This window comes from Neofelis nebulosa, chromosome 14 (assembly GCF_028018385.1).
Source record: "Neofelis nebulosa isolate mNeoNeb1 chromosome 14, mNeoNeb1.pri, whole genome shotgun sequence".
Lineage (NCBI taxonomy): Eukaryota > Metazoa > Chordata > Mammalia > Carnivora > Felidae > Neofelis > Neofelis nebulosa.
The window spans coordinates 40,536,736-40,680,914 of record NC_080795.1 but is presented as its reverse complement, the minus strand read 5'-3'; the positions used below and the strand labels follow the sequence as shown (position 1 = coordinate 40,680,914).

General features: G+C 38.0%; 3 protein-coding genes across 18 annotated transcripts; 1 reads left to right on the top strand and 2 right to left on the bottom strand.

The window, feature by feature from the left end:
- Nucleotides 1–31,059: 31,059 nt before the first annotated feature.
- Nucleotides 31,060–102,734, bottom strand: TMEM67 (transmembrane protein 67). Of its 4 annotated transcripts, none has more exons than XR_009253318.1 (29): nt 89,468–89,730; nt 87,745–87,833; nt 85,025–85,118; nt 78,356–78,455; nt 76,596–76,665; nt 76,428–76,502; nt 70,268–70,330; nt 68,706–68,857; nt 68,477–68,585; nt 67,656–67,742; nt 67,351–67,416; nt 65,055–65,211; nt 64,353–64,476; nt 62,710–62,815; nt 60,022–60,078; nt 58,157–58,255; nt 56,290–56,388; nt 55,950–56,036; nt 53,918–54,017; nt 53,688–53,827; nt 51,270–51,410; nt 47,960–48,040; nt 47,350–47,466; nt 43,236–43,352; nt 43,027–43,131; nt 42,378–42,480; nt 36,750–36,892; nt 35,134–35,271; nt 31,060–31,551 (listed from the first exon to the last, which is right to left on the bottom strand). XR_009253318.1 is itself a non-coding variant. In XM_058698563.1 (29 exons), exons 3-29 carry the CDS (start codon nt 87,799–87,801, stop codon nt 35,191–35,193), a joined length of 2,730 nt encoding a protein of 909 aa, XP_058554546.1. In that variant the 5' UTR covers nt 87,802–87,833; nt 89,468–89,555; nt 102,603–102,734; the 3' UTR covers nt 33,995–35,190. The 4 variants fall into 4 exon arrangements, 3 of the variants coding, with proteins under 3 accessions (XP_058554546.1, XP_058554544.1, XP_058554545.1); XM_058698563.1 differs by lacking the exon at nt 31,060–31,551 and adding an exon at nt 102,603–102,734 and having other exon boundaries at nt 33,995–35,271; nt 89,468–89,555; XM_058698561.1 differs by lacking the exon at nt 31,060–31,551 and having other exon boundaries at nt 33,995–35,271.
- On the top strand, nt 89,825–129,774 carry RBM12B (RNA binding motif protein 12B). 13 transcript variants are annotated; one of them, XR_009253312.1, is made up of 4 exons: nt 103,025–103,263; nt 106,072–106,192; nt 106,281–106,328; nt 119,508–129,774. XR_009253312.1 is itself a non-coding variant. In XM_058698557.1 (3 exons), the coding sequence occupies exon 3, from the start codon at nt 106,942–106,944 to the stop codon at nt 109,942–109,944; it is 3,003 nt and encodes a 1,000-aa protein (XP_058554540.1). In that variant the 5' UTR covers nt 102,883–103,018; nt 106,281–106,328; nt 106,914–106,941; the 3' UTR covers nt 109,945–110,559. The 13 variants fall into 13 exon arrangements, 4 of the variants coding, with proteins under 4 accessions (XP_058554540.1, XP_058554541.1, XP_058554542.1 ...); XR_009253313.1 differs by lacking the exon at nt 106,072–106,192 and having other exon boundaries at nt 103,025–104,081; nt 119,508–119,616; nt 127,650–129,774; XR_009253317.1 differs by lacking the exons at nt 103,025–103,263; nt 106,072–106,192; nt 106,281–106,328 and adding an exon at nt 102,762–103,018 and having other exon boundaries at nt 119,508–119,616; nt 127,650–129,774.
- On the bottom strand, nt 114,061–141,948 carry CIBAR1 (CBY1 interacting BAR domain containing 1). Its single transcript, XM_058698564.1, has 9 exons — nt 141,801–141,948; nt 141,013–141,247; nt 137,343–137,411; nt 136,290–136,391; nt 134,114–134,119; nt 131,870–131,974; nt 122,696–122,809; nt 117,017–117,136; nt 114,061–115,155 (listed from the first exon to the last, which is right to left on the bottom strand). The coding sequence occupies exons 1-9, from the start codon at nt 141,824–141,826 to the stop codon at nt 115,069–115,071; spliced, it is 864 nt and encodes a 287-aa protein (XP_058554547.1). The 5' UTR covers nt 141,827–141,948; the 3' UTR covers nt 114,061–115,068.
- Nucleotides 141,949–144,179: the final 2,231 nt, after the last annotated feature.

Genomic DNA, 144,179 nt, shown 5'->3' with positions numbered 1-144,179 from the left:
CTTTCTTATTCAGGAGGTAAAACGTGAAACATATCTTCCACTAAAATGAAAGTATTGGAGTTATATTACCAGCGATTTTCTTGTTGTTGTTAGACCAGCTGGCATTTGCCCAGCATTTCAGGTTAAAACAGGGGGACAGCACAGAATTGACTCAAAAGCCAGTGACCTCAGGTTGGGTGGGAGTTATAAATCCCCTCCCCAACATCTGTTTTTCTCCTATAAATGGGAAGAATAATACCTTTCTTCCAAAGATTTTATGAGCATTAAATGTGGAAAAAAATGTGAAAGGGCTTTCAATTTTTGACGAACATCACTGTTATAAGACTTTTAGGCAGTGAGCAGATATCAAACCATTTGATGTCAAAGATAAAATTAAACACAGTAGCAGTTGTGTTAGAGCTAACAGAAAGGGAGCCTTAAAAATACAAGAGCCATAGGGCACCTGGGTGGCTCAGTCAGTTAAGTGTCCAACTCTTGATCTTGGCTCAGGTCATGATCTCACCGTTCGTGAGTTCCAGCCCTGAGTTGGACTCTGTGCTGACAGTGTGGGGCCTGCTTGGGATTCTGCCTCTCCCTTTCTCTGCCCCTCCCCTGCTTTCTCTCTCTGTGTGTCTCAAAATAAGTAAATAAACTTAAAAAAACAAAACTTTCCAAAAAAATAAACAGAAAGTCCTCTCACATAATTGCTTGAATCTCAGGGTTGGACAACCTTCACAGAGCAGACATGTTTCCTATATGCCAGGCCACAAGGCAGGGTTTCTAGGAGTTCTATGCCACTCCAGCTCCCCTGAGAGATTATCTGTGTGCGCCTCCCACCCTGGAGGGAAGAGAAGAGAAAGGAGAGCCAATAGGGGGTAGGCTGGCCAGCCTCTCGCTGAGTGGCCTGGAGCTGGGTTTGGACTGTGGAAGCTGAGACTGGGACTGGAAAGTTCCTGACCCTGGCTAATAGGTCCTGCCACAGAATTCTGGAGAAAGCCTCAGGCCCCAAATCAGGACCTATGCCAAGCTTAGAGGGGCCAACAGTGGAGACAACTGAAGGGGTTACCCACCCACAGATGGGAATTGAAGAGGAACAAAATGAAAGCAAAAGGACATGGAGAATAATAACCCGGGAAGATACGTGGAGGAGGCTAGTTCTGAGGAACCTCCTGGAACAGCCAGAGGGCCACAGAGGAATAACGTGGCTTAAAACCCATCTGGCCAATGCAAGAAAACCTCAAAATAAAAGCTGACCTACTCTGGCAGCCCTCCCTTTCCCATAATTCTATTACTGAAACAGGACTTGCTGTTATGTGAAGCAACCTCTTTTTTCTAGATTCCAGTCTGTGTGCCTAGATGCAATTTGTATGGTTCACGTACTGCACAAATGCATCCTGGAGGTGGAAGGGGGAGCTGAACTCTAGCCACGCCTGGCTCACCAGGCCATGCCCATCTGCCCTGAGGAAAGAAAAGGCCCATTCTCTGCTCAAAGGCAATTCTATGGACTGAATTGTGTACCCCCTTCCCCAGCCCCACAAATTTGTATGTCGAAGCCCCAACCCCCACTGTGATGGTATATGGTGATGGGGCCTTTGGGAGGTAATTAGGTTTAGATGAGGTCGTGAAGGTGGGCCCTCATGGGGGTGGGGTGGGGGGGTGGTTGGTGCCTTGATGAGAAGAGACACCACAGAACTTGCTTCCCTCACCCCTGTCTCTACCCGAACGGTCCTGGGAAAAGTCATGTGAAGGCACAAGAAGGCAGGGATGCAAGGAAGCCGCTCTCACCAGGCACAGGCCCCCATGTCATCCTGATCTCAGACTTCCGGCCTCCGGAATGGTGAGAAATCAATTTCTGCTTAGGCCCCCCAGGCTGTGGTACCTTGTTATGGCAGGTGAGTCAACTGTGACAGGCTCCTGCGGGGATTCTTCCATCACAGAGCCACATTATGCCATGGTGGCAGTCCTCACCCTGCCTTTGGAGGCTGCAGGCTCCGAAAAGTGATGATTCAGTTTCATTTATAAAACATTGGAATTGGGGGTGCCTGGGTAGCTCAATTGGTTAAGCATTCAACTCTTGATTTAGGCTCAGGTCATGACATCACAGTTCATGTGTTCGAGCCCTACGATGAGCTCTGTGTTGATAGCACGGAGCCTGCTTGGGATTTTCTCTCTCCCTTTCTCTCTGCCTCTCCCTCGCTCTCACTCATGTGATCTCTCTCACAAAATAAATAAATAAACTTAAAAAAAAACATTAAGGGGCGCCTGGGTGGCTCAGTTGGTTAAGTGTCTGACTTCGGCTCAGGTCATGATCTCACGGTTCTCGGGTTGGAGACCCGCCTCGGGCTCTGTGCTGACAACTTGGAGCTTGGAGCCTGCTTCGGATTCTGTCTCTGTCTCTCTGCCCCTCCCTGTTCATGCTCTGTTTCTCTCTCTCTAATATACAACAAAACATAAAAACAATTTTTTTTTAAAACATAGAAATTAAATTAAAAAGTACATTCCCCAAATGCACTCAAGAGTGTTATATATTATTTTCATGGGGTTTTTATTTATTTGAAGACCATCGAACCAGGTTATTTTGTTTGGGGACAAAAATTTTAGAATATAGTTTCTTGCACTTATCTGAATTCCTTGTCAAGGTGTCATATTGACAGTGATATCACTGCACTGGAATTGTAATAAATCTAAATTGTAACAAATGTCCCCCTTTTTAAGGATGCCAGTCACATCGGATTAGGGCCCATGCTAATGTCCTCATCTTAGCTTGATCACCTCTGGGAAGATCCTATCTTCAAGTAAGTTCACATTTTGAGGTAGTGGGGGCTAACCTCTAACATATCTTCTTGGGTGAACGCAATTCAAACCATAATACTCACCAAAGAGTTTTCTAGAGATCAGTTGGTCCCTGCAGATTCTCATATATTGAGAGAATATGGGGAGTGGGTGGCTGGAGCACTTCTCATTGTCAGGGAATGACTTGTGTTGGGGACATAAATCAAAACCTTCCCCAGCCCATAAAACCTCTCCCCAAAAAGTAGAGGAGTAAGGGGACATTTTTATTATTGGATAGGCATTAGACCCGAATGTGACCCACATCCCAGGCAATCTGCTAAGAGGTGGCAAAGATGGAAAGGAATCTTGCCCTTTCATGTGGTCGAGCAGATACAGCTCATTACATACATGTTCTCAAGGTAGACAATAGTCCTCAAGTAGGAAAACCAAGCAGCACCGTTAGTCACACATGTAGTTCATCCTAAATGCACCTGGGAATTGAGGTGGTCATCTGTGTTACCTAATTGGTTTTATCCAAAGGAAAAATAGAATTTCCTTATGACAAGAGGGAGCTTTGCAAGTTGGAGCCAGCTGGCTCACTGAAGTTAGGCTCCTACCCTCCCACAGAAACCGGGAGCCCAGGGCTGCTTTCTCCTCCTTGAGGATTACATTTCAGAGATGATTCCCACATCCTTGAGAAAAGTATTCTTGGGTCTTAAAGCTGGCAAGAGGCTGGTTTAGCTTTGAAAATGTTTCACATACACCTAGAGGGACAGAGAAGGAATTTACAGTGACAGGTTTTCTAAAGTAAATGCTGGAAGGAAAGGGGGAGGGGGTGTGAATCTCCCTTTTTGTATCAGGGAAATGGCTTTTAAAATTTTGTATTTACCCTTTATACTTGGCACTCAGATTTATATACTAATCCTGTTTTAGTTTTGTTAACGCCGGTCAGAATACCCAAGCCTAAGCCACCATGACAGCACAGGACAAACTGAGCCTCTGGACGTAAAAACCTGAGGGGAAGACACTGAAGGGTAATGATTTATCTGTGAGAGCCTGTCTGAGAGGCCAGTTGGCTTTCCTTGATGACCGTCCATCCAATCGCTCTCCGACTCCAGTGGTTGTTAGACATTCTAGACATTTGTTTTTTTCACATAACAAATCCAAAACCAAGCTCAAACTTGATTTTGTTCATGGGACTTGGCTCAAACGTCACTCTCTCCAAGATGCCTACATGGACCCATGTGTCATCCATTCATGTGCGATTGATTGTCTTACAACTTACTTGAAATCCCGAAGAATAAGCCCTTCCTGGTACTTCATCCCTCTGCTTCCCACAACAACTAGATCCTCAAGGCTTTTCAACTTTGTTGAAAAAATCATCCTTTATTCCCCTTCTGAGTCCATTTCTAATTCTATGGTTTCTTTTTAGCTTTTCCTGATCTGCACTGTCTTTGCTGGGCTTCCAGGATGTCAGCATCTTTTATTCTCCGTCCAAACTTCCTAACAACTAGACTGTGGAGGGTGAGGGAAGGATGGAATGGTTTGCCTTGGGAAGTTTTGAGCTTCCCAGGTGGAAAATATTCCAGAGAAGCTGAACGCCTCTTGGAAAAGAGTGGGGCAGGAATCCTCATCATGAGTGGGGTTTGGATTATATGACCTGCAATATTCTTTTCAAAACCAAGATATTGTTTCTCGTAGGCCTTATACATGCACCCACAGACTCCAAGCTGCAAAACTGTTCTGCAGAAGAGAGGAGAGTCTAGGTTAGAAAAACTCCATATCATCTTGTCACGTCAGCTTATTGGTGTTGACCCGGCCACTTCTAATTTCTAATTTTATTCAGTCAGATAGGTGTGTTTTCGATGCACCTGAAGAGCCTAATGCCTAAAAAAGAAAACAAAAAGAATGGAATGAAATGTGCATGTGAGTGTATACACATAGAAAAGTCTGGAAGGGCAAACATTAAAACGTTTCAGTGTTTATCACTGAGATGTGAAATGATGGGTGATTTCAGTATTTAATTTTTGTTATTCTCCATGTTTCAGATATTTTTTTACAAGGTAAAAGGATTTATGTTTACTATCAAATGTCTCCCTGTTTTTCTATCTATATAGATTTTTCCCCCTGACAGGCTGGAATACAGGTGGAATCAGGAATTATTGGTAGGAGGTAGGGCTAGGGATCCTGAGGCGCAATACATATTTAGCAGAAAGAGATGCCGAAAGACAGAGAGGGCCGCAAGCATTAGGCTGACACCCAGGGCTGGGCCCACGAGGAGCTGTTTGGGGAAGTAGGTTAAGGCAGCAAGAATCCATGACCCTGGACTTCATGTGGGAGAGCAAGCAGACTGGCTCTGTAGCATACAATTTGGTTCTAACTCAATGGAGGGAAGAACTTGGTCACCTTCAGAGCTTGCCAAAAACCAAATAGGGATCACTGTAAACATGTCCAAATGGAGTGAGAGGCACATGATGACCCGTCGGAGAACAGAATGCAAATAGATCTTGCGTGCCTGCCACGCTTGAAGTATCCCGAGGAAAGAGCAGGGGTTACATGAAATGGGTGGTTGACCAAGGCAGGCCTCACTCCTTGACCGGCTTTTGGTTATCGTGATGTGTAGCATGTTAGACGTACCCAGTGAGAATATTATCTTGATGTAACTAAGGTAATCCCAGCAAGATAGATAAGTGGCTTAACATGATTCCTGCAAACAAGAGGACATCGAAGAAATGGCACAGCTGGCATTTCTCCAACACTGAGAACAGGACTTTTGTCAGCCACATTAAGAAGTAAAAGCATAATCAAATCTGGCTAGAAGTCGGTCAGACACAGCTGAAATCATCAAAAAACTATCTGAAGTATGAGTTTACAACCATTATTATACCTAATAAATCAAGCAATAGGGAATAGTATGCCTTGTGACATTAGCCCGTGATAGTAGGGAGCCATCATGATTATCAGGATATAACCATTTAAAAACTAAGCGTTCAGAATATTATTAATACTAGTATGGTTAAAACGAGAGTAAAGGGGGTAGATAAAATTAATGAGATAATATGCGAGATCACTTCAGAAGTATTCTATATTTCCTCTTTATCTCATCATTTTTATTTCTGCTTCGTACCTGTTTTACCTGTGTTAATAGTACATGGATAGCTGTGTACACACATATGGAATTATACCTGAGTGGAAACATATGACATTAGAGACAGGTGTGCCCAATGCTATGCCGGAGAGGACAGTGGATTGCACCCCAGGAATCTCCCCAGGGATCAGACATGGGATCTCACATGTATGCATTGACAGGAGGGCAAAAAACCAACCAAACAAACCAGTTAACTAGGTTTAAAACTGGGAGTCTGGGAGATAATAAGTTCCTATTCCTGGAGCTCTTCAAACATAGGTTAGAGGGCTGGGTATTTGACTATATTGTAAAGGGGATTCCAGCAGCCTTTGCAGAAATAGACCATATGGTTTTAAAGACCTTTCAACCCTGAATTCTATATTCCCGTCATTCTTCTGTTTCCAATGTATTTTTGTTCAACTTTTCCCACAGATTTGATCTGATTCTGCCTTTTCTTATGTTGATTTATGTACGTTTTATCTCTTCTAGAAGATTAAATTCTCTGAGGGCAGAGGTCACTTTGTGTTCCTCTTTGATCCATGTTTTTGTACATTGGAGGCATTCAAGAAATGCTTGTTAGTTGAAATGGTAAGATGTTATTATGTTAATGAAGTAAAAAGTATTGTCTGACTGGGGAATAAAATAAATCAAATACCAAAGAAAGCAGTGGAAGTTATTCAGAGGCCTCAGATCTTTTTTGATTTTGAATGAGATGATTTTCAGGATTGAACGCACCGCCTCTTCTTAAAAGGATGTCCTTGTGTAACGAGGCTAGAACTGCCTCATCACAAACAGGACGTGGAACGGCCTGGGGCTTTTCTGTCACAGCGATTACCAATCTGTATTTATTGAGTCAGGAGCTGTGTTGTACAATATGAAGACTATGAATAAATACTAATACGGTTTCTGTGGTCAAAGAGCCCAGAATTCAATTCGGGAGACAAAGGAGAAGGCACACTCAGGAAGCAGACAATGTTGAAATAGCACATATTACAACATTATCAACTGGTCCCAACTGAAGGCTCTGGGGCTCCAGGGACCAGAAGGTCCCCATAGGCTGCAGTGACCGGCCAAGGCTTCTTGGAGGAGCCTGGCTTGAGCTGCTTTGAGTTCAAGGCATCAGCTGCTTTGTACCTGATAAAGGTGTCCTACGTCAGGGATCAGCCCTCTCTTTGTGATCCATCCGACCTTTGCTGCTAGGATTCTGGATAAGACTGGGACCACAAATCAGAGAACTTCTTTGTCATCAGAATCAATAACAATAGCCTTTGTCTGCTGCCATGAGAAAGCCCCCAAGTTGCTGTTTTTACCTATAAATGAGGTGAAATGTGGTTAACCTGATGTCAAAAAATTCTTGCAGTTATTTAAAAAAAAATCTGTAATTTTATGAGAAAAGGTCATTTCCTGAAAGAAAACAGATCCAGGGAACTTGGCCTTTCCAGATGGTCTATCTAAGTAGAGCCTGAAGAAAGAGACAAAGCCTGTAGATGAGAACAAAGCGGAGGGAAGACTGAAGCTCTACCCTCACCATCTGAACCGCCACCGTCTGAATGCCGGGAACCTGAAAGGCCCTGCAGCCCTGGTGGCACCGTGGGTGTGTCCAGCATGGGTGGTCCTGCCAGAGCTGCTTAGCAGTTTGTCCTTGGTAATGTCGAGCCTGGTTGTCACCAGGCTGCTCAGCAGCTATAGCGCTGTGGTCACAAAGAGAACTGATGTGGTTTCCTATTTCAGTCAAATCCATCTCAGCTGCTAAGCACCAGAGCTAGGCTCTTCTGGCAGAGACTCTCAGATGACAGTTTCTGGAGCGAAGCGTTGTCATTAATGGTCAAGGGAGCAGATGACTGTGAGCACAAGAGACATAGGACAAGTAGAAGTCAGGCGAGTGTCACTGTGCTTTTTATCGTTATCAGGGATGAGGATCTCTACGTAGGAAACCACCTATCAGAGAGGTTTCTGTTTTGGTTTTTGACCTTTCATTTAACAAGTACTAACTGATCTGAATTGGCTTTTTATCTGGAATGCTGGGACACGAGGCATTTTTCCTGCTCGGGACCACGTGGTATACGGATGCGAGAGCTGGAAGTGAGGTAAGACGTTTTAGCTCTTGTGGGGAAAATCAGTCCGAAGAGAAACTGGATGATGGCCGAGGTTAGAGGAATGAGACTGGCAGAAATCCAGAGCCACAGCCCTGATGACAGAGATGACATATGAGCCCGTATCCACTCTGAAGTGGTCTCGCCTACATTCTTGAAGCATTACCTGCTAATGGGTTAGGAGTGCAATTTCTCAGTTATCACCCTGGACCTGCTGAATCAGAAACTACGAGGTGGGGTCCAGCAGTCGGTGTTTTAACAAGCCCTGCAAGTGATTCTGATGCTTATTAAAGTTTGAGAAACAATGACCTAGAGCAGTTACCTAAGCAGTAAATCCGCTTCCTACTTTAAGTCAGTTCAAGTTGGATTTGCTGTTACTTGTGTCACCTGCGCTTTGAACCAGTAGGACTCTGGTGGTGTAAAGACAAATGGACTTCATTTATGGCCTTCACTGCCTTGGATACCTGCTCAGGTGTGGGCAGTCTACTCACAACCTGGGGAAAATTTGAACAGGTCCCATAACTTTTCCATCCCTTTTTCCCCCCTATATTTTGTGTATTGTGGTAAAATAGGCATAACCTAAAGTGTGCCATTTCAATGATTTAAAAATTTTTTAATGTTTATTTTTGAGAGAGAGAGAGAGAGAGAAAGAAAGAGTGAGTGAGCAGGGAAGGAGCACAGAGGGAGACAGGATCTGAAGCAGGTTCTGTGCTGACAGCAGAGAGCCCAATGTGGGGTTCAAACTCACAAACTTTGAGATCACGGTCTGAGCCGAAATCAAATGCTTAACTGACTGAGCCACCCAGGTGCCCCAACATTTTAACAATTTTTGTGTGTACAGCTCTGGGGCATTAAGTACATTCACATGGTTATGCAACAATCACCACCATGTATCTTTAGAACTTTAAAATATTCCCATACTGAAACCACATACTCCTTAAACACTAACTGCCCATTCTTCCTACCCTCCACCCCTGGAAACCACCATTTTACTTCTGTCTCTGACTTTGACCACTCTCAGAACCTCATGTAAATGGAAACATACAACATTTGCTCTCTTATGATCGGCTTATTTCCCTTAGCATAACGTCTTAAAGTTTCACCCATGTTGTAGTATGTGTTAGAATTTTAACTTCCTTTATAAGGTTGAATGATATTCCGTTGTATGTATAGAACACATTTTGTTTGGCGGTTCTTCAGTCAGCCGACAGTTGGGTTCCTTCCACGTCTTGACTGTTGTGAATAATGCCACTAAGAACACAGGGGTACAAATATCTGTCGGGGTCTCTGCTTTCTCTTTAGAGAAATTTGTATCACAAATCCACCTCACACATCCTCTCTTACTCTCTACTCTCTTCCTTTGGAATGAGGGGGTTTTAGTGTCCTGAAATTGGTTTTAGATAGTTGGATCTTGTATCTCAAAGTCTCAGTTAAAATGTACAACTCAACCTTTCATTACATAATAGCTGAAGACACATGGGTTGTTGCTGATTGCTTGCAAAGTTCTTTAAATATGAGTCATAGCCCACCTCCCAAAGAGAAGAGAAAACTCACAAGTGTTTAGAGACCACAGAGTGGTGGGCCTCAGATAGGGCTTGACATTTTTTTGGTGTTGTTTAATTTGTGTAACAACCCTGCCAAATGACGGTTCTTATCTTCTTTTCACATGAGGAAGCTCAGCTTCAGAGAAGACGGTTAGCATGTCTGTGTCCCACAGCCAAAAAACGGAATCCAAACACAGATCTGTTGGTCTGCTAGGCACTTCCATAACCTTTGTATTCTCTGCTTTCACACTTAATGGAGACACAAAACTGTGAATGAGTGAATTATAGAGCACAGATCCTATGTTAAATCTCAGGAAAGGGAAATAACAGTTTGGGCTATCTTGATTTCAGAGTAGTCCATGTTGAAGATTGAACACGACCAGGACCTTGAAGAATGATTAACATGTAGACAAACAGAAGTTAGGAGGGAGGGCGTTCCTGGGGTGAGGACTATATTAGGCAAAGGTGGGAAGGGGGCATCAGTATGGAATATGTAAAGGACAGAGATGAGACCTTCCTAATTGAGTAGAGGGGGGGCTGTCACAGAGCAGTAGGAGATAAAGTTAGATCTAAAGGGTCTGTGCACATTAGAACAGAACTGGAAATCCACGTGAGTTTTTTAAAAGCGACATGGAATAACACACAGAGCATGGAGTTAAACTTGGACTTGAATCTCTGCTTTGTCCTAATGTATAACATCTTGGGCCATTTTGTAACTCATTAAAACCCATGGATCCTCAGTCTTCCTACTTGTACGATGGGATTGATAACATGTACTCGGTTCAGCTCTTGTAAGAATTAGTGATACTGTACGTACAGGGTTTGCCCCAGGCCCAAAACAGAATAAGTGCTCAGTACGTGTAGAGGTCATGGCTGCCACCATCACCACGGTTATCCTCAGCAGTGCATTGGACGGTGGACAGGTACTGGGAATTCCTAAACACAGGAGTGGCCATGGTGCTATTTTAGACGCTAATTTAGGAAGACCTGTCCAGCAACAGCATGCAGTCTGGATGGCTGAGGGTAACAACGCTGGAGGCCAAGGGACTCTAAGAGGTCCCTCTGGTTCCTGGCATGTGAAACCAGGAGGTAGAGCAGGGTGCGAGGGACTGGAACGGAGAGGGAAGAGAAACCACGAGGCCCTTCGACGGAAGAGATGACAGAGCTTGCAGACGCTTAGGAGTGAAGCAGCAGCACTGAGCTGCCTAGGAAGCAAGGAGGAGGAGGATGGGAACACTGGTGCTGTGGACTAAAAATAAGAAAGGGGAGCTGATGGGGAATGGAAATGCCATAGGGAAGCTGCTTACGTCAATGGTGGTATGTGGAGTTTGAGGTGATGCTAGACACTAAAGTAAGAACAAACTATTAGGTTTCCATACATGGACTGAGTGGGAACCGATACCAGAGAAAGTGGGAAAAACCCAGAGTGGCTGAGAGAGAGAGCTAAGCAAGATAGATTTGGGTTGAATGAACTGGCAACAGTACGCATCATACAAAAAACTCGCGTTGCCTGGAGTCGGTAACAGAAAACAGTGTTCTTGTTTTACTATGGAGGCCGCCGCAAAAACCTAGGAACCACAAAGCCCCGTGTGGCGGTTCTTTGCTTTCCCAGCTTATGGCTACCACAGTGCTAGGCAAGTGCCAAGTGGTTGGCGTTTATGGTGGAAGGAGGCAAGACGGTGTCATGGAAAGTGGCACACGGCCACCGTGGCAGAACGCTGATCCATGGTCCACATGCACCTCATGTGTCAGCTAATGCAACATAAATGTAATGTAACAGCACTGATCCTGATGCTGGCATGGTGACGTTCGACATACAGTCTATTGGAAATTCCCTTTACGCTTCTGGGTTGCTTATGATTTAGAATCCCTCTAGGATATATTTCTTTCTCTCTTTCTCTTTTTTTTAAAGTTTATTTACTTATTTTTGAGAGAGACAGAGGCAGCGTGAGCAGGGGAGAGGCAGAGAGAGGGAGAGAGAGAATCCCAGGCAGGTTCCATGCTGTCAGCACAGAGCCCAATGCAGGGCTCAAACTCACGAAACCGTGAGATCACGACCTGAGCAGAAACCAAGAGTCAGATGCTTAACTGACTGAGCCACCAGGCATCTCTACTATATATTTCTTAAAAGTGTTAACGGGGTCCTCCAATACTTTAACTGTGGCCCATTATTTTTAGGAACTAAAATGGAATTAATGTGATTTAGCAATGGTTACAAGGTTTTATTCTTCTTAGCTTTTTTTTTTAAATCTTATTTTGGCAAAGATTACCTAAAATAAGAGTTATTCTTAGAGTGAAGGGTATCTTTTTATTTCAAATTATGTCTGATTTTTTCTGTGTAAATCAATGTTGATCATGTCTCCAAGGAACATGAGTGTCAGAATGTAGGCACATTTATTATTTGAATGAAATGGTGTGTATCATTATTTGAATCCTTGATATGAGTTCCACCTTATTGCTACTCTGAGTTCAAGCAGATTACAAAAGAAAATCTTTAAATCTTACACAAGCAATCCAAAGCGCCTTCCAGGTGGGAAGGAGAGTGGAAGGAGATTTTTTTTCTTGCTTTTGTTGCTGGGCAATTCAGATGTGCAATGCCAACCTGAGAGTTTCCATGTGCAAAACAGACAGCAAATGCCAAACCTGAAATTTTCCCACCACTAGCTTTTCTGTTTGGCACACGTTGCCTCAGCATGAGCCAGTAGCCCAGGTAAAACAGAACACCAGCCATACAGAGGAATGTTTTAATTTTTACTTATAGAATTTAAATAATAAAATTTAAGATTTACTGACTATGCCCTTCTTAATGTGCTCCCAGTTTTCTCCAGCATCCTCTAACATAGAAACACTGTGCTATGTTCATTGAGCTCCTCTTCCATTAAATTGTCAGTTCCATGAGGAAGAGACCACATCTGCCTCATTCGTCATCGTATCCCCAGTATAGTTCCTGTCTCAAATTGTAATATGCATGCCGGGCATATTTGAATATCTAAATCCACGGATGACGGTGATAACCTGGTTCATTCAGCTATTTATATGAAATGCTGATATCTTTCTAGATTGTCTTAATACAATGTTTCACATGGCCTATCGTTGTATCTTAGAATCAGAAACTTAGTGTTACAAAGGCCTTATAAGTCATTTAGTGAGGGAGTTTTCAACTTAAATGCACAGGAGAATCATCTGGGAGCTTTGCAAAATACTCAGGCTTAGGTCCCACTCCATAGAGTCTGACATAATTGGTCTGGGGTTGTGACCCAAGCACTGGGAGTCTTAAAATCTCCTCAGGTGATTCTATTGTGCAGACAAAATTGAGAAGCACTGATATATTGCAGTCTTTTACAGATAAGAAAATTGAGGCCTATAGAAGTTAACTGACTTGCCATAAGTCATAGCTAGTTAGTGGCAAAAGATAGAAACTCAGGTGTTCTGGATCTCAGACCAGTGTTCTTCTCTAACTGTGTTTTTCATTCTTGATTCACATACCACTGACTCTGTCATCCAATATTTTCTGTTAAGGTGACTCCCTTTTTAGCATTTAAATAATATTTATTTATTTACTTACTTACTTACTTAACTTACTTTTGAGAGAGAGAGAGCACATGAGCACAGGAAGGGACACAAAGAGATAGGGAGAGAGAGAGTCCCAAGCAGGCTCTGTGCTGTCAGCACAGAGCCCAATGCGGGGGCTCAAACTCACCAATGGGGGAGATCATGACCTGAGCCGAAATCAAGAATCAGATGCTTAACCCACTGAGCTACCCAGGCACCCTTCAACTTATTTATTTTGAAAGAAAATTTTCTATTAGTTGATAACTGGAAAATGTTTCACTTGATATCCATAAATGAAAACTAAGACTAAAAATACTGAGAAAAAAATATTACTAAGTTTTAGCTAGATAAAATTGCCTGCTGAAGATTCTCAGCCTTAATTTTTTTTTTCTCCTTAACAAGAACAGAAAGTGATAAAGAGGAATGAACATGTAATTATCATTAAGTTGAGACTTTCTCCTTAAGAGGATTGAAAAATAATTGAAATGGAGAGACTGTTTCACTTCTGAGTCAAATAATACATTCTGGAGAAATTAATAATTTTTTTATTAATTCATAAATTCTCTGTTCACATAGCACCCCTAATTGCCTTGAGTGCCAGAGTGGTCCACACCACATATTCTAAAGTGCCGTGCTCCATGCATAATTGGATTCACTACTTTCTTTGCAATGGCATCTAATCAGAACGGTTAAAGATCAAAATACATTAAGGGTAGAATTCTGGCATAAAAAGAACTGTATATAATGGGAAAGAGAAGAAAAACACAGAACTTTCTGTTGATATACATAAAGGAAAAACCAAGAACTTCCTTTATGGAGTTTAAAGCTCTTTACAAACTATTGAGTTACAAAGTTCTGATGCTGACGATAACCTGATGCACTTTTACTGAGTGCTCTCTCCAGGCAGAAAAAAGCTCAAACACTGGGTGGGATGAAAATAGAAGATAAGGAGGGGATGGAAGTCCCTGCTGGAACTTTTGGCTAAGTCAAATTTGATCAGACCACCTTTCATGGTACAAATTTTTATTTTGTGAGGCAAAAGTTGTCAGTCATACCTCAGTGGCCTGGACTAACGGTACAGGACAAATGAGGAGGGACACAAGCCTGTTCCAGCACTGCTCCAGAACAAGAAAGCATTTGCCGGAACAATCCTTATACTTTCCATAACATGCAGACTCATTGGCACGCACTCATTGTCTTTTTCGGAGGCTGACAACGTCTTTGTCTACTCTGTGCTTTTTCAAAGTTGTCTCATCAATGTTGGCCTAATGCTCGTGTCCTTCCTGCAGAAAAGCCAGCTGGGGTCTTTGGTTCTGTCAGGGGGCAAGTTATAATATAGCCACTTTCCTTTCATCACATTGACTAGGAAATCTCCCCTGCCAGGAACTAAAAGGCTTTAATTTTATGAATCATCAAAGCTTCTTTCTATACATGATGTAGAATAACCTTTTCTTTTCAGAAAGTCTAATCCAAGAGCCTCCCAGACCTCAGGATGTCACCAAATGGGCATGTGCGTGGTGAGCAAGAAGAAAAGTATTCAAAGCTGAGCTGTGTATTGCATAACACCCTGTATTAGAAAATCTCGACCCATAAAATGCTTACCTACTTTGGAGTTTAAATAAAGCAGGATGGTGTTCCTTTTTAAAGAACTGCTTTACAGTTATATTCTTGTCAGAATTCCAATTATTCTATGACTCAGTGGTATATGTCTAGCTTTTTCAAAATTCTTTTTTCGGGTAAGAATGTGAAGAAGTTTTTGTGAGAAGTTTGTGAAGGAAAGGTTTATGTAATTATGCTGAACTGCATCAAATACAAATACATTTTATTTCATTATTTGATAAACAGTGTTTTGAAAATAATGTTTTCAGAATCAAGCCTTACCTGTAAAAGCGATACATACTTTCTTTGGTGCCTTTGAAGATGTGGCAATTAACTTCTGCTTAGGAATTAATTGATATTTCTGGCAAGGTTGAGGCTATTCAATATGCAGCCCTGTCAGTCTTTTGGATTAAGACTTCCATAACAGAAGAAGAAACAGACTGAAGTTTTTAATGCAAAGGATTAATTTTCCCTAATTTTCACAAAACCTGAGCATTGGCACTTTCTATTTCTTTTTTTTTTTTTTTTAATGTTTATTTATTTTTGAGAGGGTGCGAGCAGGAGAGGGGCAGAGAGAGGGAGACGCAGAATCTGAAGCAGGCTGCTAGCACAGGGCCCGATGCGGGGCTCGAACTCAGAACTCAGAATGAACTCAGAACTCATGACACTTAACCGACTGAGCCACCCAAGAGCCCCATTCCTATTTCATCGCTAGCAGAGACCGGCTCGCTGCTTCTGCCTCCCCCAGAGCACAGCTAGACAACAGGTCACGTAGACACTAGTTCTGGCCAATGAAATGCGTCTAGAAGTGCCTGGCCCAGAGAAAGTCTCAGGTCCCTGGTCCTATCACTGAATGGCAAGGGATCCAGGCGAGGCTGTTGAGGCCAAGTCACAAGATGAACGGCCACTCGCCGCTCATAAACACCCACCACATTGACTTTTGAATAAGTGAGAAATAAATTCTCATCGTATTAAATCACTGAGATTTTAGAATGCTTTCATTTCCTGTTGTTGCTGTTTTTAACAGTAACCACTAAATAATACATCACCCGCTGTCCTTTCTTCTCTCTTTCTGTCTCCTGCTCTCCTCATTTCCTTCCTTTTACTGTCTTTGTTTACCGTGTGATTAGGTCTTTCTGATTTAATCACCAAAACAAACTGCTTTTATTGGATTTGGGACTAAGGCCTTAAAAGTGCTGAAATAATAAGCAGGCCCAATAAATTTAATTAGGAGGAAAAGTTCAATCAATTCAACTTTTTAAAAAGCTAGGATAATTTTTATTAAACAACTATTTGAAGAAAGGATCACACTTATCTAGTTTAGAGATCACATAAGAGTCTCACGATAACTGTGACAAATGTGATTATCTCAGTGCTAGAGACCCCGCGGATGTACACAACAACCATCGTCTGATGAGGGAAACCAATGTTCATGGGCCTGAAAATAGCTACTAGCCTAAGCTCCCAGCCAACGATCTACTCAAATGGGACCGTGGCCTCCAGCATGCAAGGATGTTCATTGCACAATAAGAGCAGGCTAGAAAAAATATTAGTACTGGGTATACGACTGGGTGAGGCTTCCAAAAGAATTAAGAGTTTCAAAGCGGCTTTTTTAGAAACACAAAACGAAAATCTGATTTTTGTAAGCTGCTTTCTTTCAGACGCAACATGGCAATTAACCCTCTTCCTTCTTGCTCCAAGTTGGTGGTTCTCAAGCTGGGCTCAGTAAAGCCCATTCAGAGGCCGTCTTAGGAAGTGGGCTCCAGGCAACTCACCCCAGATTTGTCAAGAAAAAGCTTTATTTTGATACATTTTGCCATTTGGGCTTCTGCGTCAGCATTTTTTTTTTTTTTTTTTTTTTGAGAAGTTTCCCTTGCTTTATGGGGTTACAAGCCATAGCTTTATAATGTTCTGCCTGGACATCACACCTACTCTCATAGTTTTAGGAACACAAATACCCAGTGAGGTCTAAATCTGAATCTATAGCACATCTCTTTTCTGGGCATCCCCCCCCCACTCATGGTCCCACTCATACTTCACCACCTCCACTTGCTGGATGTCTCATAGCCACCTCTTCACAATATTTCTGAAATAGAATGCATTATTCTGCCTACCCTTCTTCCTTCGTGGATGACATCACCATCCACCTGATGATTCAGAGAAAACTCTGAATCATCCTGACCCCCTTTCTCTTCCATCCCCATCTCCAGTCATTCAGTCTAGTTTGTAAACTGTCCTAATTATCCATTAAATATGCCCTTCCTCTCCATCCTCATTGCCACTGCTTTAGCCTATGCCCTTGTCACCCTTCTTCACCTGGACCATTACAATAGTCCCCAGTGGTTCTCCTACCACTCCATCCCTGGCTGCCTTGCTTTTGCTGAAATACAGTAGAAATACCAAAGGTTAATGTTTACTTTTACCTTGTCAGTTAACAAATTGCTTTCATGTACATTTTCATATTTAAGTATCATAGCATTCCTGCAAGAAGACACTGTTATTCTTAATTTAGAATAGGAATTGGAGGCCCGAGAAAGTATCTTGATCAAGGATCCTCAAAAAGCCAAAGAGCTGTTGTTCAAACCCGAGGACTGTAAAGTTTATGCTGATGATGTTAAACCATACTACCAAGCACATGTCAGTCCTTGGTTCTAACACCTTCAGTTCCTCACCACTGTCTTCAAGAAAGTCTAGACCTTTTAGCACATCTAAAAGGCTCATTGTAATTGTGCCCCAGGGAGCTTTAGTAGTTATTGGTAATAGTTACACAGTCCAGCTCTGGAATTAAGACCCGCATTCTAGTTAAACCCTTGCTTAAGTTACATAACCCCTATAAACTTCAGTTTCCTAATGGGCACTCTAAGGCTAATAATAGAGTTTACCCCACAAGGTTGTTGTGGGGCTTGAATAAGATGGCGCACACGACGTGTTCAGTGAATGTCGGCTATGAGTACTGATTTACCAGCCTCATCCTACGGCACTGGTTTTCCATCCTCCACCCTTTGAGCAGCTCACGCTTCTGTGACCTCGGCTGTGAAATCTTAAAGATCCCAGCTGGCGATTTCCCCACCACTTTGTACACACCTCTATAATTAGATTCTTGGTTGGGTAGTACCACCCTTAAGACCAGCAGTGGAATGTTCCCTGGGAGTGGTCAGTAGGTCTTGGAGAAAGTCCCCACTACAGAATGCTCTTCCCCAATCTCTCCTAGGTCTATTACCTTAGATCTCTTGTTCCTTTGCCCTGCCTCTTCCTCAACTCCTGCCATTTCTGATGTCACATTCGTCCTCCAGGCTTGCCCTTGCTCTAACTGGCCCAGCCTTGCTGATGGCATCTGACTTCGGCTCCATGCCAGCGCTGTGTTCCACTTATGTGTGAGGCTTTGGCAACTTGTCTGTTCTCTCTCTGGCATCTGACCTCAGTCTGTTTCCTGTTTCTAGCTTTTCTGAAGCTGACAAGTCCCAGGGACTGACCAACAATGGGTTCGATAGGATGATCACAGATCTTACCACCCTATTTTGTGTTGTCTTTCTTATCCATCAAGCTGAACTCTTTTAAAACAGAGACAACTTGTCTTTGATCTCAGTAGATCTTCTGTAGCATCTGGTTTAGAATAAACCCTTAATAATTGCTTGTTGATTGAATAGACGATTGTTCCCCCAAACAAGTGGCTGTGAGTCTTGGGGTCTCCTGCTGTATAAGTTTGCAGATCACAGAGGCATCTGAGTGCACTCAATCTTCTGAAACTCCACTCATACAATCAGCTTCCAATAAATGAAAAGTACACATAACTACGATCATATGTAGTATTTTTTCCCATAAAAACATAAAACCATTTCACCTATAAAGTATTTTTTCTTATTTTCTTCCATTACATGCTGACAGAATTCTATAAGTTTGACTATGTCATCAACAACCTATTTAGCTTCATTCTATGCATTTTCAAGGTTAACTGCTTTTACCCTGCACTTTGTTGATGTTAATCCCTTATGATTGTATGTAAATTTCTTTTTTTATTGTACATAAATTTCTTGAAAGAAATCTTTATGTATTTTTTGATGGTACTTTATTGAACAGCCTTATGTGAAGTGCATACTACAAAATATTGCTTACATTGAAATATATTGCAGTCTCCTAAGTTTTGCTACTGAAAAATAATCTCATTTTGTGTTAACTCAACTATATGGCTTTCATTGGATACATTTTTCTTTAACCACAGAAATTTAATTTTGTTTTATCTGTAAAACAACAAGATTGCCCGGATGATCACTGTTTCTTTTCATCTCCAACCATATGTATAGTTCTGAAATACAATTTAAAAACCCCGGTGTCTCCTTGTCTCAAATGATCCTAGAATTAATAGAAAAAATCCTAAAAATCTATTGATTTACTAAAATGAAAAATACCCTTTGAAATTATTAAAATTTTCAAACATATACTTTAGGGAAATGCAAATTAATGCAACAATGAGATACCACAAATTGATTATCCTAATGCTGGGGGCATAATTGGACACCAGTGGTAGAAACATACATTTGGTATAACCTTTATACCAAAAGGGCAATTAGACAATATGTTTCACCATAAATATGCATGCTTAAAACCATTTGGACCAGAAATTATTCTTCTAGAAGGTTCTCCTAAAGAAATAATCAAGGATAGATGCAAAGCTTTAGCTAAATGATGGTTCTCATCATTTAGATTGGAAAAGACAAGAAACTCATTAAATGTTTGTGGACGGAAGGAAGTGTCAGTTGGTAAACAAGTTGCACAGTGCCTTAAGGCTACTACTCTGTAAAAATTGGGGACGGGGCACACAATAGGGAAGAAACGTCTAATCACTTCTTTCTGGGGCTCAAGTCCTGCGGCTATATCAAGGCCTGGGATTAGGCCAGGCAGGGCTACCTTCCTTTATTCTCTCTCTGGCTTCATTACAGGACAAAGCAGGGGGAATTGAGCATCTCAAAATCTGAACCCGAGGTGTGAGGAAGAAAGCTGGATGGGGCAAAAGAGCAAACAAGAGGTAGGTCAAAATCAAGAATGGAGGAGATGAGAGGAGGCCGGACAGACCTCTGCAGTGAGGGCAGAATGGGCTCTGGAACACAAGGTGACCACGAAGGATGAATGAGGAAAGTGCTCTCTTGCGTCACCTTCTGGTATCCAGGTGTATGTGGACCAGATAGACCTGCTCATAAACTCTGCTTGTTGCTCTTCTAAAGGGTTTACAATAGATAATAACCAAAAGGTCTAACAATAGAAGATGGGTTGAAAAAATGTTTACAAAAGATTATTGTAGGGGAGGAAAAATAACTTTCCCTCTCCCTTCTGAGTTCTTAGCTAATACACCTGAGATAAAAGACAGATCAACAAGAGAAAAACAGAATTTGATTAACATGTATACCTCATGTATACATGGTAGATACCCAGGAAAAAAGTAAATAACTCCCAAAGGTGGCTTAGGATTCAGCCTTAAAAATCAATTTTTGAAGAACATTTAATCACATAGGAATATGTTTATTCTGTGTAGCTTTTTTTTTTTTTTTAAAGCAGGCTACAAAACAGTGCAATACACCTCCCGATATGGAGAAAAAGTGCAAGTATGATATATATCATCTAGGATGCAAAGAAAAATGTCTGGGGGAATAAGCGAAGGCTAAACTAATCTGTGGTTATCACTAGTGCTAGGATTACAAGCAGCATTTACTTTCTTTTCTTCATGCTATTCTGTACTGTCCAAAATTTCTACAAGGAATCTATATGATTTTTATGATCAGAAAAAAGGTTTAAATATGTAAGAAGTGTGCGTTAGAGACAGAGAACAGTGTCCTAAGGGTCAGAGGTCACCATGAATTCCAGGGATGTGAAGGAGGTATGAGCAGCTATTTGGTGGGCAAAAACCCAGATTCAGCACTGAGGCCTGGATGAGACTCAAGGGTCCATGAGATTTTACTGTTATTTTTCTATAGCAATTTAAACTGTAATCTGCATAGCAGTAAAGGCAGCTCTGTTTATCTTTTGATAATGCAACATGAATTTCCCTATTGGCAGATAAGTTTCTCCTGTATAGCTAATATATATGCACATATTTTTGCATGTCTAACCATGTCATTTGCATATACTTTAAACCCATAAGTGATGTTTATAAGAATTCTGAGCCATACTCTTCCCACTCAGCAAGCTAAGTGAACAAATTAAATCCTGTCTCTATTAAACTATTATCAGAGCAGCAGTGGCTGTCCTGAGGAGGTTGTAATCCCAGCTGACCATTGAGGGATTTACCAGTAACCTTGGGCCTACCACAGAACTGCTTAGGGCCTCAGTTTTGTGATCCACGAATGAGGGTGGTAAACTACTATTTCTAAGGACCAGTGAAGTCTATGATTTGGGGATTTCTTTTTCCCCATGGTAAGACTTGACAACATCTAAAAACATAATGAAGACTGAACACTCTTTGAATACTAATCATTTTTATTCCATATGTTCCAGTGAAAAGGAACGATTGCTATTTTAAAAAGAAATGTCTGAAGCTGCTTATGCATTCTGGAAGACGGAAGAGACTAGGCTGATCTTTTGTTTGCGAAATACCTGGAGGGGGCTTTTGGTTATAAAAGGTGATTTCTGCAAGGCATTTTCCAGCAATATGTATTTTGACAGAGACCTGAATTGTTCTGTAGGTAGAGAGACTGTGGATTTGCCGTGGTAAAAGGAAGGGGTGATTATATCAGTGGAAGTGTCTTTTCCTTCCTTCTACCCTCCATTAGACCCCCAACCCACTTCAAGTAACACACAATCTAAGTAGAAACAGCGTGCTTCTAAACAAAATAATGAAATAATACCTTTAACCCTAACTTCCAATCAGATTGTTCTCCCCAAACCCCTTTGTCTGTATAACAAGTTTGAGAGCCACTCCTGGCAGAAGGAGACCGTTTGGAAATACTGAGGACTTGACGAAGAGGGTAAAGGAGAGAAGGGTCCAAGCAGAGAGGAGAGCAGGAAAGACTTGGCTGAAGGGCTCCGAGAACAGCAAGGGCTGGTATTCCGCTTGGAGTTGTTTTCTATCTGTGTGATGCTGTAGCCCATCCCTGTTATTCCAGACCTTCAGCAAAAGCTTACAACATACACTTGTCCAGTGTTAATAGTTCTGTGGGGGGAATTAAGGGGTCCTTATAGGGGCAAAATGGTAGGAGCAAGAACTATGGCTGCAGGAGGGAAGAGGAGAAACAGGAATTTGGCAGAAGCATTCCGAGTGAGAGGCGACTTGAAGATCATAAGCCAACCTACCTCCCACACACTCTGGTCCTCAGCTGTGACACATAACCCATGCACGTGAGCACATGCACATACATGCTCATGTGCAAACATACACAAGCACATGCACACACTTGTGCACCCCCTACTGGGAAGCTTAAAAAATACTGGAAAGAGGCAGGACTTATCATAATATACGGGTTGGGCTGGAAGCTAATCATTCCATCTGTGTATTATAGGACAGGGTATTCTGAGAAGGTTGGAACACTGGTGAATGGCTTTCATTTGAATGTGTAATTCTTGACAGAGAACACATTCTTGTTACATTAGTAAAATTTAGCCTCAGTTGGCTCAATTTTTTTCTTTCTTTCTTCTTCTTATTTTTATCTGAGGGAGAGAGAGAGTGCGCATGAGCAGAGGAGAGGGGCAGAGGGAGAGAGAATCTTAAGCAGGCTCCATGCTCAGCACAGAGCCCAAACACAGGGCTTAATCCCATGACCCTGGGATCATGACCTGAGACGAAATCAAAAGTCGGACAGTCAGTCAGTCAACTGAACCACCCCAGCACCCAATTTTTTTCTTTAAAAGAGAGTAGTGGGGCACCTGGGTGGCTCAGGGGTTGAGCGACCAACCTTGGCTCAGGTCATGATCTTGCGGTTCATGAGCTTGAGCCCCACATCAGTACAGAGCTTGCTTCGGATCCTCTGTCCCCCCCTCTCTTTGCCCCTCCCCTGCTCATACTCTCTCTCTCAAAAATAAATAAAACATTAAAAATAAATAAATAAATAAATAAATAAATAAATAAATAAATAAATAAATAAAGTAGCAACCTTCATTGTAGTAGAAATCACTCCAATTGTTGGCAAAATTTTCAAAGTTTGATTTCTATTTTAACCCCTTGCTTAGTCAGCTGAGCTCATTCACATCTTGAACTCACAGAGATTCCTTAATCTGGCCATTCCTTCAGCCCCAAGGACCTTTGTCTCTCCTGGGTCCTTCTCAATACCCTTTCACTTGAAGGGGGCCCAAACAAATGCCTGATCCACCTGTATGGGCCATCTCCTCTTGTCATTGGGTTTTTTTTCATTTAAATGATTGAATTTCAGTATCAGATGGTGTGGATGCTCCCCCATTTGGAGTGTGTAAAACTAGGAACACTTAACATGTGACTGTGACAGAAGCAAATATACCAGATGTGGCTTGGGTTTCAAGGATCTGTTTTTATCCTGATTTTTCTGTTAGCTTCCATGACCACCACAAGTTGAAGAAAGGTCCAAACCTTTGTGCTCTTACTACATTATCACATGTAAAAACAAAGTTTAAAGTACAAGGTCATGAAATGATTCTTTGGACCAGCACTTTCTCTGGTTATTCATGAAGATATGCAAGCAAATGCTTTTTGGGTGTGGTGATTATAAGTGTGTTAACAAGATGGGGGGGGGAATATTCTGTTAGCAACTGGTACAAGAATTCCCCCCCCCCCCCCCCCCACGGGAGAGCTTGCTTCATTAAGAAACACCGTTCCTGCCTGAGATAAAAGGTGGGTCTACAGAGGCTGGAGTTTGGCTTCTCACACCACAAGGAGCTCCTGGGTGAATCTGGGAAGAAGGAGGAGAGAAGAAAGAGAGAAGGAAACAGATAGAATGAGAGAGGAGATGTTGGGGGCTGTGTCTTCAGAAAGTTAAAAAGAATCAGAGAATGTTTGGGGTGATTGCATTTCTTATGGACACTTGAAGAAGTTCAGAGGAGCCGACCAGCTAGCTTCTGTATAGTCATAGGGAGAGGGTGGCCCGGGCTGCACTGGAGGGACGTGACCGGCCTGCTCAAAGGGAGACTGAGGAATAGCCTAGTGAGCAGAGGCTGTGCTGTTAGTGCAAGCCTGAGCACTTAGAAGTGAACTGAGATAGTCAGTGAACGATATAGATGGAGAGTGAACAGATAAATGGGATCTTAGCGGTTTTGACGGCAGACTTGAGTGACAGAGTTCCAAGAAGAGAGCTTGTTTTCTCCAGCAGGGACATAAGAGACAAATCCTGGTAGGAAAAAGAAAAAACATGTCTATTGTCTATTCTTCAGTGGAGTGCAGGCATTCCTGGAAACCACATCATTAAGTGGACTGCTACAGAATAGAACCTATTGTTACCCTAGGAAAAGGATTATAACAAAATAGCATCCTGACCAAGAACTCAGCATTGCAGAAACCATAAATACAACCAACCACATGTCATAAAAGCAAAGATAGGTATACATTCATATAACCACTTAAAACTGTAAAATTATTCTTGAGTTCTACAAAACAAGCATAAATGTAATATACTCAGTTTCATAAAAGACTCCAATATGCTATAAAGCGAATAGTTGTAAAAACTAGTATAATAAATTTAACATGGAATATGTTAGTTGTAACAATTAATTAAACACTTAAGATTTTCTTTGCCTTCTTAGTACTTAAATGAAGTTTTATGGCATAAGTATAATGTTTAATGGGGTTATCCAAGAAAGTTCGAGTTAATGCTTTCTTTTCTCTTGCAAAATGTGTCTGAATTAAGCAATGCTGCTGGAAGTCAGTCAATTAATCAAAAGTTCCTTAAGGAACATGGCTGATGCTCCCCACCTATTATTGTTGCTACTGTTGAGGGTATTGATGATAATTCTGGCACTAAATAGCATATTTATAAGAAAGATACAAGAGTAGGTGTCTCTACTGTGTCATTGGATATTGAATTGTAGATGGTTACATATACCTCTTAGGACATTCTGGAGGGTACCAAGTGGAATTCACCCTTTGGTGTAATTAATTTGGGCTGACTGGGAAGTATTTGTTTAGGAGTATTTTATCAGTCAGGATTGCATTAGGCTGCATGTAATAGATACCTGTCTACAAATAGGGGTTTCTCGTTCCCAGTAGCAAGAAGTAGAAGCAGCCCTGGGCTGATACACCTGCTCAAGATAGTCATCAAGGACCCAGTCTTCCATAGTTTCCTGCTCTGCATCCTTAGGCCTGAGCTCAAGATGACTTTTCCACCTCCAGGTGTCATGACCACATTTCCAGCAGGAAGAGGGGAAGGACAAAAAGTACGTGCCAGCTAAGTTTTTATGACGAACTCAGCAGTCTTTTCAGAAGCCCCATCTAGTGCACTTCTGCTTGTCTCTCGCTGACTACCATGAAACATGGCCACCTACACAGTGGAAGTTGAACACATTCCATTCCAAATGAAGCCAGCGTTCTGAAGAAAAGAGGTGGAGAATGGATATTCTATAGGCAGCTAGTGATATTCTTTTGCAAGCTAATTTATTTTAGGATAGCAATTCATAGTCTTATGATGGCATACTCTATATCACAGGTCGTGTTCAAATGTCAAGGTCAGTAACATTTTTCTCACATAGATTTAGTTTAAACTGCTGTACTTTAAAATTTTTTTTTTTTCAACATTTTTTTTTATTTTTTTTTTATTTTTGGGACAGAGAGAGACAGAGCATGAACGGGGGAGGGGCAGAGAGAGAGGGAGACACAGAATCGGAAACAGGCTCCAGGCTCCGAGCCATCGGCCCAGAGCCTGACGCGGGGCTCGAACTCACGGACCGCGAGATCGTGACCTGGCTGAAGTCGGACGCTTAACCGACTGCGCCACCCAGGCGCCCCTAAAATTTTTTTTAAAATGTTTATTTTTTGAAAGAGAGAGACAGAGTGTGAGGGGGAGCAGAGAGAGACACACACACAGAATCTGAAGCAGGCTTCAGGCTCTGAGCTGTCAGCACAGAGCCTGATGCAGGGCTCAAACTCACGAGCCATGAGATCGTGATCTGAGCAGAAGTCGGACACTTAACTGACTGAGGTACTCAGGCACCCCAAACTGCTGTACTTCTTATAAATCTTGCTCACCTGCCCTTTCAAGATTATCTATCATTTAAAAATATGAAAAACCATATTTTAGGTGAAATGACTTGTCTGAGGACAAGTGGACTCAATATGAACATTGTCTTCATCTAGCATTTCCCATGTAGAGAGTTATCAACTGTGGATCCTGGAATTAGAGAGAGAAGATGGCTTAGAGATCTTTGGGACTGCACATGATGGGACGAAGTCCAGAAAGCATAACTGGTTTAGTCAAAGTCTCCGTACTGACAGAGATAGGACTAAAGTATACTAGACTGGAAGGCAAACTGTCTAGTATACTTTCTGCCTATTTCTAATAAACATATGCCTATTAAATATGTATCTCAACTTTGAAGTCATTTCTTTCATGAGGAAGAAGAAACAAGTCACAAAGATTTCACTTGTTCTCCATCCGCTTCAGATTCTTTCCTAAACCACTTCTTATTTACAGGACCCCTCAGGACAAACCTAATAACAAGGTTTGTCACTTTATGGACATAAACACATACGTCATGGAATAAATGATATTTGCCCAAATGGTAGAACTATATAACTAAAAGCCGGGTATGGTCCAGTTAGTCTGGGATACTTGAGTTTGTGCTGTGTGCAAGGCAATTTGCTTTAGGTGTTTTCAGTATTTCAGTTCTTGAGGCTTACCATCTGGAGGCAAACAGACACCCTTCTTTGGTGTTATGATTTTTGCCTGGGAAGGTTTTATGTGCACGCCCAACTGGCCGACTGGGAAAGGACCATGGAGTCCATGTGGTGTATCCCTTCCCCCAAGGCAGGTAACTCCACTCCATACCCCAGACTTATTGCCATGAGTCATCTATAGAAAGATCTGAATGACAAGTAGCCACTATTATTTAGGCAGCTCTAAATTATCATAATGTTCTTCCCTGTCTTAAGCTGAAATCTATTGTTTTTTAGCTTCCATTTAGTGATCCTAATTTGTACTTAGAAGTCATATGGATGTTAACTCCATCTTCCATGAGACAAATAGTTGAAGAGAGCTATCGTGGTCCTGGTTAAACTTCTCCCCAGTTCCTTCTATTTTTCTTCCTGGGACAGCTCTAGATCCTTCAGCATCATCACCCTCCAAACAGCCCAATTCATCGGGCCCCTGAGAACCAGGTACATCGAGAACTAGACACAATACCGTGCGTTAGATGTGGGCAGCACATTAGAGGACCGTTTCTTCCTTTATTTTGGGATTGTGGGTACTCAACTAATGTGGCCATAAATTGTATTAACAACCCCATCCCAATGTTGTTCCGTATTGTGCTTGTTGGCCTGTTGAAACCATTACTCTTTTTTTCTGGAACACTGTTGTCGGGTCAGTTCTCCTCCTCTGGATTTGCGTATCTACACTTGCCTTGGGTGTACTACAGAAGCATTCAAATAAGCAAAACATGCCACATTAATTCGTTTTGTGGTTGTCACAATAATAATTCAATCACAATGGTGTGCTACACTCATTGTGCGCTTAACCTCTCCCAGGTAACTAACCAGGATTATCTCCTTCAATCCTTACAATGGCTCTCTTGAGAGAGGTGTTATCCAGTTTTACAGATGAAGAAGAGGCTCATAGAGGTTGAAGCTTGGGCTTACAGTCACACACAAAGAAAATGGAGGATTCAGATATAGATGCCTCAGAATTCAAAGCTTTTGCTCGGAGCTACAATTCTGCTCTGCCTCTTTATTCTCAGCATACAAAAAACCCAAAAATGTGGCTAAATGAGGGCTCTTCCCACAGATGTATAGTACTTAAGGAGAGCAGACAGAATTGGAGAAATTGGTTTGGGATTCTGTTTGGGTTAGGGTCTAAGATAGATACTCTGCAGCATAAAATCTCATAACCCTTTACCGCCTGAGGGTCAGAGGGAAAATGACCTAGTAACGTACAAAGTAACATTGAAAATGTCCATTTCATGAGTCTCCCTGGCAGCTGGGCTCCTACGACAGAGGCAGCTGAAGAGGATACATGGAATGACACCCAAATATTTATTAAAACATTGGGAATCAAAGTGCCATGCAAACACTAGGCTACAATTATTTCTGTCAGAGCAGACTTGAGAAGAAAGTTCAAAAATGACATAAGGGGGAAAAGAGCTCTATGATTTGTTTTTAAACTATTTTTTTAATGCTCTGGTAGACTAAACAGCTGTTTTTTTTCCTGCTGCATCAGTTCTGTCCCTCAGCAACTCACAGCAAGAGTGGCTGCAAAAGAAAATGGCCAATGTGAAAGCATGATCAGAATAATGGCCAACTCCCAGCAAGGAACAGACCTTTCCCAAATGGGATGAGGGCTTTGGCTTTGGGTTCTGAGCTTGGTGTCTCCTCCCCCTACTATATAACAGTCCTTTGAAACAGTATGACACGATGGCTTTGAGAGAGACTCCAGAAAATGAGAAATGTTCATTGCATGGAACCACATTTAGCTAGCTAAAACTAAAACAAAATGAAATCTTACTCTGGTTGCTGCAATGAGGAAGGCCAAAGCCAGGAATTAGATGGAAGCAAGCTTTTTTCTTGCTTTGTATTTTTTACTCTAAACAATCCTTTCTTTACTGTTGGTCAGTTCTGTCAAATGGCTGATCCAGGACCTCTGTAAATGAGGTTGCTCCTGCCACAGGGCCTTTGCACATATCTTTCCTTCTATCTGGACATCTTCACCATCATTCCTACCTCATCATCCTGGCTGACTTATGCTAATCTTTCATGTCTTGGCTGAAATGTCCTTTCCACGTTTTGTGTTCTTGTACCTTGTAGATTTTCTTTTTAGTGCTTGTGACAGGCAGAATAATGGCCCCCAAAGATGTCTACATCCTCATTCCCAGAACTTGTAAATATATTACCTTACATGGTAAGAGGGACTTTGCAGATATGATTAAGGATTTTGAGTTGGGCATTATTGGGTGGGCCCAGTGTAATCACAGGAGTCTCTCTATATTTAAATATAAATATTTAAATATATGCAAATGCATGTATTTAAATATATGTAAAGTATATATGTCTGTATATGTAAATATATATTTAAATATATTGTCTGTCTCTCTCTCTCTCTCTCTCTCTATATATATATATTATAAGTAGTTTCCACACCCAACATGAGGCTTGAACTCACAACCCCAGGATCAAGAGTCACATGCTCCACATCAAGAGTTCTTGTGCTTCACCAACTGAGCCAGCCAGTGACCCCTCACAGGAGCCAGGCGCCTCTTATAAATAAGAGAAAGGCAGGAAAATGTCCCAACGAGTCTCCATTTGGGGAGATTTGTAAAGGAGGAATTACATACTCTGGATAATGGTTTGATTTTTTTAACGGATTTAAATGAAAATGTGTATTTCATTAAAATGAGGGGAGAGAGATTCCATAATCATTAGGTAATTCGTTTTTTGTTTCCCCCTTAGGCATGACCTGTTTTATGACCCTCTATCTAGGAGATCGATGAAAGTGTGTTTCTATTTTTAGCATTCAGTTCCCAAACCTGAGCTGAAAACCTCAGCACTACATATAGAGTAGTACACGTTATCATCTGAGCACGCGCAGTCCCCGGATGGGACAGTGGAAACGAGGAGGGGTGCAGAGGTAGCGAAGAGAGGGGAGAAGCACGACATTCTCTGGGCTCGGCAGCCCCCAGCCTGCACGCTCTTTGAAAACCGGGGAAGGGTTTAGTGTGCGCTCTACTGCCATCTGCTGCCAGCCGTGGCTTCAAACACTGAGTAAAGACTCATGGTTTAAAATACAAAGAAATCCAGTGGAAAGTTACAGATTAAGACTGATCCCCTCTACTTTCTATCAGACACATAGCATGAAAGTTCATTTGCTCCATATCGTTAGGAACACTTGGTGTTTTAATTTTTGTAATTTTAGACATTTTTGTGATTCTGCCATGATATCTCACTGATTTCATTTTGCATTCTCAGCATGACTAAGGTTGAGCCCTTTGAAAAAATATTAATTTTTATTAAATACAAGAACTAATGCCCCTCTTAGCCTGTTCGGGGATCAAAGCCGCAACGTCAGTGCTGTTAGTGCCACACTCTACCCAACTGAGATAACCATCCACCTAACTGAACATTTTTCATCTGTGCTTATGATCCTTCAGAAATCCTCTCTTGAGAGATGCATACTGCAGTCTTTTGCCCATTTTCCTTTTGGGTTTGTTAGTCTTTTCCTTACTGAGTTGATGAGTTCTTTATTCTGGATGGAAGTGCCTTGTCAGATAATATGTTTCGAAATTTTTTTCACATGGAGGCTTGCCTTTTCATTCTTACAATTGTACCTTTTGATGAACAGAGTTCCTAATTTCAATGTAAATTGCAAATTTACATTTACATTTAATGGAAATATATGTAAGTGCAAATTTAATGTAAGTTGTAAAGTCCAACTTACCAATGTTTTCCTTTAAGGTTAATCTTTTCTGGGTCTAAAGAAATCTTGGCCTACAGCAAAGTTATGAATATATTGTCCTGTATTACTTACCATCTAGAGGCTTTAGCATTTAACCTTTCACATTTAGATCTACGATCTACCTGAAATTGATTTTTGTGTAGGTGTGACATAGGGGTAAGGATTCTAGTTTGTTTTTTTTTTTTCTGTTGTGATATTCAATAGACCATTGAAAAAACACCCTGTCCTCACTGCAATGCATGCCATAGATCAAGTGACTGTGGGTCTGTGGGTCTGTTTCTGTATTTCATTCCAGTGGTCATTTGTTTATCCTGGGAAGATCCACAGCCATGTCTTTTTTTTTTTTTTTTTTTTTTTTTTGGTAACAATAATGATAATAAATGCGAAGTTATTTTTAAAGCCCACAGACTGCTCTGTGTTGGGCAGTTTGTCCACCACTACTTCTAGCACTCTCCACAATGTCACAGTGTCCTAAGGCCGGCCCCAGAGAGACTAACCCAGGTCTTTCTTTCAGAATTAAATATGAATAGGACTTACTACTGCCACCTCTACTACTACATGGTAACACTGGCATAGTATTAGCTACGTGCCAGGCAGTCTCCTAAGCACTGTATACTCAGTAACTCATTCAATCTTCCCCGAAACTCTATGAGGTAGGTACTATTATTCCCTCTTACGGAGCAGGAAATTTAGTCACAGGGAGGTAAGTAACTTGCTCCGAATCATTCAGCTAGTAAGAGCCAGAAGTTGAGTACGGTGAGTTTGGCTCCAGATTCTGTTGTCAACCACTACCCTTTGCTGCTGGTCTTATAAGCAATGCTTTTTTTTTTTTTTTTTTTTTTTAATGAAACATGATATGCCAGGCAACAGACAGCAGAAGCACCAGTCTCCTAGCCCATGGACCACCAAGTACTCCAGGGCAATTATTGACTGTGGAAGACGATCCTTTCATGCAGCCTCTGTCCATTCACTCACTCTTTGGGGTAAAGTATTCGGCCGGTAAGCTTAGCTTGGTTGAACTTTTTATACACTGTGGCGTGATGTAAAAATCTTTCATGATACAGCTCCTATTTTCCCTTCCAACCTCATCTCCTTCTAAAACCCCCAAATGTACTGTTCTGTGTTCTTTTACGTGATGGTCAGGTGGGGCCACAAGAAGAGACACAGGAGAGGCTCAGGAAAACAGAAGTTCTTAGACTCACGGTCTTACAAACAAGAGCGTGCCATACCGTGCAGGCACCCACGTCACACGGAGCCACATGGGGAAGCACCAGTGCTGGTCAGGAGGCAGAACTAGAGCAAGGGGAGAGCCCAGGCCCCAGCCTTTATCCGTCTCTGTATTTCTGCAGGAAAGGCAAGGCAGGCCAGGGTAAACAGGATTGGCTAGCTGAAATAATTACTGTGGGCTCTAAGCTGTGGGGTGCTCTTTAGTTGCCTGGTACTTGGTCCTGAGATGATTAAGGCAGGATATTGCTTCCTGGGCATGTATGAGCCACACAGGGGTATGGATCTGGATTGGTTAGTCTATATGTCAAAGCAGGCAACTTGCTATGCCCTTTGCTGAAATTCAAATCCCAGAAAAAATAGCCAGAAAAAAAATTTAAGATGTCAAAACATCATAACATACAGAAAAATTTAAAAATATAAAGAATACACATATTCTGTATTCCAACTACCTGTAGTGCCCAAATGCTATGTTTCTTCATCTCAGAGTACACACTGTTTCTTGCTTTGATTGCCCTTGTCTTGTTAATCTTTAAGTTTTAGATTAAATACCACTTTTCTCAGGTAAAATTCTAATGACAGCAGATGCACAGTTAAGAGCTTTCCCATCACACCCTGGTGGCTGTAGCACTTTTCAGTTCCCTGCAATTATTGGTTAACACACCTATTTCCTCTACCAGTTCTAAGACCCTCCTGAGAGGCTGTGGAGTGGGAAGAGTAGAAATACTATTTGAATGAATAAATGAATAAATTAAATTCCTGCTTCCAAATATTCCACTCTCTTCCCTTTTTCCTTTCTTTCTTTTCTTTCTCTTTCTTTTCTTTTCTTTTCTTTTCTTTTCTTTTCTTTTTTCTTTCCTTCCTTCCTTCCTTCCTTCCTTCCTTCCTTCCTTCCTTCCTTCCTTCCTTCCTTCCTTCCTTCCTTATTTATTTATTTTGAGAGAGAGAGTGAGAGAAAAGAGAAAGAGAGAATGTGCAGGGAAGAGGCAGAGAGAATCCCATGCAGGCTCCATGCTCAGTGCAGAGCTTGATGCGAGGCTCGATCCCATGACCGTGAGATCATGACCTGAGCTGAAACCAAGAGTTGGATGCTCACCCGACTGAGCCATCCAGGTGCCCCTCTTCCCTCTTTTCTAATCTATACCATGAACCGTGTCTAAACATGGTGTGATGACACTTCCTTCTTGCCTTTCACTGATGGCTCTACTAGGGAGGGCCTCTTCCTGGTGAGGCTGGGGTCAGTTCCTGAGATCAGTAATCTGGGTTTTAATATTATGGAAATAATTTATTAGCAAGATAGAAAATATATTTGGAGGCAGGTGTTTTAAACTAAAAATTATAAAAATTCTAGTGTACATAGTTTCCTGTTATATTTATCATTAAGATAAGGAATGAATCCTCACAACAAGCGGAAAACAAAGGGTATTATTTCCATTGTAGAGAGGCAGACTAAAGCTCAATGATGTCAAATGACCTGGTTTAAGGTCCCAAAGCCAGTAAGTGACAGAGGCACTCAAATTCTCATTTGAATCCGGGGCTTCTGTTACTAAATCTGGAGCATTCTCCATTAAGTCATATTGTTCCTTGACTTATATTTATTTCCCCTCAGCTTTTATTTGTCAATATTTATAGGCAACAAAAAAGGATACATATTTCGTACCTGCAAGCACTGAGTTAGTGGTCATTCTGAATGCCTCTCAATCTAGTAACCAGTAAAGCCTTCTCAAAAGGGTTTGTTAGGACAGCAGTGCCAGAGAAATGAGCAAATATAAACATCTCATAACAGAGACTGGTCTGCAGAACTGTCAGGGACCCATGCATTTTCTAAGTAGGATACTAAGCACACAGCGGCTTGTAAAGAACCTCCAGGTGAACCTAGAGTTTGCTTCAGTATGAAATGATGAGGAGACTTATCAAATGTTTCTAGGTAATCAGTAAAAGTGGGGATGTAACATGACAAGTACCGTAAATTGGTGCCACAGAAACCGACATAAGATTATAGAGCTAATGGAAAATTAGGCACCTGATCATAAAATTTAAATTGTGGCAATGTAGACAAAGGAATCAACAGCATATGAAGATCTGAACACATTTTTATGTATCTAACCAAAGTAAAAAGCAACACTGTATAAAACTAGTATAGAAAAATGATGTTTTAAAATGTTTTTTCTCTGTTTTAATTTATTAGGTGAGCCGACTCACCTATTGTCTGAAATTCCCATTTTCAAACATTCACATAAATATTAACTTCTCATGTGTGCAATGAGAGTTAAATTTCTTTCATATGCTTCTGAGCAAGTGGTTTTAAAAATCCAGGCTATTACATTTGTTTCTCTTTACAGGTTTTATAAAGGCATTCCTGTACTTTGACCCTTCAAAAACTAGTTTCAAATACTTGAAATACTTCAAATACTTCTTAGCCCTACTTCTTTCTCCTCAGTCATTCTTAAAACTCAAAGAAATGTAAAAGATTCAACTTTGGCAAAGGCTGGGGATCCCTGTCGCAATAGTACTGTATATTCCTATATGTTATTTCATGAAATACACATTAATCAAACAGGAAACAGAGACAACAAATGTTTTATTCCATATTTTCAATTAAAAAATAGAAACAATATTTACATAACATTGTATTTACGTATTTACACAGCATCAACATAGAAGGCAGTAAGAAATGATGGTTTGTGGGTTAATGATCATTATACTTGAAACATAAGATGACTTTCAAGTATACAATATACAATGAAAAGGATTATTGAAGAGTATTTTAAAGAAAAAAACTCATGTCATGGGAAATTATTACTACATGGTTCAGAATCTACATTAAGTATATTTTGGATCCTAATTTTTTTTCCTTATTTAAAAAAAAATACAAGTGTACTGATTTATGAAGCCTAAGTTTGCTTTCAATAAATCATCTTGTCAATATAGCATGATAAATTTACAGTTCATTATTTATAATCTTTAAATATAATGGAAGAGCAAAACTTGGGAGTGCTCTTAAAATGTAATTTTTAAAATATATGAAAAACTATATTGGGGAAAATGTCACACATTATAGCTTTGTTTTAAATGTAAATGATAGTTAAGATATATACACGCTTTACGGGAAAGATCTCCTGACCTAACAATACAGGTATACAAAGGAATGAATATATACCATCTCATGAGATGCCTATTAATCCAAGAGTGAATTAGTCCATTGCCAAACAGGGTGAGAAATTAAAATGAGACCAATTGAGTCAGCAATATACAATTTCAAATTTCTAAGTACTTGAAAATAGTTTTCAACATTTATTTACCATAACGTTAAGTAAAAACCAGAAACTGCTAAACTGAAAACTAGCCTTGAACTTGGAACTAAGTAATTTTGTCAATGTGAGAAAATGTAGGCAAATCCCAGTTTATAAAATTATCTACAGAGACAAATGATGGGGACTGCTTTCATTACCATTGCAAAGTGTTATGCTGACAGCAACACGTAGATTTCCTTTGCCCTGCTGTCAGTTTATCTACTTTATGAACTGGTGAATTAAATACCACCACAAATGGGAAAACAACATTCTTCATTATATCACACTACATATTCACAAAGAAGTTATGTATCCACAAATTATAAAAATAAATCTTTCTTTAGATTAGAAAACAAATAAAAATAGAATAATTTGTATTAAAAGTTTTAAAAACTTTGGCAAACTAACCTGATGATCATGACTGTTTTTGCCACAGCTATGTTGTCTTTGAAGTTATTCACAAAATTAAATCAGAAATCTTTGATCCACTAATGTTTTGGATGCCAAATTCTTCTGTCCTACTGTATTACGTATAAATCTAAAAATCTGGAAAAATATTAAAACAATTTTTATTAATGAAATTTTATATACAGAAAGAATGAAAACTATATACAGAAAGAAAATGAAATATGTATAACCAATTAAAATATCTAAATTAAACTAGCTAATTTTCTCAACTATTTATTTTCATGTATTGGGCATCTGAGCCATGGTGATATACAAAATTATTTCAAGACTCTTTATCATCTTTCATAATACCAAAGAAGTGTATATTTCTTTTTTTTTTTAAATTTTTTAACGTTTATTTGTTTTTGAGACAGAGAGACAGAGCATGAACAGGGGAGGGGCAGAGAGAGAGGGAGACACAGAATCCGAAACAGGCTCCAGGCTCTGAGCTGTCAGCACAGAGCCCGACGCGGGGCTCGAACCCACGGACCGTGAGATCATGACCTGAGCCGAAGTCGGATGCTTAACTGACCAAGCCACCCAGGCGCCCCAAGAAGTGTATATTTCTATTTAGACTATGTTTTAATGAATTAATAATACAAATTTTCTCATGTTCATAGAAATTCACTGTCAAATATGTTGCAAGACATCTTACCTCTAGCTCTAAAAGCTACAGAAACATCAACAGAACTGTTAGGGACAGAATTTGTAATTTTAGATCTCTGTCAAAGACTAATAAATTATGTATTACTAACTCATATACTTCCTTGGATATATGGGGGAATATTTGAGTGACATTAATAACATTTCCAGAACAAATTTGTCATTTCTTAAAATCTCCATTTCAGGCTCCAAAGCCATCTAGCAGTTGTTTTTTTATTCACACAGGTGGAAAATGCATGAGAGTTACCATAAGGGGGCTGTTCTGGGGCTGAGTCCTGAGCTAGATCACCCTAGCTTGCCTTTTTGTTATGTTAACATCTGGTGCTGAGGATGAATGGAACTCTAATTACCTCTACTTTTTTTTTTTTTTTTTAATTTCAAGTTTTTATTTAAATTCCAGTTGGTTAACATATATGGTAAATTTTGTTTCAGATTCTAATTACTGCCGCTTCTGGCATCTAGAAGATCAGCAATTTGAATATCTTCCTACTGGATTCCTTTTACATTTGCTCAAACAACTTATGCCCTCCACAAGACCCCAGTATTTCATTGATCCTGAAGGAGAGGGCTGAAATCTTTTTTTTTTTTTTTTTTTGGTAGGAATAATCACATTCTAAACCTTTATAAATTCCTTGTGAAAGTAGATACTGTTAGTCTCTGCTATAAAATATCTACTTCCAACGTATTTTTTAAAAAATTATTTAAAAAAAATATTTGTTTTTTTATTGGGCGGGGGGGGGGGGGGGAGCGGGGGGAGTGGTGGTGCAGAGCCCGATGTAGGGCTTGAACTCACAAACTGTGAGATCATGACCTGAGCCAAGATCAAGAGTCAGACGCTTAATGGACTGAGCCACCAGGGGCCCCATCCAATATAGTTCTTTTAAAAGAAATCCAGTAAAAAATTTTACAGTTACCTCTTGTTGTAGGTATGTAAGGAAGGCTGCTAGAACAAAATTTTGGCAAGCCAAATCCACAACACAGAAGAACAGCACATCAAAAATAAGAAGAGTGGCTTCATTTCCATAATACAGGACACTGCTGAAAGAATATCCTTCATCTATTAAAAAAAAAAAAGCAATTTATAAGATATAAATTAGAAACTGCAAAATGGAATAAATTTTGGTGATAAAGTTTGGATATTTAAAAACAGCACAATAGAAACTAGCTGCTACTTGTAATACTTCATTGCTTTAAAAAAATAAACAAACGGTATTAAAATTAAAAATTGCTAATCTCAAAGATTAGTCAAGGAATTCTGCTTATAAAAAGCAATTTTAACATTTGTACCAAAGGTTGGTCATTGCTTGTAATGTAAGTGTATCGTCAATACCTCTCAAAGACCAGGTAATTAATATCCCTTATTTGTTTATATAACTAAAGCCCAAAGAATCTTAGATTCTTCAAGATAGAGGAAGTTAAAAAAAAAAAAACAAACCAAACCAGCAAGGACTGAATAGTGCATAGTGTGCTATAATTTGCGTCTTAAATAGGTTGCGTCTTAAATAGAGCAGAACTCTAAGGTTCTGCTCTAAGACCTCTCTCTCTTTTTTTTTTTCTTCCCCTCACTCCACAAGGAGGGGTTTGTTCTTTTTGGGATGTAAACACCCTTTTAAGATTCTGATGAAAGCTACAGACCCTTTCACCAGAGTGGGAAGAAAGTACATATATACAAATCTGGCACATAATTTCAGGGAGGTCCGGGGAACCAGCAAAGCTGTTCATGGATATCCAGTTAGGAACTCTGTTTGATACAAGGGGATGCCTGGCTTGCTGGTAATGTTCTTTTTTGATCAGGGTGCTAGTTACAGGGATATATTCAGTTTGTGAAAACTCACTCCCCTTTATTCTATATTCTTACAAAATATGGACTTCTGTATATATATTATACTTGCATATATATTTAAACAAATAAACAAGCCTGCTCTGTATGCTCTTCCCGGGTGTTCTTTCACTGACATCACTCCAGCAATGCCCTCCTTTGATGAGACTCCCGGCTATTGTGTGTCTTTCCTTTCTCCTGAGATCCAGTTTATTACATTTAATACCTCACTGGACATTTCCTCTTAGTTGTCCAGAAAGTACCGCAAGATACAACATATTCAAAACTAAATTTAGGGGCACCTGGGTGGTTCAATCAAGTAAGCATCTGACTTCGGCTCAGGTCATGACCTCACAGTTCGTGAGTTCAAGCCTTGCGTCGGGCTCTGTGCTGACAGCTCGGAGCCTGGAGCCTGCTTCGGATTCTATGTCTCCCTCTCTCTCTGCCCTCCCCTACTTGCACTCTCTTTCTCAAAAATAAACATTAAAAAAAACTTAAAAGAAAACCTAAATTCATCTTCTTTCCCTCCATCTGCATTCTTTTAGTGAAAAGCATCACCACCAACCACTTAGTCATACAAGCTGGAAATCTGGATAATTTTTTACTACTCTCTCTCCCTTACCTGTTTTTTTTCCTCTTATTATCTCTGACAATCCTTTCTTCTTCTTCATCCCCATCATTACTGCTGTAGCTCATATTCTCATCATCTCCCAGTGAAGATGAAGATGAAGATGAAGATGACTGTATTGTTATTACAAATAGTAACATGACTACGCTGGGAGCCATCCCATACCAGGCACTGATGCCTACCAGGCTTTTCACACACGGTAACACAGGTATAAATACAACCTTAACACACTTTACTATTGCCAGAGTACTAGAAATCTACCATCAGATTTGCTTAACACTTTTTGATGGCGTCCATGTTCATTAGCAGTGGTTTCCAAATTGTTTTGATCATGGATCCCTATCAGAATGAAGTGTTAAGCATGCATTCCACAATAGGTATATTTCATTAAATACTACTATATATGATAAATTCTTTAAAATACAAATTAAAAATGACCGAATTGCAAACATACAAATAGACATTTTAATGTTTTTTCCTCATACCTCCACGGATCAACCACATCTCTTGTGAGGCAAAAATTGAAAAGATGTATATACATATTTTGGAAACAACTGCTCTATAGGATAAAGCAAAACTCCTCAGGATGTCAGACAAGGATTTTGGGATTTGATCATCACCCTCTTTATCTTTCATGCACTCCTATTATGTCCCACTTCATACCAGGCTTCAACAATAAAATTCAATAAAATTCATAAGTACTGAATGCCCTTTGCCCCTTCTGTACAAATGTCTTTGCCTCTCTTCCCCTGACATTCCTGCTTGACAATAGTAACTTTTTTTGTTTAAGATGCAATTCAAAGTTTTCCATGTTGCTTCTTCTGGCTCAACTCCATGCCTGGTTAGATATTCCACTATCCTTTCTGTACTTGGTATATCATGTGCCTGCAGAGCCTTCCATCCCAGCATCACCCCACTCATACATTTGAGATGCCCACTAGTCTGTGTATCTGTGTATCCTGGGACTGGCACAACACATAATGCCCAATACTGCCTGAATAAGTGACATCTAGGCCAGGACACAGGTTACATTATTTCCATTCTAATGAACCCATATAAGAGGTTATCAGCCATATTAAAAGTGACATATATACCACATTTTTAAGATAAGAAACCAGGTTTAGGCACCATTCCTGTCGCAGATAGCTGTGATTTTTAAGAATTTGGATAAAATAAAAAATTAAATGTTAAAACTAATCACGAATGTTATTCTTCTTTAAGTGTTTCATTAGTTTTCCACTAACTGCAGATTCTCATAAAATCTGAATTTTATGTTCACTCTTGCCACCTTTATTCAACATAGCACTGGAAGTGCTAGAGTAATCAGGCAAGAAAAAGAAATAAAGGGCATCTAAACTGGGTAAGGAAGAAATTAAATGGTCACTATTTGCAGATGACATGATACAACACCCTAAACACTCCAACCAAAAACTCTCATAAGTAATAAATGGATTCAGTAAAGTTGTAGGATACAAAATTAATACCTAGAAATCCTCTATACACTAATAATGAAGTAGCAGAAAGAGATATTAAGAAAACAATCCCATTTACAATTGCACCCAAAATAATAAAGTACCTAGGAATAAATAACCAAGGTTATCTGTACTCTGAAAACTATAAAACACTGATGAAAGAAATTAAAGACACCACACACAAATGGAAAGATATTTCATGTTCATGGGTTGGAAGAATTAATATGGTTAAAATGTTCATACTACCCAAAGCAACCTAAAGATTCAATGCAATTCCTAACAAATTACTAACAGCATTTTCACAGATCTGGAACAAATAATACTAAAATTTATATGGAAACACAAATAGCCAAAGCAATCCTGAGAAAGAAAAAAACAAAGCTGGAGGTAGCACAGTTCCAGATTTCAAGATATACTACAAAGCTGTTGTAACCAAAACAGTATGGTACTGGCACAAAAACAAGACACATAGATGAACATAACAGAATAGAGAGCCCAGAAATAAACCCATGCTTATATGGTCAATTGTTCTATGACAGAGAAGGCAAGAATATACAATGAGGAAAAGACAATCTCTCCAATAAATGGTGCTGGGAAAACTGGACAGCTACATGCAAAGAAAGAATGGAACTGGACCACTTTCTTACACCTTACACAAAAATAAAAACTCAAACGTATCAAAGACCTAAATGTGAGACATGAAACCACAGAACTCCTAGACATAGACAGTAATTTCTTTGACATTGACCATGGCAAATTAAAAAAAAATTTTTAATGTTTTATTTATTTTTGAGACAGAGAGAAACAGAGCATGAGCAAGGGAGGGGCAGAGAGAGAGGGAGACACAGAATCTGAAGCAGGCTCCAGGCTCTGAGCTGTCAGCACAGAGCCTGACGTGGGGCTCGAACTCACAAACCACAAGACCATGACCTGAGCCAAAGTTGGATGCTTAACCAACTGAGCCACCCAGGCACCCCTGACCATGGCAACATTTTTAAGGAGACATATATATGTCTCCTCAGGCAAGAGAAATAAAGGCAAACATAAACTATTGGGACTACATCAAAATAAAAAAGCTTTACATAGTGAAGGAAGCAATCAACAACATAAAAAAACAACGTACTGAATGGGAGAAGATATTTGTAAATGACATACCTGAAAAGAGGTTAATACCCAAAATACATAAAAACTTAACTCAATACTTAAAAAAAAAAATCCCATTTAAAAATGGGAAGAGGACCTGAAAGACATTTTGCCAAAAAAGACATACAGATGGCCAACAGACACATGAAATGAAGTCCAATGTCACTAATCATCAGGAAAATGCAAACCAAAACCACAATGAAAACCTTACACCTGTCTGAATGGCTAAAATTAAAAACACAAGAAATAAGAAGTGTTGATGAGGATGTGGAGAAAAGGGAACTCTTGTGCATTGTTGGTGGGAATGTAAATTGGTACAGCTACTGTGGAAAACAGTATGGAGGTTCCTCAAAATATTAAAAATAGAAATGCCATATGATGCAATAATTCCACTACTGGTCATTTACCCAAAGAAAATAGAAACACTAATTTGGAAATACAGATGTACCCCTATGTTTATTGCAGCATTATTTACGATGACCAAGATATCAAAGCAGCCCAAGCATCCATTCACAGATGAATGGATAAAGAATACACAAATAAATATATATATTCACACACACAGTGGAATATTAGCCATAAAAAATGGAATGAGATCTTGCCATATGCAACATGGATGGATGTAGAGGGTGTTATGCTAAGTGAAGTAAGTCAGACAGAAAAAGATAAATACCACATGATTTCATTTATATGTGTAATCTAAAAAACAAAACAAATGAACAAAAAGCAGAATCTGATGGTCGGCAGGGGTAAGGTGGAGGGGAGGACATATGGGTGGAGGAGGTGGGAGACACAGGCTTCTAGTTATAGAATGAATAAGTCACAGGAATAAAAGACACAGCATAAGGAATGTAGTCAATGGTACTATAACAGCATTGCATAGTGACAGATGGTAGCTACACTTGTGGTGAGCATAACACAACATACAGATTTGTTGAATCACTATGTTGTATACCTGAAACTAATGTAACATCATGTCAGTTATACTCAAATTTTAAAAACCTGAATTTTATGTGTTTTACTATCTCTTTCATGTCTACCACTGATTTTGAAATTGTTTTTTTACTTTCTTACAGAATAATGATCTTTTTTTGTATCACACACACGCACACGTGTGTGTGTGTGTGTGTGTGTGTGTGTGTGTGTGTGTGTGTGTATTTAAGTAGGCCTCACATCCAGCACAGAGCCCAGTGCAGGGCTTGAACTCACGACCCTGAGATCAAGACCTGAGCTGAGATGAAGAGTTGGACACTTAACTGACTGAGCCACACAGGCGCCCCTTTTATACTTTTGTTTCCTGCTATATGACATAATAAAATGGAACCTAGCAAACTACTATAATACTGTGAAGTTAATTAAGTTCATTACATTTCCTTTGTTTTTATATAAAATTATAAAAGCAAAACAAATAACCACAAGTACTTTTTTTTCAAACTTTGAAAATAGTAATCAAGTTTAGCAAAGGCCATTTGAAGGGTACCATTGTAAAAGATGCTTTTTTCCATTGGTTCCATGAATTCCATTCCAAGAATTCTTTCAAGAAGCAATTTGTCTTTTATAAAGTAGTCCATTTCCTTATGAACCTAATATAAAAAGACAAAGTTATTTCAAAAACAGCAGTGAAATGTTTCCAAATTAATGTAAAATCAGGAAGAGAGAAAATGAAAAATGAATAGTAAGGAAAATAATGTTCTTTAAAAAGATGGATTTTACTACACTGGGCTTTGTAACAAAGTTTTTCTTTAGAAATGTTTAAAATTTTAAATGTCTGTAGTAGTATTTAGGGCTAGATATACTTAAAATCAACTTATAACAAGCTTTTCAGGAATACAACCACAGCATATCTCTGTAATAAATAATATAGTAATACTTCAGTAACTAGCTGACACAATTGCAGTATAGACATACTTCAAGGGAATTATCATTATGCTAGTAGCGATATAAAATGTCATTTTATTTTAATATAACCTAACTCTGTCTTTAAGCCACAGTATTAATTTTGACAGGCAAAAAAAGAAGGGTTCTAAGTCCACTGACTTAGTTAACTAAAGAAATCACTGACATTCCTGGTTAACTTTTTAAGAATTATATTTTGCTTCTAGTTTAAATATAAATGCTGACATACATACATGATCGATGAAAGAGCCAAGAAATTTATTCATAGTATGATATGCTTTTATACTCTGCTCAAATGTACTTGCCGATGAACTCAATAGTCTGGCAGGGCCATTTTTCTAATGTGAAAGAGACAAAAATAAATGCAACACGTCTTACGTTCTTGGTTTTTAAGTAACATGAAATATTGACAAAATATACCTGAATTGTAATTTATACAAACCCTTGTTAGTGTCTCATGAATTCTGTCATAGTGTTGTCTCATCTGGCTGGAAATTGCAATCTGAAAAGTCTGACCGTCTGTGTTTGGTACCAAACCTCTCTGGCTACACAAGTTTTCCTGAAAAGTTAAAGGATTTAAATAAAGATCATAAAAATTTTGCCTTATCTCAAAAAGAAAATATAAAAATTTTTTTTAAAAAAAAGTTTATTTATTTTTGAGAGACAGAGTGTGAGCGGGGGGAGGAGCAGAGAGAGAGGGAGACAGAATCTGAAGCAGGCTCCAGGCTTTAGGCTCCGAGCTGCCAGCACAGAGCCTGACACAGAGCTCAAACTCACGAACCGCAAGATCATGACCTGAGCCAAAGTTGGACACTTAACTGACTGAGGCACCCCTAAAATTTTTCTTTTTGTTGGTATCACACATTACAAGATTTGGAAGCCAACTGAAATTTTACTGAAACTATATTTGAGACAAAAGAGATTCTGACATTATCCGAGGTTCCCACTCCCCTCTGGGTTTTACTAATTTCTTTGTTGTCATGCCTTTCAGCTCTCTGTATCATCTCCTTTACACTACTTTAAAAAAAAATCCATACTAAATTCATTATATATTGATATTTGCTTTATGATTAATTTTATTGCTCTTTAATGCATGCCAAAATGTCTAGTCTTAGATTAACTACTTTCATAATTATAATCTTTTTTGTTTTCTAAAAACTTTTAAAACACTTCCTTAATTAAATGCAATAAAAAGGTAGTGATACATGATTGAACGGTTAATGCCATGGACCAGATATCCATTTCAGGTCTCCTTGACACAGCCTGAATCCTGACAACCATAAACATGTGAAATTTTGCCCTACCCCACCCCTAGCTACTTCCCATCGATGCTTCAAGGTCACCTCAAGTCCTTCTGCTTCCCTTCTCTTGCTTTATTTGCCTATTCCAGAGTTTAATAACCTTCTTCTTTGTCTAAACTTAATCTTCAAACATAACACTTGTTTTTCACAAACTGAAAGGAAGTCTACATGTAGTAAATTTCTCTATTAAAAAACATTTCTTTTTTCCTGATTAAAAAAGCACATGCTATTGCAGACAATTTATAAAATATGGAGTAGTATAAAAAAGAAAGAAAAGAGGGGCGCCTGGGTGGCGCAGTCGGTTGAGCGTCCGACTTCAGCCAGGTCACGATCTCACGGTCCGTGAGTTCGAGCCCCGCGTCAGGCTCTGGGCTGATGGCTCGGAGCCTGGAGCCTGTTTCCGATTCTGTGTCTCCCTCTCTCTCTGCCCCTCCCCCATTCATGCTCTGTCTCTCTCTGTCCCAAAAAAAATAAATAAAAAACGTTGGAAAAAAAAAAAAAAAAAAAAAAAAAAAGAAAGAAAAGAAAAAAATGACCTATGATTTCAACATTCAGAGATAGAAGTTTTGAAGGTATTTTATTTCCAGTCCTTTGTCCAGGGATATACATATAGATGGCATAAAATTGGGATCACACTGATTTCTTTTTCTCTATGTCATTAAATATTCTATAAAACAAGATATTTAATGTCTACCTAAGATTTCACTGTGTAGGAAAACCAATTGATTTAATATATTCTTATTTTTATGTATGTTTTTGGCCTTATAAATAGTCCCTGTGATAAAGACCCTCAACCTAATTAGCTATTCACATTGCTAATTATTTCCTTGAATTAGATTTACAGAATCAGTGAGTAAAAGATAATCAACTCTTTTTTTTTTTTTTTTTTTTTTAAATTTTTTTTTTAACGTTTTTTATTTTTATTTTTTTGGGACAGAGAGAGACAGAGCATGAACGGGGGAGGGGCAGAGAGAGAGGGAGACAGAATCGGAAACAGGCTCCAGGCTCCGAGCCATCAGCCCAGAGCCTGACGCGGGGCTCGAACTCACGGACTGCGAGATCGTGACCTGGCTGAAGTCGGACGCTTAACCGACTGCGCCACCCAGGCGCCCCGATAATCAACTCTTAAAAAAACTCTTGGTATATTTATTTCCAAATGCTTTCCAGAAGATTTGTAAAAATTTATTCTTAGACCAGTAGTTTTACGGGTGCCCATTTCACCATGTCCTTGGTACTATTAAGTAGTAGCTTTTTTAAAAAAGTTTGCTAATTTGAAGAGGGCAAAAATATTAGTTTTTTACATTTATTTATGAGCTATAGATTTTTAAGAGGTTTATTAGTCTCCTGTTCATTTATGTATTTAAAAATTGTCATTTTTCCATTGAGGTTTTAACTGTTTGCTTATTGATCTTTATGACTTTCAATATTGCTATCAATATCTTTGTAATATTTGCTATGAGAATTTTATCCTTATTTGCTATGTCTTTTATTTATATGATTGTTGGCTAGGTAAATATTCTCCATTAATTAATAAAGTAAAATCAATGAATATTCCGTTTATGATGCTTTCTAATTTTTTTTTTTTTAATGTTTACTTTTTTGTGTAAACAGGGGAGGGGCAGAGAGAGAGAGGGCACAGAGGATCTCAAGCAGGCTCTGTGCTGACAGCAGAGAGCCTGACGTAGGGCTGGAGACCAGGGGCTGTGAGATGATGACCTGAGCTGAAGTCCGACACTCAACGGACTAAGCCACCCAGGTGCCCCTGATGTTTTCTATTCTTTTTGCTTTGAATGTCATCTCCCAATCTCAGATATTCTTTTTTTTTTTTTACATTTAACTTTTCAATCAGGTGTTAATTTCTAATAGTTAACCAACCAGTTCATTTACTAAATAAATTGTTCTCTGAGACGTGCTATAATCATGAACTAAATTCGTACAAGTCACAGGTCCTTTGGTCAAAAAATCCTTTTAATTTTTCTTCTTAAGTATTTATTTTTCTTTTTAATTTTATTAAGGAAGTGGTCTAATGTACACAGTAAAGAGAACAAACAGTAAACCATCCATCACCCAACCCCAAATCTGTAAACAATTCTGTATGTATCTATAATTAATAAGGTCTTAAAAAAACAAACCACCATGCCATTTTCACATGTAATAAAATGAATCATTCCTTAATATAATTTAATATTTAGTCCTTAAATCTCCTAATTTTTCCCAAGGACTTTTTTTTTTATAGTTGGTTTGTTTGGATCAGGATCCAAAGTCTACACACTGTACTTGATTATTTTGTTTCTAAATCTCTTCCTATGTAACAGTTCTCACACCACCCACCCCTCTTCTTTACATGCTCTTGATTTGCTGGAGACACTGGGTCATCTACCTTGTGAGCCATCCTGAATTCTACATATGGCTAATTTCTTCCTATGATATTATTGAATTTATCCCTCTAGCTCCTCTAATTCCTGTAAACTGGCAGTTAGATCTAGAGGCTTGATTGTATTTAGACTTGATTTTCTTTTTTTTTTTCAACGTTTTTTATTTATTTTTGGGACAGAGAGAGACAGAGCATGAACGGGGGAGGGGCAGAGAGAGAGGGAGACACAGAATCGGAAACAGGCTCCAGGCTCCGAGCCATCAGCCCAGAGCCTGACGCGGGGCTCGAACTCACGGACCGCGAGATCGTGACCTGGCTGAAGTCGGACGCTTAACCGACTGCACCACCCAGGCGCCCCTAGACTTGATTTTCTTAAGCAAGGATATTTTATGAGTGATACTATGTACTTCCTACTGCATCATAACAGGAAGTGCATAATGTTCGTTTTCCTAATTTTTACTTGTAGGAAGATTGAGCCAGTGTGCTCAGATTGTGTCGACCTGATTCCTTGTTATAAAGCTCGCTGTCAACTTACCCTTAACTGTTTTAGCATCCACTGATGATTGTAACCTATATGCATTAATCCATCAGTCATTACAACATGGTGATTTTCTAAGGTAGAATTTCTTTTAGTTTCTTTTTATAAGGAAGAACTTTCCCTCATGAATTCTTCGGTTACTCTGAAATACAGTTCATATAAGGAACTGTAAGATGAAATTTGATTCTTTCCCTTTATTAATGTTCAGGGTAATGAATCAGTGCCCCAGCAACTTTCAAAAGTAATCAATGAGGAATTTTTAAAAATATTATTACAAATCCTAGATTAAGAAAAGAGAACCCATGTCTCAAATTAAAAAGGAAGATGTTAAATACTTTCATACCGCTTCTCTTTTAAGATTCATATTCATTTCTTCCATATTAGTATCTGCATGCCCATGTACTGATCTACCATGAATGTAATATCCAAAACATTTGTGGGATAACAGAAACACTGATATCTATATAAAGAGAAGAGAGGAACTATTAGCAGCTCATTGAGAAAACAATGAAAAGTAAGTTTTTCTTAAAATTGCTTTCTTTCTCTCAAAATAAAGAGGGTTGAATTCTCGGAAAATATATAAACAGGACAATAAAGTAATAAAGGATAATTAAGTAATTTTTTTTAAAGTACACAGAAATGAGATTGAAGATATTTTCCAAGAAAGGAAGAAATAGGATTGATATATGAAAACTTTTCAGGGACTCTGCTGAATGAATTATTTGGTAGCATAAGGAATTCATAATTAAGAAACTGCACATGAAGAAGAAGAAACTAAGGCAGTAAACATTAGCTTGTAGCTCATTATAACTATCTCCGGAATTAACAATCAGTGGGAAATTGGACTAAAAAATCCAATCATACCAAATCACTTTTAAAGCCTCTCTTAATGTACTCATGACCTTTAAAAAGGGAAAAATAACAGTTGCAAGATAAAGTTAGAAAGTACTTACATTGCTCATACAGCATAAATCCACAAACTGTCGAATTTTATCTTCTATAAATCTCTCATAAAAGACAGCAAAGAACATGATCTAAAACATTAAGCCAAGTTCATACTTATTAGGTTTTAAAATTTAATTTTCTTTTATAGCCACAGTATAGTATCTTAAGAAAAAAGAAGGTCCACCCAAGAACACACTGGCCTCTGAATGGTTCCTGTGGGATAAAATCCTACTTATCATTTCTGATTCTTCTGTCAAAGAAAGTAGGTTTTGGAATTGTATTAAGATTCATTGAGGGAGCCTATTTTGCATTTTAAAACCTTTTCTGTATCATTAAAACAAGACAGGACAAACGTGGGGGAAGAAAAAGAAGGGCTTTAAAAAATTTAGCATAAACCAACGTATTAGTGGCCAGATTTATGTTTGGTTCTGCAATCCTGCTCATCTCCTAAGTTCCAAAGCCATTAGAAAACATGCTGCTTTTCAAATTAATCTTCCCTGACAGAGTAGCACATAAAAAAATATATCAAGTATTCTATTTCAACTGCGGATACTGCATTAAATATTCAAATGGAATGGTTTCAACTGTTTTCTTAGCTTTAATAACAATACTGGAAAAGGAAATTATTTTATAAATCAAAAGAGAAAAGTTTATGTCATAGACCTACTTAGATGTATGTCAGAGAAAGAGAACATTTCCTAACCACCCAGGTTGAAAGTTGGCCCCTGTTCCTAACTTCCACCCACCTCTCCTCCACTTACTCCCTATCTCATCTCCCAATGCCCTTCACAGCATTTGCCACAATCTGTAGCTTGTTCTTGTTAAGCATATCCTTGAGCCCAGCACAGAGCCTAGTACAGAAATGTACTCAGATATTGAATGAATAAATAAATGAATCTACAGCAACTGATTACTGAACACACTTCCCTAACATTCTATATATGTCTTGTTTTAAATCCCTTTAAAGGACTTGAAAAACAGCAACTTTCAAAGTTTAAAAACTAAAGGATACCACTTAAAAGTTGAAGAAGCTGGGTTTAGGGAAATAAAAGGAGTAAACAATAAGCTTAACATTATGAGAATCAAAAACACTTTTTATGAACAAATTTGTGGAACGGTAACAGGTTTTTAAAGGGACTCTTAACAATACTTGAGGAATAAACACTGATAACCCACGGAGAGTAATACTCCTACAAGAATGAAAGCAGAGTGAGAAACAAAGAATGAGGTGAGATGGTGGTGCCTGAGATGACTAGTTTCTGCCCCACCAATCCTTCCCGCTTTCTCCTTAGTGACAGAACCCTCTTTGGAGCGGGCACACTGCTGCCCAGCTGAAAGACACCAGTGCAGGAAGGTGTGGCCATCTGTCTAAGTTCTGGCCAAGGAAATGCTGAACAGCACTTCTGGAAAGGCTCTTAGAGAAGAGAGGGTGAGCTGTTCCCCCTGACTCCTTCCACAAGGTGACCTTAGGGAAGTTCTGAGTGGCAGAGCTTCTGGGTCCTGGCGGCAGCATGGAGCCGCCCTGCGTTGCACATCTCCATTCTTCTTTCTCATGATACAGGTCATTTTTACTTCAGCCATTGCTATTTTGGTTTTTTGTTGTTGTTGTACTTAACCAAATATGAAAAGGTTCAGATGGTATTCCTTTAAATTCTCTACATCCAGATGAATCCAATCTACTCAGAGAAATGTATACTTATATATCTTTAAAATGACTTTTCTTCCTATTTATATTGATGATAAATATCAAACCCCATTCTCTTTTGATCCTATCTCATTTCAAATTCTAATGTGTTTGGCTTTCTTAATTGTTTTTAGTGTTTATTAATATTTTGAGAGAGAGGGAACAGAGCATGAGTTGGGGAGGGGCAGAGAGAGAGGGAAACAGAATTGGAAGCAGGCTTCAGGCTTTGAGCTGTCAGCACAGAGCCTGATGTGGGGCTCGAACCCACAAACTATGAGGTCAGGACCTGAGCCAAAATTGGATGTCCAACCGACTGAGCCACCCAGGCGCCCCTGACTTTCTTTTCTGATTATTAAGCCATCTCTCACTGGATCTATCCCTGTAGCTTCTAGTTTAAATAAGTCTCACCAATTTAAAATAAATGTAAATTTTCAGAGTCTATTCTCAGGTTACAGAATGCCACCTGGATCCAATTCTATAGGAATTTTTGGATTTTAATCCCAAACCATGATTTAAAAATAGCCTGTTTTGCCAGGCTGGAGAAAGTTTAACGCGGTGTGTCTAAAGGTCCCGTGTTCATTTGCTGACTTAAAGAAATTTTTAATCAAACAGAAAGGTTCTTTCCATTCATGGGAGTGTCTAGAAGCAAGAGAAAGAAGTGCAGATATTGGAGTCAGGTGCTTTAGTTCATGCTGCTTTCTCTTCTTCATCTTTTTTTTTTTTTTTTAAGGTCTAAGAAGATAAGGGAAGTGAGCATAGAAAAGATCCTCTGCTAGAGCCACAGGACCTGAGGCCAAGAAGATTTATTTTTAGTTTCAGTTTTCTCAATAAATATTTCAACAAAAATTTCACAAGGGGTACTGGCAATCTGAATGAGATTTAATGATATATAAATAAATGTAAACACTCAGTTGTATTTAAAAAAAAAAAAACAAAAGGAAACATTAAAAGCAGCTTAGCAGGGCCCCTGGGTGGCTCAGTTGGTTGAGCGTCTGACTTCGGCTCAGGTCATGATCTCGTGGTCTGTGAGTCCGAGCCCTGTGTCGGGCTCTGTGCTGACAGCTCAGAGCCTGGAGCCTGTTTCGGATTCTGTGTCTCCCTCTCTCTGCCCCTCCCCCACTCGTGCTCTGTCTCTCTTTCTCTGTCAAAAATAAGTAAACTTTAAAAAAAATAATAAATAAAAGTAGCTTAGCTATCCCTATAGTTTATATAAACTAAACACAAAGTCCATCCTCTGACTAGAAAGCTGCAGGTCTGAAAGACCCTTTGGAGCCCACTGGGTTGGCTCTGACATCAGAGGTTCAAATTCCAGTTCTGTCGATCTCTAACTGCATGACTTTAGCAAACTATTTAGCCTTTCTGCGCCCCAGTGTCCTCATCTATAAAATGAGGATACTAATAAAAACTATCTCTGAGGGCTACTATAAAGATTAAGTTAATATTTACAATGCAATTAATTACCACAGGGCCTGGATCATAACACAATGTGAGCTATTAGCTATTGTTGTTTCCACTGTTACCTTATTTCTGCTGTAGAAACCAAGACTGTGGTCAATATTTGAAGATAATTAGTATGTAAACAGAGTTATAAATATGGAAAGGCAATGTTGCTAAAAAGTATGATCTGTTGTTACCTGTAAACTTCCAATGACTAGCCAAAGAGCAGTAGACACTGCGTATCTTAAAATGCGGCTATAGGGAGCTATATAGCTAGCTGGGCTTCTGGAAAGACTAGAGGATGAGTCCATTAATGCTAAGTTCTTGAATCCTACAACCTGAAGTAAAAAAAAAAAGAAAAATTTAAACAGACATGGATAAAGAAAACGGCTCTACTATGAAAATGAGACACTCTTCCCTACCTTTTAAAAAACTAAAATATTTATAAAAGTTTGTACAAACATTAGAAAATCTAGGTTAAAAATAATTATCCAGGAGTTTTCATTATAAAACAAAATATTTAGTTAGTTCATTTGGAAATCTCTTCAATATGACTAAGGGCCAGATATAACCTTATTATCACACACTGACAAAATTAAAAAATTTCTGTCAAGAAGAATGAAACTTTACTCAGTAAACAGCAATGAACAACTAGCATTTCACACATTTTTAACATATGCCAGGCACTATGCAAAATACTTCTTATACTTTTCAACAGTGGTTTTTACAAATTTTTTTTGCAAAATGTCTTTTGAAGGAGGTACCTTCTGTGATAAAAGGAAGCCATAGCTGAGTAAGTATAGTCTGTACATTATACTCCTGTCCATGCCTTCCACTCTCATTGAATAAAGGTTCTGGTAAGTTTTTTTTTTTTAAATTTTTTTTTAAACATTTATTTATTATCGAGACAGAGAGACACAGAGTGTGAGCAGAGGAGGGGTAGACACAGAGTCCGAAGCAGGCTCCAGGCTCCAAGTTGTCAGCACAGAGCCCGACGCGGGGCTTGAACTCACAAACTGTGAGATCATGACCTGAGCTGAAGTCAGTCGCCCAACCAACTGAGCCACCCAGGTGCCCCGGTTCGGTAAGTTTTACAGTAAAGAAATCTACATGACTTTACTGAATCCAATGCTTTCCAAATGTGCTCATCTAAAAAAATTCTTTTTCATATAACACCTTTTAAAGCTCTATAGAACACTCTTAACAAACAAAACTATAGATGAATTTTTGAAAAATCATTCATATGCCTTAGAAATACATATATTTTCCCAGCTTAAAAAAGGAAAGAAAGGGAAAGGAAGAAAAGAAGGCAGACAGACATGAGTTAGTAATTCATATCCAACTTTATTTAAGCAGCTAATTCCTGAGAAAATCTATTAGCCACATAAATGGTTTTCATAGTTCAGTCTCCTGTTCAGTACTGAATACTTCCTTTAATAATTCCAACCAGATCCATGAAATAACTGCAAAGGCATCATAAGCATCACCCATTCTCTGTGCATAGTGCAGCTCTCAGCACTGAACGTAGCCCACAGCAAGCATTCAATGATAATTGGTTGAAAAACTTCACCTATAATAGTGGTTCTGATGCAGAATTCTAATTCTAGTAAGAATGTGACTGAGAAAGAAAAGTTTTTTGTTTTTGTTTTTTTTTTTAAAACACAGATAACTAGACCTCAGAGCTACTGAATCAAACATAATCTCTAGGGGTGAGGCCAGGAACAGATATTTTGCAAAAGCTTCCCAGGGGATTTTGATACAAACCAGTAGTTTAAAAACGGCTCCTGGGGCACCTGGGTGGCTCAGTCGGTTAAGCGTCTGACTTCGGCTCAGGTCATGATCTCGCAGTTCGTGAGTTTGAGCCCCATGTCAGACTCTGTGCTGACAGTTCAGATTCTAGAGCTTGCTTCGAATTCTGTGTCTCTCTCCCTCTCTTTCTGCCCCTCCCCTGCTCATGCTCTTTCTCTCTCAAAAATAAACAAAACAAAACAAACTGCTCCTTACCTAGAGTAATCAAACTGAAAGAGACAGAGTAGAATGGCCATCGTCAGGGGCTGGGGAAGGGGTATAGGAAGTTGTTGTTTAATGAGTACAGAATTTCAGTTGTGCAAGATGAAAAGAGTCTTAGGGGCTGGTGACACAACAAGATGAATGTACCTAATGAGACTGAACTGCACACTGAAAAATGGTTAAGATGATAAATTTCATGTTATGTGTATTTTTTTTTTTTAATTTTTATTTTAGAGAGACAGAGAGATAGTGAGCAGAGGAGAGGGGCAGAGGGAGAAGGAATCTTAAGCAGGCTCCATGCACAGCACAGAACCCGAAGCAGGGCTCGATCCCACAACCCTGGGATCATGACCTGAGCTAAAATCAAGAGTCAGACACTCAACAGACTGAGCCACCCAGGCGATTTTTTGTTTTGTTTTACATGTTATGTGTACTTTAACAAAGTTTTTAAAAGCCACTCTTTGTAATGGCTTGATAACTTTAGAAAACTTTAGGAGACTTCCACTGACGTGAAAGTGTAGCTGGAAAAAAAATGTAGCTGGAATTACATGAAATTAATATATATGAGGCACACAGAAGTCACACACAATTACAAAAGTTCATACCTCCAAAAAAAAGAGGACAGTAAGTATTTGGAAGAGTGGATTAATTTTTCTCACAGTCTGAATTTCATTCCATTCATTTGCTACAAAATATGTTCTCCATATGCTCACAGGAACCATGGCACTGCGAACACCGCCCTCACCTGGTCAGAGAGAGAAAATAAGTAAGAGGGTTTCATCTTTGTTCTGAAAAAGCAGCAAAAGCATTTTGGTACAATGGTTATTTCAGTTACCTTCAACAGCTTTCAGAACCTTTCCTTTAGGTCGCTCCCAGTCAATAAAGAATATATCTATGGTAATCTGGGACATAAGCTTATGCAAAAATTGCAGAGCCTGAAAATGACAAACAAAACATTTGAAATGTATCCATGCTTATGGAGGGGCACATGGTGGCTCAGCTGGTTATGCGGCTGACTTCAGCTCAGATCACAATCTCATGGTTTGTGAGTTCGAGCCCCATGATGCAATCTATGGTAACAGCTCAGAGCCTGGAGACTGCTTCAGATTTTGTGTCTCCCTTTCTCTCTGCTCCCTGCCCCCCACACTGTCTCTCTTTTTCTCTCAAAAATAATATGTAACATTTAAAAAAACCTGCCTATGAAAATAATGATTTTTTTAAGAAACAAATATACTTAATCACAAGAATATACAATACACAATGACAAAGTTATAATCATTATGGGATCACTAGCTCATCAAGTAACATGGAATCAACAAATCCACAAAATTTTTATACATTTGCCCTCCTTTCTTCTTTCTTTAAAATAGGGATATGAAAAAAGTAGACATGCTACCTTCTCCTCATACAGAAGCCATGCATAATTGACTCTCTTTCCCTAGGTTTCCAAAAGCACACTATTTTCTAGATCATCTGATTTCTTTATGAGTAAAGGTATTTTTCAACTGTAATTTGCTGTCTTAAAGTTTTAAGATGCCTTTACTGTCTATTTCTGGTATTGAGATTGCTAATTTTTAAAAATGTGTTGTTGAAACACATCTTTTTCATTTTAACATAAGTAATATGTTTAATCTGGGGCGTTCTTCCTAGTAGAAGCATTATTTATCAAAGAATACAAGTGTTAAGTATGACATGATTCCTTTATTCAAGAAGCTCACAGATCAGTGGGAAAAGCAGACACTAATAATCATAGTACAATGGGATGAGATCTACCACAACCATGTTAGACAGTTTCCCGTACATTGATAGAACAATGAAATAGGGAAAGGAGACGCCATGAGAAGAGGAGGAAAGTAATATGGAGACAGAGAAAAGAAATTCTAGATTTCAGCACTTTATCCAAGGTGGTACCTTTTATTGTCCACTAAAGAGATAAAATTCATGCCTAAAGGTATTGTGAATGCACCATCAATCAGACTTCAAAAAGAAAAGTCATATAATTAAATATCACTTTATCAAATTAATATAATTTGCATTAATTCAAAAATACGTATGGCTTCTTAACAAAATTATTTAAGTCAGTTTTTCAGAATGAACTACCTATTATAAATAAAAGTAGACTTTCTTGGTAAAATAAAATAATTCGTGCTTTTTTTTCTTTTAATATTTATTTATCTTTAAGAGACAGAAAGAGAGAGCACACAATACACGAGGGAGAGACAGAGGGAGAGGAGAGAGAGAATCCCAAGCAGACTCCACACTGCCAGCTTGGAGCCTGACACAGGGCTTGATCCCACAAACCACGAGAGCTGAACTGAAGCTAAGAGTTGAACGTTTACCCAACTGAACCACCCAGGAGCCCCTTAAGTATTTTAAAAAAGACTGATTAGAGGGGCAGCTGGGTGGCTTAGTTAGTTAAATGTCTGACTCTTGGTTTCGCCTCAGGTCATGATCTCACAATTCATGGGATCAAGCCCTGCATCAGGCTCCAAGCACTGATGGAAAGAAGCATGCTTGGGATTCTCTCTCCCTCTCTCTCTTTGCCACTCCCTGACTCTTTCTCTCAAATTAAAAAAAAAAAAAAAAAAAAAAGAATAAATAATAAATTAAAAATAAAATCAAACTAAATTTGGAGCACCTGGCTGGCTCAGTGGGAAGAGCAGGCAACTCTTGATCTCAGGGTTGTGAGGTCGAGCTCCATGTTGGGTGTAGAGATTACTTAAATAAACAAAACTTTAAAAAATAAAAATAAACAAAAAAAGTAAAATCACACTAAATTTTACACCAAAGATTTTGAAAGCATTTTAAAGACTTTTGAGTTTATTAGCAGGTTTTTTAAATTCAGGAACCTGTCCTTTAAAACTTACCTTCAGAGCAAAAGCACATCCCACATAAGTAACAAGACGTTCTTCCTGAGCTGGCACTGGTAGCAAAACAGAGATAGATTTCTGTGCCTACGATATAAATTACACTGTTAAATATGACCATACAGGGTTTTTAAGAAGCACAAGTTATAAACCAAAGAAAGCATAAAAGAGGTAGGTGGTGATACTCAGTAAATACCATATTCAAGGAATCGGGAGTTCATCACTTGCCTCACTCAATTCTCTTGATCAGAAATATCCCTAAATAAAGATAGTTCCTCTATAAAGACAGCCTCAGTTATTCAGGTATGAACATTTAGGTTAAATTGAGAAACTCACGTACTTTGAAGAAAATAAGCCAATATAGACCTGTTCCCACAGTGATGATGAAGAAAACATTGGCCAGATCACCAGCATAGTACACCAAGAATTTCATAACTGTCTGCAATTTAAGAAGAGAATTATAGCGGTTATAGACCCAATCTATTTATACTATCACTTTTAGTAACCTATTTTCTACCCAGTTTCTCAAGTTTAAAGCCTGTTTCATGTGTCTATAGATTATTCAGTTATAAAGCCCAACTGGGGACACCTCCTGGGTTCCTTTGAATCTGTACCTTTCAGTCCATTACCAACATTGTCTTACTCAACCTGGCTTATCTTTTTACTATCTAAGAAAGTTACATTGCTTCCTAATTCTCTCCTAGTTTGGAGCCCTTTACCCCAATCAGTCCTTCATACTACCACCAGAGTTAGCTTTCTAAAATCTAAATTGGAAAAATAAAATGTAAATTGGATTGTGTCACTCCTTTTCCTAAAAATGTACAATGACTCTTCACTATGAATTCCAGACCCATAAGGTCCTTCACAACCTAGACCAAAATGGACTTTTTAAACTTCATATGCCAGTTCCAACCACTCCATGATTAACTTGCATTTGAATTATTTTGTGGAATGAAATGGGCATTGCTTATTGTTCCATCAAATATTCTTTCTTCTCTGTGGCAAACTCTCATGAGCTCTGAAAGTAGAGACCCAGTCTGTCTTTGCTCACTATCACATCCCAGCACCTGGTAGTGTTCTTGGCAATCAGAAAGTAGGTCCTCAGTGACTATCTGTGGAATGCTCAGATAACCCAACCCACCCTAAAGTTCACTTCTCTGGAAAGCCTTTCTTAACTATTCCAAACAGTAAACCAAGCGCCTCTCCTCTGATTCCTTGGCACACTGGCTTTGGTGTCGGGAAGATGTATCGGTACAAACAAGTTACTATGTTGCCTTTCTCAGGTAGCTCATCAGCAAAATGGAAATAAATACCACCTATTACTGAGTTGTAAAAAATTAAATGAGTAGAAAGTTTATTTCACTTCTCCCACAATTTCATTCTGTGTAAAATGGGAATGATAATAATAGCATCTAATCTCATAGAACTATTGTGAGGATTAAATAAATTATATAAATAAAGCTTTAAAAAAAGTGCCTAGCATACATTCAATAAATGTTAGATAAAAATAAAAACAAAGGTAAATTAAAAACGACTATATGAGATATGTAAAACTATAAAGTTAATAGAATAAAACCTGGGAGGATATCTTTGTGATCTTGAGATTGGGAAGGTTTTCCTAAAAAATATTCCAGAGGCACATGAAAAACGAATCAATGTGACAATATCAAAATTAAGAGTCTCTGTTAAACAAAGTAACACATAGATAAAGATAATAGATGGGTCATATTTGGAGGACATATTTCAACATCAAAAACCAAAAGGAGATTCATATTTAGAAAATACAAAGAACTACTTTAAATCAACGAGAAAAACTGGAAACCAAATAGAAAAATTGGCAAGGGATATAAACAGGCAGTTTACAAAAAGGGAAACCAAAATGATTAATAAAGTCTATGAAAAGCAGAGAAATGAAAATGAAATCAACAATGACGTACTACTTGCACTGCCAGATTGGCAATAAATGGAAACGCTGGAAAATACCAAGCGTTGGTGAGGATGTGTGGAAATAAGAACAGCACTGCGGGTGGGAGTGTGGACCGGCACACAGCAACGTGGGAGGAAAATGCGGTGTGCACACACCTCTTCTGGTTATATACCCCAGGGAAAGAAGGCAGTGTTTTACTCATTCTCCAGCTGTATCTTAAAAGAAAGACACAAAATAGTCAAAAGATGAAAATATACTTTAAAAACTCCTGAGATCATACCTGTAAATCAATCATGGGACTCCCAATGCGCCTCTTCCACCCTGCTGTCTTCAAAAGAGATGATAAAACAGCCAGCCCACCCAAAACGCCTAAAGCAATCTAAAAAAACACAACATTTTGGAATATATGTAATTTCCCTCATCAATGTTCAAATATGCAAATAGAGTAAAGAAATGCTAAAAAAAAATGGTGGATAGAGGCCAAGTTGAAGGAACTCTTAATGGCCAAATCTAGGACAATTTGACCAAGAAGATAGATAGTAATGAATTATAATCATTAGAATAAAATAAATATACAGGAATCTATACTGATTTAAAGAAATCACTGAATAGGGGCACCTGGGTGGCTCAGTCAGTTAAGCGTCCGACTTCGGCTCAGGTCACGATCTCATGGTTTGTGAGTTTGAGTCCCGCGTCAGGCTCTGCACTGACAGCTCAGAGCCTGGAGCCAGCTTCAGATTCTGTGTCTCCCTCTCTCTCTCTCTGCCCCTCCCCTGTTCATGCTCTATCTCTGTCTCCAAAATAAATAAAACATTAAAAAAAATTTTTTTTGGGGCGCCTGGGTGGCGCAGTCGGTTAAGCGTCCGACTTCAGCCAGGTCACGATCTCGCGGTCCGTGAGTTCGAGCCCCGCGTCGGGCTCTGGGCTGATGGCTCGGAGCCTGGAGCCTGTTTCCGATTCTGTGTCTCCCTCTCTCTCTGCCCCTCCCCCATTCATGCTCTGTCTCTCTCTGTCCCAAAAAATAAATAAAAAACGTTGAAAAAAAAAAATTAAAAAAAAATTTTTTTTTAAAGAAATCATTGAATAAATAAATCCATGTGGGCAAAGGGACAACTTCTTCTAGAATTCCATTTAACAAACATAGAAGGAATGAAAAATAGAAAAAAAAAAATAAAAAAAAGAGAAAAATCACCATCAGGCATATGTCATGGTAATACTTTTTATAGATAAGAATCATCACTAGATACTAAAATCAGAGACCAAAAGGATAATGAGAAGCAGGATATTTGCATCCTCTCAAACTCTCTCTCCACAAGATACTTATTAATTACAAACAGAAAAATACTATTTGTAGAACTCTGCATACAGCACCTTAGACATATGATCCAAGTTAACATCATTAGTAATAAGACATCCTGACATCATGTACCTTCTGATATGACGCACTGAGAAGGGCACAACATCATATCTGTAGTATATGTATCAAAACTTGATTTAATTATGAGAAAATATCAGACAACCCCAACTGAAGGTCAAAATAAATAACCAGTACTCTTCAAAAGTGTTGGGATGGGGTCATGAAAGACAAAGAAAAATTGAGGAACTGTCACAGATTAAAGGAGACTAAGGAGACATGATCACCAAAAGCAAAAGCAATTTGGGTCCTAAACCAAAAAAAAAAAGGATAGTGAGAGGCGCCTGAGTGCCTCCATTGGTTGTGTCCGACTTCAGCTCAGGTCACGATCTCACGGTTCGCGAGTTCAAGCCCCGTGTAAGACTCTGTGCTGACAGCTCAGAGACTGGAGCCTGATTCAGATTCTGTGTCTCCCTCTCTCTGCCCCTCCCTCGTTCACACTCTGTCTCTCTCTCTCTCAAAAATAAATAAACATTAAAAAAAAAATTTAAAAAAAAGGATAGTGAAAAAACTTATGAAATTCAAAGGATATGCAGATCAGTTAATAGGATTACATCAATATTAATGCCCTTATTATGATCACTGTACTATGGTTATGTAACAGGTGAACATTAGGGGAGGCTGGGTGAAGGATCTATCGCAGAACTATTTTGACAACTCCCTTGTGTACTTAAACATTTTTTAATTAAGAAATATACTGTAAATATTTTAACAAGTTAAAACAAACTCACATCTGTCTGGACTTGTGCTATTCCTTGATTCATTTCATATTTGACTGAGAAAGAAACCTGAAATTTAAAACAAAGTAAATTAGCCATACTGAAATTATGTAACACAAACCTACTTTTACTATAAAGATATATTTGTTGTAGAAATGCCTATTTTTAATCTATCAGTATTTTTAGAGTTGACCTTTATTTATATATAAGTGGAAATACTCTGAGGAATTGTTCATGCTGCTTTAAATATACCTTTTGAACACACATTGAAGAAAGAGGGGTTCATTAACAGCAGTCAAACCAAACTAATGATATTTCATTTTCTGATAGGTGTCTGTAACTGAGGAATGTGACAAATCTTGTGTAGCAAGAATTTAGCAACTAGCTAAACAATCACACCTTAGAAGGCATTAATCAAAGGGCCGAACAAGAATCTTAGGGATACCACTATATTAAGAGACAAGAAGAGAAAGAGAAACCAGTAAAGGGTAGAGAAACAGGACTGTGAGAGGCAGAAGAGGCGAGATACCGAAGTCTTACCAAGATAACAGAATAGAGGTTCAAGAGTATGTCTGGAAATACAATGTCAAATATTGTATGTCAGGTTAAAGAAATAAAGCTAGTGTATGTGGAATTCATTGCTGACCTTTAAGAAAGAGGTTTTTAAAGACACAAAATGGCAAGAGCTAGACTGCAAATGATGAAAGAGTAAATGGCTGGAAAATCATGGAAAGATATATGATAGCAAGCTAAAAAGCTGGCAGAACTGAGGAAAGATTTTATTGTTTGGTTGTTTTACTGTATTTAAGATGGGAGGACTTGATAGTTGTTATAGGCAAAGGAAAGGGGCCAGCAGAGAAGCTGGCTGAATAAGGGAAGAGCGGTGAAACAGGATGCTGGAGAAAGTACTACACACAAGCACAGGTAGAAAATTAAGTAAGGAGGAAGGGCACTCTGTTCGTAAAAATCGGAGCAAGAGACAGGAAGGATAATGAAACAGAGATTCTGAAGTATTACAGAGGAAAACTGAGGGCATTCATCTGAGGGCAAATCTGAGGGATGCTCTTGATCTCCTCAGAAAATGTGAGGGAAAGTTATTTGCTGTTGGTGAGAGAGCAAAGACGTAGCTGAATGCTTCACTAATGTAGAATTTTTGCAACACCTCTCATGACAAATTAAGAAATGATGAAAGAACTGTACATTCTATACTTAGAAGGAATCTGAGGTGGACTTCATCAGTATAGTTTCATGATTCTCGCAATTCTTTTTGTATCTATTATTTTCCAATTTATCAAGACTTACTTTGGAATATTTTAAGCAAATAAAAAGATTGTTAAAGAAAAGACCCAGAAGTGTTTTATCTTAAAATAAATATACTCTTGGTTACCCAGGAAATTTTTTTTTTTTTTAATTTTTAAAATTTATTTATTTTGAGAGAGAAAGAGAGAGACAGACACAGAGAGACAGACAGAGAATCTCAAGCAGGCTCCACGCTGTCAGCACAGAGCCTGACGCAGGGCTCCACCTGGGGCTCAACACAGAGCGTACCCGACTGAGCCACCCAGGTGGTGTTCCTAACCAGGAAATTTTAAACCAGGCAGCCTTGTTGTTACTAAGTGAGTTTCTGGATTTTCCTCTCCTCTTGTTATGGTGCATATGAGCTCAGGCAATGGAAACTAATTTTAACGTCCAATTCAGTCATACAAATGAGGAGGTAAAATCTTTCAGAGAAGAGTTATGTTATGTGCCTACTTTTTCTTTAATGGAAGCCTGAATCTAGAAGCAGCTGAGTACAAATACAATATAGAAGCCAAAAGTAGCCAAAATTCAGAAAAGTAAAATAGTAGAAATTAAAAGCTATTAGTGAGGTTTGGAGGTAGGGAATGCTTAAATACCTCTCATGTTTCCAGACAGGGAAGGGAATGGCCACTTAATCTCTCTGAGGAAAACGTATAGAAGGATTACCTCTGGTTTTGGTCTCTATATCTCTGTCATGTACCACTCCTCAAAGAAGAGATGCTTTATCTGACTACTCGTGAGGTTGGGAGGAGGAACTGAGCCTTCTCCAGGCTCATTCTCTGGCGTAGCCTGTCTTCAGAGTGTACGAGGTCTCTACTCCATTCACAGGCCCTTCCAGGCAAGGGAGGCCTTTAGTTCTGCAGTTAACTTTGAGTTGGGGAAATAGTAGGAAGCCAACCTGGCTGCAGGTCCAAACTATTCTCTACTTCCCTTTAGCACTACTAGTTATAAACTACTGATGATTTGAATCTTTCTACCTCTCAAAGTGCATTTTCATCAAGTGAGCAAACCTGATGAGAAGAGGAACACATATGCCTGCTGAAAAGTTCGAGTTTCTGCTTTTATTAGCCAAGGAAACAATATCTTAGTGCGAGCAAGTTGGCAAAAAGGACAGAGACAGACACTGCATATTTCAGGATACCCCGGGATCCTGAACAGGGATGCCCAACTGCATCCCTGGTGATGGTGTCTAGATAAAAACTTAATTCTTGCTTTTTTACTTGAACAATCTGTAAAGAACTCACCTTTACCGTTAGTAGTAAAAAGTAATTAACACTCGACTATATTTAGTGCAGTATTTTTTTTAAAACTTAAAAAAGAACTAATAACCTTTGACCATAATGTAAACTGCATCAGTGTTACATTAACACATACAGAGCCACTGAATAGCAAGGCACTCACCTTCACAGACTGGCTGTTGGGATCTTTGATATCAATGTCGCTGTAGGCAATGGTAATTAAGGGAGGGTAAATGTTTCCATTTTTTGTGTTGGGCACAAGGTAGATGCTGTTTATAAGAAAATACATTTTAAGTTATAAATATATCTAAGTCCTTAAACATACAGCTGACTTACTGTTGTTGTTGTTGTTTTAATGTAATATGGATAGTCTTGGTGATCTCAGAATCAACCAGTTAATAAGGACTAGGGTCAAACAAACTAATGATAACAACAAAAGCTATCTTAAGTAGTCAAAACTTGAATATTAAAATATACCGTCTGAGACAAATTAGAAACTGTTCGCGATCTAGGTCCTATGAAGTTTACAAGTGAAATCACTGAAGTACTATGAACCATCTTTGAGGAACAGTCAAAAGTGAAGTGTTAAACGAAGCCTAGGAAAAGACAGATAACACCATAATTTTCAAAGGAGAAAGATGAATTCTTAACAAAATAATGCATGTCATATCTAGTACTGTTTATAGTACATAGTGGAACATATTTTGCTGAATTCAATGCATGAATATAGTTTGTAAATTCAAAGTGCCAAATGCTAGGGGCCAGCGTGGTTTTACCACAATCAGGTTAGGCCTGACTAGGTCCAATTTCATTTTTACCAGTGATACTACATTAGTAGATTGAGGGGATGCTAAAAAACACAGTATATTTGGACTTCAGCAAGATACATGATAAAGCTTCTATACTGCCTGTACCTCATAAGATTGCTATGAAAAGAAGAATGAAATAACAATGAAAAAATGTATATGGATATTGAAGTGCTTCAAAGTGCCAGACTCATGTAAAATGACGGTGTTGATTCTTGCCAGTGTAGTCAATGTACACATCGAAAAATATTAGAGTGGGTGAGGTGCCTGGGTGGCTCAGTTAAGTGTCCGTCCGACTTCAGCTCAGGTCATGATCGTGCAGTTCATGAGTTCCAGCCCCACGCTGGATTCTGTGCTGACTGTGCAGAGCCTGGAGCCTGCTTCGAATTCTGTGTCTCCCTCTCTCTCTGTCCCTGCCCGGTCCGTGCTCTCTCTCCCTCTCTCTCTCTCAAAAATAAATAAACATTAAAAAATACATATATCAGAGTGGGGAAAGTCAGTTATGATCTAGAGGTAGGAATCTCTCACTTAAAAACAGAGAAATAAGGGCTACAAGGCACTATTCTAAGGTAGGATCATCATTAAGATTTCCTAGGAAGAGGGAGGTGTTGATAGTTAATCTGGGCCAAGGCAGTAGCTATGAAAGGAAATGAAAACCCAGGGACCTACCCATTAAACCACTGGGCAGGCTCCTTCTCACATTCCCATTTCAGCCCACTGCTATTCAGTTCCCCTCCGCCTCCCAACCCATTCTAATTCAGCAGGGCTAGAGTGTGCATTCTGACGAAACTCCTCAGGTTCTTCAACAGAATTCTCCCCCTGGAGCTCCTCACTTCTACTGGTGTATATACCAGTCTACACAGATATCTAAAAATCTCTATGTATTGCTGCAATTCAGTTGTCCTTATTGTTTTCATCTGATGATTACTAGTAAACACTTTCATTATCACATTTTCCCATACACTCCAACCTTAATTTAGTACAACAGATGTTTGCTTACCTCAGTGATATTTGGGTAGCAATTCGAGTTAATCTTGGCTGACTTCCTAAGTCATTTTCCCGTCCACTTAGTGCATCCACTAAGAAAATGCGCCGAGTCAGAAGCCACTTGCCGGGGCTACTGTCTTTTATCATAAAAAGAAAAGAAAAAGATGGCGTTAAAAAATACCTTGGTTCTCAAGGAGAAGTTACAGAATAAATTTAAAACACAGAATTATACATTGTGTTTTAGATAAAATGATTGCACAAACAGCTATTGCTGCAAGAAATTCTTGGTAATAGCTTTCCTGACTCCACTTGAATGTCTTCTGATTGTTTGGACTTTCATCAGTTTGGAAGGATTTTCCCTGCAAATTACCTGAATAAGAATTTTATAATATGAGGACAAAATAAATGAACTTGTCTGAAAAGCAGCTTGAGAACAGCTTGAAGAAGCCCCAATTTACAGTTCTACTACTTTTTCTCAATTTACATGTTAGCAATAATATTTAATTTCTTAACAGTAGGCCTCATATGTTTGGCAGAAATTTCTAAATATATCAGCAGTCTTATTGTTTTACTTCTTGGCAGACTATCTAAAACCATATAATAAGAGAAAACCCATGACCTTTTTTATAACCCATGGTTTATTAAATTATCATGAAGGTTGACTTATTTATTGGTTTTCAGCTCAGAGAGAGAATGGTATATATGGATGTCTTACCTCGGTTTACAAATATTTTATTGTGCTGAAGATTTAGGTTTAACACAGGCACAGCCCAAACATACTGGTGTTGATTTTCATCAGTATATTCAAGGTACACATCATAAAATATAGGAGAGGGAAAGTCGGTTAAGATCTTAGAAATAGGAATCTCACACTGGAAAATAAAAAATAAAAGCAATGAAAATTAGAAAGCATATTTAATCTTTCAAAGTGTTTTTTGGGGGCACCTGGGTGGCTCAGTCGCTTGAGTATCTGACTTCGGCTCAGGTCATGGTCTCGCGGTTCATGGGTTCGAGCCCCGCGTCATCCGTGCTGACAGCTCAGAGCCTGGAGGCTGCTTCGTATTCTGTGTCTCCCTCTCTCTGCCCCTTACTACTCATACTCTTTCAAAAATAAAAATAAACATAAAAGAAAAGTGTTTTTTAAGCTTTTAAAATATCTTTAAACTATCTTTTTAATATGCATTCCCATGAACCTTCCAAAACATGAATACTTCAATATGATTCTTTTTAAGGATCAAAAGAACTAAAAGTAAAGAACTGCTTGGTTCTTATTCTACAACACAGCTGGAGAAGGTATGCCTTTGTTCTCAACATTAAGTGTACATCAGTGAAAAAGTTTAAAAACTACTGTCCTATGGAATGAGGTCTTAATTCTTTCTCCTGACGTACAGTGTAGTCTCAGATTTGGTTTCCCTTAACAGAACCAGGCTTATCTCCCACTGCTCCCTACCAGTCTATGGTCCATTCATACCAACCTAATGCAGTTCCTAAATATGCTATGCTATTCTATGTCTCTCTGACATCACAAATGTTGCTGCCTGATATTCCCTTCCCCACTGTGTTTCCTGGCAAACTCATATTCATTCTACAAGACTAAATATCACTCATTCTGAGAAGCCTTCCAGTACCTCCCCAGGAACTGCTGATGACTCCTCTTTTGTGTCAATATGGTACTTTGTACACACCGCATTCTACATTCTTTGCGATTCTTTGTCTATATAGTATTTTCTCTATTAGGCTGTGAGCTACTTCAGAGGCAGCCCGGTTCAATGGAAAAAAACATGGTTTTTAAGTTTAACAGAACACCAGTTCCACAATTTACCTGCTACAAGACCTTAAGTCAATTACTTAATCTCACTGAGCACCATTTCCTCATCTATGAATGATATGTATAATAATGATACGTATCTCACATAGTTATTTCATGGACCAAATGAGATGACAAAATGCTGAGCATCCAGCAGCAGGCATTTAACTAGTGTTGATTCTCCTGGTTCATAGTAGACACATAATAACATTCCTTTTTTTTTTTTTTTGATAACATAAGTCATTTATAATAAAAGTAAATTCATGTTCATGATAGAGGTTTGGAAACTATTACTATTTTGTTTATTTCTGAGAGAGAGAGAGAGACAGAGCATGAGCAGGGGAAGAACAGAGACAGAGGGAGACACAGAATCCAAAGCAGGCTCCAGGCTCCGAGCTGTCAGCACAGAGCCTGACGCGGGGCTTGAACTCACGAACCGTGAGATCATGGCCTGAGTCAAAGTCAAGACGCTTAATCGACTGAGCCACCCAGGTGCCCCTGAGGTTTGGAAAATAATACAATAAATAAATAAATAAATAAATAAATAAATAAATAAATCACCTGCGATCCCACTATCCAGAGATAACCACTATTAAAAATGTTTATTGTCTTGCAATCTGTTTTCCATGATAGTTTTCATTGTAGTTTTAACAAAAGTGGAATCACAGTTTTGTTCTATGGTGTATGTATATGCATTTTATCAAGAAGTATTTCTGTAGACAAGTGAATGTCTGTCTTTCAGAAGTTTAATGGCTCGTAACATTCCTTTATACCATACTGTAAATACTGTAATTTCAAAATGGGTTACTAAAGGAAGGAACTGTCAGGGAGGGTAGAAGGGAAAAAAGTATGGAAGGAAAGACAGAGGCATTTTTATTTATTAACTGGGGGGTAGAGAGAGGAAGGAGTAACATTTTTATTAGTCACTAAAAATAATATTTTCGCTTTATTTGAAAATGCTCAGAAGAAAATATCATTTTATATGCCTAAAAGTAAATAAATAATAATTATGAAAATCTAATATTATATGATTTTAAACTCTATAGATGACAAGGTGAGACTTTCCACACCCAAATAATAAAAAACTATATCAGTCAGTGAAATTATTCACTACTATTAAAAACATTTTGAAAATTCAAAGATCATCCCAATATTGCTGATGTGAAATGAAGTTAAAATATAGACTAGTATAGTCCAAACTTACGTTTTGGTGATAGGTTGTTCCAAAAGAATAAGCAGCATTCAGTCTTGTCTCTGTGTCTGGACAAAGCTAGAGCAAAACAATACAAATGGTAAATATCTCAGAATAATGTTTTATTTGCTTATAGTCAAGAATTCTTAAACCCCTACTTCTCAAAGTAGTTTTAAGAAATTCCCATTTAAAACACAATAAAAAAATCAACGTAGCCATGCAAGTTAATCTAGTAAACATCTAGTCTTTTCCTTATCTTTGCTGAGGCAAAAATAAGGCACATTAGGTAGGAATTCTTTAGCTAGAAGTATGCTCACCTGTAAAACACCTCCTTCTAATGTCTGCCACTTGAGAAAATTTCCTCTTACATCATAGGAAGCAGCAATAAACTTCAGTTTTCTATTCTGATTAAATAAAAACAAGAATAAAATGTTACATACTCTAGAAGCAATGCAGTATTCTATTGAGAAATGTTCATTACTGACTGATCCTTTCTTTTTCCAGAGATCAAATATCAAATTCAACTGTCTTTACTTTGAAGCAAAATTAATCTAAGTATCTTTATAATTAAACACACCTAAAATAAATGAACTGGGTTTTTTTGCATTAAAACTATTATCCCAGAATTGAGAGGCAATGCCAGTGACAAGTAACTTCCTTCAAAACTGTTAAGTATGTGTGTGTGTGTTTGTGTAGAAGAGTGGGGGGTGAGCAGGGACAAGAATAATCTATTCCATCATTCTAGAAGGTTAAAAAGCTGAAGGTAAAAATTTTGACCTTAGCACAAAAATTTATGCTAAGGAAATGGCATAGAGTTCCAGTCAGTCTTTGGAAGCAGTTCTTAAAAATGTAGAGACAGAGGAGGACAGAGTTTGTTTGGCATTTGGTGATGAAAACTACTTTCCCAGTCCTACACATACTACTTACTGCCACAACCACATAATCCAGAGGTATCCATACACTCAGTAAGGCTGCTAAACTCTATATTGTTTAATTCCTATGAACAGCTGATATTTTGGTTTAGTTTAGTAATTAAATTTTTAGAAAAAAACCTAAGAAAGCAAGAATTACGACTAATTATAAATTTTAAATTATAAATCAAAATACAGTTGTTCTCTAATAATCCAATAACTTATACCTGGTTTTCCCCTTTAAAACTGAAATTTGTAGGAAGAGGTATGGTACTGAGTACTTGAGGTGCTAATCCTAGCTGGTCTCCATAGAAGAGCCATGGAAGATTCCGTCTCCTACAAATAATTACAATTGTTTTAGTAACACGGTACCAATATATCTTATTACTAATATTTGTGAAAGTAACTGCATTGAATTTGGTCAAAATGACAGTTCATCAATCAGGGTATCTTTACCAAAATGAAATAGAATGAACAGTGCGCAGTCCAGTATTTTCAAAGATAAACTGAAACAGTCGGCATGCATCAAAAGTGACAGAGTCATAAGAATTCATGTTCATCACACACATATTTCCGAGAGCTTGGCAAGATGTTAGATTGGCATACACCTACGAGAGAACCATGTAAAGGTAACCAGGCAAAGAAATGTAACATGGACTTTAATACTTTAAGCAAAAGCTGATATAAAAATTATGTTTGTACCTAGTCTACAAATTCTTTTTGGCGGTATTCTTTTGCTCTTTAATATCTTTCCTCTATTTTAAGTAGAAAAGAACTTTCCACTTGAATAATGTGTACATTTTAACTGTAAATTACAGGTGAACATATAAAGATGAGCAGTTGAAAAAAGAACTAACTAAAAACATAGCATGACATTTAAAAAATTATTAGGTAAAATAATTATATTTGAAAGAATACTATTTGTTGAGTTTGCCACTCAAACTTCTCAGTTTCCCTATCAGGAAGAGGCAGCTCTATTTTTTACAGTTGATTCAAGTCAAACATTTCAGTGATCTTCTTTCTCTCCCTTCCCATACCCATACCCAGCTCATCAGTAAATCCTATTGCCTCAATCTTCACAGTGTATCTAGAAGCTGAACTTCTCTCAGCCCCAGGCTACCACTCTTGTTCATGGGTCCGCCATCTCCCACTTGGGTTACTGTAATACTCTCCCGACTGGTCTCCCTGCTTCTGTCTTGCTTCAGCAAAATCTATTCTCCATGCTAGTGATCCTTTCAAAATCTGAAGTTCAGTCACTATCTTCCTTTGCACAAAATCCTTCTAATCCCCCTTGCAATAAACTCTAGGTCCTCACTGTAGCCACTCCCTTCATCTCCAAATTCACCTCTCCACTTGCCCTTACTTACTTACCCTGCTCTAGCCACTCTAGCCTCCTTCCTGTTTCTTAAACATGAACACATCAGAGAACTGCTTTGGAATCTCTGTACTTGCTGTGGTCTCTATTTAGAACACTCTTTCCCTGGATATTTACACTCTCACTTCCTTCAGGACTTTGTTCAAATATCACTCACAGAGATATGTATCCCAACCACCCTGTATAAAATAGTACCCCTTCCACTCTCTATGCTCTTTATCCTGGTTTATTTGTCTTATAGCACTTAGCACCACCTGCATTTACTTAGAATATAATTCCATGAGGGATTTTTTTCCTGTCTTTTTCTGAAATACATAACCTGATTTGAGAACAGGGCCTGGCACACAGCAGGTCAATAATTAATATTTAAGAAATGACAGTATGAATCACTTTCCTCTAACACTCCATTCTAGCTAAACAAGCTTGAAGACATTCAATTTGTGTATAATGAAATGTGAAATGAAAAACATTTTCTTTTTGTATTTTCTTTCCACTAGAAATGGCTTATTTTTCTTATAGAATATGACCAAGGAGATATATCTAGAAGATATACCTTAGAAGATTTTTATTATCTGGGGAAAAAATGGTGGTGGGACAATTCTGTAAAATGAAATAAAATTATTTAAAAACAACTTAAACTTACCCAACAAGCAGCTGCTGATGACTGCAAATACTTTGCAAACCATTCTGAAGTGAAAGACATGCCCTGCTCACAAAAAGATAAGTTTTAGTTTTAAGTTTAATTTTTTTTTTTTTTTTCAACGTTTTTTATTTATTTTTGGGACAGAGAGAGACAGAGCATGAACGGGGGAGGGGCAGAGAGAGGGAGACACAGAATTGGAAACAGGCTCCAGGCTCCGAGCTGTCAGCACAGAGCCCGACGCGGGGCTCGAACTCACGGACCGCGAGATCGTGACCTGGCTGAAGTCGGCCGCTTAACCGACTGCGCCACCCAGGCGCCCTAGTTTTAAGTTTAAATGAAGATTCCTTATGTACACTGCTAAGAAAATATTAACATGCATATTTTCCAATGGGAAATGACTACTAGCACTTTCTCAATGTTATTAGAAAATAGTTTTAATGAGGATATAAGAGTTAATTATAACCAAACTCAGTTATCACAAAGAGGGACTGCATTACAAAATCATGTCACTTAGGCAAAAGATAAAAGGAAACAGTGTGTCTATAATCCAAAAAAACTATTACACTCATTTTACTAATACAAGAAACAAAGAACAAGATGGCAAAAAAATAAAAAAAAAAACAACTAGGTATTGATTTAGCATTTCACTGCTAACACATGCTGATTTAGGATTATTATACTGTATTAAATTTGCAAGTAATAAAAAAGAAACATTTATGAATGATTTCTAAGCAACAGGAAACTGGGGATATACAGAGTAACTGACATATAAAATCTCTAGAGTGGCGATTCTCAAATAATGATGGGTGTCAGAGTCACCTGTGGAATTTCCAAAGAACAGAAAATGCCTGACTGCATTCCAAATCAATCTCCAGGAGACCAAGGCACGCATGTGCTCTGAAAGCTGCAGATATAAATCTCTGGCTAAGAACCACTGCTTTAGAGCTTATCTGCACATCTTGCTAAAAAATGACACACTAAGAAACACCATTCAGAGGCATGGACAGAGAGGAGATAAAACCAAATTATATGGAACATGGCACCATAGCTATCAAAAAAATCTAAAGTAAAATTCTAAGTCACTATTTTCATCTCGTCAAGTAGCAATTCTCCCTTTTAAAAATTCTCCCTTTTAAAGAAAAACATCACCTCTGCATACAGGATTGAAGAACACATTAAAAAAAAAAAAAACAACTAGTAAAAATGGAAAGCAAAGACAACAGTGTTTGGAAATTCATGTAAAATAAACCCACAGACAATTCCAATGACAATGTTAAACCTACATGATCCTTTCATAAAATACTATCCACACATTTTAACCCAGGAATTTAGAAACACTTGGGACATTTATCATAAGGAAATAATCTCTCTAAAAGGAAAAACATATCTGTGCATAAAATGATTGATAGCAATATTATTATTATTTTTTTTTTTTTAATTTTTTTTCAACGTTTTTTATTTATTTTTGGGACAGAGAGAGACAGAGCATGAACGGGGGAGGGGAAGAGAGAGAGGGAGACACAGAATCGGAAACAGGCTCCAGGCTCCGAGCCATCAGCCCAGAGCCTGACGCGGGGCTCGAACTCACGGACCGCGAGATCGTGACCTGGCTGAAGTCGGACGCTTAACCGACTGCGCCACCCAGGCGCCCCAATAGCAATATTATTAATAACAGAAAACCTAAATATTCAAAGGGGAGTGTTAGGTAATTAGAGTGTTAGGTAACTATTAAAAATTATATTGGTTGAGCCTGGAACATGGTATAGAGAAACCAAGAAGGTGCAAAAAGGCTGATGGAGACACGTCAAAATAACATAGGAACTATCTTAAAGTGAAGCCCGAAGACAATTTGAACTTTGGAAAAAAAAAAAAAAACAGTAAAAAATTATAGCACATTGAATAAAGATTTCATGAGTTCAAAGTGAAAAAAAAGTATAGAGAGAAAGGAAAGCACTCTTTACAGAAGACTGCTAGCTACTAAATGTAAAGGAAATAATAGAATTGTGAAATTATCTTGAAATGACCGATTTAAAACTTGATTGAGGCGAGGTTGGTTCATAAGTGGCCACTAAAATGGATATTTACAAAGTAAAATCTCAGACTGACTTATTAATCACAGTACCTTTACAACGAAGAGAAGTGGCAGATCCCACCGTGACCTGATAATCAAATTTAGCATCACCAGGAACTAGACAACCTAACATGTGCTCTTTGTTATGATGCAATGGATATACACAATACCTACATCATATTCTTGTGAAAAGATGTTTCACTGAATCTAATCATGAGAAAACAATCAGAAAAATCCAGATTGTGGGACACTCTACAAGAGACCTGGCCTGGATTCTGCATTTCAATTCTATAAAAGTCAAAAAAGCAAAAAAACCGAAAACCCACAAAAGCAAAATTCAGCAGGGTCTAGATTAAAGAAAACTAAAAGACTAATTACATTGTGGGATCCTTAAATGAATCCTTGGATTCTTGCCTCCTCTCTCCCTGCACCCACAAAAAGGGAGGCATAAAGGACATTATTGGAACACAGGGTAAATTTAGATATGAACAGTATATCAGATAATTTTATTATCTTAGTTTCTTTGCTGTGAAGCCAGGAAAACCCTCTTGTTCTTAGGGGCTATATAATATGATATTTAGGAGTGAAGTGTCACAAGTCTACAACTTATTTTCAAGTGGCTCTGAAAAAAAATGTGTGTGTGTATGCATGCATTTTACATACATACAGAATTATAAAGCAAATGCAGCAAAACATTAATAATTGGTTAACCTAACTGAAAGATATATATATATATAGTCCTGGTCTTGTACTTTTTTTTAAGTTTATTTATTTTGAGAGAGAGTGCACGAGTAAGCAGGGAAGGGCAGAGAAAGGGAGTCAGAGAATCCCAATCAGGCTCCATGCTGTCAGCACAGAGCCCAGTGTGGGGTTCGAACTCATGAACTGTGAGAACATGACCTGAGCTGAAATCAAGAGTTGGATGCTCAAAACTGACTGAGCCACCCAGGCACATTCCTGGACTTATATTTTTAACTTTTCTGTAATTTTGAAATTTTCAAAAAAAAAGTTGAGAAAAACACAAAGCCAAGATGCTAGATCACTATTACTATCTTTGGGGACAGACAATGGGAACACACTGACCCTTATATATGGAAACTTTACTGATTGGCAGGTACATTCCTAGAGTAGGATTAAATGCCTCTCATAAAATTATACAAAATTAATTATGTTCCAATTCTGTATTACCCAAGAGAACACCTGATTTGTAACGTTCTAAGCACACTTTTTCAATTAGGAAGCATGTACATTATCAAGTCAATGTTAAGTATTTTAGTCTAGCTGGCAATTAATATATATAAACTAATAAACATGCATTTTGCTTTATCCACCATCTAGTCTCTTGTGGGTTTAATTATTTTGTACTGGTCCCCTAGGTCCTGACTGACTACAAGTGCACTGCTAAAACTGAGTTCTTATGTCAGCCAGGCTGAGGACTGGGCCAAAATAGTCATATAATCTTAACTATATTTGTTTACATGCCTCATAACTTAAGCTACACAGAACCTGTCTCAACATTAGTTATAAAATGACTTAAAAATCAAGGTTTCCAAACTTGTCCTTAGGAAAGCATCAGTGTTCAAGATTGATAATGTTTAAATGAAATGTATTAACTGAATCAAATTAACTTTAAGAATGGAATTGATTTCCCCTGTCCATCTTTTCTTTTTTTTTTAAATTTTTTTTTTTCAACATTTTTTATTTATTTTTGGGACAGAGAGAGACAGAGCATGAACGGGGAGGGGCAGAGAGAGAGGGAGACACAGAATCAGAAACAGGCTCCAGGCTCCGAGCCATCAGCCCAGAGCTTGACGCGGGGCTCGAACTCACAGACCGCGAGATCGTGACCTGGCTGAAGTCGGACGCTTAACCGACTGCGCCACCCAGGCGCCCCTGTCCATCTTTTCTTAACAGAGTCTGCAACAGATCTATTGCAAAGTGGTGTGAAGAAGGATGCGGAGATGGTATGGAAGAGAGCAGTATGGTTGGAAGACTATTACACTGAGCAAATGAGGAAACAAGATGAGACCCAGATTTCTCACTACTGGAGAAGGTACTTAAAATCTATCAAAAGGAGAGTTAGAAGGAATGCTGAGGTACTGCTTTGGAATTGAAAGTATCAGTGGGAACTCATTTACTTCAATACATATACAAAATAAATAGTTACAGATGTGTGTATGTATATAGGTATCTGCCTCCTAAAAGGGCATGCTCCGTGTGGTAATCTTGGTTTCTAATTATTATCTTCCAGAAATTCTAAAGAAATGGCTGATCCCAGGGCTGAGGTAGGAAAAGTACAAGATAAGCCTGGAAATCTTTTGTTCCAGAAAGGAAGGAAATGCTCAAAGAATGATGGAGATATATCAAAAAGACACAGGAAACAAACTGAAGAAGCTTCTACTAGCTAAATCTAGGACAATTTGAGGATCAAAACAAATAATGCATGTACTGGATTATAACCAACTGAATAAAACAGGAACCCACTAATCTATACCTACATTAATAAACAAATATATAAATGAGAAGAAGGAAAAATTCTTTCTCATAGTAGAATGTCAATTAATAAATGAAGGAATGATGGAAATATTTGGCAACCATACTAGTAGTGGTTGATAAAGGCAAACATCACTAAACAAGACTAAAACTTATTGTTGTTTAACTTACTGTTGGGGTTGGTGAAGACGAAGTGCAATCTTGGAAATTCTCTTTACAAAATACTAACCTATTATAAAGGGAAAAATGGTACCCTTATAGTAGACATGGTGACTTTATGGCATGTGATCAAAGTTAAAATCACCAGTAGTGGGACAAATGGTCACTGTGTGCCCTCTGTTATAATACGTTGACATCTTTTTTTGTGGTTGCCTGCCAAGCATGTCCTGATTATGAGGAAAAACTGGATGGATCCAGGTTGAGGGTCATCCTATAGACTGTAAAGCCTGTAACCTTCAAAGCTGTTGAGTTCATGAAAGACAGCGAAAGACTGAGGACCTATTTCAGATCAGAGGAGACTAAAAGAGGCATGACTTCTAAATGACTGGTGATCTGACACCAAAGAGACAAAAGAGGCGTTGTTGGTACTTTTGACAAAACTATTTTTAAAAGGCAAAAAGAAAACAAATGGAAAAATGAAAATTAAAGGCCTGCAAGTTTGACAATGGTATACAGAAGGTCACTATAACCTGAGACTGGGAACACTCCAGAAGACACACCTCTTATTCCAAATAAGGCAATTTGGGATGATCTCAGAGCTCCGTATTTGTACCCCAATATTAGCATTTATTTTGTTGGTTTGCAAATGCATGGTACTTGCCTATCACTCCCACAAGACCATATTGGAGAACAGGGATTTTTGCTTTATTCCTTAAGAGCCCAGATTCCACCTTCATCATGGCTGTCCTCCTGTCCCTTAATGACTCTCATTCATCTAAGGATAATTTGAGCAACCGGGTCCTAGCCTGCCTGCCACAAGCTCTGCTGCCATACTGGGTATTTTATTTTCAGTGCTCATTAACTAACTCCTAGTTAGTCAACGAACTCCTATTCTCTATTCGTGATCTCTTCACTTCCAATTCATCTACTTCCCATTTTACACAGCAGACCTTGTCAGACCAGAATCTGTTACAAAGGCTCTAACCTGAGGCATCCATGCTCTCATCCACAGAACAAGGAATCTGGCCAGATACGAATAACCCTTGTTTCTCCAGTGATTAGCATGTATAGGCACTGTGAGGTAATTATTATTATTATGTCCAATGTACAGACAGTAAAACTGAAGTTTAGAAATATCAAGTAAGTCCAAGGATATAAAACTAATGACTGGCAACCCAGGGTTCAAGTCTAGAGTCTCTGGTGCTCTTAACAAATAATGCTTCATTCCTTACAGGATCTATATAGGACCTTTCCAGCTTAAACATTCAGAGATTCACTGAAAAAGTTTGAGCTAAGGTAGAGAAGAGAGTAACTGTTTCTTAATTTATTTGTGTTTTGAAGTGACTTACACAGAAATATTTCTCATTTTAGCCCCAGACTGATGACCAAAGGAAGTAATGCAACAAGAATGGAACAAAAAAACTGAAACATACTCACAGGTTCTCCATAACGGGCAGATGAAATTACACGTGAAGGAAAATTCACTGTGCTGCTGAAACATAATCCCCCTGTCTTCATAAACAAATAAAAATTAAAAAAAAAAAGTTTATGGAAAGGTACAACTTAATTTTAAAATATACACTTCATTAATGTGCTTAGCCTTACTAAAATGTTCGGTTCCGAACACACACAGGACCTGTTGGTATTGACGAATGTTGGCTCACATCGAACACATCTGTCAATATAACAAAAACATTTTAAAATGTTAATGAATTATGCTAGATCTAATTTCATTAAAATTTGTCTTCTTAAATGCTGGATTAGAATAGATTCATTCAACTAAGTAATTACTTATAATAAACTAAACAAATTAAAAAAATTAACACTGATTTGATTATTTTTATACCACTCCTTGTATTACAAAGCAAGGTATAAATAAATAATATTAGCCAATAATAGGAGAATATTCTTTTGAAACTACATGGCGTGTACAGAATAAACAATATTGAATAAAAAAAGATGGTTAAGTCACTCAATTAAGAGCCTAACAAACTCACATAAGTAAAACCCAATCTGTTTTCGTAGGTAGTTATATCAAATCTACATTCCTTATTTTGTCTCTCACAAAGCAAAAAGGAAACATATACTGAAAAAATGTGTGTCTATCCCCTGATTAATGCTGTGACAAACACTTTTAAAGTCTATTTATTATCTTTATGTATTTTAGAAAAATACTTTGTATTTTTCATTAATGTATGATATCCAGGGAAGGAGAGCATCCACCGGACTAGCGGGGACAGTGATGGGTCTGTAGTATTCATTACTCGTAAGATAGAGCAGGTAGGAGGGACTGGGGCATGGCATAGAAGTGGGCTTAAGGAGGTACTGGAGGGGAAGACCTGGGGATCAGCCCAATAGTCAATATTTGGATACTACAATCCATATCAGCATAAGGGAAGAGGTGATACAATACTAAATACCCCCAGGAGAAGCTACTCAAGTATTTTCTCTTAAACTTGGGAAAAGTCATCATGTAGCTCTCTATAAAAATGTGAAGAATTTGAAATAGGGATACTGTGTTTGAGTTAGAGAGACAGGGCTGTGTGTTTATGTGGTGCACACATATGCACGCATAAAGGGGAAACAGGAAGTGATAAAGAACAGGGCTATTAATCAGGGTTTCTGGGTCACTATAATTACCATTTATCTATTAACATGCTTTTTTACATAATATTATTAAAAATTTTTTTTTAATGTTTATTTTTGAGAGAGACAGAAACAGAATGTGAATGGGTTAGGGGCAGAGAGAGAGGGAAACACAAAATCCAAAGCAGGTTCCAGGCTCTGAGCTGTCAGCACAGAGCCTGACGCAGGGCTCAAACCCACGAACCGTGAGATTATGACTTGAGCTGAAGTCGGATGTTCAACCGACTGAGCCACCCAGGTGCCCTTATGTAACATTATTTTAAAGCACAGTTCCTGGCACACAGTAAGGATGCTGCAAATAGAAGTTAATATTTATATACTATATATATTATAGATTATGTACAAATTTCATAATAACAAACAAAAAAAGCACCTTTTACTGAGCACTTACTCTGAAGCACTATGCTAAGAATTCACATACTGATTTCTGAGCTGTGATAACAGCCTAGGAAGTAGGTGGTATATTTCCATTCTAAGGACAAAAAGACTGACTTACTGAGCTAGCCAAGGTCAAACAACTGATAAGAGACTGAGCCAAGCTTTGAACCCTAATCAGTCTCATTCTCTGATCTTCAGCTTCTTTATATGTTAATATCTACTTTTATCTTCTTTGGGCTATTATGAGGAACAAGTGATATCATAGGAAGTATTTTTAAAAGGTATAGATTCCATATAAATGTAAGATGATATTTAAAGTCAGCACCCAGCACACCGCTTACCTGTTTCCTAAAGCATTTGCTACTGTAAAAGAGTTTTCATTTTCGTCACAGAGCTTACAAGTTGCTTGAGACAACAATGTTCCGTTAACATCTCTTTCCACTAAACAATTTAGAAACGAAATTAAGATGTAACTCAAAGTCAACATATAACCTTCTATAAACTTAGTACAGTCCCCTTGTAATTATTATAAATAATCAGGTATATTTAAGATACCTGATTTGTATAAGAGGAATGTCAAATACCACCATAACAAAGTGTAGAAAAGTGAAGCCTTCCTCATTCCCACATAAAAAAATTACAAAAATTAACCTTCCAAATCATAATAATAAATTATTATTTTTTTCTTAATTTTTCTTTTTTGTTACTTCTTACCTGTACGTTCCTACTACAGCAGGTATGCAGAAACAAGTAATTTCATAGACAGTTGATATGTTTCTACAACTTAAGAGGGTTTTTTGTAGCACCTATTAAAATGTTAAATTCACATATCCTACAACACCACAATTTCATTTTTAGATACCTAACCTACAGAAACACTTGTACATGTGTATAAGGATATTTACTGAGGCAGTTACTTGTTAGAAAACAACCTACATATTTAAAATAGCAAGATGATGGTATATTCATCCTACGAAATACTATGGAGTGGACTAAAAAGAATTAGGTAATCTAACAGATCATACTGGTAACGGAAAAAAGTTTGCTCTAGAACAATATTTTTGGTATGAAACATTTATATAATGTGGCTGTAATGTTTATTTTAAAACAGAAAAAAAAAGGTTCTAGAAGGAAACACACACGCAAATGCGTATGTGCACACACATCAAAATGTTAACAATTACTTTTGGGGCTAAGGGAATTAACAGAGAACCAGCACTGAGAAAAATGGTCAAAGGGCATTACTCCTAATCATAATGTTATCAATAATGCTTTGTCCATAATGTTTTAAGTTTTTGCAAGATAGTAAAAATGAGTTTAATGAAAGTAAAGATGAATGACTTGTTTCTCCTACAGTCATCCCTATCCCCGTCTCAGTAAATGGCAATGCCACTGGACCATTTACTCAGGCCCTAGTCCTTAGAGTTTCCTCATTTCTTTTCATACTGTATATTAAAAACAATAAAATTAAAGTTAACAAAATAAATCTGCAAATCTTGTTAGCTCCTCCTTTAAAATATATCCAGAAACTGAATTATTCTCTCTACCTCCGCAACTCTACCCCAGGCCAAGGGACATCAATCTATCACCTGGACTTTTATGACAGCTTCCTAATTGGAGTCCTGGTTCTATTCTCTAGGCAGAAGCTAGAGCAAGACTTTTCAAAACTAAGTGTGATGATTTCACTCCCCTGAAAACTTTCTAATGGCCTTCCATCTCACTTGGGGTAATTTCTAAGGTCACCATTACAGCCAAAAGGCCTTACATGATCTGCACACAATCACCCCAACTTTCCAGACCCATCTACTTCTGCTTTCCTCCTCATTTACTTTACCCACATTAGCATATTTGCTGCTCCTTGAAAATGCCAAATATTCTCCCATCTCAGGATCTTTGTACTTGCTATTCCCTCTGTCTAGAACGAGTCCCCTAGTCATCTACATGGCTCTGTCCCGCACTTCCTTCAAATCTTTGCTAAGATGTCGCTTTTCCAAAGAGATCTTCCATGATCATCCATGTAAAATAACACTTGGCGCGCTCTCTCTCGCTCTCTCTCTCTCTCTCCCTCCCTCCCTTGTCTTCACAGCACTTACCACGCCCTGGCATATACTATTAATTTGCTTATTGCCTTCCTCTTAGAACCTAAGTTGGATTCACCACTGTCTGCCAGCACCTGGCAGGTAGTGCTCAATAAACTCTTTTTTGAATTTGGGAAATTTTAATTTGGAAGGTTTCACATAAAAATTGTGTATTTTTAGCATTTTTTTAAAAATAGGAAAATCTGATTTCATGGGACCCATGTTCCTACATGATGATAACCATTTTCTGGTACTGAACAGGGTACTGCTCAGTAAAAGGTACTGCTTTTTAGCTTCACTGCTGTTCTGTTAAGTTTTATAATTTTATTTTAAATTTTAATTTTTGTGAACAAATATTTATGATTAAATAAGTATGACAACATATGAATATTTCCAAGGATGTACAGAAACATATAAATACATAAAGCATTCTTGGAAGAACACAAAAGAAACTTAATAGTGGTTACATTAGAGAACTAAGAATAAGAGTGAGGGTGGAAGGGCAAGGACCCTTGGTTTTTATATTTTTCTATACCATTTACATTTCAAACCATATACATGTATTACTTTAATTTTAAAAAGCAAAAATTTTAAGTTGAAAAACATGGATATATCTTTTTAAGTAGTAAATCTACATGTGCTCTTATGGCACTCTCTCCAAAATACACTGCAAATAGACATTCCAAAATATTTGCAATACATTAAAAACTTGGAAAGATAGAGAAAAAATAATTACTTTAGGTTAATTTCTGGGAAATAAAATAGATGGGGAGTGTAGACTTTTATTTCTCATTCTATAGCCTCAAGAATTTTGATATTTTTAATGATAATTATTTTAAAATTTTTAAAAAATTATTTACCTGATTATCTCTGATCATTTTCTTTTTATGTCAGAAATGGGAAGAGTTGAGAGAAGCGGTGCAATAAGTAGGATGTACCCTCTTTCTGTACTCTTCCACTCCTCTCCAACCCCTCTTGCAAATTCACAGAACAAATCAACAGCAAAAGTTCAAGGTGGCTCTAAGGAGCTCATGCCATGGAGAATTTTAAGTATGTAACAGTAGCATCTAAGATAGTGAAATACTGTTTTCACAGCTGTCACTCAACCTTAAGGGGTCTCTAGGTGTCAGAGCCACCATCTGGCCCCCCGGGCATCTAGCCTCCATTCTCAGCAACCTACTAAAACTGCCACTTCTGTACCAGTGATCTCTGGCTGTCAAAAGTTGTTTCAGAAATTCAGTCCATAATGACTTCCTCACAGCATGAATCTATGAACCATCATCACCTTCATCCCCACTTAGAAATCCCAAAGATATTTTGACTTTTCCTTTTTCCTCATCCCTATATTCCTTCACTCATCTAGGTCTACTGTCATTCTTTTAATGTTTCTGGCATCTACTCTTTTGGGTATAATTCCCTCTAGCTCTGGTTCAGGTCCAGTAGTCACATGTCTACAGCACCAGAGCAGCCTCTTCACAGCTCTCCCTACTTCTGCTCTTCCACTCCTTAAATGTGAACTTCATGAAAGCAGGGACTTCGTGCCTGTTCACTGTATCCTCTTCACTGCTTTATGCTTTGCGCCCTTGCACAATGGCCAGCGTGTAGTAGGAGCTCAATAAATATTTGTTGAATGAACAAATGCAACAGATTGTTGCCAGATTAATCATCATTCTCCTGTTCAAAACTTTGAACAAAATGCCTATGCCTACAGAACATCCTATCATTCAAGGCCTTCCGCCATCTGTACCAAAGCACCTTTAAACTCAACAAACTGTTATCCTCCCAATTCCTTTATTTTCAATCTAGATGTTTATGTTTATAATAATACTCTTGCTCACACTGCTCCTTCTGCCTAGATGTTCTCTTTCTTATTACCTTTTGAAATCCCATTAATCCTTTATGGTCCCACGATTACACTGCCTCCTCATGACAACCTTCCTAAACAACCCTGGTTGAAGTGACTTCCTCTTTACAGAGCACTTATTGTTTATAAATGCTCATTTGATGATTTAATATATGTGCCCTTGTGAAAATATTTTGTTGCTATTTTGCTCTGCAAATTACTTTTCCATAGGCATATCCTGCCTTCTAGCTAGATTTTAAATAAATTGATGGCAGAGATTTGTATTTCTTTAAAAAAATAATTTGGGGGAGGGGAGGCTCAGAGGGAGAGAGAGAATCTCAAGCAGGCTCCATGCTCAGTGTGGAGCCTGATGCAGGGCTAGATCCCATGAACTGTGGGATCATGACCTGAGTAGAAACCAAGAGTTGGACACTTAACTGAGCCACCCAGGTACCCCTATAAAATTAATTTTTGAATAGATAATATATAAATAGAATAAAAAAGGCACAAAAAATTTTTAAGTGAAAATTAAGTCTCTTCCATCCTTTTCCCCCCCAGATACCGAATTCTCCTCCCTGGAAGCAATACTGTTATCAGTTCCTTGTAAATTCTTCCAGAAATAGGCTGTGCATAAACACATATGCATATATAATCTTTTTTAGAAAACATAAATGGTAGTTCACCAAACACAGAAAACAGAACTGATAAATAGCAGGTACCAAATAAATATTTGTGGATGAATGAATATAAACTTTATATACCTTGTTTTTTTACTTAATGGATCTTGGATTTGTTTTCACAGCAATAAAGAACTGCATTATTTTTCTATATAATAATCTATATTTTTCTGCATTCTATACCATTGTATGGATGTACCAGAGTTTATTTGACTAATCTCTTAACAAACTTTTACATTGCTTACAATATTTTGTCTTAGGATTAATGTTTCAATAAGAAGCCATGCATATACTTCTTCAGACATATATTTCCCTGCACTGGAATAGGAAATTCCCAGATAAGGGCTAGCTGGGCAATGATCTGCATTTGATAAATACTGTCAAGTTGCTTTCTACAGACGCTGCACAAATTTATAATCCTCCAGTAATATATGAATGACTATTTCCCTGTATCCTTACTTAACCAACTGAGCCACCCGGGCACCCTGAAATTCGTTTTTCTTTAGATTCATATTTAATATTTAGATATTTGACCTGAAATTTATTTTTTCTTAAGCAATAAGTTAGAAACCCGACTTAGTATTTTCCAAGTTTCCCCAACACCATTTACTAATCAGTCTTTTCTCCACTGACATGAAATACTACTTTTATCCCATATCACATTCTGATACAGATTAGATCTATTTTGATTCTCTATTTTAAGTCCCATCCATCAGTATGTGTAACCCATATACCAGCCATTCATATTATTACAGTAGCTTTAAAATGTACGTAGTATCGGATGGGGTTATTTCCTCTTTCCTTTTTCATAATTGTCTTGGCTTTTCACATTTTCCAGATAAACTTTGGAATTAGACTCTAAAACAGACAAACAATATTCTAGTAGAATTTATTAAGGTTCTGTTAAATGTATAGACGGGTATTGTGAGAGCCAACATCTTTTTTTTTTTTAATGGTTTGTTTGTTTATTTATTTATTTATTTATTTATTTTTATGGTTTTAAATATTTATTTTTGAGAGACAGAGGGAGAGAGTGTGAGTAGGAGAGGGGTAGAGAGAGAGGAAGACACAGAATCTGAAGCAGTCTCCAGGCTCTGAGCTCTCAGCAGAGCCCAACATGGGGCTCAAACTCACAAACCGTGAGATCATGACGTGAGCCCAAATCGGACGCTTAACTGACTGAGCCATCCAGGTGCCCCTAATGTTTTGTTTATTTTTGTGAGAGAGAGACAGAGACCGAGACAGAAAGAGAGAGAGAGAAAGAGAGAGAGAGAGAGAGAGAGAGAGAGAGAGAGAGAGAGAGAGAAGGAGAGAGAGAAGGTGTGGGGGACAGGCAGAGAGAAAGGGAGACAGAGAATCCAAAGCAGGCTCTGCATTGTCAGTGTAAAGCACAACGTGGGGCTCAAACTGATGAACCGTGAGATCACAACCTCAGCTGAAATCAAGAGCAGGATGCTCAACCGAGCCACCCAGGGGCCCTCTAATATCTTTATAATATTTAATCTTCCCCTCCAAGAACAAGGTTGGTATTCCATTTATTAAAGCCAACTTTTGTGTTCTGCAGGAGCATTCTAAGGTTCTTCAATTGATTTACCTTATATATTTTTTCTGAAGTTTATACAGGTGTTTTTTCTTTTTGTTGCTACTGTAGACAAGATCTTTTCTTCCTTCATATATTCTAAAGGATTGTTGTTTATATAGACAAAGTCTACTAATTTTTGGATGTTAATTTTTTACCCCCAAACCTTTATTGTTTATGATAATTTTTAGTAATTCTCTTGGGTTTTCTAAACATATAATCAAATCATTAAAAATTAGTTTTTAATGATTTTTACTTCCTTTTTAATTACTCTACCACCTGTTTCTTTCACTTACCTAAATGCATCTTCATCTGGTTCCTGACAACAGAAATGCTTATACTTTCTCCCTATTAGGCACCATGTTGACTTTTGAGTTGAAACATATATACTTTATCATATTAAGGAAGTATCCATCTTATCCATCTAATTGTACATTGTTAAGACTTTTTTTTTTAATCAGGTAGGACTTTTTGTTCTCTTCTCAATGCCTGCTGTTGACTTAAACATCATTAAATTCTGGGCAATAAAAAATACTGTTCACCAAGGTATTTCCATTCATGTCTTTATCAAAAATAACGTAAGTGGGGGTGCCTGGGTGGCTTAGTCAAAGTGTCCAATTCTTGATTTCGGCTCAGGTCACAGTCTTGCAGTTTGTGAGATCAAGCCCTGCATCAGCCTTTGCACTGAGTGTGGAGCCTCCTTGAGGTTCTCTTCCTCTCTCTCTCTGCCCCACCCCTGCTCACATTCTCTCTCTCAAAATAAATAAATATATATTTGTTAAGTAGCGTAAGTGAAGATTCTACTACTTTTTCATAAAGAATCTACTTCTTACCTAAAATATGGCCAGTAGGACAGTGGCATTTTCCTTCTGCAGTTAAACCACCAGGGCAAGAAATGCAATTCCAGCCATCTTCAGTAACACCTTTCTAAATTAAAATAAATCAATAAGTAAATTCTCCTTCTTAATTGATGCTGTGAATTCAAGAAGCCACAGTAGTGTACAATTTGTAGTCAAGATTCAAATAAATCATGCATGTATGAGCTACATAAATATTTCTTGGAGAGTCAAACTGTGCTCACTTTCCAAGATTAAGCTATACATTATTACTATGTACAGACTACTGTTAACTCTGGGCAACCGTTGTTTCTTCTTCATGATTTTCAGTTCAAATGAATCATTTCTTTCAAAGTAATATTGCCATTCAGTTTTTCCATTTACAAAGAAAAAACAACAAAATTCAACAGCATTTAATCAACAGATAGTCAATTAATAGTTTGGTTTTACCTGTTCTAAAATATTCTAATTTTTACTTATTTAAAAAAAAAATTTAATGTTCATTATTTTTTAGAGAGAGAGACAAATTATGAGCAGGGGAGAGGCAGAGAGAGGGAGACATAGAATCTGAAGCAGGCTCCAGGCTCCAAGCTATCCACACAGAGCCCGATGTGGGGCTCAAACTCATGAACTATGAGATCATGACCAGAGCCAAAGTCAGATGCTCAACTGATGGAGCCAACCAGGCGCCCCTCTAATTTTTATAATCCAAATATGTTAGCTTTTAAAAATTAAGTTATGATTTAAAATGGGTGAATTTTATAGTGTATGAATAATATGTAAATAAAGTTGTTAAAGTTATAAGGATATTTCTTTCAATCCAGAATTGTTTGTATTAATGAAGGTTTTGTTTTTCTTTTTAAGTTTATTTATTTATTTTGAGTGGTGGAGGGGCAGTGAGAGAGGAAGACAGAGAATTCCATGCAGGCTCCGCACTGTCAGCACAGAGGTGATGCAGGGCCTGAACCCATGAACCATGAAATCATGAAATTCAAGCTGAAATCAAGAGCCAGATGCTTAACTGATTGAGCCACCCAAGTGCCTCAATGAAGGTTTTTTTTTTTTTTTTTTAAATTTTTTTTTTTTTCAACGTTTTTCATTTATTTTTGGGACAGAGAGAGACAGAGCATGAACGGGGGAGGGGCAGAGAGAGAAGGAGACACAGAATCGGAAACAGACTCCAGGCTCCGAGCCATCAGCCCAGAGCCTGACGCGGGGCTCGAACTCACGGACCGCGAGATCGTGACCTGGCTGAAGTCGGACGCTTAACCGACTGCGCCACCCAGGCGCCCCAATGAAGGTTTTTTTATAAAATATGACATTCAAAATTATGCGTATTATATTATATGATTTTTCCTAAACCTGGGGCAAAAATATAATATCAAAAACATGAATGTAACCAAAATGAATAGAGAACAAATGGTAATAACAAAACAATGCCACAAATTATTTTTAATTTTAGTTGAAAAGACTGGATTTATCATGAAATGCTCCTATATTTGTCAGTACATTATATAGGACTATTTAAAAATTATGATTGTTGGGGTGCCTGGGTGGCTCAGTCGGTTAAGCGTCCAACTCTTGATTTTGGCCCAGGTCATGACCTCAGGGTTCATTAGATCGATTCTGCAGTGTGCTCTGCCCTGATAGTACCAGTCTGTTTGGGATTTTCTCTCCTTCCCTCTCTCTCTCTCTCTCTCTCTCTCTCTCTGTCTCTCTCTGTCTCACTCTCTGCCCCTCCCCCACTCGTGTGCACACATGTGTGCACATGCTCTCCCTCTCTCAATATAAATAAATAAACATTGGAAAAATAAAAATTATGCTTGTTTAGTAATCTCACTGAAAATAAATTTTCTTTGTAGCCATTTCATATTAGCTTTTTATCATTGATAATTCATCTATGGTCAATATTTACAAAAATATAAAATACGTATTAAGGTGAAAATCAAACTTAAAAGTTAAATCAAGTTAGCCATAAATTAGGACAACTGGTAAATTAAACTAGTAACTTAATAATAATCAACTTGATAGTATTTTAGACCATTAAATTCCCAGATTCAATTATTTTATTCAGATAATGAGAAGAAACATCACTATAAAAGAACTGGCTCACAAAGACTTCCAATTATCCAAAATGACTGGAAAATGTATTTCTGTTAATTAAGAATCATTACATATAGTAACTATTAATTTACTAATTTTCCTAAAATTATATGACTAACAAAACAGCAATAGATATTATTTAACCTCTTTAGTGATGCAATTGGCATTTCATGAACTTATCACACCTCAGTTATCATTATAAACATGAATTGTTATATAAGACTGTTGACACAATAGGTGTAAGGCACAGAACTCAATCTGTACCAGTCAAAAAACTCACACATCCCAACTTGTTCTCTATATATACCATTCATCTATTTTTTTTAAGTCACTGAGTTACTCTATGAGGAAATATAAAGACACAAATATTCACAGCTTTGTGGTTTTTTAAATCTCAGACTTTAAAAACTAAGGCAATACATTTGTTTTTTTCCAAGTCTGCATAAAATTTCACTCATTTCCCAAAATTTACTCGAGGAAAACAAAGTTAATTTAACAATTTTGAGTTTTGGGACCATATTATAGTACAGCATTAAAATGTAGTTTAAAAAAATAAAGATATGTTAATTTACTACTTTTTACAGTAAAATGATTTTAAAATAAATACTTGATACCATGTTTTCCGGGCACTTTTTACAAATAATATCAGGTCCTCCATTATTAGAGATCATCTGAAATCCTGGTAAACACACACATGAAGTTCCTAAAATAAAAACAGTCAATTTTGACCTTGGTAAATAAAAATAAAGCTCCAAGATAGGGAAAATTTTAATATTCTTACAATCTTGAGAAGAAGTAATAGCTGTTACTGGCAAGACTCTGGAATCAGCACTGCATGGGTTCTAATCTTAATTCTGCTATTCAGCTGTGTGACCTTTAGCAAGCTACTAAACTCTATGGCTTGGTCTCCACTTTGGTAAAATGGGGACAATAACGGTACTTACCTCATAGGGTTGATATGGGTGTTAAATTAGTTATTATACACAAAGATCTTGGAATGTGTATGGCACGCAGTAGGTACCATATGTGCTACCACCTTAAGTGCAAGCATAACTGAACTATTAAAGCACTGAACTTTAATTTTAATAATCAAACTATGCATTAACTGCTATGGGAAATTTTACTGTTCTATTTCATCCAACCATACACATATATTCAATGAATTCAAATTTACTTTGTCAAAACAAAACCTTATTAGCAAAGTTACCTTGATTCAAATAAACCATTGTTTTCCTCTGGACAGACAGTAGACCTTATAAGATAATCACCATTCAACTTGCTGGACAGGTAAGGACAACATTCTCTAAGGAGGCATCAAGTGGAAACAGCACCCACAGGAATCTATGCAGTAGGATGCATCCAATATCTGGGTCCACAACTATGAAGCAACACCTTACAGTTTAAGAGTCGGTGAAATGCTTCCTCATTCATACATCCTCACCTGAGGAGCCGGCCCAGTCTTAAATGACAACTTTAATGAGGATATATCAAATTTGAAGATGGCAGAAAGTTAACACCATGGGTGACCAAATCAAGAGTGAAAACATTTTGGACCTTAGAATATGGAAAAAGTCTTATTCTGAGCAGTTTCAGTGAGGGGAACTGGGACCAAATGACTTACGTTTGAAGGGGAAAAAAACAACAACTAAGTTTAATACAAAGAGACTTTAAGGGCAATTAGTAATATTCAATAATAAAAGGGATGAGTCCTAAGGAAATCTGTATTAAGAACACACTGTATAGTGGAAATACATGGGTTGAGACTGAGGGCAGAGAGACACCAGTTCTTCCAATCCACAATTTAGGTAACAAAGAAGATGTAACAACATCATCGAGGCTTGAATTTCCTTATCTGTAAAATGAGAAGACTGGACCTAATCATGGTTAAGGTCCCTTCTAGCTCTAGGTTTCTGGGATTTGAAGAGCAAGATAAAGAGCTAACAACATTTATAAGCGCTAATTTGCATTCCCTCCCCAACCCATCCTGTGACCTACTTCTCTACACCTCGTTCCTTCTCTATTTTTTTTCTATCTTCGGTGGGCGACTTTCCAGGTGCCTCCCGAAAGACCCCTCGGATGAGAAGCGAGGGACTGGCGCCGAGAAATTAATTATCGGCCATGGCTCAGGGGGTAGCTTACTCGGGTTCCCCAATCTCATTTGTGTGCAAGCTGCAATCCTCCAAGGAAACCCACCCCTCAGGAGTTGGCAGTTAACTTTCCTGAAACATTTCTTCCCGCCGACGAAAATGTGTTTCAGAGACAGGGGGAGGGAGCAGCGGGCAACAACAAGCCTGGAATGTTAAAACTCTGGCGAGGGCCCACCCTGAACGGTCTCACCTCGGGCATCCTGCCTCTGGTTGGCCCCACACGGCACACAGGACAGCGCGGAGATATCGAAGTACTGGTTGTGGCCGCACGACTCCGGCTGCAGGAATGGAAATGAGAAGGTCTGGGCGTGTGAGACTCGCGGGAGGGCCAACAGGAGGAATACGTTCACAGCCGCGGCGAAGGTGGACCAAGCCGCCATGGCTACCCTGGCCCCACCGCCGCTCGTCACCATGGTGCAGACGCCGGCGGCAGCGCAGTCTCCCGCGCCCCATCAGCCGCTGCGGCGAACCTGCAGAGCCGATTGGACGACTCCGCCTGGTTCCGGAAGTGTCTGCCGTCGCCGCCTGGTTACTAGGTGAGCAAAGCCTCGGGAAGCTGGCTGGTCTGGGATAGGAAGGGGTAGAGGTACAGTAACCCTGGAGGCTGGCAGGCCAGCCGCTCTTTAAAATGTGTTTCAAACTCTGGGACGCGACCCGTTACCGGGATTGTTATCAGTTTAGAAGGTCGGTAAATAGAATTTCACAGCGAAGACTATATCCGATAGTATGACACAGAATTATGAGTATTGTTTCATTAAGCTGTTGAATGGCGTTTACATCAGAATTTATCCAAATCAGGGCATTTTCGCGTTAAAGGAGACATTCCAACAGAGTATTTGCAAAATACATTTGTCAAAAAAGTAGAAAAAATCCACTGATTTGAAATATGCAATGCTGGAAGATTGGCTTAAGCACTAAAAAAAGATCTTTCCTGCCAGACTTTTTCTTTGTGTTTCTACTTTCTTTGTTTCGGGTAAAGGAAATCATGTATATAAAATTAGATCATCTTTACTCATTTGTGAATAAAGAAGGAAACTAATTTTTAACCAAATTTAAACTTACGTGAATCCTGCCTTTCAAAGCAGGCATCCTTGAAGGCTATTAGCACCAAAACATTTTAGAATTACCTTTAGAGCCACTTTACAGATCATAAAATTTTATTTCTCAATATTTAAATCTCACTTCTGTTTCTGTTGTATTTTATTTTATTTTGTTCTCACACTCCCCACTCCCCCAATAAAATCACCTGGCATAATTTTCAGCCACCTTATCAATCAGTAGTAGCTAGAAACAACTTTTGGCTCTCTCAAAAAAAAAAAAAAAAGATAGATAACTTTAACCAGTATCCACCATCAGTCCTAGTATTTTTCATGTGGCCTTCCCCAAAAGACCAGCATTCACTCAGTCACTAATATCTATGATACAGGACACAGTAATATGTTCTGAAAGCTCTCTCTTAAAAAGGAATGTCAAAAATGTTTTTGAGTAATTATTCATTGCTGGGGTGTTTAACTGGTAGTGGAAATCATTTATCTGATTAAGATTTTTTTTAAAAGACATGTGACTATACAAATGTCAATGACTCAGAAAGGGTATGGTCAGAATAGTTGAGATTAATCTGCAAAAGCTTTGTATGGGTGAATTTTAATTCTAATCTTCCTTGATGAAGTGCATACTGTTATATGCTCTGTGGAGGGGATTGGGGCAATAACATTTACTCATTGCCTTCTATGTAATTAAGACAACAAAAGAGCTCCCATTCTTGGTTTTTCTTGTGTTCCACACTGTGCACTATACTAGGCTCTTGACAGCATTAATCTGAACTCTTTATAATAACCCGCTGAGGTAATACTATCCTTTCTGTATCCCTTTCTGAGGATCAAGAAAGTAACATTTTAGAAAGTGGTGGAACTAGAATTTATTTTCATCTGGCCAACTCCACAACCTGTTACCTTTCCAGTTTACTAAGTGGCTTCTTTGTGGAATAGAGGAAAAATTTGGCATATTCTATATATAGGATGAAACGATTGCCTTTAGTTAACAAGATGATACCTCCATTGTACACCACAGACGGGAACGATGATTGCCTAAGACCTTTGGGCACTGTACCTGACAAAACTGCTCCAAAAAGCTAAATAAAGTAGTGAAATAATTCAAAATAGAAACAGGTTTGACATAACTGTAGATACTATAGGTTCATCTGTATAAACTGCTTACAAGGATAGTGGAAAAAATGTTAGCTAAAACTGTTAAGTATAAATTGGGAGTGTATCATTAGGGATATTTCTGCTGCAAATAATAGATCAAGTAGTTTAAGCCAGTTCCCAATGGCTTAAACAAAAACAAACAGGAGAAGTCTGGACATAGGTGGTCACTGGTGTTCATTCAATGATGTCAGATAGTCACCTCTGCAGTTTTCTTGGCTTTTCCCTCTTAGTTGCAGGGTGCTTGCCCTATACCAGATTTAAGACAGGAACAAGAAAATAAGCTGAACCAGAGATATTTCCACTGTCTCTTAAAAGAAAAAAAAAAAGTAGATGCTTTCTCTATGTCATGTCTTATGCTAAACTTCTTACCTGCATCATTTCAATATTTTTAACAGCCCTATAAATAGGCAGTGCATTTATCAGCTTAAAGACATCCCAGTATCACCCAGCTAAAATGTGGAAGAATTATCCATAGAAGTGGACGAGACTAGCAGAACATGGTTTAATGTCAGCTTATGAAGAAGTCTACCAAAAGACATGAGAGGATGGCTTCAAAGAGGATAGCAAATGCTTATTGAACACCTAGAATGAGATGGGTACTGTACCATGCCTTACCTACAATAACAAAATTAGGGCTATGGAAGAAGGGAGAGGCAGGGAAGGATGAATGAAAGAGCTGTTTAGGAGGAAGAATCGTGAGAATGTTAGGACTTGGACAGTGGAAGTAAAGAAACAAAAACAAGGATCACTCCTGGTTTCTGATTTGGGTAACTAGGTGGATTGTGACATTATAGGAAAACAGGAAATATCTGGGGACCGATAAAAGCTTCTTTCTGAATAAAAAAAAAATTAATGGTAAAAATTAAAGTTATAGAATTATCCATTCATGGGGAGTTGGGACCACGGATGATAATTTAAATAACTGATATTACTTTTTTGTTTTCAGTGTGTCAGTCACTGCAATATCTCATTTGACAAAATTGGGACCATTATAATCACTTTACTTTACAGATGAGAAAACCAAGACTTAGAAAGCATATATGACTTCCTAAGGTCATACTCAGATCATGATTCTAACTCTGGTAATTTGATACCAGAGCCCACATTCTTTCTTAAAAAAAAATAATAATAATGTTTATGTTTAAGAGAGAAACAGAGTGCGAGCAGGGGGATGGGCAGAGAGGGAGGGAGACACAGAGTCCAAAGCAGGCTCCAGGCTCCCAACTGTCATCACAGAGCCTGACACAGGGCTTGAACCCACAAGATCATGACCTAAGCCAAAGTTGGATGCTTAACTGACTGAGCTACCCAGGCACCCCTGGAGCCCACCATCTTGCCCCTGATTCTTTACTTGTGCTCTTGAACCCTTGGATGTGCTTTCTTGGGCATGAATAAAGAAAAGGGAAAGGCAGGTAAGCCCATGAGGGGGTTAATGCATTAAAGTATCACAAAGAATGTGATGAGCAAATGCAAAGTGTGGAAGTGGAAGTTGTGGTCAGAAAGGGGAATTAGTGAGGTCAAGATCTTACAGTCAGGGCACTTTGTGTGGTAAACCCTACTCTCTTTCCCAATCTTCAGACTCTTGGTGCCAATTCCTACTAGAACTGCTGCATCACATTCAATATGTTCTAAACTGGATGGGCTTCCATAATGGAACACTCTCCCAGGTTTTCTCCAGGTGAATCCTAGAATAAACTTTCTGGTTATTCCTGCTCTTTGCCCTTTCTTGACTCAACTTCCTTTATCTAACTAAATATGGATAGTCCCTGAGGGCTCAGTCCTAGACTTTTGTCTCTTCTCATACTTTAGTTTCCCTCTGGATGTCAACCATATCCTTGACTTCACTGACCACTTTTTGCAGATGACTCACATATTTATATATATCCAGGCCAAATTTCTTTTTCTGAGCTCTGAACCAGTATTTCCACTGCTTGCTTGGAAGTTCCATTTGGGTGGAATGAAGCATCTTTAATTCAGGGTGTCCCGAAACAACCCATGATCTCCATCCCTTCCTCCACCCCCAACCTTGTCTTCTTCCAGTGTCTTCTATCTCAGTTAATGGTAACATCATCCCACCTGTAATACAGACCAAAACTCTAGGAGTCACTTTTGATGCTTTCCATTCTTTCATCCTCCCATTTCAGTCTAGCTAGACTTCTTAATTTTTTTAACTTTATTTATTTTGAGAGAGGGAGAGCGAGGGAGTGAAAGAGAGCAAGGGAGGGAGTGAGAAGTGAGAGAGAGTGAGGGAGGGGCAGAAAGTGAGGGAGAGAGAGAATCCCGAGAAGGCTCCATGCTGCCAGTGCAGAGTTCAATGAGGGGCACTATCCCACAAACCACGAGATCATGACCTGAGCCAAAATCAAGAGTCAGATGCTTAACTGACTGAGCCACCCAGGCACCCCTAGACCTCTTGATTTTTTACCTTCTAAATATATCTTGAATTAATCACCCAAATATCCCTTGAATTCTTTTACTTTTCTTAACCTCTATTACCCTAAAATGTCTTCTTTCATATGAATTACTGCAATGACCTATTTTAAACCTTAATTTTCAGTTTTAGGCATTATCAGTTATTCTATTTTATTTTTTTATTGAGGTATAATTGACATATAATTTTTATATTGGTTTCAGGTTTACACCATGATTCAATATTTGTATATATTGATAAATGATCACCACAGTAAGTCTAGTTAACATCTATCACCATATATAGTTACAAAATTTTTTCTTGTAATGAGAACTTTTAAGATCTACTCTTAGCAACTTTCAAATATGCAATGAAGTATTATTAACTATAGTTGCTATGCTGTATATTACATCCCCATGACTTATTTATTTATTTTACAGCTGGAAGTTTATACCTCTGGGCCCTCTTCATCCATTTCACCCACTCTCTACCCTCACTTCTGACAACTACCAGTCTGTTCTCTTGTATCTATGAGTTTGGGGATTTTTTGTTATTTTTTAAAATAGATTCCTCATGTAAATGAGATCATAAGGTATTTGTCTTTCTCTGTCAGACTTATTTCACTTAGTGTAATGCCTCAAGGTCCACCCATGTTGTTGCAAATGGCAAGGTCGCATTCTTTTTTTAATTTTTTTTTTAACATTTATTTATTTTTGAGAGACAAAGAGAGGCAGAGCACAAGTGGGGGAGGGGCAGAGAGAGAATGAGACACGGAATCCGAAACAGGCTCCAGGCTCTGAGCTGTCAGCCCAGAGCATGATGCGGGGCTCAAACTCACAAACCGCAAGATTATGACCTGAGCCGAAGTCGGACGCTTAACCGACTGAGCCACTGAGGTGCCCATGGTCGCATTCTTTTTTATGATTGAATAACATTCCTACATATATGTGTATAATCACATTTTTCCCTTTCTTTCTTTCTTTTCCTTTCTTTCTTTTTCTTTCTTTCCTTCTTCCTTCCTTTCTTCTTTCATTTGTTGTTCCCATTGTTTCCATATCTTGGTTATTGTAAATAATGTTACAATGAGTGTAAGGGTGCATATATCTTTTTGAGTTAGGGTTTCATTTTCTTCAGATAGACACCCAGAAGTAGAATTGCTAGATCATATGATAGTTCTATTTTTAATTTTTAAAGGAACCTCCATAATGGTTGCACCAATTTAAATTCTCACTAACAGTGCACAAGGTTTCCCTTTTTTCCACATCCTCACCAACACTTGTTCTTTTCTTTTTGATAATAACCATCCTAACAGGTGTGAGATAATATCTCACAGTTGTTTTTGATTTGCATTTCCCTGATGATTAGTGATGTTGAGTACCATTTCATATACCTGTTGGCCATCTGTATGTATTCATTGGAAAAATATCTATCCAGACCTTCTGCCCATTTTTTGATCAGATTGTTTCTCTGTGATTGAACTGTATTAGTTGTTTATATATTTTGGGTATTAATCCCTTATCAGATACATGATTTGCATGTTATTTTCTCCATTCAGTAGGTTGCTTTTTCATTTTGTTGATGGTTTCCTTTGCTGTGCAGAATCTTTTTAGTTTGATGCAGTCCCGCTTGTTTATTTTCGCTTCAGTTGCTTCAGGGATCTATGTTCTTAAGCACTGTTATGAGGTCTCTCCTCAAGGACAGAAACCCGGAATGAAGAGACTATGCAATCTATCAAACTGGAAGGGTAAAGTGGAGTAATGTTAAAGAGAGATCTCAGGTTAAGTGTATTGCATATTCTCTCCTTTCTTGGTTTACTGCTTTCTTTGGGTAGAGTTTCCTGAGAAAAGATGCATACGATGTAAATTTTTGAGACCTTGCGTATCTGAAAATATCTTCATTCTTCCCTCACAGTTACTTAACAGTTTATTTGGGTATGAAGTTCTACTTTGGAAAATCCCCTCAGAATTTTGAAGGTACTGCTTCTCTTTCTTTTGGTTTCTCATATTGCTCTTGGAAAATCTGCCATTTTGATTCTTAATCTTTTGGGTTTAAATTTGCTTTTTACCTTCTGGAAGTGTTGAGGATGTCCCTCTGTCCTCATTTTTTTAAATTTTATAGTGATGCATCTTGGAGTATTTCATTGTCTTCTTTTGTGTTGAGCACTTGTTGGATCTTAATTGTTCCTGTGAAGATCACTCATTTATTCCTCTTCTCTCTTTTTGGAAGCCCCGTTTCAGATACTGGACCCCATGGACTGTTTCTTTAATTTTCTTATGTTATCTTTTCCATTTCATTTTGTTTTGCTCTACTTTCTGGAAAAATTTCCAAGCATTCTCTTTCAAACATTCCCTTGAGTTTTTCATTTCCACTAATATTAATTCAACTTCTAAAAGCACTTTTTAATTTTCTGACTATATCTAATGTGTAACATCATGGTATTCTTTCATGGATGCAATATTTTATCTCTTTGAGGACATTACTTATTAATAGTGTTTTAAGTTTCCTTTTAAGTTTTTTTTTAAGAAATTTTGTTTATTTTTTAATGTTCATTCACTTTTGAGAGACAGAGACAGAGACAGAACACAAGCAGGGGAGAGGTAGAGAGAGAGGGGGACACAGAATCCGAAGCAGGTTCCAGGCTCTGAGCTGTCAGCACAGAGGGCTTGAATTTACCAACTGTAAGATCATGACCTGAGCGGAAGTCAGACGCTGAACGGACTGAGCCACCCACGCACCCCTCCTTTTACGTTTAAAGTTTCCTTCTGCCTGCACAATCTCTGTTTTTTCAAAGTTATGTTTTGTATGAGAGGACTTACTTATAAATCTGGTGACCCTTTGCTATTTATGTATATGTGTTTTATATCTATGTATATTTATCTACTAAATGTATGCATATTAGAGTGGGGCACACCGAAAACCTAATAGGAAGCTCTAAAAGGACATGTGGGGCTTCTTGACTGGTCTACAATGTGTAGGGTGATTTGCCTGGGCTGTTTCTTTTTCTTTTTTAGAAAAATTTTTTAAGTTTTTATTTTTGAGAGAGAGAGAGAGGGAGAGACTGAGTGTGAGCAGGGGAGGGGCAGAGAGAGAGACACAGAATCTGAAGCAGGCTACAGGCTCTGAGCTGTCAGCACAGAGCCCGACACAGGGCTTGAATCCACGAACTGTGAGATCATGACCTGAGCCAAAGTTGGAAGCTTAACTGACTCAGCCACCCAGGCACCCCATGCCTGGGCTGTTTCTTAGGGCATCTCCCATGTTAGTGTTTTTTCTTTCTTCTGTCTTGTTGTGCTGATCAGGTTCCCCAGGAAGAAACTTCTCTCTGGAGAATTCAAGCCTGGCTGCCAGGGAAGGAGGGTGTGAGTTTCATCATTCAGTTTCATCATTTACATGTTGCCATTCTTTCACATAATAGAACCCCTGATCTCATTTGTACCCATTGTCCCATAGTCATATTCTCTCCAGAGAATAAACTTTCCATCTTCTGCTGTAGTGGGGGAGATCTATGTTTCTTGGCTCTGGAAAGGAGTCTTAAGTGCATGTTTTTAGTACTTTATAAATTAATGTTCAACCAAATGTTTTCATCTCCTTCCCCAACAGAAGACACTGAGGACTTCTAAGACTTTGAGGACTTATTTGGTGTATATCAGGTTGCCTTTTGCTTTTCCCACTGTCAATTTAGGATTCAGCCCTCTTGGATTCACAAAAGAATTTATCACCTATCTATCTCTTTCCTGCTCACAAAATTTTATTGCCGTTGTCTCCTACTCTATTATCTTCATTCGTGTCAGTTTTTGCTTCTTCCAAAAGTTCCTTTTCTGTTATATTATTAGGATTTCTGAAAGGAGAGGAAGTAAATACCTGTGTTCAAACTGTCACCTTAAACTGGAAGTCAAAAACCCTGTTAACCTGTCCTCATATACATACTCTTGCCGCCCCCTAATCCATTCTCCATACCTCAGCTGGAGTAACCTTTGAAATGCAAGTCTATCACCTCTCTGCTTAAAATAATTTTTTTTTTTTTCCAGTGGGAAGCTCAACCTCTTGAGCATGAACCACAACTCCCAGCAGGGTCTGACTTGTTCCCACATCCTTTCATTGTCCCCTGCACTCCTGTGCACTCTGCCCACATTGGTCTTCTTTCAATTCTCTGAATGCTAAACCTGTGCACCTCTCTGCCTGGACTATCCCTCTTTCCTTGCCCTCCCTGGAAATTTCCATTTACTTTGTTAACTCTACCTTTCCTTCCAGCTCATCTGTCACTTCTTCTTTTTTTTTTTTTAAAGTTTATTTATTTATTTTGAGTGGGTGGGGGAGGGCAGACAGAGAGAAAAACAGAGAAGAATCCCAAGCAGACTCCATGCTGTCAGTGCAGAGCCCCAAGTGGGGCTCAATCCTATGAACTCGTGAGACCAAGACCTGAGCTGAAATCAAGAGTCAGACGCTTAGCCAACTGAGCCACCCAAGCATCCCTCATCTGTCATTTAAGGAACTCCTCCTGCCTTTTGTGATCAGGCCAGGCCTGTGATTCTCACAGCATCATGTATTTCCCTTTTATAGCTCTTGTCCCTATTGTAAATTTACATTTAGTTGAGTAATTGTTCTAGGTTTCCTGCCCTCTCCTAGACTACAAGAATTATGAAAGCAAGGACCATGTCCATTTTTGTTCACCCTGTCTCCTTAGTACCTGGAGTTGTGCATAACACATTGTCATTTAATACACATTTGTTGCAATGGAAAAGATTAAAACTTGCTTCACTCCCTCATTCTCTAGTTTACTGTCATCTTCCAAACTCTAAGGGGATTTCAATGCTGTGTCCTCTCACTTCATCCCTAAGAAGGGGGCAGACGACCAACATAGGTTGAGCCTGGAGTAGGTTCTAGCCATAGTCTAAAAGACAGATTTTTTTGTGTCCACAAAATCTTCTTTCTACTTTGCTTGATGTTGATCAATCAAAGTACCATGTACCAATAACCAGTCTCAGGGGAGGACTCCAAAAATTTCTGCCCATTGCATCTTCGTTTTAGAGTCATTAGGGGAAATACAATGCAGACAAACATTGGACAGACAATAGTTTATTTACATAGAGAAGAGACAGAGCAGGATCAGCTTCAATAGTGGTGTCAGTCCCCCATGGCCAGTGGGTCTCTCTTGGCCACTGACACAAGGCAACTGGTCTTTGTGCCACACCCCTCTCATGATGCAGTGGAAACAACCTGGCTTCTCTCTAGGACAGGATAACAGTAGGTTGACCAAGTGATGTTTAATGTACATACTTTAAACAGAACAAGAGTACTTAGTGAGCCCCAAACAAGACCTATCCCACATAAGGTGATAGGTCAGGTTTAGTCTGTGTGGGCTCTTTAACTCTTGGCAAGGAGGTGTTGCAGACTCAAGGCCCATTCTTATGCAGCTGAGTGGGGTCTGAAAGACTGCATGAAGGAGACTCCTTCTTCCAACACAAAGTCTTATAGACTCTTTCCTTCTTCCTCCCTTCACCCTTTTCTTTTCTTCTTTCTTTCACTTTCTCCTTATATTCTGTGTTTGGAAGTTCTCTTTAGTTTATTAGGTCTTCTTGCTTCTTTCTTTTGTTTTATGTACCCAGTACTAAATGGAACCAAGAGAAATGAAGCCTAAGCAGGAGAGGTCATGTTTCATTGTGTGGTTCTACCTGTTCACTAGAAGTGGGTTCTATACTGAGATTTGGGGGCCAAAGCTTCAGCAGTAAAACAGAGATTTTGTCCACCACCTTTCCTGCATGCCTCCTTTGTTAACCTATAACATAAATAACACTTAGGATCTCAGTCTCCTCCATCTTTCCACCATGGCGATAAGACTCCCATTTACTCCGTCACACACAGTTGAGCAAGCTCCTTTATTTAATCAGTAGTGTCCAAACAGGGCTCCAACAATCCCTAGGGGTTTTGTAGGTGTGCCTCTGAGGACCACTTCAGGGAAAAATTGGAAAAGAGCATTCAGGTCACCACAGCAACAGGTAAGATTTCATGTTATATGCTTTTTTTGGTGCTTTACTATGTTTTATATATAATATATGCATGTGTGCATATGCATGTGTGTGCATGCATGTTTATGCACATGCATGTGTGTTTTACATACACAACACTCCTACTGTCACCTTCATTTGATAGGTGAAGAAATTAAAGCAGAGTGATTCAGTGACTAATGTGATACAGCTAGCAAGTGGCAGAGTTAGGTTTGGAACTATGGTATTCTGATTTCTGAGCCAGCCTTCTTGATTTCCAAGTCATACTAGAGTTTGTTGTGTGTTAGGGACTGTGGTAAGTGCTTTACAAGCACTATATCATTTAGTCCTCAAAAATGGCCCTGAATGGTGAATACTGTTATCTTCACTCTACAAATGGAGAAACCTAAGGATAAGGAATTTGTTCACAGTCATCAAGTGGCAGAGTTGGGATTTAAACTTGGATCTGCCTGATTCAAAAGCCCACAGTCTTAATCCCCGTGTTCAACCTGTGCTTCCGGTGTAATGGCATGTGCAGTGTCTATTCTGCTACAGTATAAGCTTCCTGAGGAAAGAGGGCTGAGTTGTTCACCCTTGTCTTTCAGGGGCCTTGGCAAGGTTCTTGGCCCACAGTTTGTGCTCAATAAATGCCAGTTAAGTTGAATGGAAGTCAAGGTGTGCAAGATGGATAAAGGACTTTGCAGTTGAGAAGATCAAGGAACTCTTGAGATCAAGTGAGAAAAGACTGTTCTTGTGGGTGTTGAAGAGCTAGGAAGGGCAGCTGAAAGCTGTCTGGTCCAAAATCATTCTGGAGGGTAGGGAGTGATGTAGATATAGTAAAGAGCTGGGAGAGATTGAGTAATTGCCCAGGCAGAGCCACAGAATGCTCATGGCTTGGTGTGGTTACCATATTTTATGATATAGTCTTGTTCCAGAAACTTACTTTTCTTTCTGTACTCTGAAATGATTAGACATCCATGTTGACATACTAAAGGCTCAAGAAACTATTCTATAACCAGGATACCATGTAATTAAACCTAATTACCTCAACTGGCATTTTCTGGTTTTGATTGTAATTGGTATTGTTATCTGAGTGAGGCAGGAGGCAGACTAGAAAAGACAGGCATACGGTATAGTGTCTTATTTGTGGAGAAAATCTGCAAGTAGAAGGGGATGGCTATCCCCAAACAGTAAATGAGGCTGACAATACCTGTTTAAGCCTGTTCAAAAGATGGAGTTTGATCGAAGCATACTTGTTCAGATTAGCCTTATAGAAAATGCTCATTAAATGATAGCTATTATTTTTGTTAACATAGATGAGAATGCTTCCTAGGTACCCTTTAACTGAGAACCACTTTTTGAGATTAGGTACCTTCTCATGTTCTATTTCCACATGTAGCGAACAACTCTTTGAGTATTTGACTTCATATAGAGAGCATATACAGGCCAGGAAAAGTGCTGGTCAGCCAGAGGTGATCTCAGGTTCACTTTACTAGTGTTTCTTCTTGTGACTTAATATTGGCAATACTGACATTCTGGAGTGTTGGTTCTGTGTTTGTTTAAAGGGAGCCTGCCTCAAAGGCCAGAATCCTCTTCCTGTGGCCTCTGGGACCAAATGAGCAGGGTTCAATTCCTGGATTGAATTCCTGGATTGGATTCAATTCCTTCACTATCTCTGTAGTTTTGAGCAAGCTATGCAATCCTTTATGCATTAGTTTCCCTTATCTGTAATATAGGAAACATAATAGTACCTACTTCTAAAAATAGTTGTAAAAATATAATGAGATAATGCACAGGGCTTGTCACGTGGTAAGTAAGCCCTCAATATATTTTAGCTTTTGAGGCCAGGTTCCCCTAGAACCAAACCCAGGACTGTAGGGAATAATCAAGGTAAATGCTATTTACTCAATAAGCCTAGCTTCCCAAAGTGCCCTCTTTCGGCATGGATGGCCTGGGTAACCCTGACATTTGAAACAAGTCACTAATACTTATCTAGTCTAAGGTTTTATATATATTAACTCATTTAGTATTTATGGCAACCCCATGGGGTAGATATTATTTTATCCCCATTTTACAGATGAGGAAACTGAGGCATAGAGAGGCTAAATAACTTGCCCAAGTGAGTAAATGGTGGCTCTCATTCCAGGAACCACCTTTTATTCACTTGATAGACTACCTCTTATAATCATATCAGAAGGATTGAAAACTCATTTTTTCATCTCCATTTTAAAGATGTAGTATCTGTTTTCTTAGTGAGCTTTGACTCCAACCATAAATGCATCATGTAGTTATAAAACTGGTGGCCTGCTTTGTTATTTGTAAATAATAAAATCAAACACAAGGCTGTTCACCAGATATTACATAGCTGGCATCACAGAACATGCCTTTAATTGTGCTTTTCACTTACCATTTGTTCAAGATTGGTCTATCTGTTCTCATGTTTCAAAAAACTAGGAAGTAGTAACAACAAACGTAAAAAGGCACTTCAAAAAGTTATTAATGTCTATAAAATTGAATAGGCATGCATTTATTAAACCCACTGGGTGTTGGTCATCTAAGGCAGTAAAACTAACATTTCTGTGCCTTTTTAAAGCTTATGAAAGAGCCTTATAGAAGATGCTTACAACACACGATAACTGCAGCGGTGAAAAGACAAATCGCCAACTGGTCTCTGCTTTTGCATCTCCTTAATTCCTGTAAACCACAAATGTTTCCCCAACGTACCTCAGCAGTTAGTATTGAAGCTTCTCCTTACTGCAATGATACGGCCTCGAACTTTGTCTAGGAATCTCTCCCTTTTCTGGTGGAGGCTCCCGGATTGGCTGGAATCTGAACATGCGCAGAAGCTCAGCAAACCCTAGGCGGGCCGTTGTGCTCGCGGGCACCGCCTCCCTTCCCCTGACAAGGGGAAGCGGGTGAGCACAAGACGCGTGCGCAAACGTGGCCGGGGCGCCGGGGTGGTGGGTTACGCCTGGAGAGCGCATGGGCAGACAAACTGTACGTCCGTTTGTCCGGAGCGGAGGGGAGAGTGGGCGCCATCTTCTTCTAGGCTCACTGAGGGCTTCACCTGTGCCGGGCAGGCTGCTGCGACGAGGAGTGCCCCCCGCCCCCGGTCTTGTGTGTCCGACTCGGCAGCAGTGGTGTGTGTTTACTGCCAAGTGCGAAGCAGTTACCCTTGGGGCGTCGGGGGTGGGGAGGGGTTGGCGACTGGGACGGAAGAACGGGGAAAGGCGGGGCCGGCGGCCGCGCCAGGAGCTAGCGTAGCTTCTGCCGTTAGGGCACCCTCCTTCCTTGCTAAACACCGACTCTCCCGTCAGCCTCCATGTGGTGTTGTGTGTGCGCTTCCCAGTTTTCCTGAGAGTGAAGATCTCGAAGGATTTCATAGGTATTTTTTTTCTTTGCTATGTCATCGTAGTCAGTGGTGGCAGAAAAGCGCTGAAGGCCCGGCTCGTTAGGCGTGAGAGTGGCCAAAGTGTTTGAGTTAGGTATGGGGCAGTTCACCCTGTGGCGAGTTAGGGTGGAATGTTTGCCCTTGGGACGGCGTAACGGAAAGGCACGGAGGTTGGGCGGTCCAGGTTAATTTGAAGGCTGATTTTGGCTGAAGGTCTGGCGACAGCATCGGATCCCACGTAGCAACTTTGGCCTGGCGCAAAAGAAGGAAGCTCTAACCCTTGGGAGTCTGGACAAAGGCTTTGGGCTATAGAAGCGATTCCTTCGGATGATCCCCATTTGAGGATGATGGATGTTATGGGAAATCCTGTGCCCTGTGGATTCGTCTTCATTTACAGTTCTATTAACGACTATGGCTCTGTCGTCATGCCTTTGGTTTTTATTTTAACCATCTACATTATAAAAGGATAAAAGGCAGATCTTCATAAAGAATAATTGTGGACCGGGCTAGATTATTTTCTGCAAGGCAAACTCATGCATTTAGAATTTCATCATAACTTTGGGTTTTAAGGAATAGTCATTTCCCCCCACCGTATCTGGAGAATGACTTGTTACTCTCTAGTTAAAATCAGATGGATCTGAGATAATACCTATTTAAATTTAGTCTCGTTTCCCTATCAGGCTTGATTAGAAGATGCACATTTCGTATTGTTTAGTAATGGTGATCAAGTGTGATGAATCCTGGATAAAATCAAAATTACTTAAAATGAACTTAATTTCAAGCTTTTCAGGACTCACTTCATCTTTTCATAGGTTAGAAGTTCTAACATCACTGTCTTTAAATCAACACAGTCGCAAAAATACTTCTGTTACATTCATAAGTAGAAACAATTCTAAGTGCAGTGTACTTTAGGGTATTTTGTGTGTTTCTATTTTTGTGTTATGTTCTAAGAGTAGAATTTCTGGTGAATTTGCTTAAGGAAATGACCTATGGGAACCATAGGAAAAGTGCTCATTTTGAGAACTGGTCTCTTACAGATGGCCTCCTAGGTGTGTCATTGTTGAGGGATAAAATGGTATGTTACCCTACCAGCTAAAAGGGAAAAAAGTTAATTGTTAGCTTTATGTGGCAAATTAGACAAAATATTTTGTCTGCTTGGATTGGAACTCATGAGATTTGTACTCCTGGAACTATTTAGTTCAAATATTGTTTTTAAGCTGAGGATAAACTAGAAATTTTTTGAATTTGACATGTTATTCCTTGAAACGTCCCTACGTAGCTTGTCGATATATTTATGTTCTCAGGGCATATCCCTTTTTAAGTTTTTTAAAAAGTTGAGGATAGACAAAATGGCATGTATCTTACTTGCTTTGGAGCTAAGTTAATTTGTATAGGAAGGAATCTTGGAACTTTAATGTGGACAACTAGTACAGAAGCCATTTATGTAGTTTTTTAAACGTTGGTGTGGATATTGGTTTGTTGAAGGAACCAGGTTTGTACTCATTTTTATTTTTGGTACTGTGGATTTTTCATAAACGATTTTTTAGGGCAGTTTTTTTAGGTTTACAGCAATATTGAGCAGAAGATGCAGAGATTTCCTGTATACCCCCTGCCCGCGCCCATGTACTTTGTAAATATTTTAATAGTATTAATAGTCAATATTTTAAGTATCAATTTGGCATTGATAATTCAGATGTAGAATATGGCCAGTAATTTCTTGATACCTTGTTAGTTGAGCTTGTAGTTTAGAAAGTAATCAGTGGACCCTTTCCAAAGGAAAATAAGCCTTGCAGACCTCAAAGAATATGTCTTCCAACCACACTTTGTGGAAGAGTGGTACTTAAGTGTAAGTACTGAATTAAAGCAACATTTCTTTGCACATTAAAAACATAAGTGTATAATTATTAATTTAGCAACTCTTATTTGATAAGATTACATTAAATGTTGTAACTTTGAGTATCTCTGAAAATATTAGATATAAATTTCCTTAAGGAAATAATAAGATTTCTCAGCAGTTAATACTGATAATCCCTAAACATTCTAAATAAATGTGTTTTTATTTTCTTTATTGTCATTTGGGTTTTCTCAGTGCAGGACAGCTTAAAATGGAATAAACTTGTTAGCATAATAAGATTCTTGTTTGAACATTTTCTGTTTGGCTTAGGATGAATTTAGTAGTAATTGTTTTAGGAGTTTAAGATAAGGATTAGTAGCAGAGATTTTTTATTTTAGGGGTATTTTAGTGTTTGCCTTAATTATATTAGAATCAGGAAATTTAATTCCCTGTTTGGAAGTGGGAGCTATATGTGTATAACTTAAAATTTGTATTCAAATGGGTAGCCATGGGTTTGAATTTATTACTTTAAAAATTGGTTTTTGAATCCAAAACATTAGTATTTTGTTCATTTATTGTATCATTTTGAATGGTTGCCTTTTTAGTTTGATTTGGTCTTATTTTAAAAGGGAGGAAAACTGCAAGAGAGTTGGACATAAGGAGCTAGGTGTTTGGTTTTCTCATGAGTGGAAGTGACAGAAGTTTTTTTGGGAACTTTTGATGTGTTTAAATTGACCTTTTACTTGTAGAACACTTGTCTTTTTTTTTTTTTTTAAAGTGGATGTAAAATTTATATACAGTGAAATGCACAGACTTTAAGGATAGTATTCATTTGATAAGTTTATACTCCCATGTAGCCAACACTCTAATCAAAATGTATAACACTTTCATCACCGCTTTGCTCTTGCCACTTCCAATCAAGGAGCTATTTAATTTCCAGAAGATTTTTGTTTTTAAATAATTTGCAGATGTCTACTTGGAATTTGTACTTCGTTTTTGCTGAAGGATGATTAATTTCCCCTTGGAACAAAGAAGACCATTTTGTAATGTCCATAGTTGTGGTTCCGTATATTGCTTCACTTTTAATAGGTAATTCTGAAGGGAATATCCTAATCTGGCGTGTTTAAGATCAATTACAGGGTCCAAGGATTAATTATATTTCATTTTCTTTCCACAGTTAAGTTGCTTTTACAGAATTAACAGGTCTCCAAGAAATTTTAAAAAGGTAAGATATCCAGAGCTTAAGGCTATTCACAGAAGCTTGACAAAAAAATGTAAAGTAGAATAGTACATGTAGGCACACATGGTTTCTGTACTTTACCTTTGGCCAGTGATGCACTAGTGGTAGACAGTTTATTATTATGAGCAGAAATTATATTCTGACCATAGATGGCTTTTCTCATATGTAAAACTTATCATGGTTGGTAACATTCTTTAATCCACAAAGCTCTCTCACATGTTTCAGCAGAAGATCTGTTTCTAAGTGAGTCTGAAAATAGTTTTTGGTCTTGTTGTGAAGCAGTGCTTGGCAGATTTACAAAGAAGATTTGATATTTTTGATGTTCATACTATATAGGATAGGTGATATGAAATATTTCTCCGAAGTAGTTGGTTTATTTGTATGTTTAGATGGGAGAAGGTTTATTCTTTTTCTAAGAAATTAGATACTGTCCATATTTTTTGTGAACTCATACCCTGTTTTCATTTATAAATGCTGAAGAAGGTAGGAACCAAGTAATTATTAAGTTTAGTTTGGGATAAGGTACTTCACAAATAAGACTTGCTATTATGTGTACCTTTTTGTCTGCAGGTCATTATTGCTGTGGTTTGAGCTCAGCATGGCTGTAGTCATCCGTTTACTGGGGCTTCCTTTTATTGCGGGGCCTGTGGATATTCGTCACTTCTTCACGGGATTGACTATTCCTGATGGAGGAGTGCATATAATTGGAGGGGAAGTTGGGGAGGCTTTTATTATTTTTGCAACAGATGAAGATGCAAGACGTGCCATAAGTCGTTCAGGAGGGTTTATCAAGGATTCATCTGTAGAGCTCTTTCTTAGTAGTAAGGCAGAAATGCAGAAGACTATAGAAATGAAAAGAACTGATCGCATAGGAAGAGAGCGACCGGGATCTGGGGCATCAGGGGCTGGCAGCTTATCTAACTTTGTTGAGGCTATTAAAGAAGAAGCAAGTAATTCTGGATATGGCTCTCCAATTAATCAAGATGCTGGGTTTCATACTAATGGTACAGGACATGGTGATTTAAGGCCAAGAAAGACAAGGCCATTGAAGGCAGAGAATCCTTACTTGTTTCTGCGAGGTTTGCCTTACTTAGTAAATGAAGATGATGTACGTGTCTTTTTTTCTGGTTTGTGTGTGGATGGCGTAATATTCTTAAAACATCACGATGGCCGAAATAATGGTGATGCCATAGTAAAATTTGCTTCATGTATTGATGCTTCAGGAGGTCTTAAATGTCATAGAAGTTTTATGGGTTCAAGATTTATAGAAGTAATGCAAGGCTCAGAACAACAGTGGATTGAGTTTGGTGGTAATGCAATTAAGGAGGTTGACATTCCTATGAGAACTGAAGAACATTCTCCACCAAGAGGAATTAATGATAGACATTTTCGAAAACGATCTCATTCAAAATCTCCCAGAAGAACACGTTCTCGTTCTCCTCTCGGATTTTATGTTCACTTAAAAAATCTGTCCCTAAGTATTAACAAAAGAGATTTAAGAAATTTCTTTAGAGATACTGATCTGACTAATGAACAGATTAGGTTTTTATATAAAGATGAAAGAAGAACAAGATATGCCTTTGTAATGTTCAAAACTCTGAAAGACTATAACACTGCTCTGGGTTTACATAAGACTGTTTTACAGTATCGTCCTGTTCATATTGATCCTGTTTCTAGAAAACAAATGCTGAAGTTCATTGAATGTTATGAAAAGAAAAGACCAGTGTCCATAGAAAAAGAGAGGCTTGGACATATTTCACAAAAATACTCTCAAGAAGGCTACCCTGGCCAGAAACTGTGTATATATATAAGAAATTTTCCTTTTGATGTTACAAAAGTTGAAGTGCAAAAGTTCTTTGCAGACTTTTCTCTTGCAGAGGATGACATTTACTTACTTTATGATGACAAAGGAGTTGGTCTGGGAGAAGCATTGGTGAAATTCAAATCAGAAGAACAAGCCATGAAAGCCGAACGTTTAAACCGACGGAGATTCTTGGGGACAGAGGTATTGTTAAGACTTATATCTGAGGCACAAATGCAGGAGTTTGATGTAAATTTTTCCTTGATGTCCAGTGAGAGAGTGCAAGACCATTCACAGTCACGTGATAGAGATGACCATTCCCATTCTTTTGACTCCAGCGATCCACCAATATACTCAGTTGGTCCTTCTGAAAACTTCAGGCATCAGCAGGAGGACTTGAGGCAACTGGACAATTTCAAGCAAACCCAGGGGGATTTCCGACAGCTTGATAGGAGCCTTCCAGAAGATTTTAGGCGCTCCCCAGAGGACTTCAGGCGCTCCCCAGAAGACTTCAGGCGCCCTCGGGAGGAACACTTTAGGCGGCCTCTTGAGGATTTCAGGCGGCCTCTTGAGGAGGATTTCAGGCGTCCTTGGGAGGACTTCAGATACCCTCGGGAGGAGGACTTCAGGTACCCCAGAGAGGAGGAGTGGAGGCGGGCACCGGAGGAGGATTTCAGGCGGCCTTCCAAGGAGGATTTCAGGCGACCCCTCGAGGAGGACTGGAGGCGGCTCCCGGAGGAGGACTGGAGGAGGCCCCCGGAGGGAGACTTCAGGCGGCCTCTTGAGGAGGATTGGAGGCGGCCTCCTGAGGATGACTTTAGACGGCTTCCCCAAGGGGAGTGGAGACGACCACCTGAGGAGGACTTCAGGCGACTTCCCGAGGAGGACTTCAGGCGACCTCCGGAGGAAGATTTCAGGCGACCTCCCGAGGAGGATTTCAGGCGTTCTCCCCAGGAGGATTTCAGGCGTTCTCCCGAAGAAGATTTCAGGCGGCCGCCCCAGGAACACTTCAGGCGGCCGGCCCCGGAGCATCTCAGGCGTCCGCCCCCGGAGCACTTCAGGCGGCCGCCCCCAGAGCATTTCAGGCGACCGCCTCAGGAGCACTTCCGCCGGCCACCCCAGGAGCACTTCCGCCGGCCGCCTCAGGAGCATTTCCGGCGGCCACCCCAGGAACATTTAAGGCGCCCCCGAGAGGAGGATTTCAGGCACCCACCGGATGAAGATTTCAGAGGCCTTCCCGATGAAGACTTGAGGCATCCTCCTGATGAGGACTTCAGGAGCCCCCAGGAGGAAGATTTTAGATGCCCTTCTGATGAGGACTTCAGGCGGCTCCCGGAAGAAGACCTCAGGGAACCTCCAGAGGAGGACCCTAGACTTCCTGACAGTTTTAGACCTCCTGGTGAGGAGTTTAGGAGTCCACCCGATGACTTTAGAAGTCATCGTCCTTTTGTGAATTTTGGTCGCCCAGAAGGTGGCAAGTTTGATTTTGGAAAGCGCAGTATGGGGAGTTTTCCTGAGGGGAGATTCATGCCCGACCCAAAATTAAATTGTAGTTCAGGTAGACTAACACCTATTAAGATAATGAATCTTCCATTTAAAGCTAATGTTAACGAAATTCTAGACTTTTTCCATGGTTATAGAATCATACCTGATTCAGTTTCAATACAGTATAATGAGCAAGGGTTACCTACAGGGGAAGCCATTGTTGCTATGATAAACTATAATGAAGCTATGGCTGCTATTAAAGATCTAAGTGATAGGCCAGTTGGCCCACGCAAAGTTAAATTAATGTTGCTCTAGAGAGCATTCCTAAATTCAGAATTACCTCCCCACAGTATTGATGCAGTAAAATGCATTTGTTTTTTTTTTTAAGTGTTTATTTTTAATTATCTAATGAAAAGAAACATTTTGACTTGTGAATAGAACAAATGTAAATAGTAGAATGTGAATCTGGTTTTCTTTTGCTTGCAAATTACCATTCACTTTTTCTAATTTAAAATTATATATGCCCCCTTTTTTGGACAGTTGGGGAGAAAACTCCCTGAGTGCATTAGTTTTTGTTGATGTCATGGGTAAACCTCAAGATTTGTATAAAGTAGACCTGTATTTGGGGAAGATAAGTTTTATATTCACTTTTGTTTCTGGTCTGTAGTCTACATCTTTTACACTGTATAAGGAAATGGTCAGTGACTATTGTTCAGGTTTAGCATTTGCATTGCTAACTGCCTACAGAATTAATGCCCTCTTCTTTGTCTGAGATATTACTGTGTTAAGCCTCCCATTAATTATAAATAGTTCAAAATGGACAGACTGTGAACTTGAAGTTTACTTGTGTAAAAAGCTTAGGAGATTCTTGAAGTTTCCATGTTCATAACTTTGCAAAGTTTTATAAAAATAAAAAAATTTGCAACTGAATAGACCAGCTAATTAACTTTACTTGTATTTGTATAAAAAGAAAAAAGGATTACAGCTTCTTCTGTGAAGTTTTCAATAGCTATCTTAGACCATATTTATGATAGGATGGACCAAATAGCCTATAATAGCATAGAGTGCTATGTACCTTTATGGTGTTTTCCATATCTCATCAACCAAACTGGTAAGATTAACTCCAAATACTTAAAAGAAAAAAGTAATTATAGGTACAAGGGGACATTTAGGCTTATGCTGGGAAGAATCTGATAAATGGGTATAGTTTGTTCTGGGAAGAATTTAGTGATGATTCATTGAACTTTTTTTTTTTTTAACTAGGTTCTCATTTTTAAATTATAAGACTTTGTATCCAAAGACTCAATAACTAAATATAATCAGATTTTTGTGAGATTGCATTTTTACTTCTTTGATATTTAGTGTAGACGTTTTACAAACACTGCATTTGATTTTATTATACCCATAATAGTGGCTAATATTTATTGGGCACCTACTGTGTGCTAGGCAGTGAAAGTGCTTTACATGCATAATCTCAATCTCAATTTAAATATTACCTTAAGAAGTATAGGGTATTACTTATGTCTATTTCACAAGTGAGATAATGAAGTTTAGAGGTTAAGTAACTTGCCTAAAGTCATAGCTAGTAAATCATGGAGCCAGGTTCAACCCAGACAGACCTTGGACTCCAGTTCATGCTCTTAACACTTTTGCCTACTAACTTGTTAAATGGTACTTTTAATTTTGGTAAGATTGTGCTAAAAATACTTGAGTAAATGATGTTTTCTTTCTCTCCATTGTTGCTTTAAAGTGGCATTAAAAAAACCAAAATTACTATGCTCATTGTTCATAAAAGACAAAATAACTTTGAAAGTTTTTATATATCTATCCAGGGCTTCTCTTGGATAATAATATCATAAATTGACTTCTAATTTAAAATTGTTCATTTTATCAAATATGATTTGATTTTGGTTGGCCTTTTATATAGTTTACATAAAGCCAGGTTAATTTTCCTCAATTCTGTGATTCACAGGTTTCCCATATTGAGCAAATAAGAATATAATTTGAATTTATATGTGGTAGCTTAGTAATTTAATAATAGGATTTTGCAGAAGTAGAATACTTTGTCAGTATTTAGCCATTTGCCACTATTTTGGATTAATCTTCAGTGATTTAAGAAACTTAAGAGAGGCCAACTAAAGTTTCTGTGTTTTTAATTATTGTGAATATCTTACTTGCTAGTAGAATGAATAAACTGGTAAATTTGGTTTGAAAAAGCACATCAATATGGCTCTTTAAACTAGTAAGCTTACAAATAGCCAGGGGAATGATAAATGTGCAAACTAAACACAATGAACAAAAAACAAAAGAAGAAGAAATGACTATTTTTAAATGCTCAGAGATTATATAAATGGTTCATTTGATCAGTCTTCTTGAGGAATGTATAGAAGACTTTAAAATCCTTCCTAAATACATATCAGTAAGAGCCAAGATGAAGCCTAAAAGTGAAATATCATGTAATGTGGAACTGCTTCTCAAATGGGCTGGGGTGTGAGGTGATAGTAGACAAGAGGTCAACAATAGTAAACAGAAGCTTTGTATTATGATTGTAAAATTAATGAATTGATATAATTTACTCATAACCATTTAGTTTAATAAATTTATTAACTTATAAAAAAGTAGAGAAAATTGGCTCCTACTGGTTGGGAACCATTTTTGCACATTTTCCCAGCTCTGCTGTCATTGGTTATGTTAAATTGGCCATGGTAGTATTTTTGCAATGGAAATTGGCAAATGTAACAAATCAGGGCATTTTCCATGATGGACAAACAGCACACCAATTTCAAAAACATAAAAGAGAATACTGCACTCAATTCTCATAGACCCATCAATGTGGTTGACTTTGAACAACCAGGGTTTGAACTGCAAGTGTGCACTTATAGGTAGGATTGTTTTGATAGATACAGTATAACACTAAATATTTTTATAGTTTTGTTGATACTTTGTTTTCTCTAGCTGACTTTATTGTAAGAATATAGTGGATAATACAGATACAAAATGTGTTGATCAACTGTTATTGGTAAGGCTTCTGATCAACAGGAGGTTACTGATAAGCAAGAGGCTGCTAAGTTTTAAGGGAATCAAAAGTTAATGGATTTAAACTGTGCAGGGATCAGCACTCTTGACCCTGGTATAGTTTGGGGGGAAAACTGTTTCAGCCACTTTCTCCTGTTCCCAGACACATCAGGTACACTAGGAGCATACTGGTTCTCTAGTTTAATACCTAGCAACATGTTAACTATCTTAAAACCAAACATTTTTTGTCAGAAGGTATCTGAAAAATATAGTTACCATCTAGAAAGTAAACTTGATCCCATAAACCAGGAGATAGTTAAGAATCATTAAGAGTTTATTTTTTATCAGTTACTAAGAATATTCTCAAGAGCAGTAGCTCTTGGTCCATAGATCACCTATTAAGCAGTGACCCCATCACCTCCATCTTTGTATTAAGTGTTAGCTATTACTTAAGGAGTTGTACTAGGTACTATATATTTGGCTTATAATTATGAATTAACTATGTGATTTATTCTCAATAACCCTAAAAAACTTAAACTGTTTTGGAGATATGTGGAGGCTTATAGGCTAAGTAACTGGTCCAGTTACCTATTTTTTTTTTTTTTTTTTTAATTAGGAACCTGAAGAGGTTTTCACATTTTTTTTTTTTTTAAATTTTTTTTTTCAACGTTTATTTATTTTTGGGACAGAGAGAGACAGAGCATGAACGGGGGAGGGACAGAGAGAGAGGGAGACACAGAATCTGAAACAGGCTCCAGGCTCTGAGCCATCAGCCCAGAGCCTGACGCGGGGCTCGAACTCACGGACCGTGAGATCGTGACCTGGCTGAAGTCGGACGCTTAACCGACTGCGCCACCCAGGCGCCCCAAGGTTTTCACATTTTTAAAGGTGGTTTAAATGATTATAGAACTATCTATGTAATAGCCTTAATTTTGTTTCTCAGCCCACAGATTATAAAGTATTTACTGCCTAGCCCTTTAAGAAATAGTTTGCCAACCTAAGTCTGGTCTAAAAGAAACTTAATTTTACATTGCTGAAAGTATTATGTATAGTAATCCTTTTGTCTTTAGAAGATTTCTTTGAAGTAGGCAGAGCATCCATTTTATATCAGAACTATTTGCTGATTGCTTTGTATATCAGGCACTGTTTTAATTTTATAGATAGGCAACTAATGCTAAGAGAAGTGAGCTGCTATAATAAACGAGAAATACTATAACCCTGGTTTTTCCTCCCAACTATAACACCACGTTTAAATATTGAGAAAATAAAATGCAATGTAATGATACCTTTAGTGTCTTAATTTATTTAGGGTTTTAGAACATTCTGAATATTTTGTACTGAAGTAATTTTATCATTTAGGGCTATTCTCAGGAAGCAATGTTTTGTTAACAGAACCATGAATAACAAAGTCAAAAAAGCTTTCTAGAAAGTCTTTATTTTTGTTGTGAATAGTTGCCTTTTGTGGTTATCCCAAATGATTTTATAAATTTCACAATTTTTATATGCCTGACTGGTATCCATGAAATAACAAAAGTACAGTCCCCATCCAAAGAAACAAAAGTATTGGACATACTGAAAGGCTCTGATTAAATTGATTATTTTCAGGAATAAAAGTAACTGTATACTCTTTCATTAATTAGATGGTCGTTTGGTAAAATTTTTATAGACTTTTAAATGATTATCGTTTTCCATGATGTTTCTTAGGCAACATTCCACCAAATTACAGCTTTCTAAAAGCTATAGTACCATGTATAATGCTTTAGTATGACAGCATTTTCATTTTAAAACCAGAATCAGGCTGAATGTGGCTTTCTTTTTGAGTCTAAAATTTCTGCTTTATGTAGTTTTAAGACACTGATATCCTAGTGTCCCATTACATTTAATAAAAAGTAATGACACTTATTGAAAAGTAAATTATGTATCAAATAATGAAACTTCAGGTTTAGTAAAAGTGAAAAAAAAGTAAAGGAAAAAAACCTTTGTCCTTTTGATTAAGGCTTTATGGAATAGAATTTGTATTTAATCAGAATGAGTAAAGACCCTTTTTTTGGCAATGAAAGCAAAGAAAGCAAGTGGAATTGTTAGATCTCTTGTGTTTTGTCATCTATTTCTATTGCAACCTCAACTAGGTATAGTGCATTAATATGGAATGCATTTGAAATACATAATTTTTTTTTTTTTTTTTTTAATGGAACCTATACAAAAATCACATACTGCTAGATAGGATGTTGAAATGGCTGGTGTGTAATATTTTTTAAAACCTTCATTTTTGGTCAGCATAAATTTCCTTTAATTTTCATTTTCAGGAGGATTTCATTTTGAGGTTTAACGAGTATGAAGCCAGTATAAAGTTTTACAGTGTAGTAATTCTGGATGCCAAGTCATTCAAGATGAAAATTGAAATATGAAGTTTTCTTAAGAAAATTAATTTTCTTCTTCTGTAACATCTAAGTCTTCATCCTCTTCATCATCATCTGCTTGTTGATCCTTTCTTAGTCGACAGGTAGATACCTGTTAAAAGTTAACACATTTTAAACAATATTAACTTAAAATATTTTTACATACTTGGTATCTTTTTAATATGCCCTTATAGAGAAGGTCACATAGAACATATGTTTCAGGAAGATGATAATTTTTCAGTAATGAAAATTCCCTATGAATTCTTGTATTTTAAGGTTGAAAACAGTTACAGAGCTTTTTCATTCATATATCAGGTTGTTTTTGAACAAAAATATGAAATTAACCAATTCCAGTTGGGTACTAGTATTTGAATAACAAAACACTTCAGAGAAAAGTACATACTCAGTATACTATGGATATTGAAAATATTTTGTTAAGTAATTCTTAGGTCACAAAAATGGGCATTTGAATATGAGAATCATCAAAGGGACAGCAAATAATATGCCAAGACTATTTCAACTAGGCAGCTGAAATATTAAAATTTACTACTGTGATTTAAATGGAGTGAGTCTGAATTCACTACTTGCTTTTAAGTCCTGACCATTGCCACTTGGGAAGTCATCTTGCTTCAGACCTTTCTGAGGCCCATTTGGCAATGTCTGGAGACAATGTTGTTACATCTGGGGGTTTGTGTTTGTGTGTGTTACTGGCATCTTGTGGGTAGAGGCTAGTGATGCTGAACATCTTTAGAATGCACAGGACAGTACTCCCTGTTCCCTTGCCAAATTATCTGACTCAAAGTCAATGGTGTGGAGGTCAAGAAACCCTAGGATAATGTAATTCTAAAGTACGACACAGATGTTAGCCAATTTTGGTAACATTATTAGCTCTCAATAGAAACAAACTTTGTACTATAATACTAGATAATATGGAATTTACATGCAAGGCACTTTATGCTGATAAATAATGAAAATGTGAGTTGTTTGGGGGAGAGAGACGTATACATATAAAGCAGTAAATAAATGCTTAGAAGAGAACCAAATGAAAATAGAAGTCATTGGGTCACATTTACCTACAAGTTGTATTTTGAAAATATGTTGCTTAATCTTATTTATTAATTTCTTTGAGAGAGATCAAAGGGGGTGGGGAAGGACAGAGAGAGGGAGACAGAGGGTCTGAAGTAGGCTCTGTGCTGACAGCAGCGAGCCCGATGTGGGACTTAAACTCACAAACTGAGATCATGACCTGAGCTGAAGTTGGATGCTTAACTGACTGAGCCACCCAAGTGCCCCTATTTTGCTCAATTTTAAATTCTGAAGGCTAGGTATGAAACAAAGTATTGATCTCTGGATCAGAAGTTGGCAAGCTATACTCCATTTTGCCTCCTGTTTTTGTAAATAAAGTTTTATTATAACACTGCCATAAAGAATTGTTAATGTATTGTTTATGGCTGCCCTTATTTGGGACATACACCTTGGGCCCATTTTCTGTATGGCCTCTTAAAAGAAAAAGGCTGTACACCCCTCCCAGTTGTAGACATCTAGTAACTCAGGCTTTCTGGATATAGAAGAAATGAGCAAATGGACTTTTTACCTAAAGATATGTGCTTCCAGATCTAAGATCATGTTCAGCAAAAAGACTTTTTAGGTATAATTTTCACTGAGTCATGATAGTGGTATTTAAACCATAAGCAGTTTGACTTCAGAATCTATGCTCTTCATATTACATCTGAAAACAAATCTAGATTAGCATTCTCCTGTCCTTTCCACCTCTGCTCTCAAGTGTTCTGTAGAGAGTATTATGTACTACAGTATACAAAATAAATAACAGAGCTGCACTTAATGCAATCTTCCAATCATCTTCTGTAAGAGGGTAAGTTATATGAAGTCAGGACATAAGGGAAACTAAAAATGTATTGAACAATACCAAAGGCAGCTGCTCATATTCCTTTAAATTACGGTTTTTAGCTTACCTGACCTGTTCCAGATACACACTTAGCTGACAGTGATCTTTGAAGAGGGGACTTTGAATTTGCTCTTACGATATCTAAACGGGATGAATAATCTGGTGGATACAGAGAATTTCGGAAAACCTGTTGCAATGATAAAGCAACATTATAAAATAAATACCAAACGATGGGAATCTAGGAAGCCATGTTAAGTTCTTCTTAGTTAAGATTTTTTTTTTTAAAGCAACCACACCCACCTGCTCACCTCCACCTCCCAGGAACAAATTTCTATTATTGTAAATCAAAAAAAAAAAAAAAAAAAAAAAAAAAGCACTACAAAAAATAAAGTTTTAAAGATGAAAGCTATAAAGTTTATTTGAACAAGGTTAAGATGCTGATGGGTTCTGAAACCATCACTTGAGAGCTTCTGCTGAGGAGTTCCTACCCTCAAAGTGGATGCTTCCGAGTAGAGAGGCTGCAAGTCATACCTTTGATTCTTTGTCTTCTCCTGTCTCAACTCTTATCAATTTAACTTCATTGCAGTACTCTGACAGTACATCATTTCAGAGTAGGTTGGAGCCACTGTGATTTATGGATTATAATCTCACTAGACTCTGAAACACCTTTTGTCAGTTTTTTTATCCTTAAGGCAACAGTTCCAAATACCACTCTCTTAAGCCTATCTATATTTTTTGTCTTCCCCCATTTCTCTAATATATAAACTGGTAGGTAATGTTGTCAGATGTGAATTTCTTCAACTTCACTCCCTTTTTCCTCAACTCTTTACCCCACCCCTTTTATGTAATGTCATCTGAGTCTTTCCAAGGTGCATATTTCCTATATCTAAGACTTCAAAAAAGAAAAGCCTTCTTTCTCCACAGGTTCCTTCCCCTCAGCAAATAAGCTCAAGATCAATTTTTTTTTTTTTAATTCAAGATATAACTTTACTCCTTAACTTTTCAAATATTCTCCTTCATCTCCATTTGTCAAAAAAACTACAAGTGGGCTTTCACTTTCCACTGAAATTGCTTTTGCCCCAAACCACCAAAGTCATCTTTGATCCTCCCTGGCCTTGTTATGAAACTTCTTTTCCAGGTATGCCATCTCTAAACTCTTTTCATGTGCTAGCTGCCCTATTTCTTCACATCTCTTTTTTTACTGCTTATACCTTAAATATTTTTAAAGGATTTCCCTTAGGCCACATTTTTTTTTTTTTACCCTTTTCTCTGAAGATCTTACCTATATAGTGTTTAATGGCTACCTTTCAACCAATTTTCTATAGGCTCTCTTCTGATAGCCATACTTAACATGCCTAACTACTTCTCTGTTCTAGACCAACCATCTAGTAGAACTCTGAGATGACTGAAATGCTTGCTGTCTAAACAGGCTACATGTGGCTACTACCCCTTGAAATGTGGTTCATGTGAATGAAGAACTGAATTGTTAACTTTAGCCACATATGCCTAGGGGTTACTGTGTTAGACAGTGTAGTTCTACATTCACCTTTACAATGATAGATGTTACGATACATTGAGTAGACCAAACTATAATCCTAGGCATTCTCCCTAAATTTCTCATCTGAGGCACTTCTATTTTAATTTATTGACTCTGCACATCTTTGTAGTTTACTTAGAATTATCTTACTGAAGACCAAAGTATGATTATTAAAACACTGTGGCTCCTCCCTACCTAGAGTCCAAATAGTGACACCCAAGGCTTAACATTACTCAAACCTACTCATCACTCTTCACCTCTAGCCTATTTACCTATATGCAGAATATGTTATACTCTGCCTTTGCAATGCTGATTCCTCAGCCTAGAATTCCAGCACACTCATCATTCAAGAGCCAAGTCAAATGCCATCTTCTGCTTTCTCCTATTCTCTAGTCAGTAGCGCTTACTGTTTATACCTCAATACAGCTATCATTTCATTGTTCTGTAATTATGTATCTACAACACTAGTGCAAGGAGCCCTGTTTTATCTTTGCAACTCCTCCCAGCTTAAGATTGTAACATAAAGGAATGTTAACGACATGTTTTGGGGAAAAGAAACTCAAAACTAAGGGATTTCTCTATGCATTTCTTTAAACCTTAGAGAAGTGCAAGACACAAAAGGAGCAAAGAGGTGAAACTTAAACTCAAGAGGTGAGACATGTTTTAGGACAATTCAGTCATGCTAATTAGGTTATTTAACATGTTACTGAGGATCCAATTATGTTTTCATGCCAGTTAAGGAACACATATCCTGGTATAAGAACCGGATATAAGGAACACATATCCTGGTATAAGAACCATGAATCAAATGGTATTTGGAAGGGATGTATTTTTGTTAGAACAATATTCCTTTTTTAACTGTTCTAGGAAAGATGAAGTTAAAAGTGGGAAATGGAAGACAGGATACACCCATGGGATAAAAGTCTAAACCAGCTACATGTTAAAATTAATCTCTTAATGCAAAACAACAGGTTTACAGGAATGTTTATTGGCAATAATGCATTTCCCAATATGGTCCAAGATCTCTTCTAGGAGTGAGTCTCAAGATGCTCTGAAGTGATTGCACAGAGGTGATCTTTTGAAGGGGAAAATGAGCCTGACAATGCTTTTTTATGTGAAGAACAAATAAGGTAAGATGGTTTGTGATATAACTAGATGCCTAACCGCAAAAAAAATTAGCTGTTGCCAGAATAAGTCTCAGCAGTCTTTGTAAAGCATGAAGTATTTAAGAAGAATAGCAAGTTATTTCTCTGTCCCTGTCTACATCTTTTCTCTACTTGTTCCCAAGAAATCCTGTATGTAAAAGATTCTTTTTCTTTTTGGTACCAGTTTCATAGAATTTTACTTTCCCTGGTCCCACAACTCTCCCTAGTCTGCTTCCTTCTCTCCACAATTGCTGTGTGGCAGAACACTAACGGCTTCTGCCTATAGTTCGTTACACCTCAGGACCTTTGCGTATCTGTGTCCTTTGCCCTACAGGTGTTGCCAGGCATCCTACGCGTCCCTCAGACTTCTAATTAAGAAACCATTCTTTGATTCGCCAGACTATTTAGAATCCTCACAGCACACTATATTTTTTCTTTACAGGACTGGTCACATTATAAAACTTAAACAGTTACACAGTACAGGCATACTTCATTTTATTGCAGTTCATTGTGCTTCACAGAGACTCTTTTACAACTTAAGGGTTTTGTGGCAATGCTGCTTCAAGCAAGTCTGTCAGTGCCATGTTTCCAACAGCATTTGCTCACTTCGTGTCTCTGTGTCACATTTTGGTAATTATTAACAATATTTTAAACTTTTTCATTATTATTACCTGTCTTAAGGTGACCTGTGATCAGTGATTATGACCCACTGGAAGCTCGGGTGATGGTTAGCATTTTTTTAGCAATAATATATTTTCTTTATGTACACCTTTTTGCTTTTTGGATCTAATGCTGTTGCACACTTAATGGACTATAGTATATAACACTGTATGTTAACTGTGCTGGAATTAAAATAAAAGACTTAAAGTAGACTACAGTATAGCATAAACATAACTTTGATGTGCACTGGCAAACCTTAAAATTCATTTGACTTGCTTTATTGTGATGTTCCTTTTGTTGCACAGGTCTGGAATGCTATAATATCTCTGAGGTATGCCTGTATATTTTTTAAATGTCTGAACTCTATGGTAGATTTTTAAATCTTTGCTTTGACAACTCAGACCTTTTCTAACTTATAATACTAAATCTTCAGAGTGATGCCTGGCATATAACAGGTGCTCAATAAACAGTTGCTGAATGAACATTTTATGAGGTAAATACTCGATCTCCATTTGAGAGATAAGGAAGCTGAAGAATGAAAAACTTGCTCAATATTACCCCATTAGAAAGCAGGAACGTTGATACCCAAAAACATATCTACAACACAGCTCTGAGATCCTGGGTGTTTTATGAATCTCTCCTCCCACAAGCTATTTAGCTAACTGATTAAGAATACTGGTAAGGGAAGTGGTGTGACAGAATAAACTAGCTAGGACCTCTGTAATGAGAAAGAAAATCTTGGGGTTCAAAGAGACTGAAGGAACTTTAGTGAGAGTTAACAAATGGCATGTCAGAGGCATTAGAAAAAGGAGAATGAAGATACTTCTAAACAGGACTCCAGTCTTCTAGGAAAACTAAGGGATCAGTTTTGAACCTACCACTCAGTGCAGTGTTTTTCTTGTAGGGAATGGTGCCTATCACACTCATCAAGAACCACACTAATCACAGTATAGAGAGGATAAAAACTGTCTGTAGTCAGGACTTTTGGGTTTGGCTTCCAGCATTATTAGTTATGGGACCCTCTGGGAAGTTTCTTAATCTACTTCTGCCTCAGTTTCCTCTTCCATAGAAAGGAGGACAATAAATACTTTTGTCAAAGTTGATGGGAGGATTAAAATATAATTAAAATGCATAGATCAGTAGCTGTCCAAAGTAATCGCTATATATAAACATTTGCTATTATTTTACAAATGACAGATAAAAGCTTGATCTGTTTTTTAAAAGATAGGACATGAAAGGAGTGAAAATTAAGAAACCTTAGCTATAGTACTTGGAAGGAAGGGAAACTTAGGAAGCCATCTATTGATAGACAATAAATAGAAATATCACGTGTGCATAACTGATATAAAACTAAGATGAGATTTTGACATTGGAAAACATATGTACACATATTAAAACATGTATCCTTCTTCATTTTAGTCAAACTGTAATCTGATTTTATGAATTAAATTTCTTGGAACCAGTGGAGTAGTGGGAAGAGAAGGCCCAGGTGAACTCTTTATGGATAGTTAGTTAATAAATAAACAACTGGGGGAATCTTCAAAATTGTCAACTGGCAGATACTCCCAAATTCTATCACTCATTAATAGACAATTCTGGTTATATCTTGAGATTATCTGGTCTTTTTCACTTCTACTATAGAGATAATATGGACAAAGTCTGTGTGTAATATTTTATCTATTTCAGCAAAAATACTTTTGTGCCTTTATTCCTCCCTTTAAAAGGTAAGAGGGTTGGACAGTTACTCTTCAGATGTGCTTGTTGAAGCCAGGCTGTGATATTTAGATGCTCTAACATTAGTTGGCTACTTGCATTTGCATCTAACTATCAGTACAAAGCAAGCCTTATTATAAACCTACACTTACTTCATAGCATACTGATTAAATCACACAAAACTGGTGAGAATTCTGATTCTGCTGTTTACTAGCTAAGTGGCTGTGGTCAAGTTAAGTTACTTAAAGCCTCTAAACCTGTTTCTGTAGTTATAAGATGCGAATAACCACAGCACCTACTTCATAGGATTCTGAGCAGTGAATGAGAAAATGCATGTGAAGCTTTGGGTATTCTGCACAGCATAAGCAATCAAATGTTAGCACTAATCAATGTGATGGTTAGCACACTTAAGTGACTTACATCACCAGTCAAAATGATACAGTATTTCATGTAATGGCCTTATTAACTAGCTGTTAATAAATTAACTCTTGGAACTTTACCATGGTGAATTTGTTAAGTTAAAAATACATAATGAGAAAATCATAAAAGTTGAGCTATTTGGGACTGCACACAGTAACACGAGCCATTGTAGTATTCAAACTTAAGATATTTTTACCCATACAGATTAATGCTTTCTTTTAAATATTTCCATCTTAAGAGAAGAACTTAACTTAGATAGATATAGTCCTACCTCCAAATCTTCTTCTTCATCAATCTTTTGTATGTTTTGGTAGGCAGCAGTATAGACCTCTAAAGCTTTGCCATGAAATAACATTTCAATAGTGATAAATTCTGAAAATATAGTCTAAAAAAAAAAAACCACAAAGATTTGAATTTAAACAGTCATATGAATTTGTGAATTTAGTAAATTTATTCCTTATTATTGTTTTTGAATTTTATGAAATACAGAGGTATCTCTTTTTCCACAGGGCACAGCAAGTATAAAAGATAATGGGAATAAAAATAGTTGAAAAGACTGTAGTACAACGTTGAAATTATATAAAATATTTCTTATCCCACCATTTAATTTCCTCCTATTTTTTAATAAGTCAGTTCTTTGTATACCTTGTAATTGATATTTGTGATAAAAAAAAGATCTGACTAAAATGTATATCATATGTACTCTGTTACCATATGTCTCTAAATATTAGATAAAGCAGGTCAGTTCTAAACCTGATATTTTAGTAACTCCAACTGATGTTGAAACAATAGTATGTCTTTTTAGACAGGAATTCTATCCCATCATATTTCTATGTGTTACTTGTATTCTCTAGCCACAAAGAACTTACTTGGTAATTATATTGCTACTACTGATGATAGCACCATGGATTTGCATAGAGCTTTTCCAGTTTACGAATATGTGACTTGCCTCCTGTTGCTCATAGCTAGAATGTTGTGACTTGGGTCTGATTCTTCGAAGGTTATAGCTCTTGCTTATTGTACTGTGCTCTTCTTGCTGGAATCCATCATTTCCTTCCCAAATAAACTGTGCATGTAAACTGTGCATCTATGGAGCATGATGCCAGCTTACAACAAGGAAGATAATGAGCTAAGAGAATGAATGGAGATGTGCATGTTGATTTAAGCAGGGTGAGATAATCGGTAGGTAAGGAAAGGATACAAACCAGAAAAGTTTTCAATAAAATAGGATCTTATCCTTTTGTTAATTATTTTGTCTCTTATCAAAATAAAAAAATCAGAGCATTAATATAGAGAGGAGTGGACAGAATAAGAATAAGGTAGAAAGTACCAAAGCATTGTCCTTAAGGGGCAAGAGAAAAGAGATGGGCTACAACAGACAAGAGTCAAATACCCATTTCCCTTTGTTGCTGCTCTCCTGTGTTAGTCATCAAATAGGAGTGGCCCTGCACTTTGGAAGACAGTGTTATAGGTATCCCTTAGTGTCCTGTGATTTTTTTTTTCTCCTTCATGTCCATTCTTTCTTCCTTAAGAATATTTAAGGGAGTACTGATAGGCTTCTGATTACTACTCAATGGAAACAGATCAGTAGTTGAAAGTATCCCTTCTGGCCTAAAAAGACTGGGCTCTGGGACAAGACACAAGTATGACTAACAGTGACCCTTACTGTCACTTCATATAGGTCACAGAGGGTTCTGGTATACTGGAATGGCAACTGACTAATAAGCAGTATTATGACCAAGAATCTCTAGACCAAGAATGAAGTCACTTTTGATTAAGACTGGCACTTATTCACTTAGTTGTCCGTCTTCCTAAGATAGCAGTCTAGCTAGAAAGGAGTCAAGTGCCCTAGGAGTGTGAAAACTCCGAGAGGGAAAACAGCAGAACCAGAAGTCAATGATATGCCAAAACACTTAAGATTCCTACTTGGTTCTTGGTCTGCAGCTCATTTTAGGCAATGGGAATAATCAAGCAGAGGTTTACAACTTTCCTTCTGAATCTTAAATTTAGAGATTTTCTACATTTACTAAATAAAGAACTACGTAAAAAATATAGACATAGCTTGACTTTCTTTTTATTCAAGGCTGTTACAGAAATTTGTTTTCATTTATTTAGGTTTAATGTTTCAGCTAAGTACAGTAGAGAATCAACATTTTACAATGTTACACAGTGCACTGTCTTTTTTAGTTTTTCTTTTTTGGGTATTTATAAACCATCTGTTTACTTACGTGGATCTATTATGTGGAGAGAGAAGATAAGGTAATTGCTTTATGCTATAAAAGTACTTGAGAAATAAAGTAGCCTCAAATAAGGGAGTTAAGCTTAATCAGTCAAGTGAGTTAGGTATTACTCCTATTTTTAAATATTTCTACAAATGGACATTCTAAATCTTTATAATAGACTGTCACACTATTTAATAACTAGTGAAATCCAAATACTTACAACCTTATTACACCTAAATCAGTAGATTAGGCTTAATTCAAATCTATTCCACTGTGGTAACTTTGTGGAATATGCAAACATTTCAAAATAATTTAAAACATTTTTCAAGTATTTGAATATAGTTATTAAATTTCTGATGGTCAGAATCTCTGAATGTGTCATCTCTGAACTAACAATTTTTTAATACTAGCATTTTATAGGATTTACATTACCCTTAGCTCATAAGTGAGCCCTGAAAAATATGTAGATACGTCTTTCCAGTCTCAATTTAGTTTCAATTAATGATAAGTACTTTGAAAATTCTCTTTAATCTATAAATGGCTATTATTTACTATGTGGAAGGTGGGGGGGAGGGAATCACTCTCAGGTTTTGTGATACTTTGGTTTAATCCTTTATGGTTTGAACTTTTATTTCTTGGCAAAACCTATATTGTAACACCTAAATAAGACGAGACTGGCCCTACTGATTTTTTATACTGTTTATTTTTCTGTCAAAAACCATAATGGGAAATCAGAAGTACTGGTAATCTAGTATCCCAGACTTGGAATTTTTGACCTAAGAGTTATGAAGCCTAAAGATTATCATAGAGAGTTATATCCCTGAGTATAGCGAGGAGGGAATACTGCCAATTAATTATACTCTTTTTTTTTTCTAGTTAGAATTTCACAAAACATCTGAAGATAGGCAGAAGGAAGGAGAATAATAGCAAGGAACAGAAAAGTTAGGTGACACCTAGTATAAGAAGAACATAAAAAGCATGTTTTTGAAATTAAATAGTTTCAGTGAATCACCAGAAGGGTGGTGGAACTTTTTAGGACCCAATCATATTTAGAAATAATTTTCCCCAAATAAATTTAGCCTAACTTTCAGTGATCTCATGTAATCTTATCTGCAGTGGGTGAGTATCATCAGGGACAGACGCATTAATGAGTTATCTTTTTTTCCCCTTTTCAATTTTATTTTGTATGACTAGAGGGTAATTTGGGCATGTACTTAATTTTTACTGGTAGGAGATGGGGGAACTAATCTGAAATTCTCTATTGACAAGTATTCTGTAAAGCAGGATAGTATATAGGAGTTAAGATTATGGGCTCTGGATTAAGATAAACCTGGGTTCCAATCATGACCGAACATAACAGTTATATAATATTAAGCAGTTTATCTATACTTTTCCTTAATTTTTCTCATCTGTACAATGGGGGATAAGAACAGTATCAAACTCATAAGTTTAGGGGTTAAGGATTAAATGAGAGAATCCAAGAAAAGGTATAGTATGGTGACTGACTTAGAGTAAGTGCTCAACACAAGTTAGCTATTTTTATCACTCAAGAAGTAAACTTGCTAAGTTAGAAAATGTTCCTTATGTTAATATTAAAGCCTCTACCTGGTTTAATTAGCAAGCAACACTTTTAACAAAAAAGTCATGAAAGGTCTGACTAATAACATTTTGGCAAATAAAGGGGAAATAATGACTCCAGAGTAGAGGCTATTCAATAAGTGATGCCAGGAGAACTTTTATCTACTTGAAAAGAATAAAGCTAGATATCTACCTCATACCATATGCAAAACACAACTGCCAGATAAAATGTTTAAATATTTAAAATATTTTTAAAACTTACAAATACTACAAGAAAATATAAGCAAGTATTTACAATCTTGAGGATGAAAACAACCTTTCAAACATGACACCAAGTATGAAACCAAAAAAGAGACCAACAGATCTGGCAACAAACATAAAACTTTATGGCACAAACACACCATAAACAACAAAATGGGAAAATACATTTGTGACATTTCTCTTCAATATAAAAGGTTAATTCTCTCAATATAAGGATTTTTTACAAATTAATAAGCAAATTGCCAACACTCAATAAAAAATACAGGCTAAGGACAAGTGTGGGTAATTTACTAAAGAAGAAATAAATGTATTATTAAATATATGAAAAAATATTGTCTTAATAGTAGTAAGTGCAACTTAAGATTACACTGATTTTTTTCACCTATCAGACTAATTATTAAAAAGACTACTACTCATCATTGGTATATTGGGTTGCTCATGCAGGTTTTATAGAAATGTAAACCAGTTAAAACTTTATAGGCAGGAGTTTAAAGCTTTGTGGACAAAAAGTATCAAAATTTAAAGGGTGTATGCTCTTTGAATCAGAAATACCACTCTGTTAATTTATCCCAAAAGAACAACTGGATCAGCAAAAAGCCGAATGTTTAATGATACAATGAGATCTATACCTGCAAAAATAATGTTGATAACACCAATAAGGACTGGTTAGATAAAGTAATATATATCCATAGCAAAAACTGTGAGGATACCAAAAGGATGATACACATCTGTTTCTTAGCAAATGTCTGTGATATATTAAATTTTAAAAAGAGATGCTACATATAGTGTGGTCCACTTAAATATAACTGTATAGGGGTAATGATATTACCTCCCTCATAAAGATTTTGTGAGGAGTAAGTGAGTGTATCCACATAAAATGCATAGAATATGTGACATAGTCAACGCCTAAGAAATATTTATTATCCTATCTCTTGTGTATATGTACATAGAAAAAAGTTGTAATGACACAAACCAAAATGCTAATTTATTATTTCTGAGTAGTAGGATTATTATACTTTCTTAATAGTTTCATGCAGAAAATTTATGGTTATTTTATATTTAGTTATAAGAAAAATAAAGTTATTAAAATTAAATTTAGAAGATGTTTCTTGTTCATGTCAGCTACTTTGCCACATACTGAATTCCTGTTCCTCTCTGTTCCAGGAGTGACCCCCTGTTTAAGATCCTTTCTGTAGGCCTGAAATTCCCTTGACATTCACCATGTAACTGATGATTTTTCCTATTATATGGGAAACAAATGGGATTGTGATTTTTCATCCACATTCTGTACTCTTAAGTTCCATACCAACTTTTCTCAAGCCAATTTTTTGCAAGGTTCCTGTGAAGTCTTTATCTAAAAATTGTGCTACCTTGCTGATTAATTAATTGTGCTACTTTTGCTGCTACCAAAATTCAGATGGACTTGTCAGTTAAACCTACCTCCCACACAGTTGTACAGTAATCAGCAGTGCTCACTCATTTCTGCCCCCAGAGAGGTTAGAGGAGCCAGAAGTTCTGCCCCCATCTGAACCAGTAGCCTGATAAAAGGTAAGAATAAGAATGTTCTAGGTTTGTTTCTCCCAAAATTATGAGTGGCAGCAACGATTTTTACTTTTCCAAGAATTTCTATCATAAACAGAAATGTAAGACATGCTAAAATCAACATAGGGGGGCAGTAGTGTCACTCTTTTTGACTTGTGTTTGAAACTTCTGGGATTTGTGCATCCCTCTTTATCATAAAAGATCTCAAATGAGGTCTGACTTGGAAAAGAAACAATTTGATAGTGATGAGGAAAGATGTATAAAATGGAGATTCAGAACCCTAACAGAGTTCAATTTTGACCTCTGGAACTCATTTCTGGAAGTTTGGTAGATTGTGGGGGGGTCTGTATTTAAAGTGTAGGTTGTCACAGATGATATATATCTTGTATGTAGAAAATCTTAAGGAATCTACTAAACTATCAGCACTAATAAATGAATTCTGTAAGGTTGCAGAATACAGGATCAGTCTGCAAAAACTGATTATATTTGTGTGCATTTGCAATGAATAATCCAAAAATGAAATTAAGTAAACAATTCCATTTACAATAGCATGAAGGATTATAAAATACTTAGGAAAAATTTTGAGAAAAGAAACACAAAATGTATCCTCTGAACACTATAAAATGGTTAAAATAAACTAAGGAATACTTAAATAAATGGAAAAATATCCCTATGTTTATGGCCTGAAAAAATTAATTGTAAGATGGCAATACTCCCCAAATTGATTTACAGAGTTGATGCAATTCCTACCAGAATCCCACCTGACTTCTTTATAGAAACTGAGAAGCTGATTCTAAAATTCATACAGAATTACAACAGATCCAGAATAGCCAAAACAATCTTTGAAAAGAAGAAAGTAGAAGAACTTATACACCCTGATTTTAAAATTCATTATAAAGCAATGCTAATCAATGTAGTGTGGTACTGGCATAGGACAGACCTATAGATCAATGAAAGGGAAAGTTCAGAAACAAAACCATGTCAACTGATTTTTACCAAGGGTTCCAAGGCTATTCAATGGAAAAGAATAGCTTCTTCAACAAATGGTGCTTGGGCAACTGGACAGTCACATGCAAAAAGATGGAAGTTTAACCTTCAGCTCACACCATACATCAAAATTAATTCAAATGGATCAAAGACTTAAAAGAACTATGAAAACTATACAACTGTTAGAAGAAAACAGGGATAAATCTTCATGATCTCAGATTCGGCAATGGATTGTTAGATATGACACTAAAAATACAAGCAACAAAAGAAACATATATTGACTTCAAGCATAAAAACTTTTCTGCTTCAAGGAACACCATGAAGATAGTGAAAAGAACCCTAAGGATGCGAGAAAATAATTGCAAACCATAGATCTGAAAAGGGACTTGTATCCAGAATAGATAAAGAACTTTTACCACTCAATAATAAAAAGACAACCCAATGAAAATATGGGCAAAGGGTCTGAATAGACATTTCTTCAAGGAAGACATACCAATGGCCAATAAGCATTAGCAGGGAAATGCAACTCAAAACCACAATGACCTGCCATTTCACACCCACTCAGATGGTTGTGATGAAAAAGTCTGATGAACAGCAAGTATTGGTGAGGATGCAAAAAAATTTGAACCTAATCTTGAAGCCCCTTTGGAAAACAGTCTGGAAATTTCTCAGATGATTACAGATAAGGTTATACCATATGATGCAGCAATTCAATTAGATGTATACCTAATAAAAATGACAATTTATGTCCATACAAAAACTTGTATATGAATGTATCGTTAATCACAATAGCCAAAAGGTAGAAACCACCCAAGTGTCCGTTAATGGATGAACAGATAAACAAAATGTGGCAATAGTCATATAATAGAACATTTGGCCATAAAAAGGAATGGATTATACTCATAGGATACATGTTATGACATGAGAGCATGTATATAGCTAATATACATATATGTATATATGTATAGTTAATAATGAAAACATTATGCGAAGTGAAAGAAGCCAGTTATAAAAACCATGTCATGATTCCAGTCACATGAACTGTCCAGAGTAGCCAAATCCATAGAGACGTGAGATAAGTGATGGTTGCTTAGGGGTGGGGTGGGGTGGGGTGGGGTGGGAGGAGCAGTGAAGTACTAGGTCTTACTTTGAGGTGATAACAATGTTCTAAAATTGAGTGGTGATGATTACATATATCACAACACATTAAAAACTACTGAGTTGTACATTTTAAGTGGGTAAATTGTGTGGTGTATGAATTATATCTCAATTTTCTAAAAAGTAGGTTTCTTCCTGTCTAACACTTTTGTGACCACCAAGAGCCTTCCAAGGGCATGATACAGTAGGTAAAGAGAAAGCTTGGAAGCCCTTCTCTGTGCACCCTCCACTGTGCAGTCTCTTTCTATGTCATAATGCTTCAGAAAATCCCAGGTACTTGGAATTGCAGTTGGGAATTCTGCATTCACTGTCTCTGCCTGTTCTGTAACTGGTGGTCACTCAGGGAATTAAAAACACATGTAGAGGTAGTCTGCCCCTGAAGTGAGCCCAAAGATCAGAGGCACAGATTGCCATGTGTACAAGGAAATTTTGCAGGCATGAGGATCAGCGGGAGAGAGGAATCAGACTGCCATCACTGAAGAACCCCTTAGGTGGCAATGGAATCAAGCATACCTCACCAGTCTTCATTCTCATTGTTCAGGTTAAAGCTGTTTATTTTAATAATCTTCTTTCCTTTCTCCCTCAATTTATGAGATGATGTCAGTGACTGTAAAATGTTATATCCTGCCCACACTCTCCCACCTCAGTAAATGGAGTTTGTCTCCTCTATTAAATGAGATGGTCTTCATGAGCAGTAATCTACCATTACAAAGCAGAGTGCAAAGTGAATTGAGAGGCTTTAAAAAAGGGTTTGGTCTTCAGGACCAAACCAGAGACTTTTGAGCAGGGTTATCAGAAAAAAAATCAAAGTTCTGAAATCCTTTAAAACTGTAATGGGGAGAAAAAGGTACAAATGAATGTTGTTTCGTGGACTGTAAAGAGGAATGATATAATTAAATGGCAGATAATTTTACTGATAAGAACGTAACTTTTGAAAGCAAGATGTTTTCTTTGTTAGTAGTTGTAAAATGACAAAAGTATTTTTCTTTAAAGCTTTTTTCTCAGAAAATTTGCAGCAAGCCAAAACACATCCTAGATTACTTGTTTTAAAGGACATAATATGGTCATAAGCAATCCTCCAAATCTTTCCAAATGCATATGTAAAAGTCACTGAAGACTTCTGAAGTCTATGATCTGAAAGATGTCATATCTACTGGTATGCTGCAATAAGATAAGGAAATTCTTATGACACTGTATCATGGTGGATGCAAATTTATGTGGTTGGCTACTCTTGCTATTTTTTTATGTGATAATATCTAGTTACTAGAGAGCATTTAATGAGTGTATTATAATGGAAAGCACAGATTTTTAAAATACATAATTGGTTTATAGTTTCAGATTTTTGGCTATGATACTTTGGGTAAATTACTTTCTATCTTTGCTTAAATTTTATACAATGTATGGATAACACCACCTCATTCTTATGAAGTTGCTATAAAGAGAATTCATATAAAGTGCCTGTAACAGCACTGGATGCACAAAAACATAAGAAATGTTAGTTTCCTTTGATTAAATAGAAATGGAATAAGTTGAATATCTGAGGAAATAGGAAAATATCATCTGATATATTTTTATTTATAGTACCTTTTTCATATAGACTATGGGCTAAAAAAAATCAGCATTAAAATTTTTCATACATTTAAATAAACAAAAAACATTAGAAAACATGTTTCAAACTTTAACAGTTACTTTATTACCTTTATATCCTTTATTTTCTGCTTTTCGAAATTGTCAATGGTTTCCTCCAGATGACGAGTTGTTCGGGTAGCATCCATTGTAGCTCTCTGCAATTCAGTTTCTGCCTACAGAAAGTATTCCCCAACCAAAGATATAAAACAGTTCAAGTTAGAATCCATTCAACTGAGTCTATTTGTAAATGTTACAATTGCCCTATTGGCTTTTTGGCGTAATACTGTAAACTGTTCAAGAATATATTTTACCACATAAAATAAAATGATCTATATAATAAGCATGTGCAGAATAAAGAACTTTAAATCTATTAAATGATGATTCCTGACCTCAAACAAAAGAAAACGTAACTCCTTCCCCTTTCTTCCTACAAAATCATTTTTTTCCCTATATCACCCTTGGACTGTTTACTGTAAAACAATTTTCTATATTTTCTACTCCCTTCATCTGTTTTATCATCTGTGCCATTTATCATTCTGTTCTTTTCTCATTATTTCCCCTTTAACCCTTTATTTTCCAAAAAAGGATGGACTTGTGACTTAAGTATTTAAAATTTTCTAATTCTCCAAATGCATTAAATGTTTCTAATCCTGTAATATCCTAATCAGATATAGAAGAATGTACACTACAGATCTTTATTTCAGCATGGGGTGTATTTGTACATTCTTTTTATAAGCTAATCATATTACACTGTTACCATTTAGTTAATGCTTATTACAAAAAATATGTACCAGTAAGTAATAAATTAGATGGCAACTTTAACGCTTTACTTCATATACTGTAATGACAAGTACTCATACAATCTAGATCTGTAGTGTATAATCAATATGGTGGCCAGTAGCCTTTAAATTTAAGGCTTTAAATTTAAAGATTTAATGATTAAAAAACTTTAGCCTTTAAATTTAAGGCTTTAAATTTAAAGATTTAATGATTAAAAAACTACTTCCTCATTTGGTTTAATTGCATTTCAAGAGCTCAACAGCCATATATTGCTAGTGGCTACACAGTACTGTAAAGTGCAGAACATTTCTAATCTACTCATGTATTTCACTTAAAAAAGCATTTCTTACTTTAGAACTGTAGTTGCCCAAAAATATTTAAAAGATTTTATTACTAAGCAGTAGAGGTTTTAAAAAACATAGCTTAATTTTTGATTAAATTCTAATACAGTTTTGTTTCCTGTACTAGTAGTATATTTACTCAAAAGTATCAAATATCATCATTTAATAATCCATGGAAAAATGTGCATTTGTCATCAAAGTTTAGTGACACGTACTATTTTGACATTTAGCCCTTGCTTTTTCAAGAAAATGTATAAATTGAAGTAAGTAAAAGAGTTTACTATAGGGATCCATCTCGACACACCACTTTATTACCCACCTGTGACTGAAATTTTTCATAAAGGAAAAAATACATTTCAAAGAGAACAATTTTTTTTAGTAAATTAGAATCATATGCTCATTGAGTTATATAAACTTGCAATCAGATTATACATTAATTATAATTTTATATTGATTATGTACTCTTACATTTAGAATAACTCACGGGGCACCTGGGTGGCTCAGTCGGTTAAGTGTCTGACTCTTGATTTCAGCTCATGTCATGGTCTCACAGGTTTGTGGCTTCGAGCCCTGCAGCAGGCTCTGCATTGACAGTGCAGAGTCTGCTTGGGATTCTCTCTCTCTCTGCCCCTCCCCCACTTGCAGTGTCTCTCTCTCTCAAAAATAAGTAAACAAACTTAAAAAAAGAAGAATTTAGAATAATTCAAGTACATGATTTTAAGATGCTAAGAATTTAAAAATATAGTCATTATACGTATGTGTACATTTGCCATAAGGGTGTAAAGTTTTTTAAAAGCATACAAACTTTTAACTTTTTTTTTTAAGTTTACTTATTTATTGTGAAAGAGAGTGCAGACACATGTGCAGGAGAGGCAGAGAGAGAATCCCAAGCAGGCTCTGTGCTCACAGCAGTGAGCCCAATGCAGGGCTCAATCTCACAAACTGCAAGATCATGACCCCCAGCTGAAATCAAGAGCCTGATTAACCAACCAAGCCACCCAGGTGCCCTGGGCTTGCAATTTTTAAAAATATAACTGTATCACAGGAAATTCAAAAGTAAAATAGAGTTCCTTTGTAGATTAGTATGAAAAAATTTCTAACAGTTATTTGATGCATGTTAACCTTCTAATGAGAATATTCAGGAAAACTAATTTCTTAATAGTATTACATGAGATTCACGCAATTCTTTACTTGTGACTACTTCCTTCTGATTATGTCTTTGCCCTCTCCAGTTACTGATAGTTTCAAATTAAAAAAATTTTTTTTTGATTTGGACAGGTAGGTGGAATTGGCTAAACCAGGAAAAGAGTGGGGAAGCAGAGGCTACAGCTGGGACACCTGTGTTTTAATCTTCCCCCACCCTCTACCAACTAATATTCATTTCTGAAAGTCTCAGATCTTTTCACTCAGGCACAGTAACTCACACAAAGTTAACACAGCTATTTTTAACAAAAAAGACATAGGTTTCTTTTTCTTGTTTTTGTTTTGTTTTGTTTTTTCGGAAAATTCTTCAAAATCCTATAATGTATCAATTTGAGTAGGAAATGCTTTTTATTAAAACACTATGAGGGCGCCAGGGTGTCTCAGTCAGTTGAGCATCCGACTTCAGTTCAGGTCATGATTTCACAGCCTGTGAGTTCAAGCCCCCCGTCGGCCTCACTGCTGTCAGCACAGAGCAGGCTTCAAGTCTTCTGTCCCCTTTCTCTCTGTTCCTCCCCCTGCTCATGCTCCCTCAAAGATAAACATTACAAAAATAAAATAAAAAAATAAAATACTATGACACAACTCTGTGAGTTAGAGGTATCAGTATATTTAATGAAATTAGCCATGAGTGCAAAATGGCTTATAAAATGGTGAGCCAGACTGGCGTTTTTCAAACTGTGTCATAGGAAACTTTTTCCAAAGCCACCCAGGGCCTTGCAGGATGAGCAAGCAGACAGAGCCCTGAGATTCTTCTTTATCCCACCCTCTCATATCAGAGCCACTCCATGTTTTTTACATAATGAACTTTAACATGCTTGCTGCTTTTGAATTATCAGATGAATTTTAAGGGTTCATCCTAGTAAATATTCTATTATGCTATGATTGAATATTTTTATATTTATATTGAATACATTTGTAGATAGATTGTCCTTTATTTTCTAGTCTTAGGTTGTCAAAATCCACTCACTTTTCCAGTGAGCATAGCAGTTCACCTATAGCAGTAATCTATTCCATTGTTGCATTTATTTCCCCCAATGTGAACCTAGCGACCAGTTTCACCTACAGTATAAGACTGCCTCCTCCACAGCAGTGTTTACAACAGACCATCTAAGTCAGAAACATCTTTGTCTTAGAAATGTTCATTTCTGTGTTGAATCTCCACACTAATACCCCTGATTCAATCCTACCAACCACTTGGGATTCCAGATGTGACATTTTTCTGCCTTTATGTATTCTCCTCCAAACAAAACAAAACAACAAAATTTTGATCTCTCGCTTCTTAAAATCTGGATAACCTGGTCTCTCTGCCTTAGTCCCTAGGTGGCAGTCATAAATTTTCCACCATTCTCTGGTTTTTCTGACTTGCTTAAAATCCAGACTCTATACTCTAGTTGGTAAATCTTAATCCTCAACTAGATGTTTCTGTCCCAGCCCTATGGCTGCCCATTTTTGTTTATTACAAGGTTGGGCTTATGTACCTTTGGTCCAGAGGAAGGAGGACCGCGCAACTGGTGTAGCCCCAAATTATTGCTCCAGGGGTTCCCCTCAGGGATGGAGGTGTTATGGAACCTCAAATGCCCCCAAGAGGGGCACTCCTAATTGGCTGAGCTAGGGCAGTAAAAACCTTCAGGAAGCAGGAAGGAGACACAAGGAATGGGAAAAAGAGGCAGGGGGATAAATTAGTACTTTCTATACAATTGCACCTATTCCAATTGTTGGCAATTAGCCAGGCACTATTTTCTATCCTTTTATTTAGTCATGAACAAGGTACATTCTACCTTAAGTAACAGTCATTCTTAACAGAAGATCCTTGTCACAGTTGGTAGTCCTATCTAGATCCTTTTGTGTCCAGCTAAGGACCTCAATTGTATTCTAGAACCTCCTGAGGGTCTTTGGCTGGTAGTCATAATTGTGGTTTCACACTGTTGTTGTTTTTTAAAGGTGAAGGGGATTATACTGGGGAAAAATGACTTTTCCTTCCTTTTCAAAAGCAGGGCAGCTGATTTCTATAATGAGAACTTGTAAATGCATAGGTTTCTTTTCAACCTTTATATTCAAATTTTCTGCACATTTAAGAGTAGAAATGCATAATTTCCATATATATTTACTTTTGTACGGCATACCTTACAAAACATTTTTTTAAAGATCAAAAGTCAAAGGATACAATAACATGTCGATCAGATGGGTTTCGCTGTCGTGTTCTTTCTAACTGAGTTAACTGTTTAGCTTCTCGATTCCTTGCTGTTAATGTTGCTTTGAGGTCATCCTGAAAACAGGCATTTATGATTAATACAAATCTCTGATTTAAGAAGTAATATATACACACTCTGTTTTAAGAATGGGAAAACACTCCTTGTTTGGTCCAAGTATCATTACCACAGGAATTATTACTACTGCAGAATCAGTGTGTGTGAGTGTGCCTATGTATGTGTGCATTTCTTTCATATCCTCTAAAAATAATGATACAGGCAAGATAATTTTAATACGAACCTATAACCATTATATATAATGTTATATATAGAGAGAATTTTGACTGTGGTAGTAGTTACATGTGTATACACATTTGTCAAAACTCAATGAACACTTAAAACAGGAGAATTTTACTGCCTGTAAATTATACCTCAAAGTTGATTTAAAAAACACAACTTGGGATGTAACATGCGGTATGGAGACTATAGTTATTAACCCTGTATTGCATATTTTAAAGTTGCTTAAGAGTACATCTTAAAAAGCCTCATCGCAAGAAAAAAAGATTTCTAACTATGTATGATGATGGATGTTAACTAGACTTTTGTGATCATTTCACAACGTACACAGATACTAAATCACTGAAACTAATATGTATCAATAAAAAAATAGAGCTTTGTCTTAGTCACTTTTAGTCTACCTGTTATTGCCTACTTTAAAAAAATATAAACTTAATATAAACTTATATTCATTTAGTAAAATAAGTTCTGTCCATATATTCTTCATGACTATAAATATTAAATATTTTAAACTTTCTATAATAATGTTTTATGTTGCTATAGTTTACTTAGTAAACTCACTAAAAATATCTCACTATTCTCAAAGTTCTAAGAAATGATGCTTCATAAAATGTGTGAAAAGAACTGTGTAAATATTATGTTATACTTTTTATTAAGAGGACAATTATTGGAAATCTCATCCTCATTGCCACAATACCTAATAAATAGTAGGAAAAAATGAATTTACTTACTCGTTTCATTTTTACAATGGTTCCATAAGCTTTCAAAGGTTCAACTACTTTGGCTTCAAGTCTTTCAACCTATTGAAAATTATTATAAAATATAACTGAAAAGAAACACAGACATATCAAAATTTAAATTCGGAAATAAAACCTGTGCTCTTTAACCTAAACATAATTACTACACAGAGTAATGTTTTAAGATGTCATAGTTTATCTTTATAAAAAAGCATCACCAGAAATTGATAAAACTCAGAATCGAAACTCAAATACAATAAAAACTATTAAGTTGCAGAGGAACAATAAAAGCAGAAAAGTACCTCGTATACAATATGGCAAGAAGGTGTCTCAGGTTTCTAAGAAGCTTATCTTCGCCACACAATCATCCCTCTATTACTTTTCTACCTCACAGTTGCTTTTGGGTAAGTCTCAAGACCTCTCAAATTTTAGTACTGCTATCATTATCAGTGTGTTTAGCACAGTGTTGGATATTCTACATATATTATCTCCAAAAGTAATAGTCCAACTTTCCAGATAAGAAAATATATTATCTCCAAAGTAATAGTCCAACTTTCCAGATAAGAAAATTGAAGCTGAAAGCTACAGCATATTGGAAAAATTTTAAATGACACAAATCCTCAAAAGCAGAAAAAGCTTACAGACCACTGCATTAGCTGCAATTCTTTTCTGGGAAGCCTTTTGTAAATTTCTAAAGCTTGAAGAACAAGATAAATGGTCTCAGTGTTGCTGAACTGTCAAACTGCATGGTTGATTTTTTTATTTAGAATTAAACTGTTTTTCTTGGGGCGCCTGGGTGGCTCAGTCAGTTGAGCAGCTGACTTTTTTTTTTTGGAGCGGCTGACTCTTGATTTCATCTCAGGTCATGATCCCAGGATTGTGGGATCTAGCCTCATGTTAGGCTCATTGCTGAGCATCTGAAGCCTACTTAGGATTCGCTCTCTCTCTCTCTCTCTCTCTCCCCCTCTGCCGCCTCCCTTGCTTACAATCTCCCTAAAATTAAAAAAAAATTGACCTGTTTTTCTTAAACATTACAGTTTTTATCTCATTTTGAGTAATTACTTTAATTAATAGTGCTAGTGGAAGGCACTGAAAAAGGTTTTATAAAAAATTTTTTTTTTTGGGGCGCCTGGGTGGCGCAGTCGGTTAAGCGTCCGACTTCAGCCAGGTCACGATCTCGCGGTCCGTGAGTTCGAGCCCCGCGTCAGGCTCTGGGCTGATGGCTCGGAGCCTGGAGCCTGTTTCAGATTCTGTGTCTCCCTCTCTCTCTGCCCCTGCCCCGTTCATGCTTTGTCTCTCTCTGTCCCAAAAATAAATAAAAAACGTTGAAAAAAAAAAATTTAAAAAAAATAAAAAAAAAAAATAAAAAAAAAAAAAATTTTTTTTTTTTTTTTAACATTTATTTATTTTTGAGACAGAGAGAGAGAGCATGAACAGGGGAGGGTCAGAGAAAGAGGGAGACACAGAATCTGAAACAGGCTCCAGGCTCTGAGCTGTCAGCACAGAGCCCGATGCGGGGCTCAAACCCGCAGACTGTGAGATCATCACCTGAGCCGAAGTCGGACGCTCAACCGACTGAGCCACCCAGGCGCCCCTGAAAAAGGTTTTATAAAGACATATATAGGGGTGCCTGGGTGGCTTAGCTGGTTAAACATCCAACTCTTGATCCCTGCTCAGGTCATGATCTCATGGTTCATATGGTTCATGAGATGGTTCATGAGACTGAGCCCCAAGTCAGGCTCTGCGCTGACAGGGAGGAGCCTGCTTGGGATTCTATCTTTCCCTCTCTCTCTCTGCACCCCGCCCCCCCCCAGGTGCTTGTACACGCACACACACTTTCTCTCTCTCTCAAAATAAAATTTTAAAAAATCCAAAACTTTAAAGACAAATATATATGTATAGTGTAAGAAAAATAACTCTTGGACAATCACATTTTCTTTATCAGGACAAGTAATACAAGATGACATTATTGTTCAAAATGAACATTATTTTTGGAGGGGGAAGAAGCCTTTTTTAAAAATGTTTACTTATTTATTTTGAGAGAGAGAGAGAGAGCACATAAGGAGGGGAGGGACAGAGAAAGAGGGAGACAGAATCAATCCCAAGCATGCTCTGTGCTGTCAGCACAGAGTCCAATGCAGGGCTCGATCTCACGAACTGTGAAATCATGACCTGAGCCGAAATCAAGAGTCAGAACTCTTGAAACTGACTGAGCCACCCAGGCGCCCCAGGAAGAAGGCTCTTTTTTGATGATGTATGTTTATATAGTCAGTAGTTTACATTTCATATTGGTTTTTCTATAAACAAAACGTATATGAATGCTTCACTTTAAAAGATTTTAGGAAAATGAAACAAACCAAGTTCTCATTGAGTATTTAAATATTAGGAATCCTAAAATCAAAACCATGAATACTCTGAATAGTTTAGTCTATACCATTTTGAATAATCCATACACTGATTATGCAGTGCAAGGATTATCTTAAGTCTTTTTTCTGTTCTCCTTTTTGTTGCCTACCTTTTGTTCATGGTTCATTAGCACCTCCACCATTTGGGAAGCAGGGGAAATAAAAAAGGAGAACAAATGTAAATCAATTCACTTTGCTATTTGATAAATAGCATAGAGGTTTTCTAGAAAGGGGCACTGAAATTACTGTCTTAACATGGGAATTCAGGGTTATCAGTGAGTGTAAATAAATAATTTTTGAACACTAAGTCCCCCATTATGTTTAACTGAGAGTTGGGTGTTTATTATAGAAGACTGTCCTATGACAAGAACTCAACTTTTCCCAAAAAGTACCCCCAAATCTAATTACTACTCAAATTTCCGTTTGGATCGCAAATGTAGGTTCAAAGATCGTTATCTTTGTTTTTGTGAGTTTTTTTGATAATTGAAATTACTGGATTAGGCTTTTAAAAAGTACCAAAAGCACTGATGAGAAGAGTCCAAGAGAAGCAATGTGGCTCCTAACTTAGCAATTTTCTGACAGTAAACCTGTATCTTGAAACCTAAGATAAATATAAGTGAAAGTGCTTATGAGGTTTTAAAGGTAAAAATGGATTTTCATGAAGAAAACAATTACAACACCATCTTCTTCCCTCCTTTCCAAAGCAAAAGCAAAAAAACCAAAGCCACTCCACAAAGTCTCACTACTAGTTTATATCTATGATATAAATCAGCAAATCACTGCTGCTTTTTTTTTTTTTTAATCAATGAAATACCGGTCCACTTTGCAGAGCACTGAAGCAGCAAAGATCTCTTGTCCAATTATTACTTATTCACTCGTATCACCACTCTCAACATCTTCCATCTCCAGACATACTTTAAAATATACTTACGTGCACACAAGACACAAGTCATGCTCCTTTTCTTTCCCATGGGTACTATGTTTACTACCCCCTGTAAAGAGCCACCCCTTGGCCAAATGAAGTGGGGAAATTCAGGACTTCAGAACACCCTAAAGTTTAGTTTGAAAACGGTAAAATCACAAATCACAGGAAGCTTCCCTTTAACAGACTCACACAATGTTACACGAAATGTACGTTTATCATCAAGTGTGTGGTCGCCACTGCAGTTAGGTGGATTACAAGTGGAAGTCTTCACGGTTCCTTCATCCACTACTTCGGGGCTCATTCATAACAATGACGCTGTGACCTCACTCCATACCTCTGCTTGTCGATAATCCTGAAGTTTGGCAAACTCCTCGGCAAAGTTTTTCAGGCCCTGCTTTAAATTTGGGGTCTCTGTGGAGGCATACACGTTGATTTCATTCACCAGTAGGTCTGCTTTGTCTCGCAGTCTGGCAGTTTTCCGCACATAAGCAGCAAAGATTTGGCACAGCTCTCCGAAATGCTTCTCCACATTCGTGACAGCATCTTGCAGTTGTCTGGTTTGAGCGTCCCTAGAGAAAAAGATGACACAAAACGCAAATCATTCTCATCAGAGATGAAAAGGCTTCATCTCCGCGTTAATTTGATATGCAAACATTCCCGGGGCATTTTGCGGCTTCGAAGGAGCAAACCATCAACGATCCCACCGCCACCTCCCGAGGTGGGTTCCCCTCCTCTAGGTCCCCATGTCGGGGCCTGGCCTCAACACCCCGACAGTGCGGGCGCACGGAGAGGCCAGGCTGTGGCCTGGCCGCGCCGCCGCGGGGTGGGGGCTGCTAGGGCTGCCGCTCGGCGCGGCGCGGCCTGGGCGCCCGGCTGCCTCCCAGGCGTCTGCACCGCCCGGGCAGTACCGGGCCCGGGGAGCGTGGTCCCAAGATCCACCCCCGGCCTCCGGGGCTCGCCGCAGCCCTGGGAAGTAGGCCCCAGATCGCATCAGGGACGGGCCAGACCCCGGCCCAGGGTCGAGACTCGGCACGGAGGCCCCGGAGAGAGAGGCTCCGCTTCCCCCACCCGAGCCCTCGCGTGTGGAGGGGCCCTGGCCAGCCGAGGCCCCGGGGCTGTTACCGGTTTTCCAAGCTGCGCCTCAACATCTTGCCTTGCGCACGGCCGGGGACCCCGGGCTGGGCCCAACGACCTGGGCTCGGAGGCGCCCGAGCGTGCGCCGGGGCGCGAGCCACCGCCTCCCGGAGCCTGAGAACCCGCCCCGCGCGCCGCCGCGCCGGCCCCGGCGTTTCTACGGCAACGCGGCGCGTCCCCGCGCTCGGGGCCTGAGTCGGCGGGAGCGCGGCCAGGGAAAGCCGGGGGGCCCCGGCGCCCGCCCCGAGACCCGCCCGCGCCCTCGGCCCGCGCGTTCCCTCCCGCCGCGTGCGGTTGGCACAGCGCCTAGGCCGGTGCCCGCTGCTGGGCCTTTCATCTTCGTCGAGAGCCGCGCTCGCCAAACACCGCCTCCGGTCCCTCCAGCCGGGACTGTGGGCAAAGGAGCGAAAAGCCAATCAGCCAGTAACTGGGAGGGAAACGTAAAAGGAAAGGCCAATGGGGTCCAGTTTCTGCTGACGCGCCCTTTAGCTTCAGAGCATATGCTCAGCGTGTCCGCGTCCCTGTGTTGAATCTGAAAACGTGGGCTCTTGGAAGCTGCCTTTGGTAGGAGCGCTGCTGACCGTCTCATCCCTAACTTTTCACTTATTCAGCAAATATTTGTTGAGTTCCTATTTTCTGGAAAAGATTGGGTTAGACACTGGAACTAATACAAACAAAGGTAAGAAGAAAGGACCCCCATCCTGACGGACCTTAGCGTTCAACGAGGTGACAGCCACTTAAACTGTTGAACAATATACTCTGAGATAAATAACAAACGGGAGGCTTTTCTTTTGCCTTTGAATAACCCATGTTCTTTGGGTCTTCTGACCTTACCTTGTGCTGCTCTTCCAAGTAAACACTGTTAGGAGGAAATTCAAGCTTTCTCTCTCTCTCTCTCTCTCTCTCTCTCTCTCTCTCTCTCTCTCTCACACACACACACACACACACACACACACACACACACACACACACACACGCCTCACGCTTCTGTCTTCCCAACAGCACGTTAGGGCCCTCTTCCTTGGTAGTGTATTTTCTGGATTATGTGCTGTCTCCCCCAGTCTAGACTGAGCTCTTGGAGGTAGAGGAAATGCAGTTTTGGTCTTGTATTGTCAGTGCCTTAGGCTGATGAAAGTTTGTTTTGGACAAATGGATATCCCCAGTCCTTTGTTACCTCTCTTATGGAACTCCCCTTCTTCTATGTTACTGTATTCCTCTCTTCTCCCCCTTGTATTCATTCGGCAAGTTATCTATCCAGGACCTGTTGTATTCCAGATAGTGTGCTGGACTCTGAATGTGGAGTAGTAAACTAAAATCAGAATAGTCTTTGCTCTTGTAGAGTGCACAGTCTCCTCAGAGTGATAGACACTAATCAAACAAATACTTGTAAAATTGCAGTTGAGGTATGTGCTACTGTATCTATTTTTTGCTGTATAACAAATCATGGCAGAACCTTGTGGCTTATGATAGTCCTTTAGCTAACTCAGGATTCTATGAATGGGCTGGGTGGTTCTTTTACTTTAGTCTACTCAAATGGGCTCTTTTATATCTTTCTGGCCAGCTCTGGGTTTGCTGGTGACTGGATGAGCCAGGGTGACCTCGCTCACAAGTCTGGGGTTGGGAAGGCTATCAGCAGGGGCAACAGAGGCAACATGCTAGTGAGCCCTTTTGCATTATAACACAGGTACTAAGGAAAAGTACATGGTGCACGATGACATATACTTAATACAGAAGTTTGGTTTGAACTGGATGGGGAAAGTAGTTCATTGAGAAAATGACATTTGAACTGAGATTCAGAGATTGAGAAGGGGTTAACTAGGTGAAGAAGGAGGGAAAAGTAGTCCAAAGAGAAGGACAGGATAGGCAGATTCCCTCCCTCCCAACCCAAACCCCAATCCCATTCCCATCTATCCTAACTGCCCTCCAGCTGATTATTCAAGTCAAAAACTTTGGAGCCATCCTTTCTTTTCCCCAGGCACACTGACAATTTCCATCTGTCCCACTGCCAAAACGTATCCTGAATCACTCCTTTTTCATTTCTGCATCACCATAATCCAAGCTACTATCATCATTCACCTTTACCGCAGACCCTCCTTGTTGGTCTCTGCACGTCCACAGTTACACATTGCAATGCAAAATAAAAAAAATGTAGATCAGATCATGCCAACCTTTCAAAGCCTCTGCTGAATCATCTGAGCACTTATGTCTCCCCCAAATTCATATGTTGAATTCCTAATTTCTGGGGTGATGGTTTTAGGAGATGGGGCCTTAGGGGAAGGTTTTATTAGTGCTCTTTTTTTTTTTTTAAGTTTATTTATTTCTTGGAGAGAGAGAGAGAGAGAGAGAGAGAGAGAAGATCCCAAGCAG

Excerpts from the sequence above, each read along its gene's own strand:
- CIBAR1 (XM_058698564.1), bottom strand. The coding sequence starts at position 141,826 with ATGTTGAGGCGCAGCTTGGAAAACCG. Across the intron at positions 137,412-141,012 it reads AGGATTATCGACAAGCAGAG|GTTGAAAGACTTGAAGCCAA; the intron begins GTATGGAGTGAG and ends AATTTTCAATAG. Across the intron at positions 136,392-137,342 it reads CCATTGTAAAAATGAAACGA|GATGACCTCAAAGCAACATT; the intron begins GTAAGTAAATTC and ends GCCTGTTTTCAG.
- RBM12B (XM_058698557.1), top strand. The coding sequence starts at position 106,942 with ATGGCTGTAGTCATCCGTTTACTGGGGCTTCCTTTTATTGCGGGGCCT.
- TMEM67 (XM_058698561.1), bottom strand. The coding sequence starts at position 89,690 with ATGGTGACGAGCGGCGGTGGGGCCAGGGTAGCCATGGCGGCTTGGTCC. Across the intron at positions 47,467-47,959 it reads ATTTATGCTGTATGAGCAAT|ATATCAGTGTTTCTGTTATC; the intron begins GTAAGTACTTTC and ends CTCTTTATATAG. Across the intron at positions 43,353-47,349 it reads TGAATCTTAAAAGAGAAGCG|GAAAACTTGTGTAGCCAGAG; the intron begins GTATGAAAGTAT and ends TTAACTTTTCAG.